The sequence below is a fragment of the Typopeltis vanoorti genome, chromosome 6 (genome assembly GCF_054136105.1).
Source record: "Typopeltis vanoorti isolate ZY-2024b chromosome 6, IOZ_Tvanoo_1.0, whole genome shotgun sequence".
NCBI classification, from domain to species: domain Eukaryota; kingdom Metazoa; phylum Arthropoda; class Arachnida; order Uropygi; family Thelyphonidae; genus Typopeltis; species Typopeltis vanoorti.
Genome location: NC_143554.1, coordinates 139,931,242 through 140,075,420, shown reverse-complemented (window position 1 = coordinate 140,075,420; position 144,179 = coordinate 139,931,242).

The window sequence follows — 144,179 nt, the reverse complement described above, 5'->3', positions numbered from 1 at the left end:
CTATAGCTGATAAGAGAATGAACCAGTTAATCGAGGCGCTGATGCATTCATAATTCCAGAAGCGCATTCGGGGCCTTATATTATTTTTATTATTATTATTATTAAAAGAGACCTCCATGGAGTCAGGAATTCATGGGGGAGGCCATACTATTCGCACCATTTTTCATCGCTGTTATTGAATTCATTCACGCTACTTTCACAAACAACATCCAAAGGCTTGCATTCCACTCAGGCATCACTATATGATAGAAAAATCTAGAACCCCCCACCCCTCCAACATAGCATTCATTCTGAACTTCAAGGATTGCACTGTTTTCTTTTTCCCACCCTTCATAAAATGAAAATTTCAATTTACTGAAATTCTGTATAATCCTTTCTGAAATTTGTAACTCTCAAGTATATCATCGCTGCTTTCCACAACCGAAACAAGGATATTACCTGTCAGCAACAGTGCAGTGAGGTCTTATCAAAGCTTAGTAAAGAGGCAAAACGACTTCCTTATCTTTACATGTCAAACTTCGTTTCAGCATTGCAATTATTCTCTGAGTTGCATTTTCAATTTTTCTATATGACCCTTGAACTTCAACCTCCTGCCTACTCAAGATCCCTAGCTTAATCAATTTCTTCTAGCATAATCCGACCAATATAAAACGACATCAGATATCTAATCACACCAAATTGCATGACCTTACATTTATTAACTGACAACCGTCTTCCTATACTCATAATTTCTGCCTAATCAAATCATTCTGCACGCATTACATATCAGCAGCATTCCTGATTACACTACCTATCTTGGCATCATCAGGAAATAGCTGTGGCTGTATATCGCATATCAAAACCTTCCAAATGTCATTCATTTACAGATTGAATAACAATCGAACAAAGAATGATTCGTGAGGCAGACCACTGTTTATCGTAAATCTTGCATATTCAACCCACCCGTACACGAGAGATATCATCTTGATATCTGTCAGTCACCCATCCTCTTATCCATGCCAATAATTCATAATTCAATCCCCATCTTCTCCAATTTATGCAGCATTCTACTATGCCGTATTCTGTCGAAAGCCTTAGCAAAATCCAAATGTATTAAGGTGTATCCACTCCCCTTGTCTAGTTCAATGATGATATTGTTATAGAATGTGATAGAGTTTCTAAAAACCTTGTGTCTCTTTCTTAATTAGATTACGAATTCATTTCGCTTCTACTCTATTTATACTTCGAACTCTTGGGACAGCTTCTGATATCGGATCATTTAGGTATTTCTAAGCTGTTCCCATGCACTGTTGATAATCTTCCCATCCAACAACTGATCCCATGCGCAAAACCCAGCATACTCATCAGGTCAAAAATTCCTGCTTTTCCAGGAAAATTCCATGCTTCGTTGTTTTCCGTTGTGATGCTGAATGTCTTTCGTTTTCCTACGTTCGTGTAAACGTATCTCGATTGACTGTCTAATTATCTTCTTTAAGCTATTTATTTCGTAGGATAAGTTATTTTGAATATCTTCTTTAATATCTTATTTTTAGAGAGAACCCTGTTCACCACTACGCCGTTCTTGTTAGTGTTTTGTTTCTTCTGCGATTTTGGAGTAATTGTACAGCTGTATTTAATAATGAAATATTATAAAAAAATATGTTATAAAGATATTAAGGTCTCTAAAACATTAAAATCTACTCTAGTATACTATGTATACTAAAAAAACACTATTTTTTTCTGAGATAAAAGCAAAATAAAAAAGATACAAATCACTAATTTTTCACGAGCGCTAAGTATCCTTATTGCATTATTCACTAATTCGATTTTTAGAATCAAAATCCTGTGTTAATGGTAATTTTTAACATACGACTATACGTTTGATACACAAGTTTATAATACATGCAGGAAATCATACTTTCAGCCAATAAGAAGGAATGATTTAATTTGAAAAACCCTGATCCAGTGAAAGCAGGCTGACAGTTGGCACACGCCGTTTGGAATGCAGAAACCTGTAAAAGATTTTATTCGTATTAATTTTAACAATAACTGTTTTACTGAAGAGCGTCATAAAATACCGTGAAGTCGTTCCACAAATTATCCGACCGTCTTACAGAATGCAAATGGAGTTCAAGTGCTATGGCACTGCGGGGCAATAGGGAGGAAAGTGCTTAAAATTTGTCACAGAAGGTTGTTTGTTTTTTCTATTTATTTTAAAATTATTTCTAATTTTGGTAATACAGCATTACAATACTTTAAATGTTTTATTTTACTAATGTGAAATTTTCGCTTAAAATATTGTTTTTAATGCCTTCCCTATTAAAGAACGAATAGACACCCGGGATTAAGTTCTTCAAAGTAATGCTGCCAGAACTAAACTAACTTAAACGTAAGACTGTTCTTGAAGCGATTTTGGTTCCATAAGCGGTTTCTTTGATTTACACGAAAAACATAAGATAATATGTAATGCTGTTTATTGAAATAAACTCATATATTTCGGCCTAATTGCGTTGTTTTTTCTTTTTCACCACAGTGCATAGTTTACGTTCTATGTTGTATGTTACTATCGTCGCCAATGATGATGGCCATTATTCTTCAATCTGAATTTATGGCTTTAATTAAATAAATATTGTTATTTAATACCTTGTGTTTTTCGTGTTGAACATAAAACATTCGTGAAATGTTTGCTGTGGATTGTAAAATTTCCATGATCTGAATTAAGAAGAGAAAGTGCTTTCTGAGAAATCAGTAACTGATCTACGTCATAAATGATTTCATTAAATGCACAGAAGAAATGCAGAATGTTGTGGTCAAGGTTGCCAATTTACGATGTTTCCGTATTAGTATTAGCAAACATATGGCAGAACTTAAATCATATAATTTTTGTGCTGTGATTGGGAAAGGTAATCATTTGTTGACAAATAAGTAGCTGTTATTAATGTGTAATTTAGAATTACAGCCGAAACAATCAAGGCTAAGAAGCAAGTGAACAATGTCTGGTAATTGCGTGTGATCTTCTGTGTCCTCTTAGCCTGTGTGAGCACCGAACCACCCGAGTTTCCGGAATAAAGACCTATGCTGCACACTTACACACAGCCATGTTTTATATTCAACAAGAGAAGTAAGCTAAGCATTTTTATTTCCAAACGATACTTAGGAATTAAGTTCAGTAAAAGTTTACTGGCACCTGTGTGTAAATGATTATTAAGATTCCGCCATAATAATCACTCAATGCTCTGATCGTAGCTATCAATATTCTGAAGTATTGGGGATAAGACATTCGGAAGGCAAATACAATCATTTTAAGATCATAAATCCTAATAGTCACAATTTTATCTGAACATTCCATAGTTGACTTTTTTTGAATGGAGATAGAAACCCCAATTTCAAAGGTGGAAAACACATAAATGAGTGTGTTGGTGTGTATATACGTGTGAGTGTGCGAATCAAGTAATTCAAGACCCAGCTGTAAAATGACCTAAAATGGTTTCTCTAATCAGCAGTAGAAAATAACCTATAATTGTCTTTCTTCTATCAATGTAACATTATGGTACAAAAAGTTTCCTACACGGATATACAGGTACAAAATATATTTTAAAGAATCAGTTAAGCTTCTCGTTCTTATGACATTTTCAATGGTAAATTAATCTAAATTACAAACGTGCTACGAATAAAAGAAGAAGATAAACCTTTTCACTATCATTTTGAAATAAAATGAATCACTTAAATTAAAAGCAATGAAAATCACAATTTCTACTTGATTAGTATTGATGAAGATGGATTAAATATGTATAACCATTTTCTAATTCTGCGTGGTATTCTTAAGCTAAAATTTATTTTGGATAGAAGATTAAACTGTTTCTGTTGCTCCACTGCAATTTTAAATTAATGATTAACATAATTGATTGCTCACCTGTTCGCACTCAGCAGCTGTTAGAGGTTGAAGATTCATTTCTGCAAGCCTTCTGAATTTTCTTAACCTGAAAACAGAATATTAAAATTGAAAGTTATAAAAAGAGAACCATATCAGTGAAATGATATAAAGTCACCCAGAATGCTAATGATATTTGAAATATATGCTACTTTAAAAGGAAGGTAAATACAAATACCGTTTACATAAAATACAGATAAAATTGAATTTCCGAATTTCCAGTGCATAGAAGTATTACCAGTTCGTCACGTTTACTCAACACAGCTATGCAAGAGGATAAATGTTATTCAATTTCCAGGGTTAAAAAGAAATAATCGAATTGTTAAAAAAAAAGAAACCTAGAAACTTTTGGAAAGTAGATAAATGACAAAATAAATCTATATTATTATCTTCATCTGAATCTCTCCTTGTTTCTTCGTATACAATGATCGAGAAAAGCTTTCTATGATATTTGCAATATAATATGTTATATACTCTCGCGTATATTGTTCGCAATTATTCGTAAAATCAGCCTAATCGGTATTCAGTGAAAGGCGAGTTCTTGGTGTGAGGTTTCTTCTTTAGAAGCCCTAGCATATCAAATATTGCAGTTGCTGTTTTTTTTATGCAAAATAGAACAGGGTAACAGTTAATCCAATCGTTCTGAGGAGTGCAGTATGATTTAAATTGACTGTATATATGTAAAAAAGGAAATGGGTTTAGGTATATTGTGGATGCAAATTTATGCATTTTTGGAATAAATAGATTTCAAGGTGTGTACGACATTTATGAACTCCACGACATTGATGTATTCCACGAAATAGATGAAGCTGCAAATTTAGCGGTGCTGATTTAGAGGGGATATTGCTAAGGTAAATTTTACGATTCATTGGCTATTTCAGAATATAGTAATACGCTGAGATAAGGGATTTATTATTCCTCTTTATGAGGCGTTCATATATCCGCATGTGGATTACAGGGCTCTGGTCTGATCTCTTGGGTTTCCTGGTGATAAGGTGGTGGAGAGAATAGAATTCAGAGGCGAATAACCAAGATTATAAGAGGTCTGTAGAATGCCCGGTATGAGAATAGGTACGGTTCCCTCTTTTTCGCTTATTACGTGTAATAATCGAAAAAGAGGGAACATGTAAGTAACAGTTAATTTACTGAAGGATTAAAGCAATGGAAAATGCTTCAGTACTTGCCGAGAAGGGACAGAACGAGAGATCATTCCTGCAAGTTGAATATAACGGTTGTTAATTGGGGTGTTGTGAATAAATGGATTGAGTTACCAGAAACAGTTTTGTCTCTTAATGGGTTCCAAGAAACACATGATACATGGTGTGGATAGTTTATGTCTCCCGCAATAAGAATTCCCACTCCAGGTGGTGCCGGTATAGGTATAATAATAATAATGATAATTCAACTGATTCTACAAATTTGGAATATTTTCTTTCACTGCATAAGATTCCATAGAAATTAACAGTTTCTCTACAACTGAATTAAAAGTTTTAAAATGATAACAAGAAGAACTAGAAGAAAAGCAAACTCCGCACACATTCTACTTGTCTGGACTATTTACGAAATGTTTCGTGTATAAATATATTTGCTGCATTAAACTACAAAAAAAGCAATCGTGTTTTGTGAATGGATCAGCCATATATAACAAGTAAGGGTAAGATAGATCTAATTAAATGAAATTTATTAGATTAAAGGAAAGATTATTAAACTGATATACCTGCATGAATTTTTCAAACCAAAGAAGAATTATTCCGTGATATAAGACATCATCAGAACATATAGTAAGTTACTATTGTTATTATTAGACGCAGTTAATGCGGCTGTTCCGTTTGCAAAAATTAATTTTCTGATTTGATTTAAAAATTATATATTTTGACCATCAGGAATTCAGATAACCTTCATACTGAAAGTATATAATGCATTTAGTAAATTGAATATTTGAAAACAAGTATGTTAAGTTTATCGAAATATCAGTACCAGGAAAAGAAAATGAAAAAAATTACAAAATATCGCGATTTGCAAATCGAAGTTGAACGAATCATGGCAAAAGAAAACAAAAGTTGTTCCCATAATAATAGATGCTTTAGGTGCCATCACCTAAAGGGCTTCTAGAAGCACTCGAGTTAGATGGATTAAAAATTGGGCAGCTGCAAAAGGCCGCTTTGTTCGGCACAGCTTTAATTTTCAGAAAGTATTTCCACAACTCATATAATGCATTTAAAAAAAAGCACGTAATGAAGTCCTAGACTGTTTTGGGGCAGAAGGGCCTTGACCTCACCAGACTCTCCAGTTCATCTCAGAGGGGTATTAAACAGGACTGAGGTTACTGCTCTCTGGAGGACTCAAATGTGGTACCGTTCATGTCCTCAAACGAAGTAATTAGAGCAGAAGTCTAATGACACGGTGCATTGTCATACTGAAAGAAACAAAGGTCGTATACTTAAAACGCGAAAGAGGAGACGAAGCATTGCATTGTCCAGAGTTTTCAGATACCTCTAAGAATTCAGTGTTCTTTGCACGATAAACAGAGTTCTGAGGCCAAACCAGGAAAAACAAGACCATATCATCACACTGCTCCGAATTTCATAGTTGGGTTAAATACTCTGATAAAACACGTTCACCGGGCATCCGTCGATGCCCGGTGAACGTGTTAAGACTACGCTGCTTGTTTGTTCGGTCTATGTGGGGTTGGAAATAATGGTCCTGCCAAGAAAAATCATGTTGTGAGCCAAGGTTCTGACTGCCTTTTGGCAGATTCGTGTTCCTATTGCGCCTGGAATTCCGCATTTAGCGTATTTTTTGACGAATAGCTGTTGTTACCAATTATCCATCAGAGCACTATACGTTAATGTTCGGTGAGTGTGGTGTGTGGCGGCCACTGCTTGTAGCAGTTGCAGCTGACTTCATTTCCATCTCAGTGTGATATCACCGATATTTGACCTGGGATGGCGCAATTTGTCAATAATTTGCCGAAAATTTGCCTAAGCCTGAAACATAGCATCCTATTACAATCGCTGTCTCAAACTCTGTCAGTTCTATTCTCGCAGCTATTTCATCCGCACACAGCTGAATTGACTTGGGGGAATTATATTCCTCCAATTGATACCAGCTACATATATTACATGGTAGAATGTAACTTGCCCATGGCGTTGTCCGTTGACGTCCTTCCAAGTAGTGTATATCATTTATAATTCTTTATATTCTAGAATATAAAGAATTATAAATTTTTCCTTATTTTATGGATCTTTGAGCTATGAACAGTTTTTTTTCTACGGGAAGAAGTCTAAAGGAGGTAATTTAAGTATCATTCAGATAAGTTATTATCTGGTATAATTAATTATGAGTATGCCATTTATAATTTATTTTTAGAAGAATAAAAGAAAACCATTAATTTCAATATTAAATAACGCAACACACACACACACACACACACACACACACACACACACACACACACACACACACACACACACACACACACACACACACACACACACACACACACACACACACACACACACACACACACACACACACACACAGAGAGAGAGAGAAGGAATTTCGAGTGGTGTTTTAATTTTAACTAGTATATACAACAACAAACAGAAATCGAATTCCTCACTTTTACCGCATTTTCTATTGCGATCGCAGGCAAAATCATTTCCAGTACTGTAACTTAACCATGAAACATATACATCACCAGCCTAAAAATATTTCTTTTTGCACTGATCACTTCTGTATCACTTCTGTTGGCAAAAATCATTAAGAGAAATTCTTCGACTCTGCAAGTGGATCAAAACAGAGACTAGTAAGCGAAAACAGAAACGAAAGAAGATCGAAAACAGTCTTTGATTAGCTGTACAAAAGCGGAAACGTGAAAATGGAAACTGAGTCTACAGACAACTGCAATTATCATCAGAGAAGTGTAGAACGTGAGTTTCCGAAGGACGTTAACACCAAGAATATTCGTTTTGATAGAAGGTTGTACTATAATGCGGTATAAAGGATATCCTATGGACAAGAATACCCAGCACATCATATATCCCACTAAGAAGCCACATTTCTTGAAATGTAATTTATGTGCTTTGTTTGATCTGAGACTACAAGCTAAATAAACCCCAAAGACAACTTTCGTGCGAGCAATTGCACGAAATGCATCGAAGAACGAAGAAGAAATATTCGAATTTATCTTTCCAGACGCAATACGAATATCTCGCCTAAAATTGCTCGTTGAAAACATCGTGTGCTGCTACCGAGTGTTCACAACCGTAGAATAGACGCTTGCAAGAATCAACTGCTGAACAGATCCAGAGAGCGCAGCTGTATACTTTGACACACCCTTCGGTTAAACTAATGATTCAAGAAGTCTCTCAAACAACGTTTCTAATAATATGAGATGAAAATCCATACAATAAAACGAATTCCCCCTTCCCCTCTGTTTTGTATGGATAGTTTTCATCATATGCAGTAAAGTGAGTTGTCTTTTGCGTAGAACATTTTTTACACCAAGTGAAGAGTTTATTAAATTTACAAAGGCAATGCCATCCCCCTGATCTATAAGCGTTACTCTCGTTACGCCAGTTAGCCTCAACTAATGACTGGTTACAGCGGTACCTCTATTGTAACCAGTGTACTTTCGAAATGCATGAGGTTTCGTATCTCTAAATATGTTTAGCAGGACCTTGAAAGGTATTACTCACACTGCTCGTAATAGACAGTGGGGGGGGGGGGATTCCTGCTCCTGAAACCAAATATAGCTTGTGTAACTTCAAGTCTGCCTATGAAAAATGCTTTTCCTGAAGGAAAAATTCTAGCATCATCAAATCGCATCAAACATCGCAATAAATTTATACCATGCAAGAAAGACATGCCTAGACAGGACTTTCCATGGTTCTAGAATGTAATACAGAAAATTTCAACGATTTTGCAGTATATTTATATACTCCAGTCTCATATTGAGGTGAAGGATACCATCCAATCAGGTCTTTCATTTTTTTTTTTATTGCGGGAATAATCAACAGTCTGAACTTTAATTCCAACAATGAGCAGAGTCTTATTCTTCTTCTTTTCATTAGTAAACACAAATGCTTGTTTTCCCTCCGTTTTCAAATATCATCGCACCATCTTTTTTTCGATCGATCTCTTTTTTCCCTTTGGTATCTAATTCTTTACTTTGTTATCCTGTTTTCTTTATATATGATTGTTTCATTCGTCTTCTTTGTTATTTTGATTGTAATCGTTAATTGGCTTTATTTTATAATTTTCTCTAATTTATGCGTTCCCGATTTTGTTTAATATTGTTACATTTGACATTTTTTCGTAATGTTTTTATTTTATCTTTATTATTTATTTTATTTCTCTATTTTATTATTTTTTTTTATCATCAGTATTTTCTTTTATTATTTCACCCATCGCTAAATTCAGTTAATTGCGACGTAATGAAGAATCTTTTATTATTACTTTGGTTATTTTAATATCTTCAGTCTGTTTTGGTTCTGTGTTAATTAAATAACTATTATCTATTAAGAGGGGGATGTTAAATCCCATTTTATTTTATAGCCGGGTACGAAACTCGGGTCAAAATCCATCGACATCCGTAGAGTTTCAATGCCGAAAAAACTATCGGCGGAAAGAAGTGTAAATGATCACTTGGATAGTACAACACCAGGGCAACTCCATGCAAAGGTGGAGCAAGCTCCCTTACTAACTTTAATATTCTTTCATATTGTAAAACCCAGCTCCTAAGAGATGTAAATATATTGTTTTACATTATGAGAATGGGTCACTACCCAGACCGGTTTCAACCTTTTTTGAGGTCTCATCAGTCAGTAGGTAGACCTGGAATATCAAGATTTTAAGTGAACAGAAACTTATGTACCTCTACTATCGAATTGCCAAGATGGTATACTCTATATCTTTGTAATTTACAATATTCAACAATATATAGTACACTACGGATGTCGATGGATTTTGACCCGAGTTTCGTACCCGGCTATAAAATAAAATGGGATTTAACATATCCCTCTTAATTAACAAATTCGCCGGTAAAATAGCCTTTTGGCTTATTATCTTTGTAACTATTACCTATATTTTATATATTCTTAAGTAGTTCTAAATTTTTGGTATGTTTCTCATATATAATGTGAATATTATCTCTTTTGATTATCAGATTCTATTGATAGAATATTCTTTATTATTATTATTATTATTATTATTATTATTATTATTATTATTATTATTATTATTATTATTATTATTGATACACAGCCAAAACAAGATATCATATAAATAAAAATTTGACTGCTGATTCAGAACAATTCAGATTCTGCCCAAGAATCTCAGAATAGTCCGTCAGGTAGCGTCGTAAAATATGAACTGTTCCAAGTAATGCTGTTTTCTGTAGGACATATAGGGTCACTTCATTGATTTTTAATTGCTATAAATAGTTGGACAGCTTCTTTGAAGCTGCACCAAGTGCACCGATGACTATTGGGATGACTTTGGTGTGTTTAAGCCACAGTCGGCCAACTTTGATTGCCAGGTCTCGATATTTAGTCATTTTTTCCAGTTCCTTATTGTTAATGTTGTTATCACTGGGTACTACAATATCGATAATCCAAACCTGTCGATGTTCGATAATTCTGATGTCAAAACTATTGTGTTCCAAATGCCGATCAGTTTGTATTCTAAAGTCCCAAAGAATTTTTGCTGTTTCGTTTTCCAATACAGTCTCTGTTTTATGATGCCACCAGTTATCAGAAGTAGGAAAGTCATATTTTTTCATACATACCAATGAACTATTTTGTCCACTTGATCATGGCAGTGTTTATAGTCAGTTTGAGCTATTTTGCTGCAGCCACTGATTAGATATCCTACAGTGTCATCTTTCTGATCGCATAATCTGCATTTGCTGTTATAATTGATGTTAAAAATTTTTGCTTTGATGGCATTAGTTTATAATGCCTGTTCTTGGGCTGCAAGAATAAATCCTTTTGTTTCTTTTTTAATGTATTCGTGTTAAAGCCATTGTCATGTCTTGATCACGTCAATTTTGTCCTCAGTATCTCGATAAAAATTGGCCATGCAAGGGTTTATTTTTCCAGCGCATATATTGGATATTTTGTTGTTTCTTTTTGTAATCGGAATTGTTTCCTGTTGTTTTTAGAAGGCCCTCTTGTGTAATTGATTGAAGCATTGTCTCAGAGCTATTGTCGGTGTAATTTCTTAAAATAATTTCTTCTTCTTCCACAATCGGTCTCACTTGCACCAGACCCCGTCCACTTATTCTCCTTGGTAGGTACAACCGGTCAACATCACTTTGTGTATGTAATGCATGATGCATAGGAATTAGTTTTCTAGTTTTTGCGGTGTAGTTTGTCCAGGTCTTCTTTTGTCCAATTTATTATGCCAGCTGCATATCGGATCACTGGCATCGCCCAGGAATTCATTGCTCTAATTGTGTTTATTCCACTTAGTTTTGTTTTCAGAATATTACTAACTCTTTTAATGTATTCTGGTGCTGCCTTTTGTTTAACTTTCGAGTGGAGAATATCATTGGCTTCTAATATTCCTAGGTATTTACAGTGTTCATCAGTTAATACTGCTTTTATATATTTTCTTGATCAAATTTTAAACTGATAGTGCCATTAATTTTTCCTTGTTTAATAGATAAAATTGCGCATTTATCTAAACCAAATTCCAATTTGATGTCCTGACTGAAAATACGAACTGTGTTCAATAAAGAATCTATTTGCTGGGTCGATTTTCCATATAGCTTCAAGTCATCCATATACAACAGACTTTGCACCTTTGTCTATGTTTTCTTCAGAAACATAGAGAAAGGTGCAAAGAAATGTTGAAGAGCAATGGCGACAACGAATTACCTTTGAAAATTCCACGTTTAATGCTGATATCTCGATATCGTTCATTATTCACTATTAAAGTTGTTTTCCATGATTTCATAAAAGCAGCCAGAAACAAAGATATGTTTTTGCTAATTACAAATAGTTTTAGTGATTTTAGGATCCAGGAGTGTGGAAGAGAATCGAATGTTTTCTTGTAGCCTATCCATGCCATTCTTAAGTTAGGTTTTTTTTTTTTTTTTGAATTTCTGAGAATCATTTTTTTAATAAGGATCTAGTCTTTTGTTCCTCTATATTTTTGAAAATTATCTTTTTGTTCAATCGGATAAATCTGATTATCTGATAAGTAGTAGTATATGGAATTTGCTATGATTGCATAGTTGGTAGGCATTTTATTGGACGATAGTTACTTGATCTGGACCCTTATTCTTATCTTTCATGAAGAGAAAAGTGCGCCTAGATATCATCCAGTCTTCCACTGAGCCTGCCTGCAGGCTCAGTGGAAGACTGGTTAGATATATTAACCAAAATCCATGTAGTTCGTCTTTGCTAGGTGCACTCCAGTTGTTTAATTTTCTGGCTTGAGCATTGACCATTTCTTTAGTGACAATGACAGTTTGCATTTGTTTTTGTTTCATTTCTGATTCTGTTTCTTTAATCCATGAAGCATTTTTATTGTGTTCAATGGGATTATCTCAGACTGACTTCCAAAATTTCAGTGTTTCTTCTTTTCTGGTGAATGATGGTTTGCATTTGTATTTCTCTGGAGAGATTGAAAGAACTGACGTTGGGTCTGTCGAAATTGCATATTTTGTATATATTGGTTTATTCTAGCTTCATATCTTTAATTGTCTGTGCAGTCGCTGTAATTCTTTGTTTTAGCTCTTCGGTATCTTCAGCAATTGTTTTGTTGGCCAAATTATATGTGTTAATCAGTTTATTTTTTATGTTATTTTTCAACCGTCCTTCTTTAAAACTTTTTATGTTGCTTGGATCAACTCGAAGCCTGTTGACCTTTCGTTCTAACCGTACTTCTCAAAGTGCAGATTGTTTCAACCTCGGCTTTTGCTCTTTCGGTTTGGAACCAAGCTTCACCGAAATGATATAGGCTGTACTGTGTAGCAGCTGATATATTTCCTTTATATTGTTGGTTGTGATGATTTCAAATACAGCATTTGCGTCTAAGAGGAGCTGTTTTAGCTTAGATTGTTGTAAAGCTTTTAATGGTGGAGGTCTAATACGATCATTTATGGATTTGATATGTTCCGATATCCCTGACTTCATTTTATATTGCCCTTCTGTCAAAACATTCTGAGGTATGTCGTCAGCTTGATGTTTACTGAGTTGAATTCCAAAGTTTGATATAGGTACCTCCTGATCATTTTCTGTTATGGAGTTTTTGGTTTACTCTTGTCAGGTTTTCATTGATGAATAATATAGTTATGTAATAATGATTTATATTTTACAGAAGTCTCGAATGACTTTTTTGTTTTTGGATAAAATATAACAACAATTGTGTTGTTGTTATTATTATTATTACATAACACCTCCAGCGAGTCCAAAGACTCATCGATGGAGGGCACTACATCAACTACACCAACGCCATCTGCCGTCAACCACCACCACTAGTATTTTCACAGCCAATCACAAATATCCATGCCTACGACTGGATTCTAACCCGCAGCCCTTTGGCTGGAGACTGGATACGCTATCCACTCGGCTAACCAGTCCAGCTTATTATAATTAGTGTTTCTCTTAACGTCACTAAAATAATTAATGCTCAGATAGGCGGCTAATCCTATGTGTTCATTGTAATGTGGCTGTCAGTTGTGTCAAATGTTCTTCTTGTCGGCTGCACTTGCGCCTATTAAATCTGCTCTCTCTCTCTCTCTCTCTCTCTCTCTCTCTCCATTTAAATTTTTGATTGATTCACCTCGTCCATTCCATTGGGAAGAGTAGAGTCCTCAATTGAGGGGCTTATGACTAATTTTTAATGTGACGGTTTCGTCTCTCCATGTTGCATTCAATTAGGGCAGTCTAAATTTTTGCCTTTCATTGTTTCAAAAAATCTCTCATTCTCTCACCCTCTGCCTGCACTTCTGTCTTCCATTGTTTACATTTCGTCCTCTTTCTAATTTTCTCTCCCGCTTCACTTCACTCTTCCCCTGTTTCAAAATCGGCATCTCTCTCTGTCTCTCTCTCTTACTTCCTCTTTACTCTTCTGCCCTCCAAAAATCAAAATCTATCTCATTCTCTCTTTCTCTCTCTGTTTGTAATATTCTTCTTCCATGTTCGAAAGTCAGTCCCATTCGTCTCGTCTGTCTGCTTTCCATTGTTTAAATACCTGCCCCCCCTCTCTCTCTCTCTCAATATCTACGCTTCTTTCTTCTATTCTTTCTACTTCTACCTCAATCTCTCCCTCGCTGTCTGTCTAGTCTGTCTCTTTAAACTTTTTTGTGCCAATGTTTCAAGGTCTGACATACACTCTCTCTGTCTATCTGTTTTCAAAATAGATGTTACTTGTTTGAACTATGTGATTCGTTCTCTCTCTCTCTCTCTCTCTCTCTCTCCCTCCCGCTGTGTGATCAGTTCTGCATTTCAGTTCCCCGTTTCAAGTTCTACCTCAATATCTGTCTTCAATTTTGCCGTCCACTATTTCAAGATCAGCCTCATTTTGTGTCTTGTTGTTTCTTTCCCTTTCTTTCTCTCTCTTTGCACTAAGTCATTATTGATTTAGTGCAACTGACTTTGAATAAGTCATTATTGTTCTCTCTTTCATAGAGTTCACTTATAAAAAAAATCTTTCTTACATGGAATTGCTTCCGGTTGAATCTAGGGTTTTTTCCGCTTACCATTTCTGCCTGGTTATGGTGAAAACGAATAGTTAGAAATAGCTGTTAGGCCAATAAAACCTAAAAGAACTAATAAACTGCAAATACGTGGACTCCAGAGCAGAGTGAAAACTAACGGAGACTACTCTGCCGAACGTTATTTTCCCATAAATTTTCAGGGGAATGATAACCATTTATAATAATGAAATTGATATATTATATCATTTAGAACAAATGGAAATGGATATTAAACAGGTGCTGTGGATACGAGAATGGTTCATGGACAGATACCAAAAAGTAATGTATGGAGGTGCAAAGTGCTGGATGAGACATGTGACCAGTGTTGTGTCGCAAGGCTCTCTGCCTAGATCATTACTGTTTAATATGAACATAAATGATACAGGAAATGACACGAAGGAAGATATTCAGTTATTTGCTGATGATGCAAAGTTGGATAGCACAATAATTAACCAAGCTGATGTAGAGAGCTTGCAGAATGATTTAAGAAGCTGGCAATATGGACAAAATGCAATGGATGTCAGTTAAATGTGGAAAGTGGAAGGTTATGCAATTTAGAATTAAAAGATTACAAACTGTCTACTACATTGATACTACAAGACATTGATAAGGCTGGATACTTGGGGGTGTTAGTTGATATAGAGTTGAAGTTCAGAGTGTATATTGCTAAGATCTCCAAGATAGCTCATAGAATTACTTGGTTATTGAAGAACACACTAACATCCAGAGATAAAGAGGTTATTGTTCCTCTTTATAAGGCGTTGATACTTCCAATCTGTATTACTTTGCCCAAGTCTGGTCGCCTGGATTCCTTGGCGAGAAAGTGGTAGAAAAGATTCAGAGGCGAGTGACCAAGTTGACTGATGTAAAGAATGCTCCCTACATTGAGAGCTTCTGGGTTATAGAAGTCGGTTGATAGGCGGACAAGACAGGATATGATAGAAACATTTAAGTTACTAAAACGTTTTTATAAGATTGATGGAGGAGAAATATTTCAGCAGTGAGATAGTGGTGCAAGAACAAGAGTGTGAGTAATGAAACAAGGGTGTGACGACTAGATTTTTCGCTTGGAGAGTGGTGAATGAATGGAAACCATTGCCTGACTCAGTTGTGAGTGCTTCGTCTGTCAATGAGTTTAAGAAGAGGTGTGGCAGATATTGTGTGTGCTTTGGAAATCCCGCGATGAGTCTTCAGACTCCATTGAGATTCTCGTATAATATACTTTTTAAACTATTTTATTTCGCTTTGATTTTGCTTATTTTCTTGGTAGTCTGATAAATTGTTTATCAAATACTCCCTCTATTTCTATGCAATCGATATTCAATGATTACTAGTGATATCAAGCATTATACATCTTTCATATACGATTAATTCAAAACGCAGGACACAGAACGTTACTAGCTTGATGGGTGAAGCATATATGCTTGTCATATTCCCCTATGTCTGAGAGGGAAGTTCTTTTAGTGGAGAGATATTGAGCTTTAAGCTCGCCCCGGAAGGGCAGAGAGATTAGTTGTGTTCAGCTGAGCATATAATTGACTTGGGTCTTTTGTATTTGCAGAATTCTGCTTCATTGTAGTCTGAAGCTTGCTTGATCAGTGGGTATTTTGGATGAAGTACTTTTCTGCTTGGTCATGTAAGAGGGATGTGGTGTAGGGAATGTTGACTTCTATGTGAATCTGCGAGTTTCTATTTCTGGAAATTCTAATTCTGAGAATCATTCTCAGGCATATATTCTATATCATCTGCAGTTTTTGAATGTTTGTATCCGAGATATGGCTCCATGTAGTAGATGCGTAAGTGATGACCGGGCGTGTTACCACCCTGTATATAAGTGATTGATTTAATTGACAATTGACTTTGATTAATTCAAGTTCTTAAAGTTCTTAAAAGAACTGGGCGATGGACTGAGTCCTTGGCTCTTTATCCCGTCATCTGAATGAAGAAAATCTGTGTGGATGTGTGGATGGATCTAAAACTCTAGTCATGGCTGGGTAACGGCAATAGCCGAGCCTCAGTTAAAACTTCATTGGCTACTGCATTGCCATTTGTTACCCTGGAAGGCCTAAAAAGGACTTTTTGTCTTTTCATCTCCCCCCTTGATTAATTCAAACATAACATAACATCTTTGGCCAGAAGGGTGAAGCAAGATGCTTTTATTCCTTGTTGTCTGATAAGGAGGACGAACAGAAAGAAAGATTTATGAGCTGTGAACTCGCCCTGGGGGTGGGAACGAAGATTAGTCATTGTTGCTAGTATTTAGGATGGCTCTTGACCTCTTGTATTTGAAGAGGTCAGTTTAACTAGATCGTTGGGGTGTATGGAGATCTTTGAGAAGAATTTTTCCGCTGTAGTTAGTAGGAAGGAGTAGATGTAAGGGATGATTGTATCTTTATGCAGTTGGACATTCCTTACAAACCACAGTGCATCCAAGATCATGCGCAAACACTTATTTTGCACTCTCTGCCTCCTGAGCATGTTGGTGTTGGATATGTGGCTCCAGGCTGGAGATGCATATGTCACTATGGAGCGGATCGTCAGCAGGTAAAGGAGTACTTTGATTCTGGTATTTAGCTTGCTCTTTCTATTTATTAGAGGGTAAAGTTGTTTTTTTAGATGCTTTCGCGCATAAGGCTTTGATGTGTGGGTTGAACGTTAATCTTTTGTCTAGAATTACCCCAAGATATTTTGTTTCTGTTTGCCAGGGGATTTAGGTGTTGAATAGATAAAAGTTCCCCCTTGGGAGATGCCAATCTTCTAGTGAAAAATATCGCTATACTCTTTTCCGCTATACTCTTTTGGGAATTCATTTGTAATCTCCATTTGGAGAACCATTGTTCTAGTTTTAGTAGGTTGTCTTGCAGTTTTGTAGTGACAAGATGTGATATTAATTCAAAAAACTCAGCCACATTTATTAATATAAATCATTTATCTTTTCTTCTTAAAGATATTGCAAATTTCTTGTCATTTGATAATAATAAGCTCAGGAATCTTTTATTTATATATAAATCTCATTTCTTATAATATTTTATTAATAATTTTAAATAAAAATATCCATGTAATTATATTCACATAGATAAACAGTTTTTTTTTCATCACTTGATATCATATGAAATGGAATAAATTTAGATTGTGCGTATCGTTTTCTTCGCATCATTAAATTAATTATGTCGTGTATTAACTATTTTTCCCTTTGTTGCAATAAATTATTTTATTTTGATTACTATTAATAATGATTAATCGTTATTAAAATAAATTATTCGAAACTTATTCTCGTAAGCTACTAAATGAAATGCATTGATGAGCATATTTGTGTTAATTTGAACTACAGGAGAATTGATTAAAATACCACGAGGATGAAAAATAACAAATTATAAACATAACAAGATTAAGAATCGACTTAGTTCGTTTTTTTGCATGTTATGCAGAGGTCAGATAAAAAAAAGCCTGCCAAATGGTATAACTGAAACTTAAAAAAAAAAAAAACTGAAGTACACAAAATTGAGGTTCGAAATGGGTCTTTTAAACGAAGGTGAATGATTTAGTCATATACACCGATGGCAGTCTTTTCCTTCCAGGAAACGTAGGTTTTTCATGCTGTAAAATAGGCAACGTGATTAGAAGAACAAGCACAATTTACAGACATGCGATATGACGGAAATAAAAAGTAACCACCTTCCGTCAGATCTTGTTTCCGAAGACTATATGGTGTTCAAAAGCATAAAACAGGAAGGAAGCACACAACACTCGATAAACAGACTGTATATACATACTTAGTTAAATATTTGTAAGTAAACTAGGAGAAAAAATAATTCTAAGACTAAAAAAAAATGAGGAATGAGATAACACAGTGATACTCTTTTGTTTGAATAAATTGAATTGAATTTGGATTGAACGAAATTGAGTAACTTCCGTGATAATTTTGAAGAAGAAAATTAGCAATAAAGTGATAACGACAGTGCAAATAGGCAGAAACGTTGAAGAGATCAGTTACATGTTGAATTGAGAACCTATGGTGGTAATGATGAAATGACAATAATACATCATTACTTTGGTCCATAAATACAATTCCGTGTATTTTTCCTAAAATTTTTCCTAAAATATTAAAAAAATGCAGTTTAACAATCAACAGAGGCACTCATTTATCCCTGGGATTATTGCTGGAGAGGGAACAATAGTACTAAGCGATTTTATTGTTCGTTGCTAGCATATTTCCAGATCTTATTGCGATATCAATGACCGAATTGATTATAAATTTAACAGGGCAAAATGAATGGAAATATTCACACATTAAATTGCGTTTCCTCCTCTTCCTCTCAAGTACGTTATTTCATTTAAAGCTTTTCGTTTGTCTGAATTGCCAATGTATGCTGATACAATTTGAAGTGAGAGTGTCACTGCTTACTTTTATGAACAGAATGTTTAAAGTGGGCAGCTGATTCTTGAATGATACGTTTAACCAAGAAAAGAGGACTTTGGATTCGTTTTGTCTAACGACCATTAAATTAAAATCGAAAGTATAAAAGTTCTGCTAACAAAGCGGTGTTGTTATTTCAGGTGCACGTGAATAAAATGAATTACCTGCGCATGAGCAATTAAAAAACGTTCACTAAAAGAGATTTAGCTTCATTTTTAAATAATAAAAAATAGATTTTGCACATTATACTTCATTAAAAGTTACAAAATATATTCTTAATTATATTTACGCATTGAGAGATGGCCATTTTTCATTCATTTTATACTTGGTGATGCAGTAGTTGGATTTATTTCGGACACAATGATACCGACACTATAACAGATTTTCGAAGCATTTCTATTTTATAAAAACTCGCTGTAGTTCATTTATTGGTAGCTAGATGTCAGTGAATCGCATAGTAACAATTTTGCACCATAGCAGTAGAAAAAATAAATAATAAATAGATAAAGAAATCAAGCGACTTTATCTGTTACATTCTTCCTTGTGACTTCCATTTTTTTTTTTTTTTTGATTAGAAACGTTTCTCTTATTTTAATTAAATGACTTTATTAAGAACGAAGATATTTTGCTTCAGTATTTGCTTTTTTTTGCATGTAGCTTATTAGAGTTGTTATTACTACAGATATGACTTAAACAAGAGCGAAAGCTATCATTTCTTCGAAAGCAGTTCGCTAGATTTTAAATTAATCACATAGATTCTTAGATTTTTCCTTAGGATTTTTCTAAATTTCTTTAATTTTTTTGATCGTTAATCTTTTAATATTTGATATTTAATTATTTTAATTTAAAATTATCTTAGCAAAAACAATAATCACTTCCCGCATAAAGAATTTCTTTCAGATTAAAAAAAAAATAAATCTAATTGGGTCAAATTATATATACAGTACATATATTGATTCTTTAGCAGGTAACTAATGTTGTTTAGGATTTCTTTGCGTTGTTATCACTTTAAAAAGAGATTTGCTTATCACAGACACCTCCCCGCCATTGCTGAAATGTTGCCATCTAGATCAGGGGTTCCCAAATTTATTTGCCCGTCGACCCCTTCAAGAGTTTCTTGACTTTTTATCGACCCCCTATATTTTACTATAAGGTAATTATAATAGGACAAGCAAAAAAGACGCTTATGTGAGTTTTTAGATTGTTTATTTTATAGTTACAGTGTTTATTGTATGTATAATATAGTATATATTATTATATTACTATTATTACTACTATTACTATCACTAGTAATATCACTGGTATTACTAGTGATATTAATAAACTACTGGTATTAATATCACTGGTATTACTACCAGCGCTGCTCAACTCTTCAACATAGAGAAGTTTAGTTCGTGAATGAATAACGATTGAATGTGAATGTTGATGAATTTTAGAACATTAACGCTCACTTGTATGTCGATGCGCAAAAATGAGACTGGGATCGAATACTAGTAAGTATCAGTAAATAAGAACCACGCACGTGTTGCAATCTCGCTCCCACTGTGCCGGCCGGCAGGAACCACCAACATCCGTTTACTGGTAAATACGTCATTTTGGCCTACTTGATTGGCCTTAGTAACTATTTTCATGACCATACTCCATCTTACAGGTCCATGAATAGGACCTGTAAGATGGAGGTACTGATCCCAAGATTCACTCTTAATTGCGTTGTCATTACCTCCATGTCTTTTGTCATGGAGGTAATCCAAGTTAACCGAATTAAATATTACTCATACAATGATGTATTATATTTTTATGTCGACCCTTGAGCCCGAATCAACCCCTAACAATGTTATATCGACCCCAGGGGATCGATATCGACCAGTTTGGCGACCACTGATCTAGATGAACATCGGATGACACAATCTGTGGAAATACCAAAGTAAACAAGTTCTCATTTGTTTCAAATATAATATTTTTAATATGTTATAAGAATACGATAAACATTTAGATTACAAATGTACGCATATATTTAAATACTTTTCCTAAGGATTCCTGAACATACGATCGTTCAGCAATCACACCATTATGGGAATAACAGTGACAGTAGCATTTAGACACACGTTCTATTAGCTCGGAATGTCTGTTCGTTAATATTAACCATATTCATCCGTGTTATACTTCATTAGGCAGTATACTATTTTTTCCTCCATGGGGGGGGTCAGATTTGGAATTTACTTTAAAGGAAATTGTGCCCAATTGCTAGTCTCTTCCTTAGTTCATAAATAGTTTTCTGAACAGAGAAAAGATAGAAGTTGCCCATGACTGTGATTTTCCTCCTTACTGCAGGATTCATCTCCATTTCTTCTGTATTCGCATTCGATGCGAATCAATTGCTATGTCTCGACCATGTCAGTTTGAGAATTTTAGAAAGGGATTAATCCACATCACATACACTCATAATAACAGTCTGTGTTATCTGTAAACAAAGGGCATATCGAGATACTTCGAGAACAAAAGTTTTTTAATATTCATTTTGTGTAAAGTGGATATTAAAAAATATTCACTTTACACAATCTTAATCATTTATTGGGAGTTATTTCAAAATCAAATATCACTCTTCCATGTTCGATCTGACATTTTATGAGCCATTCAATATACCGTAATGTTAATCGGATAACAGAAATCCATAAAACTCCTGATCGTTGAAACATGCAGGCAGACTTTGTAGGAATTATGAAAAATTTCTTTTATTAATTGGATTTGTACCAGTAGAATAGATCGCTGAACTTTTAATTATACGAGTAAAAGAGATTTCCATTTAGTTGGATCAAAGAGTCAGGTTTATTTTATATCTCAAATGATATTTCTTTCATGATCAACCCTCAATCTCTGATATGTATAGCTGGTATTTTATTCACAAATATTTGTATTCTACTTTCTTAACGGCTTTCTGGTTTCATAAATTCTTAGAAACACCGATCGGGAAGAAATCTGATAGAAATGTAGGTAACTTCTGGTGGCTTATTTCTGAAGCTTTCTGTTTTACTTACGTGCTTTCTCGTCATACATTTGATATCACACTTTACACGTCTGTGTTGAGTTATTCGTTGATGTGAAATAGAAACATTACCCGAGAATCAGTGCTTTAATGTGAACCACAAGAAAGGTATGCTGAAAGTATTGTATCCCAGATAAGATTGAACGATATTTGAATAGAAATATACCTGAATAGGCAGTGTCAGGAACAATAATGGAACTGAGGAATATTTTCCTTAGTCACAAAGCAAGTATTTGTCAGTATTGATCGAAATAGTCTGCGAAATGTGACGAGGGAATGGAAATACTTAATCCTTTATTCCTTTAAATAACAGAAATATATGACACCAAGAAGCATAAGTAAAGACAGTGTTTTGAGATAAGGATTGGTTCGAGTAGGGAGAAAAAGGGGAAGATGGGATATACATTGTTTTCTCATTATCGTATCATAATTAACATGAATAAAACACAGTGTTGTCTTCGCTTCTCAATATTTGAATGAAATTCGGATTTAGCATGCAAAATACAGGATTTGAAAGTTGTGCATTACCAGGGTCCAGTATAAGAAATGAAAATAAATATGAAGAAGGAATTAAAAGAAGCATAACGAAGTTTGAATTCACAAAGAACGGTCTTGCTAGCGATGCGAAAGCTGGATCTTTATAAAGAAGGAAGGCTGAAATTTAAATCGGTTCAGCTCAATTCTTATAGACTTGGGTGAGATTATTAAGTATCCCGTGGACTGCAAAAATAACTAATAACGAATAAAGTTCGATTACTAGCGGATTTTATTGTAATTTTGCTATAGTGTGAGAACGCTTGAATCATTGGAAAAAGCAAATCTGTTTAGGATGGTTGAAGGCATTATAGAACAGAAATAAAGAGAAAACATTGTAGAGACAAATTAGCGAAACTAACATAATGAAGGCAGCTTTTAAAAGAAGAGCCTTAATATGATAGAGAACATCTGTTCATACGTTTACGAAGAGTAGTAATGGACGTGGTGACAATTTCCTATGTATCTATGTATAACAACAAACAAGTTGCATATTCTCACAAGTGGTTATATTGCTCGTACTCAAGTGGACTGATTTTCTTCCAGAATATCTGAATTATGTCTCTGACAAAACAGAAGTCGTCTTTATTCAGCATTTATTTGCTTGAGTGTTGACAAGCAGAACTCATAAACATACGAAGAACAATCGCTCCTCCACTAACTACCACATATGGTACTATTTTACTTTTTATAAAATATATGCGGTACATATTTCTTATAAAAAAAACACATATTTCACGATATATTCAAGTTTATCCTATGTATAATATTCTAACAGAACACGAAAGCAAAACATGTAAATATTATTTCATAATTTTAACTAATTTATTTCTATAATACTATATAAAATTAGTTATAAAAATAAATTATATATTTGAAAGCAATCATTATCACATTTCAATCAATCGCCACATTTCACGATATATTCAAGTATGTCTTATGTATAATTTTTTTAACATAATACGGAAGCGAAGGTATTTATATTATTTTAAATTATTACGAGGTATATTAGGCTAATCATAATATTTTAAAAATGTTTGATTTTTTTTCATATTTTTTACTAATTTATTTATATAATATGCTATAAAATCACTTTACAGAAATCATTTATATATTTGAAATTAATTATTATTTTTCGGCATGCAAACTCACTTAATAATCTTAGGAGAATAAATAAAACGCTAGTAAATTAAACAAAATACGTCAGTAAAATCAATAATAATATTCGGTGTAATTAAAATAAAAACGATTTCAAAAATAAAGGAAATAAAGGCAAAAAGTAGCAAAGTTACTGAGCTGTTGTAAATAAACAGGAAATTTGCAATTGGAATTTAAAACATACCAAGGGCTAGGATACATTTTAATTTTATAAAGAATAGTATGATATTAAATAGTTGGAAGTTATTAATATGAAAATAAAAATGATAAAGGACCATATAATTGTGTTTATTTCATTTGATTTATTTCGATGTGTAATTAATAATGAAATTAAGGTATTGTTTGTTACATATAAGAATATGGTCTTAAGATACTAGTCTTAAAAATAGGTCTCACTAATACTAGTAAATTATTCCAAATATTTCTAAATTAATTTTGGAATGCTAACGGAATTTTATATTTGGATATTCTTGGGTTCGAGTTTCATAGAGAGATTATTCTTCAAAGTTATTCATCTTCCGCCACAAGTCGGTGGGTAAAAAGTGAATCACTGTCTTAAATGTATTACTTCAGTGGGGAGTGATTAGCCAATGTCATGGTGAAAACCTCTAAGTATACTGGCTTTTTTTTTTTCGAGTAAGAAATAAAAAATGTTGAAATTTTGAACCAGAAAAATTATCATTTTTCGACTACCATTGAAAATATCGCCGAAAAGCAAAAAGCTTGTAAGACGTGGTTAAATGCCTCTAAACCACAGAAAATTACAAAATTAAGTACTCATTCTGTAGATTAACAATTCTATGAAGGGTGCACTAGGAGAAGATATGAAAAGGCCATCATAGAAATGGTCGGTTATCTAGTATGAAAACAACAAATCAATATAGACAAATGACTCAAACTCAAAATCATACTTCATATGTTCCAAGAAAATTACAAATACAGATCGAGGGGAATTTTCACAATCTCCAGTTATACCTAACAGTTCAAATGTGATTCTCGTGCGATGCATAAATACGATATCAGATCGCCATGTATTCGAGCCTTTAGAACATACTTTGGAATTCTCTCAAAGAGAATGATCACGACAACGTCGATCCTTTCTTCGGAGCAAAAGAAATTAACTCTAAATTGTTTCGTCTGGATGGGAACGAGCTGAAGTAATTCCTCTAACTGTGACTTGGGAAGAACAAACCCAGGAATAAGTGTCGCTATGCATTCGCTCAATCCATTTTTGCTGAATATCTTTTTATCGAGCACATACGATGGGAGGTTAAAAGATATAGCAGGGTATGGTGATAATATCTCCTTCCATTTACAAATACAGACTTAATTGTAGCCGTTGCATCGAGTTTGAATTTTGACCTTCCTGATTATGCATAATTTGAGAAAGAAGAAAAAAATTTCGACGTACTTATATTGACAGAAAAAACCTCTACTAAACTGAGCGTAATGAGACAATAATGTGCCAGTGATTGAAATTTACAAACTCTCACAGTCATGTAAATCCCTGCTTTTCGAGGCAGAATCCATCAAACGAGCTCCGGCTCTATTACAGAGTAATTCAGCTGCAGAAAAACACATTCCTTGTTACTGGCAATAGGGTAAACGAGCCATTTCCCATGTACAAAATTCTTCTTAAAGCATTATGGTAAAAATGGCCATCAATTTTTATCTAAATAAACACTTTATTAAAAAATACTATTAACTTCTTCTGATGTTTACTTTAATGCGTGCTGTTTATCTCCTAAAAGCATTTGGCGTTTTTTTTTTTTCCATAGGAGTACGTGCTTTGAAAGTAGTAAGTTAATGTAGTAAGTTAATGTACTTGCTAGGCGGTTTCTTGTTAACTCGCCTTTCCTTGAACACGATTCCTCGTCAGAATTTTGTTCACTAGAAGGAGGATCTCAGCACGGTGCCATTACTCTCATAGATGACTACCGTAAGAAGACATAAAGTTAGAGGTGATAAAATTAACCCGAGTGTTTCTAATAACGTGTTTTTCGACACCTCTCGCACAATACCGAGAGTGCATCTTGTCTTTGGGAATTCATTCATTTGTGGTTTGACAGACAAATACGCAAACAGTTTGAATTTCAAGAAGAGTAGTTTGGTGGTGATCTATTCGGTCTTGTGGTTCATCATCTCTTTCATATTTCACCGATCTCCACTTCTCATTTTCTGATCTCCACCATCCAAGGCTCGTTTCTGAAAAGGAATTTTCTGGATATTAACAGTTTACCGATGATCATCTTCTGGTGGTTTCAAGTAGCACAAGCAATTGTGTGGAGATTTACTTTGTATTTACGTGGTTCACGCTTCGTGAAATTAATCAGAGACTGTTCTCTATTAGAACAACAGGTGGAGTTTGCTGAAGGATATCGTCGTTCTTTAAAGGTTGTTAAGGTCGTTTCAGTAATAACTGTGGTTGGTTCAGCGGTTATCTTCTTTATTGTTCAGTTGGTTTTCTTTACTATTCGCCATAGTTCGGAAATATTTCATCCCCTTGTTATTAATTTTGCCTCTGTAGTAATACTCTGTTCAATTGTTGTTCCCCAAATTGTAATTCCTACGTGGGTGGTGTTTTCGCGATTTACTTTTGTTTCGGTTTTCACTCAATTACTTTTGCCTTGCCTGTTCTAAAAAGTGAAGTTTCAAATATTATGGATTTGGGTCAATGTTTTCAAACACTTCGCCTTCATTATATGACATATTGTCTTCTGTTGAATAAATCTGACTCGGTTCTATCTTCAATTATACTGTTTTTCTCTGGATATGAAGGTGTAATATGTTGCAGCTGACTAATGTTCGCATCTCTGGAATTGAAGAAAGAACAAACTCTTCTTTTTACCATTTTATTTGATTTTTACGCCAGTCTTAAAAATAACTTTGCCAGCCATCAGGTTGCAAGTAATGCTAGACTCGGTATGAAAATCAGTTCCTTTTAAAACAAAAAATCACTTTATTTATAATATCATTAATCAGTATATTAATTGCTATAATGGATTAGAAAATCGAAAAAGGTGATTCAAATCGCTTAGTACTAAATAGATGTATTTAGAACCGTTATAAGTGGTTTAATTTTAGGACGGAGCATTTTTATATTCTGGAGAATTATATCACTTATTAATTCTAGAAAAGGGAAAATCAGAGGCTATTTGGTGATCTATAAAAACCGCTCTCTTCACCTTTCAGTTTCCCGATATGTAACAAAAAATAAAAAATTAACGTTCCTATAATTTTACCAATAATAACCACTCGAGGTCTACATACAAAATCGCGGCTTCATTGGCCGATTCATTAGTGTATCCGCTCTGATACGAATAACAATTGAAAAGTTGTAATGGTTCAGAAGAATTTCATCGCTCACTTTGGGACCCCCGTGTGGCTAACAACAGCTCAATTCGAATGGGCTTAAAAGTACTATATTTGATCACTATGAAATTAGGGATAAGATTATCTCATGTTACACTTGTATCCAAAACATTATTAATAGTCGAAGGAACGTTTGGATTTGGTGATATAAAGCACCAAATCCTACTAAATTCTTTGCTAAGAGAACTAGAGACTGGGTATCGGGCAACCGTTGAGTAAGGTGCAGCATCCAAACTGTGAAGAATGTTGTTAAAGTCTTTTAAGCAATGACTTCGATCTCCAGTTTGAATAACATTGGATTAAGCGGATCATGCAATACTGAAAGCGTTGAGTTTGAAAACTGGTAGTCATGGTAAACAAAGAACGATCCAAATAATATAACTTATACAATCTTTTGATATGCTAGTGGAGAGCTCATTACAAGTAGAAGGCACCTTCAGATGAGTGGAAAGTGGAATCAGGGTCAAATGAAGGCGCTTACTCCGTCTCCTTCTGCTAATTTTATATTTCTTAGAAACTATATATGGTAGGATATCTATGTGGTAGGATATATATATATATATATATATATATATATATATATATATGTGGTAGGATATCTATGTTATTCTTCTGCAAAATGTCCACTACACAACCAGCAATATGTGACCTTGCATTATCGTGGTGCAATAAGAAGTCATTCTTCAGCCATGGACGCTTCCTTTTGACGTGCTGTGCTATTGTTTGTAAAACATCCGCATAGTATGAGCCGTTTACAGTATTCCCGGGTTCTACAGCGTGTTGGTAAACAATACCTTCGTAGTCAAAAAAACATCATGGTCATAACTTTACCAGCTGATTTTACAGTTTTTGCTTTCTTGGGGGTAGGCGAAGACGGATGCTTCCATTCACTGCTTTGTTGTTTCATTGTAGGGTCATCGTGATACAACCAAGCTTCATCTGCTGTAATGATGCGTTTTAAGAAGTTGTCGCCTTCTTGTTCCAGTCTTTCTTTACATTCTGTACACACATCCACTCGATGCTGCATTTGCTCCTGTGTGAAGAGTTTGGGAATCAATCGGGCACAAACACGTTTGCGCCCGATTTTTTCCCAAACAATTAAGTTTGCGCCTGAAACAAAGTTCAGGTCTAAAGATGTTACAACACCATGGCAATTCATTGTAAAGGTGGGTAAAGATCTGATCACTATTCTTAGTATTTTCCCTTAATGTAAAGCACATCTCACTAGATGGGAAAATACTAAGAATAGTGATCAGAGCTTTACTCACCTTTACAATGAATTGCCCTGGTGTTGTAACATCTTTAGACTTGAACTTTGTTTCAGCCGCAAACTTAATTGTTTGCATACTTGGGATTAGGAGTTAAAATAACCAAGTTTATAAAATAACTTGGTTATTCTAATATACAATATCCCCAAGGTAAAATTTTATTATATATATATATATATATATATATATATATATATATATAACTATCCAACATCCACTCTCCAATATAAAAACACACAGAACAGTAAAACGATAGAAATAATTCAGATTGAAACAATGCGATACCTTGGAATCTACTTCGATTCAGATATGAACTGGAGTAGCCGCATAAACCATCTACAAAACAAACTCCGAACAATAACTGGCAAACTCAACAGGTTAAAAGACATAGTTCCCACATGCCTGAAAACATTAATATATAAAACACTATGCCAAAATGTATTGAGATACATAATAACAACGTATGCGTTCTGTGAACACTACAAACTAATAGATTAATATCATTACTGTACAAAATAATCTTTTGCGAACAAAGAGACAATACCGGCTTTTTATACACTGCAATATCACTAAAGAAAATACTAACAGTAAAACACTTATGTCACTATGCAGCAATGCTAAAATATTATTTCGATTCCAAATACAGGACAGTCAAATGCATACAGTATCACAAGACTACAGACCACAAGACCTTATCACAAAACATCGTAAATACTATAATCACGACGCAAAGACCACTCGAAGCTTGTATATCCCAGGTGTGCTACGTAGATGATCTGAGAACTTCTCAGACCATCCATGCAAGATTTTTTTTCTAAGCTGGTACATCTCTGCTAGCATCCATATGAAATTGCAAGTCATTCTCTCGAGTAATTTTTTTTATACAGCTATCAGAAATCGAAGTATTGTCTGCATTCCGTGAAATGAATAAAATTGAGTATCGTGTGGTTATAAAATTCTTTGTAAAAGAAGGTTTAACGCCAAATGAAATTCATTCAAAGTTCAGAAACGTTTATGGGCACTCTATTCCTTTGTTTTCGACAATTAAGAAATGGACTGCCGAGTTTAAACGTGGCCGTAATAGACTTGAAGATGATCCACGTGAAGGACGTCCAAAAAGTGTAACCAGAAAATATTGATCAGTGCACGATATGTTATTGAATGACCGGAATAGAAGTGTGTGAAATTCCTGAGACTGTAGGTATTTCAAAAGAACGTGTGTGATATATTTTACCTGAAGAATTGCAAATGAAAAAGCTTTGCGCAAGAAGGGTGCCAGGCTGGTCAAAAACGAACGCGCATGAAAATCTCTGAAAACAGTGTTTGGAGCGTTTTAACAAGATTAAAACTGATTTTATGCGTCGATATATAACCATGATTTCGATTCACCAGTATATATACCAGAATCCAAACGGCAGTCAAAACAGTGGGCAAAAGCAGGTTGTTCAGCGTCAACGAAAACAAGGTCATGGCATCGGTGTTTTGGGATGCTAAAGGCATGTTGTTTATTAATTATCTTGAAAAGGGTAAAACAATAAACCGATATTATTCCGAACTATTTAACCAGACTAGACGAAAAATACTTGAGAAAAAACTCGGTTTGCAGAAGATAAAGTAATTCTAAAAAAGAATAAAAAAGTAAAAAAAAAGTACTAAAGTAATCTTATAAACCACCTTAGCAATATCTCCTCTAAACATCAAATCTCTAGATTCATCTAATACGTGGAGTACAATGCCAACATGTGATAAACAGGTTGTAATATCTATTTATCCCAAAAGGTATATCTTTACATTTTCCCGCATTAAAGTGAAATCTATTATTTTGTCCCATGCAAACAGTTAATTTAAATCATGCTCTTCACAAAGACTTGATTAACTGTCTCCCTATACCATTTTATCATAAAAATGTATATGCAATCTACTTATGCTTGAGTTTCTAGAGACGAAACTTTACACCAACAACTAACCTTTCAATGAATACTGATTACGCTGATTTTCCAGATAATTCCAAGCATTATAAACACCAATATATTCCAAATTTCATCACAAACATCGTAGAAGGCTATTACTGGATGATTCTACCCGTACACGAAGAAATTTGGAGACAGCTACAGATAGTATATGAATATATACTTATTTTGTCATTTATCTACTTTCCAAGTTTCCAGGGTTTTTATTATTTCAATTATTTCATATTAATTCTGAAAATCTGATAATCCATACCCTCTTCTGTAGTTGAATGAGTGAAATTTAGAACTAGTGTTACTTTAAAACTGATCATAACTGACGTTAATTTAAAATTTCTCCCATGCAATAAGTGTAGTTTCACCCTATCTGTATTAAAAGCCATTGTTGTGATTGATTTCTCAATCAAATTTATATCTTGGTGATTCAAGTTTTATATATATACCTGATCAACACATGAAACACACAATAACTATAGCACATTAGTGTGTGTGTTGGCAAGAAAAATATAAAAAGGAGGAGTCTGTCGATAATTTCTTGAACAGTTGACAGTTGTAATCTTTATGAAAGTCAAACTCCACAAGTCTGTTCTGAATGGTAGAATTAGATAAGATGATGGAGAGGGTTGTTAATGAATTTCGCTCGATAATGTTAAAGATTGAATCTAAAAGGAAGTTGTTTAGCAATGGCTCTTGGTTTAATGATTTTGGAGGGGTGTGGATGACGAACTGTGCCAATTGATCAGAGCTCTGCCCATGAAAGTAATGTGACGTAATAAGAGAGGGATCATTAATTAACCAGATTTCCCTTTTATGGAGAGAATCGGTCAATCTTAGAGAGTATTTGGTGCACCACCTGACGTGTGGGAGAAATATTCCATGACTGGACGGATTTGGGCTTTGTAAAGAGATGATGGTGTGCAGAAGTGTTTTATGCGAAGAAGTACGCCAAATTCTTTGCTGGCTGATGAAAGTATAGTTGAAATGTGGCTGTGCAAGAAAAGGTGGGAGGAGCAGGTTTATCGAGTAGCGAAATCTGATCGTATTTGTGTCCATCGGTATTACTCAAGGGAAAATGAGAAGGATGTGAGATGTCTCTTGTGAAAGGTACGCAGGTTTGATTTCAGGTAGTATGGAAGCCATACACGTATGTCCTAACCCTACTGGTATACACATAGGAGATCGGAGTTCGGGTTTCCTGTCGTAGTAGATCTTGAGAATTCCAATAATCGAGCATTACAACGCTTGTATAATGAAAACGAGGAGCAGAGTGTACTGTCACAGGAGAAGCTGTGGATAAGATTGGACTTCTGTGACAGCAGGTCATTTATATACAAGAAAAAGAGAGAGTTTGAAAAAACAGAACCGTGGGGTACTCTGGCGTCGGTAGGGAAATCTGAACAGCGTAAACCTTCCACCATGACACGAAGTGAGCGACCAGTAAGAAAGTGTTCGATACAAAGAACACTTTTTGCAAAGTAGCAGGATAAACATATAATTTCTTTGCTCGACAATGTCCTCAACGAACCCTTGATGAGTAGCAAACCATAGGTATATTATTCTACAAATTATTGGCTATACTGTAGAATTAAATCAGCGTTCATCAGAATACGATTGCTACTTCGATCCCTTAAAAATAGACCCAATCCCATGAAATATGTTGGAATAAATATCCTGTGGTGAAATTGGATAATAACCTGTTATCCTAGTTCCGGGATCACGGGTTTTTATCCCATTCATCGGAAAACAGTCACTCACTAATTCTATCCATTAAACCTAGAACTAATGTTCTGCTAATTCCTAAAAATAGATTACTATCATTTATTATCATAACACGACCACTCATAGTATAATACGAAGAAACACAGAAAGTGAACTGGTTCATTGGAATTATTGGTGTAGAGGAGTGTATTAAGGATCACATTCTTAATAGTCTGAATGCTCTTTGGAGGCGATGATTGCTAAACAAAAGTTGATGTACTTTTGAAAAATTATGCGAGAAGATAAATCGTTGGAAAAATTAGTTTGATTAAGAAGGATTGAGGGCATGAGATGGAGAAGAAGAGGGCAAAGTTGGATAGACAACATAAAGGAACTTGGAAACTTGAAATTATAATTATTGAAAGAAAAGTCAAGAGGATGAGTGTGGTGATGAGGATTGGTTTTCACTATCACCATGAGTCGGAAACAACTGGATTTCACATAACAACAGCAGCAGTAATATTTTCGGGGAACTAAATTTCAATTCTTTTAGGCTTGTTTGTTCATCTGCAGTTTTCGTAAAGAACTGGATTTCTTTGTTTCTGAATATAACTGCCATCTGAGGAATGACAGAATAAGTTACTATATATTACAATATTACATAAACAGAAATTTATTAACGTAAACGTTATTACTCTCACTCTCTCTCTCACTATCTTTTTCACCCTACATAAATGTGTGTCTAATATTTCCGGTTAGCGCGAGGAAGAATATGAGATATTTCCAACGAAGAAATATTAATAGGATAATTCCAAAAAAACAAAATTTAATATTTATATACTGTTATTATCTTACCTCGTTTTTTCGAATTCTCAGGCTGAGCAATCACAGCATAATAGCCAACAATCACATAGAGATTGAGCAGAATTACAGTATCCCTGTTTAATGTAGTTCAACCCAATGATCAAATGCTGCACAACTTTGCAGGAATATATTGCGAGCCATGCCTAAACGAAATCCTAGAAAAAAAAAGAAGAAGTTCCAGAATTCCCCATCAGGGGCACTGTGTGATGTATATACCGAATGTAGATGTAGTACTGTTTCTGTGTGTGTGTTTCAGAAAACAAAAGCGATATAAGCATAAACGACAGTTTTATTCACTGTCATTACATATTTTTGGGCTGTATGTTCAACATGCTGTTCTTCCCAGTATGCCGCATTGCATCCTTTGAAACAGTGTGTGTGCAAAGGCAGAACGCAGTTGGTAGGTACTGATATTGGCTTCCGTGAAATATACTCGAAGAACCTCCTATACGGATCGACGGATGTGTGGAGGAGCCCCATTGTAAATTAAAATGACTCAATTCATGCAAATAATTGTTTATCATTTCGTGATACAGTAATCGAGAAGGTAACAGGTTTAATGATAAACGAAGCTGTAAACCCGCGCCAGACAGTTACTTCGGTGAATGCAAAAGAAATGGTTGCCTTGCATACGGGTTTTGCTAGCCCATACCCGGCAATTTTGGGTGCTCACAGCTCCGTTCACCTGAGCTTCCTCTCTTTACAAAATCATCCGCTGTCATGTAGTGTATAACTCCACCCGAGCAAGTAATGTAAATGTCAATGTCAGTCGACTATCGAAATCCTGCGTGCGCAACTGCTGTTTCGGTGTCTGATGTGTGAAGTCCCGAAACTAAATTGAATGGAACGGGTAGAAATGCAGAATCTCCCGTAGAATTTTCCATACAGTCGTGCAAGGCACATCCATGTGTCTTGATACACCACGCGCTCTGCAAGAACCAACACTGTAATTCATTCTCCCAACGATCCGGTTTCGTTTATTCAAAACGTTTAATCATTCGTCGAAGAGCATATCGAGTTAGTGGACCTCTTCCATATTTGTTCAGACGACAAAATTCGTGGAGTGCAGCAACAGCACTTCCATGCATTTGGATTTTACAAAAAAACTAGTGGCGAATAATGGAATTACTTACTTTTTATTCTCAGTTATCGCTTCCTTATAAAGCACAATGTATTCCGGAAAGTGTTGCAGCATTTGGATCACGGGATCAAGTACAACAATACAAGGATATTTTTGGCTTTAAAAGGATGACGGATTTTTAATATTCTTAATTTATTTTATTTAATTTGACGCATTGAACATTTCCAAGTAGTATGTCTCGGTATTATTATTATTATTAGTAGTATTATATTATATTATATTATATTATATTATATTATATTATATTATATTATATTATATTATATTATATTATATTATATTATATAAACTATAAAATGTAATTTATATTATATTTTCAGGTAATGGAAAAAGGCCATGTGCTAAGGCTTTAAAATTCTTAAAGATGGAGATATTTTTGTTATGTTATATTCGTATTACAGGTTTTATTGGTAAGGTCTAAGATGAATTTCATTGCCCTGCATGAGACTACCCCCCTCCCTCTTAACATTTAATAACTCGCTATGGAAATCCCATTTCTGGTCTCTAGAGAAGAATTTTTTTGGTCTATTAATATATAAGTATAAAAATTAACGCTTGTAATTTGAAATATAATGTAGGAAAATGTAAAATTCAATAAAAATGGAAACAAAATTTTCAATCGGGCTGAATAAAATATCAGACAAAAGTTCCAAAGTTAAGTACAATATCTGATATTGTGAAATTATTGAATATGAATATTTGTTAGCTAATTAAATTGACCAAACAAACCAGAGTTTAATGGATAATCACGTTTCTAATGTGCATACATTTGTACATAAGAAACATGATTATCCTCTGCTACAATGTTCCTTCTCATTTTACTTGTCTGTCCTTCGATTGGAAAAGTTTAACGAGTTGGATAAAAGTTTGATATTTATTGCAATTTTTCATATTCAATTTCTTACTTTTAATAATTCACTTTAGTTATACAATTTGAAAGATTTCTACTTTTCGAATTTTGCAAAAAAATTGCACTTTGCGAAATTTCAAAGAAGTTATCCAACTATTTACTTGAATTAAACATCAATGAAGTCATCACACATGACCAAAAAAAGGCATTACTTGGAACGGTCCATATTTTGCGATGCTACCTCAGACTACTCTTAGATTCTTGGTGAGAATCTGAATTATTCAAATTGTTGTTCGAATAATGTTAGAAGACCATTTTTGGAAACATGACTCCATCAACTATTCAATGCAGTTAAGTAGAATTTATTAATACATCCATTATTTTCATATGTTGATCATTATAACTAATTAAATAAACAAAAATCAGTTACGTTTATTTCAGGTTACTTAATAGGTAATTTTGCAGTTGGCATATATTAGCGTTTTGTGTGATTTACAGTGCATCACTAAATATCTTCTGTTATACAATGTTTTTATTTCATTATTATTCACTTTGGTTCTTCATATAAATGGTGATCAAAATTAGTAATCACACATTTCCGCTTTACAAAATGATAGTGATTTTGTAACTACTGTGTTAGACAAATCAGCACTGATAACGAACATAAATGAGTCACTTTGACTAATCAGCCAACGAACGGATGGACAACGAAAGAAATCTCTTAAGTGAGTAGGCATTTTGTTGAACCTTCTTGATGAGGCATTGAATTCAATTTTCGTGATACAAAGGATGACACACACAGAAAAACGGATATTTGATAATTATCACAGATCATTCTCTTTCCACGAGAATTTACTTTATGATGCAAAAAAAAACACACACATTTTTGTCATAGTAATTTTCAAAGTGCAACATTATGAAGAATTATTATTATTATTATTATTATTATTATTATTATTATTATTATTATTGATAAGTTTTGTTCATTCGTTTGAGTGGATCTCCTTTGCTTAAAACTGGATTAATACAACTACGTAGGTGAGAATGACTCCGAACATCTAATTAAATGAGAAAAAAAAAAGAAATTAAAGTACATCACAATATCACGCTGTATTTATAAGGTATTTATAATGTATTATACCATTATAAGTATATTATAAGTATATACGTAATAGTATCATAAGATTTATAATGTATATACAAGCTTTTTTGGAATACAGAAATAAAAAATCCATACCTTCCATCACGAGAATACACGACCAGCAATTTTTGAAAGATTTACATCATTCAGTATTTATTACGTACATTAAAATTGAATTAATTCCCAATTTTTCATTATTTGGAATACGAAACTATATAATAACACATTTCAGCTACATACCCACTTTTTTTGGTAATTATTGGAGGATTTTAATTTTTGCAATCGTACTAATAGGTATAAATAATAAAAAAATGTAGAATAACATAAACTATTTATCGAGGAAACGGAATAAGAAAAAAGGAAGATATCTCTACGATACTCTATTTCATTACAATGTTGTATGAAATACAAAAAAAAAATAAAAGAAAGAAAGAAAGAAAATAAAAACTTTTAAAGTTTGAAATGATCTGTTAGGAATTGAAACACTGATATTTATGCTTCCTTATTCATAGCAGCAAGTGCTCTATTCTTTTATTTGCGCATGCCATATTAACATTTTTAATTTGCTCCTATTAGCAGTTTCCATCTTCGTGAATTTTTTCTTTTTATCCTGGATTGGAGCTTTCTGGACGTCTATCCATTTTTTTGGAAAGATGTCGATTTGAATCTCGTCTATAAAGGGAAGGACCATTTATGAAGATCTCGTTACTGTAGGTTTTGCATGCAGTTTGTGTTGGTAGCTGAAGCAAATAAAACAATGAAGCCAGTTTTCTTGATTTAGATTCGTTAATTCATGGCATTGTTGTAAAATGGTAATGCCCTGGCCTCACAATTAATTAGAACTCTGCAAAATTTTATTTCTTTTATTAGGTAAATTGCGTATTAACCCGAGATATACTATTTAAATTGCTTATAAGTAGAACACCAGAATTTGTATGTCTCACTTACCTCTTTCACAACAGTTTCAATTGAGATCGCTGGTAAAATCATTTCCACTAATAAAATGCAAACAATAAATAAATACTTCAGAAGTTTACAAAAGTTCCGTGTTTCACGCCTGACCGCTCTATATGCAGTAGGAAATATAATGCAACATCCAACGATTTGCGCTCCGTAAAAAATCAATATCATGGGCGATAGAATCGAATCTACTCTAGTCATCAGATTATAACAGATCATATAACGCTGCCAAAGCGTTTCTACCTGTTCACCGAATTCCTTAATAGGCAATCCTCGATTATGCAACTGAAATAAAGCCGAAGCTACTGAACGAAAACAGAAACGAAAGAAGATCGCGAAAACCGTCATCCATATAGGAATGATAATTTATGGAATTAAATCGGAACAGAAATATACTATGTGATATAAAATATATATCAAAGGGTTCTCTATATTGTTGAAAGAGCATAGAATACCGAGAGATAAGTAAACTGAAAAGTATGTTATAGCAAATCCAAATACGAAGGTTATTGAAATGATTTTAAAAACCTTCATAGAACTACGATATTCTTTTGTGAAGTTGGTTATTTCTTGCTCTATTAGGCCACAGTCTTCGATTAACTGCACAAATTGGGAACCGTGAAAATAGAAAGTGCTCTACAAGTCACTGCAAGCATTATCACAGAACCATGAACGATCATCAGAGAAAAGCTATTAATACCAAGAAAATCCAGTTTAACATAAGACTTTTCTGTAATGTGGTATAAAGGATAAGCTACAGATACAAATACCCAGCATACCATATATTCCGCTAAGTAGCCACATTTCTTGAAATATAAGCCGTCTATGCTGTTAGATCTGAGACCGCGACATAAATAAACTCCAAAGACGACATGACTGCGGGCAATTGCACGAAATGCGTCGAAGAACGGAGAAGAAGAAATATTCGATGCCATTTTTTCAGCTGTGTTGCGATCCAAGACTTGATATCGTTCATTGAAGACACCGGTGTGAATCCGATCCTTCACGACCATAGATTTCAACGTTTGCACGACTCACGTGATGAACGCAGCTCGAGAACGAATGATATATTTTGACACACCCTTGGTTAAATGAGATTATTAAAAAATTCTTCGCAAAAGATGAGGTTCTTTGTAACACAAACCCTTTTTTTCGGTTAGTTTTTTTTTATCATTTGTTACGACACGTCTTTTCTTTTGGATATTGAACAGTTTGGATAACAAACTGTTCAATTAAACTAATTGAACAGTTTGTTAGGTTTTCCTCCATTATGTATATTAACTCCTATTAACTCAAAGTCAATGTTGCATGCGTGATGCAAGAGCGGGTGGGCGTTCTCATGTGTTGCAAACAGTGTAGACTTGATTATCCTCAGATGATTACTTTGTGGCTTTGCTGTGGTGGAAAATGCCATTGCCACAGAAACAACTGCGTTCACATTTCTAGCACGCATGAAAGTCGACTGTATTTTGACCTTGGAACCTTCTGTCGAGCGGCAAAGTGTTTTAATTATTTTTTTCTCTTTATGGAGTAAACACTCAAACTGACGTATGTGGCCTAAAGAAAATCTCCGTGTATTTCATGTTCACTATGCGAAATCTTTCGACAGGATGACGCGCTGTAGAAAATTCGGTAAGGTGGTAGATATTAGTATCTGATATCAGCTGTTGGTCCTGCACAATGAACAACACATTGAAAGTCATCTCCATGCGATATGTTTATTGGATCACATTGTATTATGAAATGAGCGAAATAAACATCACTGAATAGTTCGTTTGTCGCTAACATCGTATCATTTCACAGTCACATACCATCTTTCTTCACATTACCGTAACTATCTGCTGTTCGCAGTGCCATATTTCCAATCGGTCATTTTTGAACTAAGTTTTTATTTCAATAATATTTTCCGTTGATCATCTAGGTAGAGTACCCACCACGTTTGAGGGTATTCTGATTCTTTGTTCTCTCTCTCTCTCGCTCTGTACAGATTGCTCTGAATAAGAGAAGGTTAATTTGAAGCACTTGATACTTTGAGAGTATATAGCGGGCACTAGGTTTTTGTGGAAGTCATAAATAGAAGTCGCTTACGTCAAAATTAACCATACAGTTAATGAAATGCATTGAAATTGACATTAAATTTAAGTTTAAAATAACTCATTAAATTAAAAGAAGATTGATAATAATGATTGAGGATCATAACATTGATTTTCAGTTATGTATTAATATCTCGTTATTAAGTAGTATGTGCTAAGTGAGAAAAAAAACCAAAATAAAAACATCAATCTTGTTGAAATCGCAGTTTTGGGAACAACAGTTGAAGAGAAAATTTGCCACAGAAACCAAAGTAAACAGAAGTAAATAAATGATATCAGAACGATGGTCAGTTGCTGGCCGCGTAACCAAATACAGTAGACCCTCGGTTGCCGAAAATAATTCGTTCCTAAAGGAGGTTCGGAAACCGATTTGTTTGAAAACTGAAACCATTTTCCCATTAGAATTAATATAAAATTGATTAATCCGTCCTCCCCGAACCCCAGATGATTGCTTATTTAAACCTTTATAAAAGTATTCCATGCATACAATCTTACACAAAAAAGTATAAACACAATAAATAGAATATATAAAGACGAAAATTTAACTTCACTTTATCTGTACGGAGGAGAGCTGATGGCGTAAGTGGAAAGTGGTGAGGAAGGGAAGTACCCTTATACAAAAACATCAGGTAACTATCCTTCTGGTGTTTTTTCCGTTCCTCTTTTCTGTCTCTTGGCACCACTCGACTCTGCTTGACACAAACCTGCCAAATGAAATTTGTTTTCGGCTGCGTTTTAAAATTTTTCTGAAGGAAGACATGGCATTGTCATTGAAAACGTTTATGATGTAGTCTGCTACAGCTTTGTCAGAGTGATGTCTTTCCACAAAACTTTGCACCTCACTCCATTTCGCATAGTTTTGGTTGATCAAGTAACTAGGAACATCCTCCCTTCCTTCTTCTGTCTCTAAAGACATTTCTCCTACCACCGTCTTTTGCTGCTCCTTCTGAAGGTGTTCCAGTTCTTCCGTGGTGAACTCATTCCTGTAGTACTCAACTAACTCCTCCACATCAGCATTGTAAACTTTCAAGTCCATGGTTTTGTGTCTCTGGGCAAAAGCATGAGCTTGAAAGTCACTTTCACCAAGGCTTTGTCAAGGATACATAAGCAATGGAGGATGTTGAAGTGAATTTTCCAGAATTATCTGACTGTTAATTCTGTGTCAGTGGTAATTTCCTAATCCTCCAAGCCTAGAGGGTGAGCAGGAGCATTGTCCAACACAAGAAGGCATCTTTTTAGCAAATGTTTTTTCTTGAAGATATTTTCACACACTTATGGCAAAGACTTCAAGGATCCATTCAATAAAAATTGCATGTTCCCCTAAGACTTACTATTAGGCCTTCACATAAGAGACAATTTACTTTTCATCACGTTATTTTTCTTAAACATCCTCGGATTCATAGAGTGGTACACAAGCAATGGTTTGACTTGAAAGTCCCCACTTGCGTCTCCACATAGCAAAAGAGTCAGACTGTCCTTCATTGGTTGTGTCCTGGCAATGCTTTTTCCTCCTGAATGACATAGCCCCCCCCCCCCCCTTGGCAAGTTTTTTCAAAATAAGCCGCTTTCGTCACAGATGAACACATTTTTGGGAAGAAAACCCTTTTCCGTTACATAGTCATCAAATTCTTGCACATATTTCTCTGAAGCTTCTTCGTTTGAACTCGCAGCCTCCTTATTCCTAACCACACTATGTATGCCACTTTTCCTCTTAAATTTCTTGAACCATCCTCTACTAGCTTTGAACACATCAGTATCAGCACTCGTACCAGGGTTTTTCTTTAACAGGTCATCATGTAATCGTCTCGCTTTTTCACAAATTATACCCTCAGAAGCACTATCACCAACTAAATGTTTCTCGCTTATCCAAATCAGCAACACTTTTTTCACTTCTTCAATCATCTGTTATCTTTGTTTAGTAAGAACTTTCTCTCGTCTTGCAAAATCAGCTCCCCTTGATCAGCTCTTTATTTTTGAGTATTGTACACATCGTTGATTTCGCCACACCAAACTGCATAGCAAGATCCGAGATACGAATGCCAATTTCATGTTTGGCTTTGATTTCCTTTTTCACCTCTATCGTGGCTCTAACAACTTTTCCTTTCTCTTTGCTGCTATCACTATCCTTCTTCAGCCCAATGGTGACTAATTTAATAATAATTTATAACAAAAAAAACAACAAAACACAACGAAAATGGAGAATTTGCACTGCAAATTCGAGCAGGAGAATCAGTAATCGATGCACACCCGCCATACATCTCAGCCCGCAGAACACGTGGTTGACGGTTTGCCAGTTCGAGAGCCGAAATTCTGTTCGGAAAACGGTGCGTTTTTTGTTGGTTGTTCGTAAACCGATTTGTTCGAGATCAGAGTCGTTCGACAACGGAGGTTTCACTGTACAATAATCACCATACGCATTTTAAGGGAATCACGATACTTTTCAGTAAGATCCATTTTCTGTTTTCTAATGTTAAAATCTAACCCAAATAAAAAAGGTTACCGGCAAGAAACATTCCTGAAACATTTCTAACAAACAGCAAAACTTGGTTAATTTGACGAAGCAGAAAGCATGCAAATATAAAGAAAATCTGCACACAACTGCGAATACCATTGGAAAGCCTAAACGTTTATCAGGAGTATTTTGTTAATATACACAAAATTCTTACTAGCAAACCAGCTTTGGATTCTAACTATGGAAAATATAATGGAGACGGCCAGATAAAAGCACGAAACACCAAATTACACATTTTGAAGTCCAACCTGGGTGCTCCTTATCTCCCAGACAGAGCCGGCGGGAGCGGGCATGCAGCTCATGCGGTGCATGCGGGCGCGCTACGATGGGGGCGCCGCCGCCAGGGAACGGTTCATAAGTTAATTTTTAAGAAACACAATTTTTATCATAAAAACAAAAAAAATCTTAGAATGATCAATATCAAAATAAATGAGGCCGTATACGCTGAATAAAAATTTAAACAAAATGTATATTGCCGCCTCTTTGATAAGCCGGCTGTTTACAATTTTGCAGCTAGAGCAGGCTAAATGCTTGCCTGCAGAATGAACCTTGCCTACAGAATGCAGACGTTTTTATGCGCAGAAACGAATTTTCGTACAAAACATTTGTTGCTAGTTAACCAGTCATGTGGTACGCATGTCAAAAGGCTACTGACAGTAGCGCAGTGCGGACTATTATTTCGTCTCTGTGCGTGTTGTGTAATAATTTCTTGCGGGTATTAAATAGAAATGGAATCAAAAATTTAAAAAAAGTTATCTAGTGCACAAAATCATAAGCGTCACGCTGTGAAAGAAGCGGATATTAAGAAACAAACTGGGGCTCTTAATAAATTTATTAAAATATTAAAATATTCTGATGCAGGTTGTAACCAACTTGATACATCAGAAATAAGAACGAGTATGTCACAAAAAAGGCTTATTAGTTTGGCGTTAATAGCTATTGAAAATGATATATGTGCGGAATTAGACGTTAAGACTATTATTTCTAATTTTGTGAATATGAAATCAAAAACGTTAAAATTTTAATAAAAATTTTTTCAAGTATATGTAATTTAATTTATTTTCTGTTATTCTGTAAAGATACATTTTGAATACTAGTCAAATATTAAATGTTCTAATTATTTCTGAATTCTTTTATTATTTTCTCATCTATCTTGAGTTTCTTTTAATTTCCTAAAAGATAGTTCCACTTATAAAAATTATTACAAGTTACTAAGAATTAGTAACTTGCGAAATGCAAGAATTTTTTAAATTTTATTTCAAATAAATTTTAACTTTAATTAAAATTCATTTTAATTTTGTTAGCGATTCGGGTCGGTGAGAAGGCTATAATCCCTCATTATATTCAATGATTAAAGTGAAGTGGCTTTATCAAAATTTGCTTTAACTTTTGAGAATTTTTTGAATATACGGATTTTTAACGATTATCCTGCTAGTCAACACTACCGGTTCGTAACATTTAAGGAACCAACGTGTGGCTGTTCTGTCAAAATTTATTTAAGAAATTTCAAATAATTAATTTTTTTTTTATCGTAAAAGAACCACACACTCCCGGATCGTTAGAGGGGCGCTTAGATAGAAATTACATCCGGGCGTCAAAGAGTCTAGCGCCTGCTCTGCTCCCAGACACAAACTTTACTCTTGATATTGTTCGAAAGGTGTCTAAAACGACCCTTTGGAGACATTCTATCGCCACTAACTTTGCCTCCAGTCATTTCTGACGGGGGCACAACTGTTCAGGTCTAACTCAAATAAACAATATACTGGCAAGAAACATTCCTGAATGGGAAAAGAAAAATGGCGATAACGAATCGTGTTACTAGTGTTCATCACCTTGGAACAACAACTGCTTCCATGCGAGATAATTCTTTAAGAAAAAAACAATAATAATAACAATAATCACATGATGTTAGCAAACGCGCAAAGTATGCATCGCCATTACGCCTTAATATTTTTTTTTATGAAAATGTTTGTTTGATATAGATTGATCGCTGTATATTTTCATAATGTTACCGGAAAATTTGTAATTAATCGACATCTGTGTAAATCAATTAAAATATACACTGCAGTTCCAATGAAACAACAAATATTATCTTGGATGTTAAACCCATTATTATATAATACATAATGATGCAGCATTCTCTGTGTACTACGGTAGACAAACAGAAGCTCTTCTTGTCATTGAAGCATAAATATACAGAACACAGGCTTGCTCATATAACTTGTCATCAAAGAAGGCTGCTGGAAAGGATCTAAACTTGCTTTATTGCGACAAGCCCCGCTTATAAGGATATTGCTACAGCGAAGCATAACTGCATTAACGTTACTGAAAGCACAGCAGTCGTCATTATGTTCTTGCATAAGAACGTACAGTTTAAGTGGTTAAAATTTATCATGAACTTGCTCGATTTTGGTTGCTTAAAATTGGGTTCAAACAGCAGTCTTTACTATTCACAGTTTCGGTCAATTTATTTATACAATCATAGCATAGGTGTATTCACGGGAACAAGGAAAGGTTAGCTTAAATAGCGTCTTACATGCAAACATTCTTTCCAGAGGGCTAATCATACCTTTTATTTATTTATTTATATCTATATAATGCCAATAAAAACAAAGGAAATTACTTAATAGTAAAATACTAAAATTGATCAAAATAATTTCGTGCACTTTCAGTATGTAAATCATTAGTCACTGATACGCCATAAAAGAAGCAGACCGTAAACTTTTCTATGAAGGAACTTTTACCAGTACAAAATAATCTCTTGGATATTTAGGATCTAAATCATTGATTACTGGTCATATATAAATTGATCTTATTATTTAAAATAACTGATTTCTTAACTCGTTTAGCACTACTACTAGTAATGAGTTCAGTTATCCTGTTACCCTTGTAAGAAAACAGAGGGCAATGCAAGTTTAAATCTAGCAATTTTAAACTGCTGATTAGGGCTCTCTAGTCGTTTAAATGTAGTCGTTTAAATAGTCTTGCACTCATCCAGTACGAGGAGGAGTTTCCAAGCGGGATTTTATCGGTGACACTCTAAATATCGGAAATTATAAGCACTTGATATAATGCAGTTGTTTTAAATCGTTATCATCATCACCATAGGTGAACCTTCATATTGAAGGTTCATGAGGGATGAAAAGCCCAAACTTCCGGTGAAAAAACTCTCTACTTTCCTATCAGAGTGGTTAAATTATCTTTAGTCAAAAGAGATCAGATAAATGTTCCTCACGTCATGGACAGAAATCGAACCCAGGTCTTTTCACCGAAAAGGGTTCATATATACCGATTCTGTTAAGGATGCAATTCAAATATTATAGAATATAAAAATTAAAGACTTGGAGAGATGCAACGAAAATTTTCAAAAAAATTTGTAAAGAAATTTGAGCCAATTATGGTGGGAATCAGGTAAGACGGAAGTTATCACCGCGATGAATATTTTTATTTCAAAAATTTCGGATTTAAAAAAATCTAATTGTCTTTTCAAATATGTAAGCTTTTTCTTTTATAAAATAGCATGAAATATATAAGAAAAATCAATTTTAACAGCAGATTTATCTAGGGAAATTTGGTAAAGCATGAGGATGGGATGAAATGTCAACACTATCGGAACTTTTTTTTTCTAAGTTGGTACATCTGTCGTAAGACTCCATGTGAAATTTCAAGTTATTCTATCAGGTAGATTGTTCTATAAAGCTGTCTGAAGCAAATGTTTCTGTAGCCCTTGAAATAGATGAAATTGGGTATGGTTCGCTTATAAAATTCTTTATAAAATAAGGTTTAACGACAAACGCAATTAATTCGAAGTTCAGAGAAGTTTATGGGCATTCTTCTCCTTCGTATTTCACAATTAAGAAATGGGTGGACGAGTTTAAACGTGGCCGTACCAGCCTTGAACATTATCCACGTGAAGGAGGTCCAAACAGTGTAACAACACCAGTAATCCTTGATCAAGTGCACGATAGTACTGGATGACCGGCGAGTTAAAGTGCGTGAAATTGCTGAGAGTGTATGAATTTCAAAACAACGTGGAGGATATATTTTGCATGAAAAATTGCAAATGAAAAAGTTTTATGCAGATGGTTGCCGCTCTTGCTCACAGCAGATCAAAACTTCAATATCTCTGAAAGTGCTTGGAGCGTTTTAACAAGAATAAAACTGATTTTGTGCGTCGATTTATTACTACGGAGGAGACGTGGATTCACCATTGCACATCAGAATCAAAACAGCGAGCAGAAGCAAGTTGTTCAGCGCCAAAGGAGACACAGTCGGCTCCATCAGCAGGAAAATTCATGGTATCGGTGTTTTTGGATGCTAAAGGCGTTTTTTTATAAAATATCTTGAAAAGGGTAAAACAATAAACGGGGAATATTATTCTGATCTTTTTACCAGACGAGACGCTTGTGAGAAAAGACCCGGTTTGTAGGAGAAAAAAATCATCGTTCATCAGGACAATGCACCTGCCCACAAAGGTGTTTGGGCAATGGGAAAATTAAGGGAGCTGCACTATAAAACATCCACCTTATTCCCCATATTTGGCTCCCACTGACTTCTTTCTCTTCCCAAAACCAAATCTCTTCCTCGCTGGTCAGCTGTTTTTTTTTTTTTTTTTTTTTTTCGAATCAAGAGGTGATTGCAGTTATAGAGGGGTATTTTGCAGATCTTACTGAGAACCACAACAGGGACTTCATAGCCGAGATCTTTGCAGACTACCATTGCAATAGTTGGGAAATTTTAATATTAAATTTAGTAATTTCGTGTCCAAGTTTTGTTTTCTTCAAAATCCTAGACACAGGTATCAAACAGATGTTGAAGAGCAATGGTGACAAGGAATCACCTTGGAAAATTCCACGTTTAATTCTAATATCTCTGACTCGTTCCTCACTGACTATTAAAGTTGTTTTCCATGTTTCATAGCTGCAGCCAGGAAGGAACATATGTGTTTGCTAATTCTAAATATTTGTATTGATTTTAGGATCCAGGAGTGTTGCAGAGAATCGAATGCTTTATATTATTGTATCCAAGCCTGCTTAATTTATTTTTTCTTATTGCTGAATTTCTGAGGATCGTTTCATCCATAAGGAAGGGGTCTTTTGTTTCTCTACATTTTTGAAAATTGGCTTTTTGTTCAATCTGAAAAATCTGATAAACAGTGGAAATATGGAAATTGGTATGAGTGCCGTAAAAGGCCTAAGCATTGTTGATAAGCATGTTACTTTACCATAGTTACTTGGGTTCGCATCCTTATTCTTATCTTTCCTGAAGAGAAAAGTACGTTCTGTCATCTACTAAGTTTTGCTGTAACAAATAATTGAATTGTTCTGCCTTTCGATCATCCAGGCTGGATAGATGTTTTAACCAAAATCCATGTAGTTCGTCTTTGCCAGGTGCAATCCAGTTTCTTAATTTTCTAGCTTGTGCACTGACCATTTTGTTAGTGATAATTACATTTTACATTTGTTTTTGTTTCATTTTTGGTTCTATTTCCTTAATCCATGAAGCATCTTTATTGTGTTCAATAAAGGAATCCCAGAAAGACTTCGAAAATTTGAGATTCTTTATTTTCTGGTGCATAGAGTATTTTCTTTGCGTACATTATATTATTATTATTTCGATGCTCCCATATTTTAAATTGTAAAGTAGAATTTTACTTGTGTATTTATTAAACTTCAAAGTGCGGCAATGAATTCCGTAAGTCAAGCCGAACATATGGGCGCAAAAAAGTGTATCTGTTAAGAAATAACTTATAAGTTTTCAATACTTGAAATACATATATGATTGTCAACTAACTGCAGTAACTATTAATAAATATACAAAAAACGGAAATTTTGTAAGAATTTCATTGATAAAAATCAGGATATTATATTTTTTAAAAGCATAATCTATAATCATAATTTTAATATTACAAAGCTCTTCAATTTTTTACAGAAATTTAATGTGGAAAATGAATAATCTGCAGCACTTAGTTGCTGTACTTTTTAAAATAACATGTTGGAATATCACTTCAAAATGATTACTGTATATACGTAAATTTTGAAAGATAAAAAGTATTATTATTATTATTATTATTATTAAAATTTATTCTTAGCTATATTCTGTACAAGGGGCGAAATCTGAAAGATACTTGTTGAAAAAGAAAGTTTATTACAGCAGTCATAAAATTTCTTGTCAAGAATAATATGTTTTTGATATCTGAAGGAATACCTCTTAGTTCCTATTTCTTTCAGTGTGCTATTAAATTTACTAATACACCACTTTCATTTTTTCGTAAGAGAAATTTTACGACATAAAAGAGATGCGTTATGCAATAAATTGGTCATCTCGCTAGCAATTAGATTGGCCATCCGCTATCCTGTCAACAGCGATATTCTGGATTGGAATATAAATATAGACGACTATCGTTCTAAGTTCATTTAGTCGCTTTCTGGAAAATTTTTAAGAAATACGACAAGCAAATCCGTAGAACTAGAAAGAATAAACCTGTTCTACATTATATTAAAATTGTGCATAAAAATAATTGGAAATACAATAAGTAATTTAACTGAATTATCAGATAAGCAATAATGATTTAGGAAAGTATTTACATGAGGTGAATAAAATAAACCACTTTAGATGTTTACTGTATTGTAACTGCAAACATTTCGCAAGTAGATATAAGATACAACGGTGGTACATAAGAATGGTCGCCAGTTATTGCACAAATCCCAAATTGTTGTAAAGAGAGAAAAGCTTATACATCAACTGCTTGGCATTGCTTGCGAAAATTTAATAAACGTCACTCAGTGTAAAACATTCAACACATAAGATGACGCACGTTGCTGCAGATAATGAAACGTTATCCATACCACGAGAGAGAGGAAATACGCTTTTGTATGGATTTTCATTTCGTGTTATTAAAAACGTCGTCGTTATGGGATTTTTATTGATGTTTTAGTTTTTATAAAGGGAGTGTCTAAGTATATAGCTCCGCCCTGTAGATCTGGTCGGCAGTTGATTCTCACAAGCGTCGTAGTCTACGGTGGTGGAGGTAGCAACAGAAGATGTCTTTAATGAACAATTTTTCGCGACATATTCGCATTCCATCTGGAAAAATAAATTCGACTATTTCTTCTTCCCCTTTCTTCGACACATTTCGCGCAATTGCTCGCACGAATGTTGTCTTTGGAGTTTATGTAGCTCGCGGTCTCAGATCTAACGAAGCACATAATTTATATTTCAAGAAATGTGGCTTCTTAGTGGGATATATGATATGCTGGGTATTCTTGTCCATAGCATATCCGTTATACTACATTTCAGTACATCCTTATGTTAAAACGAATACCTTCGGTATGACCATCCTTAGGATCATTATGTTTTACTCTTCTATGATCATAATTGCAGTTACTTGCAGACTCAGTTTCTATTTTAACGGTTCCGGTTTTGTACAGTTGGTCAAAGATTGTTGTCACATAGAACATCAAATGGAGTTCACAAAAGAATATCGTCGTTCTATGAAGGAGTTCAAAATCATTTCAATCATCATCCTAATTTCTTTCGTTGTAACTTCCATTTCCCTTTTTGTATCTTTTGATATTCTTTACTCTTTCTCTAGTACCAGTGATGTTTTGATTCGTTTTATACACAATTTGATAATATTCTGTTCCAATCTTGTTCCAAAAATGTTTATTTCAATATGGATGACGATGTTTGCGATCTTCGTTCGTTTCTGTTTTCGCTCAGTAGTCTTTGCTTTGATTCAGTTACAGAGTCGACGAATTTCTCTTAATGATTTTTGCCAACAGATGCAATCCCTGCGCTTACGTTACATGGCTTGCTACTATCTCGTGAACAGAGTTGATTTGATTTTCTCACCAATGATATTCGTCTTTTATTTAGCACAAAGTGTAGGATGTTGTATTACGTTACCTGCTATATTTGCAGAAGTGATCAGTGCAAACAGAAAGAAACGTATGCTCGTGATGTATGTGTGTTTTGGTTTTGTTACAGTACTGGAAATGATTATTCCAGCGATCGCAATAGAAAATGCTGTAAAGCAGGTAAGTGAGATATTCGATTTCGGTGTTGTTCTTGTATATAATAGATCTATTGGTAACAACAGTGGAAATTCCTTCTCTCTCTGGTACATTATTAACTATTGAAACTAATGGTTTATCTTTGTATTTTATTTATTTTTATTTTTTTAAATAAATTATAAATTGGATACTTATCATAAATTACTCCAGATAACTTTTTACCTCCTTCAGACATCTCGGAGGAAATCTAGTTCTCAGTTTCAATATCCAATAAAACCGAAAAAAATATTCTGGAATAAACAGACTATACACTGCTTGGAAGGAAGTCAATGGACAAGGCCATTGGAATTGTGCATCGTGCCATGCAACGATTATGTATTTGTAGCTGATATAAATTCGAGGAATATGATGCTCCCAATTCAGTGCAAGTGCACCCGGGAGAAATTGCTGCGAGCAGGGATGTGACAGATTTTGAAACAGCGATTGTAATAGGATGCTATGTTGTAGGCCTTCCTTCGATGGGTCGACCACTTCTGTGGTCGACCCGTCACACTTACCCAAAATGATCGTGTAATGCTATGCCAATCCACCGACACGTTGAATGCAGAATTCAGCGCATCCATAAGAACACAAATCTGTAGGAAAGAATTCAGAACCTAGGATCAGAACATGATCCTAGGCAGGACCACAGTTTTCAACCCCATATAACCAGAACCAACAAGCATAGTCGACTTCAGTGGTGTTCAGAATGCGGTGTGGAAGCTTGGAATGTTGCGCTATGCAACCGAATCACTGTGTATTTTATTCCCATAGAATGTAGGTGTGGGTGTGACGAATGCCCAGTGAACGTTTTTTACCAGAGTGCGTAATCTCAACTACGAAATTCGAATATGGCGGTGTGTTGATATGGTCCTGGTGTGCATAGTTTGCCTTCGACCACTGTTTAGGTTATGTTAACGAACACTGCAGTCCTAAAAGTATCTTAACAATGTGGATAATGCAATGCTTCCTACTTTGTGACGTTTCTACGTAACTCATTCAACAAGACAGTAAAAAGTGTCACAAGGCTGCTGCTGTAACTATGTTGTTAGCCGACATGAACGTCCCCACACTTGACTGGCCTCCAGAGAGCTCAGAGCTAAATCGCGTTGAACATCTATGGGATGAATTGGAGTGGCTGGTGATGTCAAGCACCCTGTCCAAAAAAAGTCCTGGACCACTTTACGTCCGTACAGGAAGAATAGTTCATAATTCCGATTTATCCTACGCTTGTTTACGAAAGTATGCCCGGAAGGATACTTCAGTCATCACAGGCAGCAGAAGGAAGTTCTTCATCTTATTAAGGTGGTCGCGAAAGCTGTTTGTTCCTTACACTATAGTGTCCCTTAATCATTTTCAATCATTCAAAAAAGTACGTTCTTTTTTATGACCCTACCACAAACGAATGGTATAAATATATAGGCAGATGAGAAATTTTAGGTGCATTTAAGGTTAATATTCAATTTACTATTTACTAAATACCATAAATACATTCATTTTGAAGATTACCTAAAGGTCATAATGCTCGGAATGTTTATTTTTTAATTCCAAACAGAAAAGCAATTTTGGCAAATGCAGCAGTAGCATTATGACACCGCATCTAATCATCAAAAGAGTATTTAATTATATACCTTCTATGCTTTAATTAATCCTGTCCCGAGTAATAATCATCTTTGCTGTGAAAAATTCACGAAGGTGTGTCAAATTAATAATCATTCTTTAATCAAACAAACTTCATTTAATTAGATATCTTCTTAGCCTAGAGTTGTGACACACGACTGCTGTATTGTCAAAGCAGCTTTTTTTTTTCTTTTTTTTTTTGGGTTAATGCAGCATATGTATTTTTATACGAAACTGTTCACAAATAGCTCAGTGGACAAGGGTATCTTCTGACATTACTTTTCTTCTACGAATTATTAAGAATTATAAACATATTAACACAAGAATATTTTAAGGTTTCAGAAATATTCCAGTCTGAAACTTACAGGCTATCATTCACAGAATAACAGATTGATCATTCAAAAGTAGAACGAACCGCGTGATGTTTCATTGCTAACCACTAAAGAGAAGTAAATTTCATCCGTTTGATGAATAAATTATAGGTATTAATTCTAAATTTCAAATAACAATCTTAATTTATAAATTCAATTAAAGACGATATTAGACTAATCTAAAAACTAACGGTAGAAATGACATCACGCGGCTCGCTCTACTTTTGAATGATCAATTGTTTGTATTCCACCTTCTAAAAACTGTTCCTATCAAGCCACTGAGGATAGTCTGTTAGTTTCAGACTGAAATATTTGCCAAACATTAAAATATTCTTGTGTTAACGTATTTATAATTCTTAATTTAATGTCAATAGTGTCTCACAAGAATAGAATTCCACGTATTATTATTTGACACCTTTCTATTCAGTTGCAGAGAAACCTTCAGTTGCTGAAGGATCGTATGCAGCTTACGAAAGTATACGAAATTTTGTAGAATCAGATGAATTATTATCATTATCATTATTATTCTTATTATTATTGTTATATGGCCACTTCAATTGGGTCCAAAGCCTAATCGTGTAACACACAAATTATCCCCCCAATCTCTCATACTCTCCGTGGACCCATTGCCAGATAAACAAACTCTTAGAAATGTCTCTGGCAACCCAGTCCTTTCATTCACACTCTCCAAAGGAGAAATCTCGTTCTAGCATCCCAATGAACAACAGTTTTACTCAACTTACAGGAATGATCTCTTGTTCTGTCCCCTCAAGCCAAGTGCTGAATTGTTTTCCCTTCATCAATCCTATAAACCTTTAAGTAACTTAACTGTTTCACACGTTCCCTCTGTTTCGCCTACCACGTTATCACAAAGAAGCCCACGGAGCAGAACAGAACCCAGTAATCCATAAGCAGATTCATGAAGACCTTATAAAGAGGAATAATGAATCCCTTATCTCTGCCTATTAATGCGTTCTTGAGTAGAGTAGTAATCGTATAAGATACCATAGCAATATGTCCTCTAAACTTCAACTTTCTATTTGCCACAACTGATGAATCTCCAGCGTCAACTATTTCCTGGTGTAGGGCGCCATCAATACTGTAGACACTGTAATCTATTTATCATTAATTTGATTATTTCAGTTTAAGCCTGGAAATCGGGTAACCTAATCCCTCGTCTATAGGTGTGTTGAGTAAAAGTGACGAACTACTATTGCCTCTATGCACTTGAATTTCAGTAATTCGACGTTAATGTTTATTTTATCTGAACGATATTTGTATTTGTCTTCCTTTTATAGTTAAGTATATTCCAAATTGAAATAGCATTCTAGTGATTTGATATCATTTCTGTAATATGATTTTCTTTTTATAACGTTCGACTGTAAAATTCTGTTTTCAGGTTAAAGAAATTCAACACAGGCTTGCAGAAATGAATCTTCAAGCTCTAACAGCTGCGGACTGCGAACAGGTGAAGAAACATCTATGTTACTCCTGGATGGATAATTGCAGTGAATTAACAGAAAGAGTTTAAATTTCTATCTAAAACTAATTTTAGCCTAGGAAAACCAAGCAGCAGTAGAAGAAGATTTGCTTTTAATTTAAGTTAATAATTTTATTTCGAAATTATATTGCGAATAATCGAAAACATGATAAGGATGAGAAGATTAACTGATTCGTTAAAACTAAATCAAAAATTAAACGTATTCTATTGTTGTCGATATTCTAATGCTACATTTAATAAAATAGAAAGAATTTAAAAAGAAAGAGAAGAAACAAACAGCCTTTTACGCCAAATTTTAAGCACTTTCCTTCCTTCCTATTGTCACACATTGCCATAAAAATTGAACTCCATTTGCATTTCCTAGGATGGCCGGACTTTTGAATGACTTCACGGTATTTTATGACGCTCTTCAGTAAAAATAGATTATTGTTAAAATTAATACGAATAAAATCTCTTACAGGTTTCTGCATTCCAAACGGCGTGTGCCAACTGTCAGCCTGCTTTCACTGGATCAGGGTTTTTCAAAGTGGGTCGTTCTTTCTTATTGGCTGTAAGTATGATTACCTGCAGGTATTAATAACATCCCTGCCCCAAACGTACAATCTTATATTAAAAATTACCATTAATAATTTCAACACATAATCTATATTCTTAAAGTAAGTAATGAAATATACATTTTGATATTTTACCACGTGACAATAATTTTGAAGCAGTATGAAACTGACACGCGGTTAAACATAACAACGATTATTTCCTTATCCTCTCATCTGAAAGTAATTAGTTTATGAGTACAAGTAAAACCCCGAAGTTACGTGGTAGGTGGGTCCAACAAAAAGCGCATAAGTCAAATTCGCATAACTCGGGGTATACGTTTGAATCTAATTTATATATACAAACATTAATTGGCATAAAGGGTTTACAAAAACACCTATTTTTTTAACAAATGCTGAATAATCATAATTGTAGTTTTTTTCGTACATAAAAAAGAACGTTATTTCGATGTCGATGGTTTCATAAAATCTAATAGATTCTTCTGACGGCAGAATGTCTTTTTCTTGGCATGCAAAATTTCTTCATAGGAAGCCAATGATTTTTTTATTCCTTGTGATTACAATGAATGTGACTAAATTCGTTCCTCGTTAGAATCTAGTCCTATATCCTCCAAAATCTGTAAACCTTTCTTAAATAAGAAAGGTTTACAGATTAATTTTGCAATTGCCATGTTCTTTTCTGGTAGAACTGGATCTGAGGTTTCGGACTTGTTATGTGAGTGTAACAACTTGCTGACACCTTGTATGTCGACTTCTAAATCTAATTGCCTGGCAAGGTTGACAACTTCTATTGCCTCAGCAACTTGATTAGTTTCTGTCAACATTTCCGTTTCGCATTTAAAAAAGGATTGAGAAAGGTTTTTACAGGCACCATTCAAAGTATTTTGGGAAATTTCACCCCAAGAATCTCCAATAATCCTTACAGCATCTAAAACATTAAGCTTTTTCCAAAACTCTTTAACAGGCAGTTGCTCATTTTGCCTCATAGCTTCATTCAGACTTGCAAACGAACACAGTGTGTGGTACGCTTTGAATGTTTTGATAACTCCTTGATCCATCGGTTGAAGTAAGCTGGTTGTATTTGGACGCAAGAAAAAAACCTTTACACGTGGATCAAAGTCAATTAAAGTTGCAGGAGGGTGACCTGGTGCATTATCAATAATGAGCATAATTTTAAACAGGATTTTTTTAAATTGGCAATAGCGTTCAACTTCAGGTATGAATTGGTGACCAAATCAGTCTTCAAAAATAAAAGCTGTCACCCAAGCTTTAGAATTTGACTTCCAAATCAGTAGCAAGCTAGATTTATTTTTTTGTTTTTTAGAGCTCTTGGATTTTCGGAGTGATAAATTAAGAGAGGTTTTAACTTGCAATCACCAGCTGCATTTCCATCAAGCATCATTTCCAAATTTGGAAGCCTTAAAGGCAGGAAACGTTTTTTCTTCACATGCGATGAAAGTTCTCTTAGGCATATTTTCCCAGAACAAGCCGGTCTCCTCTACATTAAATATTGTTTGATTGCTATAACTACCTTCCTCGATGATAGCCATAAGTATCTAAGGAAAAGAAGACGTAGCCTCTTCATCAGCGCTTGCCGCCTCTCCACTCTCCGTGATGCTGTGCCAGTTACAGCGATTTTTAAATTATGCTGTGTCGCACATGCTGTGAACAAGCACTGACGTGTTACGCGCGGTCTCCATTACAAGCCATGACATTTTCTTCTTTGGCCGCTTCTCCAGCTTCTACTTTTAGCCTCAAAAAATTAGCTTAGCTTGGCTACATATTGTCGTTTGATCAACTGGACAATTTTTTACACTCACTTGATTATCACCCCTTAATTTCAACATCGTTTCCATCTTGCCAATAAGTCAATGTTTTTCTTTTCTTGCTAGCTATAGAAGAATTGGACTTGCTTCTTTTGGACGACATTATTATTATTGTTTATATGATAAAAATTTTATCGAGAACATTACATTAAACAAAATCAAGGTTTCTAGACTATAAAAATCGTGTATGAATCAAGACCTCGTGAAACACGTCAGTGCTTGTTCACAGCATGTGCGACAGTGGCGAATGCGGCAGGCGCCGAAAAGATACAACTAGTGGTGAGGAGTGAAGCGAGACGGAAATACAATACGTACAGATAAGAAACCGTCTAATCCGGTTTCACGTAAGTCGCGGTATTACTATATATACTTTTTTCAAATACGAATATTAATAATATGTATATTATAATCTCAAATGCGTATTCGAAATAGCATATTTAAGTGCAATAATAATGCAAACGGTTATCCTATGCATAAGTAGTACAGTCTTTTTTATTTTTGTCTTATTTAGATGTTCGGTGCTATTCTCACCTACATAGTGGTATTAATACAGTTTCAAGCAAGTGACTTAGCCTCCCCAGGCGACGGAGCAAAACCTGACGGCAACTTTACTCTTTAAAAGTCAATTTTGAGGCATCACTTTATAAATGTGATAAATGATGTGCTTTATTGCATTCTACGGTAAATAACAGTGCTAAGACATTGATACGTGAAAATCATTAAAACATAAATTTTGTATAGCACATTTTATTTATGGACGTCATTATTATAAAAATTCAATACTGTGTCATTTTAAGCAGGCCTGAAGAAAATACTTAAACATTTAACAGATTTTCTTGGTCCTTCAGTCTGTACACTGAAATTATTCTCAAATTATTGGGTTAATTTTAATTAATCAGAAAAAAAGGATGAATCTATAACATCCTCCATTTTATCATCTTAGTTAAACCAAACGGAATTCATTCGACTCTATATTTTAATATATGATTCGTTTCGTTTCCACCGTTTGTGGTGTTTTAGATATTTCTAGAATTGATTCTCAGATTGTCTTCTCCAACAACAAAACTAACGAAGACTTGATTAACTTCAGTTTAACGCTCAGATTCAACAATTCAATTCTTTAGGATTAAGAAAATTCCTAACAGTCGATGAAATCTCAATAGATGTATTTATTCCGTCGTTTAAATAATTTCCTTCTTTTATCGCCATACTACATTTGATATCTCACATAATTTTTATAAAGCAGAAATCACGAAATCAATATGATATATGAGTAGCTTTTCAAGACAATATATTGAGATTTTGTGATAAATTGTGAACACAAATGCTCATTTTTTATGACACACATGAAAGATAATTTAAAGGAAAACATTCTCTACGAGAAGATATTCAGAGATGCACACTGGAAAGCGTCCAAATTGTAAATTTATGCCAACTGTAAAATGATGTATTAATTGAACTGAATAAATACAGTAATCTGTTTTTCTTTGTTCAATAATTTACAAAACGTATTCAAATATTGGACATATTACTAAATTCTACTTAATTGCATTGAATATTAGAAAAAATCATTCGTCACGTACCTATTTACGAATTTCATGATCCTAGAAAAATAAAATTGAACCGACTGTCGCATTGTGGATAACTGGAATAGGTGGAATAGAGCTGTTTTAGTACTTATGCATAAAAAATAAATAAAACGGGATTTAAAAATTACAGATGAATTTTTACTTACTGTAGTATTTCAGGTAAGATGTTATTTTAAACTACATTATATTAAATGTTGTCGAACGTTGTGAAGTTAAAAAGAAATCAAATCAAGTAAATAAATAAATAAATAAATAAATAAATAAAATATATACAGAAGAATTTTCAGTGTATTAAATTCAATAATTTATTTTATTAAGTTCTATAAATTTAAATTTATTTAATTAACCGCGATGTACACATATTGATAAAATTATCATGATTATATATTAGAGCGGATGACGTACATTTCTAAAATTATCATGGTCTGATTCATTTGATATCGCCTTTTAACTATACCAATTTTTGTAGTAGTGATCATCCTGTGTTCTCTTCAAACCGTATCGACATTTTGTCGATACGTCACACTGAAAAACGCTGCTCCCCGTAGGATATTTTCACCTGGTTATGTTTACTAATTCACTGAAAATCCAGTATAGAATTTTTTCTTTTAGAATCAGACTTTCCAAATTCTATTACACATCTTAAATTGAATGATATGCTATCGTTGTCATAAATTATATAAAGCTAAATAAGCAGACAAACGACTCACAGATACAATTCTACTTACTACTGAATAAATATCTATTTTATTTCATTTATCTGGTTCTCGACTTAGTCCTTCTTGGCAGTAGTCTGTAGACAGGCAGCAGTTCTCTGCGCTATTCTGCACCATTTATTTATTTGATTTTGTGTTTATTTTTATTCATTGATTATATTATGATGAACATCGTAATAGGATTCCTATAATATTAGTGAGTAACATATCATCAGTGCTCACTGACTAGTGCAGCATGCAACATAGCATTTTATTTATGTATTTATTTCTAATATTCAAATGAGAAATAAGCTTTACATAATTTGCAGGTTAATGGATTTCTCATGCGATTTTGAGTGAGTTTGAATCAAGAATAATGAATGAATTATAATAATAATTCAAATTGGATAGATTACAAAAGTGCCATCATACTAACAAATGGATTATTTCTATATGAATTTCTCTTTCAGGACAAAAGAACTTGTGTTAAAATAAGGGAAAATGTATTAATTTTTGTGAAAAAAAATTTTAGGAACACAGCTGTTATCAAAAGTGTCGAACTAGTCATAATTGTGAGAAATAAATGTTCATTGGGATTTTTGTCTTAGCTTAAAATGAGATATAAAATTAAAGCGAAGTGAAATATTCCTTAATAAAGTTCACCGTTTTAACTGTAGTTTACTGTATGTCAAGGTCATTAATGCACATATTTTGTTTTAAAAAATCTGTAAAGATATTAAATATTTTCCATATTTCGTTATACAATTATAAAGATACGCAGGTGACGTTATAATTGTATAACGTCACGTGCCTTGAATTTATTCTTATTCAATCCATCTTTGATCTGCAATTGTATCTGCGTCTTGATACTTGCAAAAAAAAAAAAAGAAAGAAAGAAAAGAAAAAACAATCACTCTCGAAATAAGCTTTTCAATGAAATGTATTCGTGTCCGATTTTATCTCTGATCTTTTATAGTGCAGGTTCACGTTAGCAGTAAATCTAATAAGTACTGCTCCATATTCATGAATATTGAATCTTATTGTACGTAACTAAGTTTCTTATAGGGTTTCACATATACTTTCTTAAAATTAATTAATATAGATCAGTGTTTCCCAAACTGCATGTCACGACCCACCAGTGTGTCGTGAAATTAATTTAGTGGGTCGCAACCAGCCTTTTTAAAATGAAATCGAATAGAAAAATGTGGATTAGTGTGGATCTTACGAAATAAAGAAACATTCTGAATAATGCACAAGTCATTTGTGTAAAATTGTCCTCGTAAATTGTAGATTGGAATGAACTTATAAATAGGCAATTGCATTAAATAAAATATTATTATAACGTATAAAAACTTCTGCTTTTCTATATTTTCTGTGTTAGTAAGTTAATAAAATCATAAAATAATTACCTTTGTTATGTTTTGGTTTTTACTTCATTGCATTTGGTAAGGGCATATATATATATATATATATATATATATATATATTTTTTTTTTTTCATTTTTATAATGTATATAAATACGAATATATATGTTTCTGAATTTAACAAGAATTTATTTTTGATTACTTCCGTAACCCCTGAAATTCGAGCTTAAATGACAGCTGGAACAGCAACTATGCTGAAGGGGACACGTTTTTAGAAGAGCATTTAATAACGATCGCACTCCACCAGTTCTCTCTCTCTCTCTGTGTGTGTGTGTGTGTGTGTGTGTGTGTGTGTGTGTGTGTGTGTGTAGGGATTAGCAGGTCATATATTTACGTTTTCTTTTACTCCGGAGTGGAGTTTTCTTGATGTCTATACATGTTTGAAAAGTCATCGATCTGAATCCGTTCTAGAAAGGGAAGAACCTTAAAGAGGTTTTTGTTGGTTACTGAAGGTTTTATGTGCAGTTTATGTTCGTGGCTGAAGCATGTGTAAATATGAAGCCAATTTTCTTGATCTCGATTCGTCGATTCGAATTTGTTGAAAAAGAGTAACGCAGTGGCCTCACTATTAATTTGACCTATGCAAATATTTATTTATAGTATTAGTAAATTTAAGTTGACCCATGAAAATATTTATTTATAGTATTAGGTAAATTTAAGTTGACCCATGAAAATATTTATTTATAGTATTAGGTAAATTTAAGTTGACCCATGAAAATATTTATTTATAGTATTAGGTAAATTTAAATTGAGTATTAACCTTAGATATACTATTCAAAGTGCCTGTAAGTTCAAAACCAGAATTTGCATGTCTCACTTACCTCTTTCAAAGCAATTTCAATTGAGATCACCGTTAAAAAAATAATTTAGAATAATGTAATGGAAACAAAAATCCTATATTTTACAAGTTTAGAAATGTGCCGTGTTTTATATCTGACCTCTCTATATGCTACAGGCGAACATATTGCACGCGTGCTAGAGGTGGCACGTCCGAGAATTTTGCTGACACGTAAACAATTTACAGGTGATATCCTTTTATACGCTTACAAATTATTCAGCCTTTTTTTTGTTACAATATGTACAAGTTAAATTTTGTTTTACACGAGAGAGCAACTATGAAAACAAAAGATCGCGCGATCCTTTGTGTTTAGTATTTCAACCGACTATTGTCGTGTTGAAATGCTAATTCTCTTCAACCGAATTCTATAATATCTGAAAGTGTCATATCAACATTCACTATATATTTCTTAGTTTTAGCACATTCAAATCCCGTTTGTCATTCCGACGGAACTTCTCATTACCAGCGGGCTCAAATCACAGAAAGTTTCAACCTTTGGTTGAATTTTATTGCTGCTTATTTGAGCTGGCAGACGAACTCACACACGCATTATATGGCATGTTTCAATTCGTGGTAGAATTTTATTTAAAGTTAGCCTTTGTGATCTGTCATAATGACATCAAGAATTTCAAATGCAACGAAACAAACATTTATTTCGTGTAATTAAAAAATTGGACTATAGTTTTTAGTTAGATGCTGTGTTTCTGAAGCCACATATGGTTTTGCCTGAGTCTATACAGCGTAGTTTCTGTGAGAAGGGACGTGATTCATTAGTTAGCGCCATTTTTATTCCAACTGTCGGTGATTGCACTATTTGTTGAGAAATATATTACACAGACTGAAAAAGGCTCTGTACCTTATTCAGGGATACAATAAAACTACTTTTTATTTCTTGCCTCTACAGTATAATGACTGTTGGGGAGGGCGTGTTGTTAACCGCGGGAGCGAGTTACTTTCGCCTCGACTTGAACATGTTTAAACATTAAATTATATATTTAGTTCAATCCTTTATCCAAGTGTAAGCAAACAAAGTTTGCCCCTAAAGTATCTTCAGGACTGGGGCAACTCGTGGCAAAGGTAGACTGACTTCAACATCACTTGCCTTAGTATCTCATAATGCAAAGCACATCTCCATGCGGACATGTATAATGCTATGCATTATGGAAAGGGTCACTACCCAGACCGGTTTCGACCTTTATTGAGGTCTCTTCAGGGGGAGCCAGACCCAGAGGTGTTACCAAGGTTGAAGTAATGCAGAAGTCATATTTTCTATTAAACTAAATATATAATTTATAGTCTAACCAAGTGAGAAACGTTCCAATATTCAAACATTTCTCGTGTGCGAGATATATACAAAACATTTTAATGTATTTTTTTCATAAAATAAAATCAGGCGTGCGAGTTATACTCGAGGAGAAGTTATATTCGCGTTAATACGGTAAGCGTTTCGCCGACATGTTGACATCCTTCTCCTGCTCTCTCTGCTCAGCTGACTTCTACGGTGTGAGTTACAATGCATAAATATTTTCCTCAATACCGTTTTTTTTTTCAAACCAACATCATTAAAATCAATTTAATAATACAATAATCAATTTTACACTGAATCATATTATAAATTTATATATATAAATAAATATTATAAATAAAATAAAATATTATTTATAAAATTATAAATAATTATTTATAAATTATATATGGATTAACAATTTGTGCAATTACATCGGAACAGAATATTATTACGGAATATAAAATGTATAACAAATATATTGTTAGATATTGGTGAAAGAGCATAGAATACCGAAGGTTAAATCCAATTACGGAGATTATTGAAATGATTTTAAAAACCATCAACGAACGACGATATTCTTTTCTGAACTCGATTTCTTGTTCTATAAGACGGCAGTCTTTGATTAACGGAAAAAAATTCAACCCTACAAATTGAACGTGAGTCAAGTAGTCACTGCAAGTATCGTCACAGAACAATATTCGATTATCAGAAAAAAGTTTCAATACCGAGAAAATTCATTTTAACATAAGACTGTGCTGTAATGTGGTATAAAGGATATGCTACAGACACAAATACCCAGCATACCATATATCCCACTAAGAAGTCACATTTCTTGAAATATAAGTCACTTATGTTGTGAGATCTGAGACCGCGGCATAAATGAAGACGGTATGACTGCGGGCAATTGCACAAAATGTGTCGAACAACGGAGAAGAAGAAATATTCGATGCCATTTTTTCAGCTGTCTTTCAATCCACATACCTGCTACCGTTCGTTGAAGACATTTGTTTGTTTTAGATCCTTCATATCATTTAACTTCTGCACGACTCAGGTGATCCTTCAAACAGAAAGAATGAGTGAGCGATATATTTTGACACACCCTTCGTTTAAATGGAATCATTAAAAGGTTCTTCACAATGGATGACGTTCTTAGTATCACGATCCATTTTGCATAAATAGTTTTTTTTTTATTTGTTTCAACTTTCCGCGTATTTTCTCGTGAATATTTTTAAACCAGTTGGACAGTATATTAGGTTTTCCTCGATTATATATATTAACTCCTATTCACTCAAAGTCACGTCTCATGCATGAGCGGCTGGACGTTCTCTTGTATTGCTAACAGTCTAAATTTGAATATCCTCAGATGATTACATTGCGGTTCTATCGCGAATGTCTTGTTTGTTCTCAGAGATAATCATTAGCAGTGAATTCCGGTAACTACTCGCACGGTAATATCCATGTTTCTGCAACCTGTGAATTCGCCCACCGTTTTGTGAACTGGCGGATGATCTCTGATGGAAGTGATCTCTGCGAGACTGATAAAACAAAGTATAAAGAGATTCACCATTTCCTCAGTATCAGTGAACATCTTTAATGCTACGAAAACATCTTGAAATTCAACTCATCGTAAGTATTATTTTGATTGCGCGATCGTCTGTATTTTTCTTCTTACCGTCTTGAATAGTGTCTCAGTGATTTGTCCAATATTCATGAACTCCTTGTGAGATTCTTATGTTGTAGAAACGGTAACAGAATTTGTCAGACTGATTAATGCTTTAAAACAATATCGAATGACAGCAATAGAGAAACGCACGGAGTTCCGTTTCTATCAAATGAAACACAGGAACAGCGAGAAGGAATATGACACTGTGACTTCCCATATGCTCTACTGGCCAATTCATCGATTCAAATGAGTACATTGGTACGAAGAAGACTAATGGACTTCCATTCACCTGATGTTTTATTGTGTTAAACTAGATTTTTCTGAACTCTTTGTCAGAGATTGTTTTCGTTTTGTTCCATATTACCGATATTCCTCACGACGAGAGATTCTTTTAAATATCTATAAATAATGATGAAATAGTAAATTCATATACTGTATTTGATAATGTAATCAATAGTTCTTTTGTTTTCCAAAGTATGGAAACTACTGTAATAAAGGCTATTTCTTATTCACGATTTAGGGACTCAAAAACAAGTGTTGAAAACACATGTTTGTGTCCCTAAATTTGAAAATATGAATGCTGATCACCTTGTAACCTTAAAAGAAAAAGGCTATTTCTATTTCTGAGGAATCATTTATTATTTCAGATTTTTCCTTTTCCTTTGATTACTAGAAAGCTGGTAGGAGAAATATGGGGCTGTCAACGAGAAAAAATAGCGGGTTTTGCAAAGCACTACGTGTACCCTAAGGAGGTAAAAATGCAAATGGGAGTCTGAGTCTACAGGCATGCGTCATCAGCAATGGTCTCACTTTGCATGAATCTGGAAATGTTTCTATAGAAATAGAGAAAAGGCTGCAGCAGCAATTCGCTAGTAGCGTACCGACGCCTAAAGTCTGGGGAAAGGCCCAATGCTAATAGATGCAGTGTCACGCACCTTTCTGGGTTTGAAAAGACAGACAGTTTGACAGACTAACCAGGATGACGGCATAAATGTGAGATTCCACAAACGAAAGAAGATTTTGCAACTGCATTTGTTGACTAGTAAACTGAGAATACGGTAGATTCGTTCAGTGCCAGTACCATAGTAAGAAAATTAGATTTGCCATGTGCTGTACATTGGTAGATTGTAAAGCTTTGCTGTGATGGGAGATGCCAGTGTCCGAAAAACGTTTGACTTCACATTTCGAGCACGCATGGAGATGACTATATTTTGGTCTTGTAACATTCTTTCGAGTGGCGAAGTGTTTTATCGGGCATTTTATTTCGAAGAAATCCATTGAAGTGAAACTGTCACATGCAAACCCGACGTCATGTTGAAAAGTGTTGATAAAAGATGTAGCACACGACACGCGACGTGAAATTCAACAATTATTTTCAACCTTTCAGAGAGGATAAAGTAATCAGTTTTCATTTTCTATGAAAAGGCCATCGCGTTCACCAGTCCTTGATCATTGTGGTTTTGAATTTACCTCAACATATGGTGTATCGGATCAAAACACTTCGACTGGCTGATATGAAAGAAATCGTACATCATGGGAATCGTTTCGATAGCGCTCCGCTGTAGGCAATGTAGTATGGTAGTAGCAAATAGTCGCCAGTGTTAGTAGCTAGTTTCAGCTGTTGGTCCGGCAGAATGGCCAACACATTGTAAGTCATCTACATGTACATCATGAAATGAGTGAAATAAACATCACTGAATAGTTTGTCTTTAACATCGTATCATTGGGGGGGGTGGGGGGGGGGGGGGGTGGGGGGGGGGGGGGGTGGGGGGGGGGGGGGGTGGGGGGGGGGGGGGGTGGGGGGGGGGGGGGGTGGGGGGGGGGGGGGGTGGGGGGGGGGGGGGGTGGGGGGGGGGGGGGGTGGGGGGGGGGGGGGGTGGGGGGGGGGGGGGGTGGGGGGGGGGGGGGGTGGGGGGGGGGGGGGGTGGGGGGGGGGGGGGGTGGGGGGGGGGGGGGGTGGGGGGGGGGGGGGGTGGGGGGGGGGGGGGGTGGGGGGGGGGGGGGGTGGGGGGGGGGGGGGGTGGGGGGGGGGGGGGGTGGGGGGGGGGGGGGGTGGGGGGGGGGGGGGGTGGGGGGGGGGGGGGGTGGGGGGGGGGGGGGGTGGGGGGGGGGGGGGGTGGGGGGGGGGGGGGGTGGGGGGGGGGGGGGGTGGGGGGGGGGGGGGGTGGGGGGGGGGGGGGGTGGGGGGGGGGGGGGGTGGGGGGGGGGGGGGGTGGGGGGGGGGGGTGTTAAAATAAAGGAAGAGATAGCTTTGGTTTCGAAATCTTCTAAGTAAATATTTGCAAGAACAGGAAATAACGGATTACCCATAGCCAGTCCATGATTTTGTTTGTAAATATTATCTTGAAATTTGAAGTAACCATAACCATAATCTGTCATCCATAACCTTCATGACGAGGCTTCTATTATCAAAAATAAAAGAAACTTCAACAAAAAAATGATAAACTGAAAATATCGATATATAGAAAACCCACACATACCAACAGATATCTGCACAGTCAATCCCATCATTTCCCTCCTCATAAACTTGGAATAATTTCCACCTTGGGACATAGAGCCCGTTCTCTTCTTGATGATCCAAATGAATTGCTTACAGAAATAAACCATCTGAAAACTTCTTTCGAAGTTAATGGATATTCCAAGAAAATCATTAATAAATTCCTTCTTAATCCTCCCAGACATCACTCAGAAGAAACAAATAGATTCAAAGGCAATATATCTATTCCTTACATAAGTACTGTTTCACATAAATTAGCAAAAGTTCTAAAAAAATACAATATCAGAACCTTGTTCACTCCACTTCCAAAGATCCGTTCCTTAATTAGCCACCCAAAACCTTGTCATCATCAACTCAAATACCCTGGCGTATATAAAATATTATGTGACTGCGATATTCCTTATTTCGGGCAGACAGACAAATCTGTCGAAATGCGTATGGAAGAACACATGAGAGACATTACTTACAAGAGACAGCGAGCAAGTGCATTATCAAGTCATATCCTCTTCTCGGCTAATCCTAGTGATGATAACCAAAGTCACAAAGTCTGCTGGGAAAAATCTACAAACATCTTCCGTTGCAGTGACGAAATAGAGAGAAAAATTGTGGAATCGAGAGAAATCATCTTCAATCCTGTTCATCTAAATAACAACTTAAGCTACAACCTCCCTGATAGTCATTCAGCTGTAATCATGTACTGGCGTTCACGTGATGCAGCAAGCACGCACTCTCCCAACAATGCAACAAATGAAAGAACAGCTTCAAATACAACTACAACGTTTTAATGCTAATTATGTATAAAGACTGTCTATGATGTTCATAGTCTTTTAACCCTCAATGTTTAGTGTTTTTTCTTTTATAATGTCACCTGAAGAAGGCTGTTACAGGCCGAAACTAGTAGTGTGTTTATATTAAAACAACCTTTTTAATTAAATCTCGGTTCTAGTCATTCAATTTTTTTCATAAAAATATATATATATATATATATATATTAGGGGAAAAGTAATCGATTTCGGTTTAATGTGGGAAAATGTAAATTATAAAATATATATATATATATATATATATATAAGGGGATATATCTAGTGTTTCTAGAGAGAAAGACTCACCTCAGCAACTCACCTTTCATTGGATACCGATTACCATGATTGTTCAGATAATTTCGAACACTATAAGCGACGATATATTCCACGTTATATCAAAAATATCACAGGAAGCTTTTCTAGATCACTCTATGTACGAAGAAACAAGGAGACTGCTGTAGATGAAGACAATAATGTAGATTTAGTTTCTCATTTATCTACTTTTCAAAGGTTTTTAGGCATTTTTTTAATCATTTTCATTATTTCGGATTATCCCTAGAGATGGAATAACATTTATCCTCTTCCATACTGTGATGAGTAAAAGTAATGAACCGATATTACTTCTATGCAATTAATTTCAGTAATTCGAATTTTATATTTGTTTTATATGAATGGTATCTGTATTTTCATTCGTATTAAAGTAGAATATATTGCAAATATGAATAGCATTCTGGTGACATTATATCATCTCTGTTATATGATTCTCTTTTTGTAATGTTCTATTTTAATATTCTGTACTCAGGTTAAGGAAATTCAACGACGACTTTCAGAAATGAATCTTCAACATCTAACAGCTGCGGACTGCGAGCAGGTGAGTAACCTAATATGTAAATCTTGGATTTACAATTGCAGTGGAATAACAGAAACACGTCAATTTTATATCATAAACAAATTTTTATCATAAGAAATCCAATAGAAGACGAAGATCATCGAACGTGCTTAATCCATCTGTATGAATACTAATCAAGTAGAAATTGTGATTTTTTTATTAATTCAAGTTTAAGTGACTCATTTTATTTCGAAATATAATACCAGTGGTAATTTTAATATTCTGCTCTTTATTTATAACATCATTGTTATTTAGATTTTTTATTATCGAAATAAAGTCATAAGAACAAGAATCTTAATTGGTTCTTTAAAATATTTCTCTTACCTATGTATCCCTATAGGAAACTTCCTTGCATCATAATGTTATATTGATAGAAGAAAGACAATTGTAGGTTCGTTTCTGGTTGCTGATTAGAGAAACCTATTCTACGCCATTTTCAACTAGTTCTGGATCACTTGATTATACACACACACACACACACACACACACACACACAGTTATTGCTTTTTCATCTTGGAAACTTGGCTTTTCTTCTTTCTTCTCTAATCAAAGAAACGACAACTCGAGAACTTTGAGATGTAATTACAATTATTAGGATTTAAGATCACAGAACAGTCGCATTTTCCTTCCGATTTTCTTATGCCAAATAGTCTCAGCATATTGATATCTATGATCTCAGGATTGATTGGATGCTAATCGCGGAGTCCTAAGAGGAGAGAAAGACGTCAATAAAATATTACTGTAAATTAAATCCAAAGTAACTTTTGAAATAAAAATGACCGGCCCACTTCTTTTGTTCAATACATCACAGGATAGATTTATTCTAATTATATATTTACTAAACGAATAATGGGTTGATAAATTTCCATATGTTGCTTCTAGGGGTATGACACGAGTAATCTTGGTAGTTCGATCGATATCGACGATTGCATTTTGGTGCATTTTTAATTTGTATCTTATTTAAAAATGTATTGATACTTCCTGAAGTGTAGCCTCTAACTCGTTCTACCAGGTACTATGTTGATCATCTCTATGAAAATTAACCTCTTCAAGCAGTTTCAAAAAATTTCCTATTCATCCTGCTGTTATTCAACGGTCGACATTGGACTGGTATACAAGCTGAGAACCTAGAACAAAGAACAGGTTAACTTTAGCACTAAACTCTTTCTAACATAATGGCAGTCCGCTGCAAAGTTTGTGAAGAGTTTGTATTGACATTACATATGATATGAAGTGTACAGATAAATGCAAAAGTAGTTATAATTTTTATTGTGCTAGTCTTAGTGAAAGCCAATTAAAAAAGTTCTCCAAATCTGGAAATGCGCTTCGTGCAAATTCGGGGGGGACAACAAAAACCGGCTCGGTGTTTCAACTCTTTGTTACACGATGGATGGCAGGCATTCCACTTCTAGCCAACCCCCGCAGGCAGCGGTTAAATTCAGCCGGGGTTCATCGGAACGTTTTTATGCACTGGACCCGGAACTTTTTCTGTTTTCGACTTTTCTACTTTATGGTAATTAAGTATTTTCCGTAGTGACCCCTCGTTATCCTTATCCCAAGTTTTGCCACTGTTCGGCATTGACTGGGTTGCAGAGACTGTAAATCTTGCTCTAGCACACGCCTGTGATTTTCGTTTGTTTTAAGTTTGGTCTCTGAATGCCCTTTGCACTGCAGCGGAACACTCCCGGTATGTCGAAACAACCACTAAATTAAGACAACCATGACATTATTGCTTGGGTCTCTCTCTCTCTCTCTCTCTCTCTCTCTCTCTCTCTCTCTCTCTCTCTCTCTCTCTCTATCTATCTCTCTCTTTGTATTTGTTGTTCTATTAGCTTCTGAAAAATCCTCTTCCTCAACAATCAATACATTATTATCTGCATAATGACGATTATTTGTACTTGTCCCTCTTATTTTACTCCCTTCAGTAGACATTGCGAAAGCACCTATCCTTGCTTATAACCTTTTTGTATTTGGACAGTTTATCACGCTTAACTCTTGATTTTTATGTTTGCAATTCTGTTGCGATATACGTAGGATATCAGTCTTACGTCATTCCTGTCTATTCTGTATTAATGTTTCTATCGATTTCTTATGGTGAACACAATCGAATGCTTTATTATAATCTATAAAACAGAGATGAGTATCATTCCTATTCCTATGATTCTGAATACACCTACTCTGATTAACCTTTATTTCATTTGTTGTGTTTGATTTTATTATTTCCATTTATAATTCTTAATAGTAATTTTATTACATGGCTTTTAAGGCTAATCGCTCTGGGATATTTTATGTCAGATATTTCTTCTTTTAGTATTGGACAATCATCTTCAAGATAGTTAAACTCTGAGGTTTTTCTCTCCAGGCTCTGAAAAAAAGGTATAAAAAGTCGTGATCAATTTCCTATTTATTACTAAACCATGTTTCTTTGGCTTCTCTGCTTGCCTTTCGTATTATATTGTTTATAAATTTATATTTTAGTTTATTTTTTGATTGTCTTCTTTTGCCGAACAGAGTCGACACACTTTCATTCATCCGTAGTTTTTCAATTTTGAGTCTTCTTGGGAATACCAGTAACAGGCAGGATTTTTAACTGTCTCCTTGAACCTTTCCCTTCTTTTATTTCCACTTTGTTGCGCGTTTCTATTTCATGTTGTAAAGGATATTCTCTAATGTGTTCAAAACAATCTATTTTTGTCGCGTTTTCAACTGTCATTCTTTACGTAAACGAATTCTATACATGTTTCTTTATTTCTATTCTTAGTGTTTTTAATCTTACTTTTAACTTTGAAACCGCCAGAATGTGAACTGAGATTATATATCTGCGACTGAGTATGATTTTTTATGCAGAATACTATTTCAAAATCTTTGTCTAATCATTATATTAACATGGACTTTCCAAGGTTTAAAGACGATTTTTTGTTGGGGGAAAGAAGGTATTTGCTCTCATAAGATAATTTTGCTCACAAACCTCAATTAACTTTACACCTGTCATTCATATCACAAAATACAAGACTACCAATTATTTGGGACCACTCCCCTTTCTAGGAATTAGTTTTCGCATTTAGGACTCCCAAAACAATTAGGATATCATCTTTCTTTATTTGTTTCCTCCTGATTTCCCCATGATAGTTTAATATTATTCGACTTCTTTATACACGCAGGTTATGTTTCTTGTCAGAACAATCTTTATCGATAGATAAAATTAACTACGTGGTTTCTTCTGTTTCTCCAAATCTAGACATCCATTACATAAGACATTAAAAACAAAATATTCTTAATATCTTCTGTCCCAGGCCTCATACTTCGATAAGATACCGTGGCGATTTATTTTCTGCTTGGAACTCTTCCTTCTCATGAATTTCTAGAGCAAATTAATTTATATCCTAGAATTAAATTTACACTTGAAGTAGAAGAAAACAGGTGTTTCCCATTTCTGCACGTTCTCAAATCAGAACGGCGTGAAGAGAGTCTACATTTCTACGAAAATATCAAAAATACTTATAATAGAAAATAAAACAAGGCTACGTCAGAACATCGCCTATACCAGAAACATAATGTTATTAAAAACACATTCGTTTTGCTTTTAAACAATGTTTTCTATCTTGCCCGCGCACAAAAGTTCATCCGTGACCTTCCTTTGTGCGCGATTCTAAAACGTGAATATGTATCAGGTTTCTAATGGAAATCTTCAGTTACAAATTGTCAATCTCATTCGTCTGAATATGATATACATCTAAAGAAATAGTGGTCGCCATTAGATTTTGGATCAAAGAGTATTTAGAAATAATGTACTACTACAATCCTCAATTTTTATTATTTTTCTTCAACTCCTCTGGTCTTACTCAAGATATTGGTTATAATAAAGCCGATTTTATCCAATCACTTCCACTATAGAACCTCTACATCACAGGAATAGTGAAGAAATTCTTAATCTTACATCTTAACAAATATTTATCAATAATATACCTTTAGCATGCTTCTTTTTAGTCGTGTGTTCAACTCACTATTATTCGTGATGTTGTTTATAACGAGGATGGTTTAACTCAAAATTATGATATCATTATTCTTTCAAATTTGACTTCAAAATCAGTTTCAGAATATTTTAATATTTTAAATATAAATTATATGCTATAATAAAATAATATAATATTAAAAAGTTTAGTTTTTTACTTTAAAATAATAAGTTCATTTAAAAGTTTTAAATAAACCTATTTTATATTTACTATTTTTAATAATAATTGGTTTCAAGCCGCATAGTTTCAACGGCTGCCTTGATGATTCCTTTATAGTGAATTCTTCGCCAAAGCGATCAAACCGTAACAGTATGAAATCAACACTGGCCTACTCTGCCTTCAACGCGCGAGGCACTAATTTGCACCTTTCCTGAATTTTCTTAAATATTTCACCAAGCACATGATTTCTTATTCCGATCTTAACCTAAGTACTATCTTAAAAGTCTAACTTCATCTAGTTTACATCTAGAAGCTATATTCCCATCTACTACCAGTTGGGAACTTCACAAATATTTAGATTAATCTCACAGAATAATACATTTGCCATGGGTCGTACTATAGGCCACTGAGTCAACCGAACGAGTCGTCCATCGCCAGACATTCCGAAAGAAGATATAGGAAAAGTACTGTGCTGGGGCAGGCTGTTGCATTAATGAAGCACATCTCCTCCTCGTTGGATCTAACGATGGGTTAGATGCCAAATTCCGACAAGGTCGTACGTGTAGGTGCACGGGCGGGATGGCAAGACCCCATGTTAAAGAGCACACTATGGCCCAATCCTTCTCGGATTTCGCAACGTGGCCGGCATATCTCTTCTGGACCTGCTGCGAGGCCGACGGGACTTAGCATCGCTAGAGTTCACCAGGAATTTAAGAATGTGTTATCAGCAATCATCAGACTTCCCATGATGATTTATACTTTCACTTAAACATTCAGACTACTGCCAGAAATCACACTGGCAGCAACACCTCTCAAACAGCCAGTGTAAATTGCTTTGCTTTATTTAGACAGTCGGATTCCCCTGGTCCGTGCCGGTTCTGAGTCGGCTGTTAGTTGCCGGCCGAAACGGCCGCGCTAGACGGGCCATCCGGCACGCCGCAGCTGAGGCATGCCATGAGAAGGTCCCGACGCTGGTCCGGGCTGAACCCTTCCATCACTGGACAATTGCACGCAGTCCCAGTGCTGAGCCATATTCGCTTCCGAACCCAGCCAGACCGGCCCAGTCCTCAGAGCCAATCCTTCTCCCGAGGCTACGGATCCGTCTTGCCAACTTTCCTTATCTACATTACTCTATAGACTAGAGCGGTCTTTTTTACATTGTGAATTTTAAATTTACAATTTTTTTAATTGTAAATTTATTTATAATTGTAAAATTATAAATAAATGATGATAATGATGATGATGGTTTATGAACCCAACTTAGACTGTTCGAATCAAAATTTGTGTCTCCAGGCACTTCAGACGATCAGTTATAACTCTTATAATTAAATCTTTAGGAAGGTTATTTTCAATTATTCCATATGCTAACTTTTTTAGTAAAACGTTCAATTTTATCTTTTAAAATAAATATGTTATAAGTTTTTTCCTTGACGCGATATGTTTAAGTCTTTGAGTTTTAGAAAATTTCCGAGAAATTACACAGTTTTGAAAGCCATACTCATCATGAAAAAAATTAACTAAATCGGATTTCTGCCCAGGCAAATATTTCTACTCAGTCACAACTTCATCTTTCAATTCCAAGAATATGTTTAAACTTCGCCGACTTGAGTGCCACCTTACCTCAGCATGTAGTAATAAGCCTTTATAAACGTCCATGTCTTTGCAAAAGTTACAAAACAAACTACTATTAAGGTCACGGCTTTTAATGAAGTTAATGATTTTGATAGTATCGCGAAGAACAACATCTAACTCTGGGGATATTTCTTGACTACGAGTGCCTCCCGATGGATCATGCAGTGAGTAAAAGTGATATGTTCATTGCCACCAGCCTTATCATTTTCTACAAATCCGACATTCTCACCCATCATTGCTCCAGCACTTTCTATACAGACTCCAAAGCAATTCTTCCACTGTAAACCTTCATTTGTGAAAAATTCATCGACTTTAAGATACGTCCCTTCTCCTCTTGTGTGTCCTTCCAAAGGGCTACAAAAAATAATTCCTCATGTATTCTTCCTTCATAAAAATATCTTACATAAAGTAACAACTGTGCCATGTTAGAAATATCAGTTGTTTCATCTAACTGAATTGAAAACTTTGAGCTGCCTTAAGCCTGGTAAAAAGCTGTTGGATTTGGTCATTACTAATTTCAGAAATTCTTTTGGACACAGTACCATTCGATAAATAAATTTTACGAATTCATCCCCATACTTTTTCCCATGAACTCCGTGTCCTTTTTCGGGAATATTAACCCGATTCCCTTTCGGCTACCGGAGGGACCAGCTTTATTTTTCTTGCAACGTCCCTCTTCGGAACGGATTTCTCTTATCCCTTAGACTGACCCATGCTCAACTGCTGTTCATATGGCATCCTTCTCCACCTCAGTCCTCGAGGTTCTCACTTGAGTATTTGCAGTAAAGTATTAATCGATCCTTCGAAATTCCAAGAAACTAAATTAAATCCTGATAATTAAAGCTGTATAACTTTACAATATCGAATTCCACATCTTCTTTCTCCCAATGAGGGAATTTCGTTGAGTAACATTAATAAATTGAAGTATTAAAAGTATTCTATTGTATTTAGTTTTAATGAGTTGCATAACAAAAAAATAAAATAAAATAATTAAAAAAATATGAGAAGAAAAACAACTGTCTTCTCTCAAATTTTGAGCTTTTCTCCCTATGACAGCACAGTCCCATAAAATTTGAACCCGATTTGCATTTTATAGAACAGTCGGATAATTTGTCGAACGATTTCATGGTAGTTACGTCGAAGCTTTTCATTAAAATAGATTATTGTTAAAAAGTAATACCAAGAAAATATTTTACAGGTTTCTGCATTCCAAACGGCATGCGCCAACTGTCAGCCTGCCTTTACTGGATTAGGGTTTTTTAAAGTGAATCGTTCCTTCTTATTGGGTGTAAGTATGAGTTTTCTGCAGGTATTAATAACATCAGTGCCTTAAATTTACATTTTTAAGTTAAAAATTTCAATTAATAATTTGAGCAGAGATTTCGATTTTTAAGATCAAAATTAGTAAGTAATAAAAGAAGCATTTTTATGTTTAACCGGGTGATATAACTTTTAATAAGAATATTATTAAAATATAATGACCGAATGTGCATTCCAAAAACCTTGATTATAATAAGAAAATACCTTAAGAGTACATTTAAACAGTGCATTTATTATTCAGTATTAAAGCAAACGGTTATCCCATGCATCGTCCTTTTTTTTTTTTTCAGATGTTCGGTGCTATTCTCACTTACACAGTGGTACTAATCCAGTTTCAAGGAAGTGAACACAACTGCGCAGGTTCAGGAACATACCATGACAGCAATATTACAGCATAAAAGTCACTCTTAAAGCCTCACTTTATAAATATGATAAAATCTGTGTTTTATTGCATTCTAATGTAAATAAACGTGCTAAAACAATGATATGATATGTGGTAATCATGAATCATATGTTTCTGTATAGCATATTTTTTATTATTTATCGATGGCATCAGCATTGTTATTCGATATAGTGATAGTGACTTACGTAAAAATACTTAAACATCTAACAGACTTTCTTGTTCCTTTTTCCGTGTACTGAAATTTTTCTCAAATTATTCGGTGAATTTTATTTGGTTACAAAATAAGAATGAATCTATAATATCCTACATCTTACCATCTTACGTATGCTAAATAGAATCCTGTTGACTGTAGATTTTATAATTTTGTTTCCTTGTTTTCTAATATTTGGGATGTTTTAGATCTTCCGAGAACTAGTTCTTAGAGGATGTTCTCAAATATCAAAAGTAGCAAATTTTAGAAGACCAGATTCAGCCGTTATTGTAATAAATCAGGTAGATTTTAAATTAAAAATATTTATTTTTCACAGTAACTTTTGCATTAAACCGTTTTTAATTAAATTAATAGATTACCTTTATTGAATTGCTAAATTTTTATCATTTCAATTCTTTAGTATTAAGGAGAATTCTAACAGTAGATGAAATCACAATAGATCTCTTTAGTTATCATTTTGTTCTTCTAGCCATTATAATATTTGTTATCTTATATAACATTATTAAACAAAAATCACCAATCATTATATTTTGGAAGATGAAAACAATTGAGTTAACTAAATTTTGATAACATTTAATACGACACATCAAAGTCAATTTAAAGGAAACCTCTTGTAGGAGGAGATATTCAGAAACGCACACTGGAATACGCACAATTTGTGAATGCATGTCAACTGTAAAATGAAATATTTAATTACCTGAAATAAATATAAGTAATTCAATTTTGTTTGTTCAATTATTTGTGTATGTGAAAACATTGGATATATTCCTGAATTCAACATAAATGCATTGAATATTAGGAAAAACCACGCGGTACTTAACTATTTACCAATTTTGTTTTCCTAGAAATAAAAAGGAGCTGAATGTTGAATTGTGGATAACTGGAATAGAGCTTTTGTAGTACTTATGTGTGAATAAAAATAAACAAAACGGGGTTTAGGAATTATAGATGATGTTTTTTTTTTTTGCTTAGTATTTCAGGTAAGCTTCATGCATGCACACGTAAGCAGCAGAAGTTGAGAAACATTTTCACATATTAACTTGGAGATAAACCAACTTAGTTGAAGCCATTCTGGATAAACACACATTCGCGGACTGTAAGAATTATGTTTCCCCTTTACGAATAATAGTTGATAAACTCAGAATATAACAAGGATCTCTATTAAAGTTTTGTAGATGTGGAAAAAACATGCGTCACGATGTCAATAAAATTTTTCAAATTAAAGGAGGTAAACGGAACCTTGTGCAAATCAATATAATGTACGTATTTAAGTTGTGTATCAGCTTCTGAAATTGAAGGAAATTTACTGGAAGATATTTGAATGGTTTGGTATAAATCAGGCGTAACGCAAACAGTTGCACGCTGTCAACACGTTTATACCATCAGTTATATTAAGAACATTATAAATGAAACTGATTCTACACCTGCTGTCAACCTGGAGATATCACAATTAGTGTACGCAATATAAAAAGAAAAAATTGAATAACTCGAGAGAGAGAGAGAGAGAGAGAGAGAGAGAGAGAGAATGGAAAATTACAAATGTACCAACGCTCCACAACATAAAAAGGAATCCATCACTGCAGAAGATTCTAAATGCTTACCACAAAATGTGGTATACATTTAGCATCTTTATTTATTATGATACTGCTACAATCTATGGTACTATGGTACTGCTACAATCTATCTTTCTATGGTACTACTACAAAGTAAAACAGAGCGATGGAAGAAATGAGATACGAAGTGATAGAGAAGTGAAATATTCCTTAATAAAACAATTACTGCCATAACTAACAAAACTGTGACTTCGAAATATTTCATAGAGAAATCATGAATCATAAAATGCGAACTATGGGACTCAAAAATCCAATTAAGATATCTCTAGGACTCAAAAACCATTTACCAAACTAAAGTAAAACCTAAAGCTTTAAGTATTATTTTTATCTTCTTGGTGTGTAAATAAAAAGTGACTTTGAGAAAAAAAAATAACAAACGTTATGAGATTCCAACTAGAGTGCAAATATCCACATCATTGCAGTTCATATTTCTCTAGAATATCTTGAAGATATTTTCAAAATACTGTCTTCGTATAAACCATTTTTTGTTGTGTCAAATCCTACATACATACATCAATAATGCCCTGTGTAGAGAAGTGTTTATAGAGAAAGAAGAAACTTGCTGATCTAATAAATTACATCCATCATCATTTCATAATTTATGTTAAAACAATGCAGGTAGAGTTCTTTCTAAATAAAATAAGTAAAGAGAATGAAAGAATTCGGTTTTTGTAGTTATACTGACTCAACCATTCGCGCACCCAGAGGGGGGGGAGAGACCCCCAAAGAAAAAGGTAAACAACACTAGAAAATTTTCCAAAAATATTTTCCCAATTAAAGTTCATTATTTTATTTATGTTGTCTTCTATTTCCATACTACTTATGTATTAGCCATCATTGCAGATGCTCAGTCATAGGTCGCATGCGATGCGTAGTGGGTATTCTCAATCGTCTACTCAATCCCCCAAGATTAATTCCTGAGTGCGCTACTGTACTCAACTAATGCTAAGTCCGTTTATCTCAACAATCAACCAGACCGTATAGCAACGTATGCAATTATCCGATATAATATGCTTGCCTCACAGCTTTCGTCTGTGGTAATTCAAAATAGCCATTGAAGTTAATGACCTGGTTCATTCTTTCTATAACACCAATGATCTTGTAACCCGATATGTTCTCTCATTTTCATCTTTCATTCAGCTCAAAATCGCTTGCGCTTCAATCATGCGCAACAAACTTCTCAGTTTGTTGCGCATGATTGAAGCGGAACTATGGATGAAAGTTAAACAGCAGCTGTTTTTGTTTCTACATGCTTAGAAGAAAGTGGATGAAGGATAGTGAACTGACCTGTGCAGATAACGCGGTTTTAATGGGTGTAAAATTATTACAGCAAATAAATTAAGCAATCGTTTCGCCATTCAAAACCTTCTAGGTTCTTTTGGATAAATAGAGCAAAATATTTTAAAATGACAACTACACAACTAAGCAAAACTAGTAGGAAACCGGTACAATATAAATAATGAAAAATGTGTTTATCTATGAGTTATTTTCAATATTTCTCAAAGTCTGGTCTATATAAGAAAAGTCATATTAACAGGGATTTCTGTCTGCCCAAGGTAATTGGAGAAGTGGTTTATGATATTCAGGAGAACGGAGAGTCTATAGTAAGAAAAACTGTATAGTCACCCTAAACCATGCGGTTTATGGAAATTGAATATCCTGATTTAAAATCTACTGATATCTGAAGAATGGAAAGTGACTTTATGTTGTGAGAGGAGGATTGGATAAAAGTAATATCTCTAGGAAATGTTTTTAAAATATCTGTTGCCAACTAGTTGCTGGAGTAGTTTAGTTCGTTCATTTTTTTCTATTTCTTAACATAGAAACAGTTCTTTTTTTATGGATAGGAACCATGCCCTGTTTTTGAGAAAGGTGGTGCAGTGAAGGCAAACAAAGGTGACCTACGTATGTTGGCCTGCATTACATATCAAGTATGGAGCCATTACGGACAGTTTTGGTGATTAAAACATTAAGAGAGGGTAGTCTTCTTTCACTTTCAAGTTCCGACGCAAATTTAATTTCTTTTTTGGAATGAGACAATTCAGGTACGAGAAGTGTTTAAATCTGCGACACAGTGTTTTTAGGTTGAAGATATCCTTAATATCTCTCGCGCAGATTGAAAGTTTAAAGTTTGTTAATGCTAGAAGGTACATGTTCGTGTCAAGCAGTTGTTCAAAATATACATTTGTGTATAGATGGATGTTTTAGATTGCTGTGATTTCATGTGAACTGTTAAAACAGATTGTGCATTGTTTACTAAAATATTTGAATGTCTATATTGAGATAATAGTGTATTTTATATTTTACTTAAAATTTCAAATTATTATTTTCAATATCTTAACATTTCTTTCATAATTGTAAAGTAGGCTTAAACACTTTCTGCCCCATTACAAGTGAGTATTACAATTACTCTGTTACGGTTTGTTCAGTATTGTAATAAATTCATATTACATCGGGAATCGTTTCTTGTTTAGTTACCAGTATCAGACCGTCAACTGTGCTTTAAAATATGTCTGTTTTATCTACACAGCAGGAATGCATTTCAATTTACAATCCATGTCCATCTAATATTCTTATGCTAGATCTTAATAACCGTCATTTTCTAATCACATATTCAAGTATTTTAGAGTGAATATATTTCTTAATCTTTTTCGCAAGAAAACGATTAAGAAAGAGTGCTTTTTCGCAAGAAAAAGTATGAGATTAATTCAATTAAATTTATCGCAAAAGTCATGTAAAGTAAATATGTTATATTTATCAAATGTCTGTGTGTGTACGTTTGTGTGTGAGTAGTTATGTTCGGTTTGGCTATTTATAAGCGGGACAAAAACACAGCCTCATAACCTCTCATGACTCCAAACCTTGTAAATGGCCTAAACATCCTCCCTAAAGAACAGTACGGTTTTCGGCAACACCATAGTACTACCCAGCAAATCCACAGAATTGTGGAATACATCACCACCAGCTATAACTGGCGCCAGTGCACAGGAGGTGTTTTCCTAGACCTATCCAAAGCATTTGACAAAATCTGGCATTTTGGACTCCTACACAAACTTATCTTAGCCGGTACCTCACTACAAATAGTTCATATAATCCATTCATATCTTCAGAATAGATCAATGCAAGTCACAGTCAACGGTTCTACATCGTCCCAGCGCCATATCTTTGCTGGAGTGCCGCAGGGACCCTACTGGCTCCATTGCTGTTTTCTGTATACATGTCGGACATCCCGAACAATCCGATGTCTTCCATTTTGGCCATGTATGCGGATACAGCAATACTAACCAGATCTCTCCGACCTCATCTCATTACAAGAAAGCTTCAAGAAAACTTTCTAAAGCTGGAGGGTTGGTTTTCTAAATGGAGATTGGAAGTCAACCCCCCAAAAAGCTCAGCCATTCTTTTCTCGAAAAGTCCAATGTCTTGCAGGAGATGTGTTACTGTTCAATATTAAAATTCCCTGGTAGACAGAAACAAAATACCTGGGTGTAATTCTCGACAAAAAAGCTTTTTTTAACCAACACATCAAGTCTACTGGCGCAAAAGCATCTAAATCCATAGCACAGATCTATCTGCTAATTAACAGAAATAGCAATCTCAGCAACAGAATCCAATTACAGCTATACCAGATGAGGATTCGTCCTATAATCACCTATTCCTCTCTAGCCTGGAGTCACACCTCTACTACTAACATTATTAAAATACAACGAGTGCAGAACAAGTGCTTGAGAATGATTCTGAACTCCCCGCAGTATGTTAGAAACAATCAACTTCATAGAGATACAAATATTCCCTGTATTGTCTCTTTTCTACAATCCTTAGCATCCAAGTTTTTCCTAAAGACGTCCACACACCCCAACGATTTGGTTCATCAAGCTGCAGCATACGAGGCAACGGACATATTCAAACATAAAAGACCAAAAGCTATATATGAACCTCCTATAGCGATGCATAATATCCATGCTCATTCAGGCCGAGCAAACTGCTCATAAATTTTACCCTCACAGTAACCACAACAGACAGCGGGGAATATGAAAAGCATCTTGCTTCACCATAAAGACATATATGTCAATTGTCAATTTCCAGACTCATAATGATCTTTGTTGGCAACCATGTGATAAATAAAAACATCAAATATGTATGAATAATAAACAGCTACTGAAAAATAAATGAATTCTTCTTACAAACTTTTGCGATGCAATTTTTTTCCTTAGTTCAACCAAAAGGTTCCTTGGTCCTTATCAATTGAGCAATTTTAATAAAGTCTACAAAACCCCGCTGATATCTCACATCATTAAAGGGAGTGAGAGAGAGAGAGAAGGGACCCCCCCCCCACACACACACAGAAAGAGAGAGATCTTGGATTTAAAACTAAAGAGCGGAAGATTATACATTTTCGAATTCAAACTCAATGTTAGATACCGGCATGATGTGTGTTCAGACCAGTGCAAGCGTAAACATTATCTTCATATTCAGAACGAAACCTCGCACGATTATTAATTTATCACGAACAGTTAGCCAAGGTATACTTTCTACAAAACAACGTGATAATCATATAATTTCCTTGCATGTCCGTGTTGCCAACGAACCCTTGATGAGTAGGAAACTAAAAGTTTATTTCTCTATATTGGCTTAATCTAAGTAAACCTAGCCAATATCTTTATACAGTGTACTGTGGAATTAAATCAATGTTCATATAATACGGTTACTACTTCGATCCAATAAACCTATACTCCAGTCCTCTGAAATATCTTGGAGTATATATATCTTGCAGGGAAAGTGGAAGGTCCTATATTACGAAATCATACGGAGAAATCCACAGCATCAAGTAGCATGCTAAGAGGTAGAATATCAAAGAAGTGGGAACACAGTTTCGTAATAATGTGATAATATCCCATTTGTTCATCGGAACACAGTCGCTAATTCGATACACTAAATTCGCACCCAATCTTCTGATAATTCCGTCGAAATAGTTTACTAACATTTATTACCATAAGGTAACCATTCAAAGTACAGTACGCAGAAAATCAGAAAGCGAATTAATTCATTTGAAGTATGGATGTGGAGGAGACTATTAGGAATCCTACGGAATGCAAACAAATGTTTGAGAGTGTAACGAAAGAATGCTCCTTGGAGACGATGATTGGTAAGCAAAAGTTGATGCTCTTTGGACGAATAATGTGAGTAGATAAATCACGTGAAAAGGTTAAGACCGATTGAGGGCATGAGACGGGGAGGAAGACCACAAAGCGTCGAATGGAGAACGTGCCAAGTTGACATTACAATTATTGAAAGAAAATACAAGAGTCCGAGTGAGGTGAGGAGGATTTGTTCACAATATCACCATGAGTCGAACACGACTGGATAGCACATAACAACCACAACAACAACAGTAATAGTTTCCGGTAATTACTAAAATTTCAACTCTTTTAGGTTGGTTTATTCATCTATAGTTTTCGTGAACTACATGTCTTATCTGTTCCTGAATGTAACTCTATGTGATAAAGGACAGACAAAAACAGCAATTTATTAATATAAACGTTCATTCTCTCTCTCTCTCTCTCTCTCTCTCTCTCTCTCTGTGCTACATAAATGAGTATAAATTAAGTGGTTCGAAAAGTTGTCGACCTCGAGCATAGATGGCAACACTATCGGCATGATTTTTTTTCTAAGTTGGTACATCTGATCTTTCATACGCATCGATGTGGAATTACAAGTCATTCTATCAAGTAATTTGTTTTATACAGCTGTGTGAAGCAAAAGTGTTGTCTGTATCCCTTGAAATGGATAAAATTGAGTATCGTGCGGTTATAAAATTCTTTGAAAAAGAAGTTTTAACGAACATTTATTCGAATTTATTCGAAGTTTATAAAAGATTGGACAGAAGTCAAAACACTGGACAGAAGCCGGTTATTAATCTCCAAAGAGTACAAAGTTGGTTCCATCAGCAGAAAAGCCCATGGCATCGGTATTTATTATGATAAAGGCATTTTGTTTATTAGTTATCTTGAAAAGAGTACAACAACGATCGGAGAATATTATTTCGATCTTGTAACCAGACTAAACGAAAATATTCATGAGAAAAGACCCAGTTTGCAGAAGAAAAATTATCTTTCATCAGGACAATGCACCTGCGCAGAAAGGTGTTTTGCTAATGGGAAAATTAAGGGATCTGCACTATAAATTGTTGGAACATCCACCCTATTGTTTAGAGCTGGCTCTCTGTGACTTCTATCTCTTTCCAAAACTAAAACGCTTCCTCGCTGGTCAGCATTTTTTTTTCTGCAATCAAGAGGTGATTACAGCTGTAGCGGAGTATTTTGCAAATCTTACTGAGAACCACTACAGGTACGGGATAATGGCTGGAGCATCACTGGAATAAATGTATTAGTCTTATGTGAGATTATGTTGAAAAATGAAAATATTTTTTAAATTTTAAATTCGTTTTTTCATTGTTAGGCCCAGAACCTTTCAGACCATCCTCATATTTCCAGGTAGTACGCTAATAAATAATATATTTCCAAAGAAGAAAAATTAATGAGATCATTCTATTAGAAAAAAAAGAGACTAATATTTGCATAATACTATTATCATGACTCATTTTTCAAATTGTCAGGTGACCAATCCCAGCATAATAGCCAATAATTATATACAGGGTGATGAAATTAAAAGTATTCGTGTTAGAGGTCATGTGGAGGCCACACAGTGATCAAAATATTGAGAAACTTTGAAGGAATATATTAAGAGTCACACAGAAGCGACATTTAAGAGAAAAAAATCAGTTCCAGAATTCACCACCGGGGGCGCTGTATGATGTAATATTTCTCTGTGTATGTAAGAAGGAAAACAGCGATATACTAGCAGAACATAATTTTATTCACTTCTATTATGCATTTACTGACTGCAATATTCAATGAGCTGACTTTCCGGTAAGTCATAAATGCATCTGTGCACAGTGTGTTCAACTGCAGAATGTAGTTGTTTCGGATAATCGTGCGTTATGCTCTCTTTCAGAACTGGCAAGTTATCAGGATGACCCCAATAAATCATGTCTTTGAGGAATCCACAGAGCCCGAAGTATTTGCATGTCACCGCAGGTACAATATTTCCCCTTGCGAAACATGCGGCTGATCACTCTAGCTTCCGGTAAATGAGCTCGAAGAACCTCCAGTACTGATAGGCGGGTGTGTGGAGGTAGCCCATTCTGAATGAAAATGGCGAAGTCCATTTTCATACCAATGATAATCGGTATGAATTCAATAAACCAATGATAAACGAAGTTGTATAATCGCGCCAAGCAGAAACTTTGGGTGGATGTAAAGGGATGTATTGCATTGCATGCGGTGTTTGCGTAGCCCATACTCGGCAGTTGTCAATATTCACAGCTCCTTTCAGGTGAAAGTGAGTTTCATCTCCCCCAAAAAATCATCCACAGCCACCCAGCGTCCAACTCCACTCGAGCAAGGAATGTTAAAGCGAACATCAGTCGACTATCAAAGTTCTAATGCGCAACTCCTGTTTCTGGGTAATTTTGAATGGATAAAAATGCAAAATCTTCCGTAGAATTTTCCAGACAGTTGAGTAAAGCACATCCAGGTGTCTTGATACAGCATGTGCATGCAGAAACCTACGCATTTATTCATGGCATACTACATAACAGCAGTGGCAACTTCATTCACTTGGAAGTGATTGGTTCACTACCTCTGCTAGGTTTAACTCCCAACAATTACGTTTCTTTTAATCGATTAATCTTTGATCACAGAGTACATCGAGATAGTAAACTTCGTCGACGTTTGTTCAGGCGAGGAAATTCGTGGCGTGCAGCAACAGCATTGCAATTGGTTAGTACAGCTTCACGTTGGTGCAAGGTGGTTAGTGACATCACTGGGGACGGTATGAACAACCAGACTAAAGGAAAAAAATTCCATACCCATCTTTTAAATCCTACTGTCAGCTACTGAGTTGCATGATATGCATACATATGCATATATGATATTCCATGTGGTGTTTACAAACATTTACATCCTCTGCTAGCGAATTTTCGATCTACTTTTTGTTTCTTCAGATATCGCTTCCGCATGACGAACATTGTGCTGAGGCAAAGTTCACAGCACAGCGTTTGAATCACTGCACTCCAGAAGCCCTTACACTGGGATAATTTAATTTCACACACTAATTTATGTTTTCCTGGACATCGTAGTTGTATTCACTATCTTGTGACAAAGTTATCTATCAGCTTGCATCAATTATTATAGTAATCTAGAAGCATTACTTTACTTCGCAAATGGAATAAACAGCTGCCGTATTCGTTTTCAAAGTGTGGGAATCTCTACAAAGTATTATATAATCAAGGTCCCTGGTGTAAAAGAACGCGATCTATGACTACAGCTCAGGTCTATAATATATTTCCTTCTTGGATAAATAAATCATGAATAATAATATAATGTCAAATAACATTGGTGATTAGGGGAATTTTTGGTACCACAGGGGAAGCAATTCTCATTATCATGTGTCCTTGAATCCATTGAGACCAGCTATATGAAACTTACGCATCTCCACTCTACTTTAAGAACTATTCCTCAGTTATCAATAATAATAATAATAAGAAGAAGAAGAAGAAGAAGAAGGATTCGAAAGTCTTAGAGAATTTTTGATATTTTTTTCCAATACTGTCATCTATTTTATGCTGCCACCAGTTATCAGAAGGAGGAAAGCCATATTTTTAATAATAATAAACCGAGGAGAATAGGTGGACGGGGTCTGCTACAAGTGTAGACAGATTGTGGATGAAGACTAAATTTGTTTAGGAAGTTACATCGACAATAGCTCCGAGACAATGCTTCAATCAATTACAAAAGAGGGCCTTCTAAAAGCAACAGGAAAAAATGCGATTACAAAAAGGAACAACAAAATAACCGATATGCGCGCTGGAAAAATAAACCTTTGCATGACCAGTTTATTCAAGATACTGAGGAGAAAATTGACATGAACAAGACGTGGCAATGGCTAAAAAAGAAACAGAAGCATTTATTCTAGCAGATCATTGCAAACTAATGCAATCAAAGAAAAAAATTTGAACACCAATAATAACAGCAAATGCAGATTATACGATCAGAAAGATGAGAATGTAGAACATCTAATCAGTGCCTGCAGCAAAATAGCTCAAACTGACTATAAATGCTGCCATGATCAAGTGGCCAAAATAATTCATTGGCATGTATGCAAAAAATATGCCTTTCCTACATCTGATAACTGGTGGCAGCAGAAAATAGAGACTGTATTGGAAAACTAAACAGCAAAAATTCTTTGATAATACAAATACTTTATAATACAAACTGATCGGCATTTGGATCTGACATCACAATTATCGAACATTGACAGATTGGGATTATTGATATCGCAGTACCCAGTGATAACAACATTATCAACAAAGAGCTGGGAAAAATTACTAAATATCGACATCTGGCAAACGAAGTTGCCATAGTCATCCCGATAGTTATCGATGCACTTGGTGCAATTTCAAAGAAGCTATCCAATAAGGTTAACAACTGTTCAGAGATGAAGTAACACCTTGAGCGAAAGAGATATCCTAGTTTTTTAGAAGCTGAGGATGCAGTGCAGTCGTGATGCGTTTATGCCAGGAGAGGCTTGATGTCAGGGTAATTTCAAGAAGAGAGATCTCAAAGCATTACTTGGAACAGTCCATATTTTACGACGCTACCTGACGGACTATTCTTAGATTCTTGGATTGATTCTGAATTGATCTCTATTACCAATCAAATGTTTGTTTATATGATATCTTGTTTTGACTGTGTATCCATTATGTGAATAAAATAATAATAATAATAATAATAATTTCGTTTTAATTATATACAAGAGGAAACTTAAACGATGTATCCCAGTGAAGTGAGGATTAACTTGACATAAATAAAATTAAAACAGGGAAAATGTAATTTCGTTTTCAAGAAATAGTTCTAAAAGTAAATATGATTACAGTTTATATTTTTATTTTGATTAAAGAAAAACAATTATTTACTTCGTTTGTAATTCAAGGAATTTATTTACCTTGGTTGCACATATTTTATTATTTCGGTTGAAATAATTTGCATACATTCGCTGTCTTTGTTATAATTCTGTAATGTGAAAGATGGTGCATTGTCAAGATGCAAAGAGAATGAATTAAATTGATTACATATACGTATGTGGAATTTTATTGTTTGTTAAGCAGTAAGGATTTATATAATGAAGGATAGCTTTCGGATTAGGATATCCCTTTCTGAGCAGTTGAAGAGACCGATGATTGTAGATATTCAGAAGTGTGAAACGAGAATTGCCATGAACGAAGCAGGAGCAGGTCCTCAACAGTCTAGGAGGTTATCCTAAAATATACAAGGAAAATCTTTCTGAAGTAACATGGATTATATTCCCTAAATTAAGTTTGATTGCAAAAGAGATTGTATGATTTGCCATTTGAAAGTGGCTAAGGAAAAGTTTCAAAGAAATCGAGATAACAGCAGGGATTTATTAGACAGGAGGCAAAGGAGAGCATTGGAATAATTAAACATTTAATTATTTTTATTGTTGTTATTGTTTGCTTATCTTGTTTATTTATTTCCCAGATTTGTTAATAATGTACAAACTGGTAAAGTATATTATATTTTAAGTGTTTCTTTTTGTGCAAGATTCGGCTTGTGTCTTCTATTTATCAGGCCTTGAAACATTGATCAACCTGGGTTTCACTCAGGATTTCTCCATGAGTGCAGGTTAAAACGATGCCTTCAACGATTTCTATCTTGAGCCTCTCTCTCTTCCATGTTATCACCATAGATTTCACTAATGGATCTACCCATCTTGTAGGTGGTCTTCCTGGTTTTCTCTTTATTCTTGTTTACCAGCTGAGTATTCTATATGTCCATCTGTTATCCCTGAGTATGGCTGTTTGACCTTCCCATCTCATCTTGCTTTCGTATACGGCAGTTACTACATCTTTTATGCCTGATCTCTTTCTTAGTTCCGTGTTTCTGACATGTTCCATTTTGCTGATGTTACAAATCGTATCTTCTATTGTACGCTGAGTAATTCTCTGAGTCTCTTCTTCATCATCAGGCCTACAATCTGTAATAATTATATTTTTCGCTTTCCTATGATATTTCACATCTACGATAATTAAGCTCATTCATCTGTTCTATTATTTATTATTAAAAACTATTTTACTTCTAACTTGTAGTTGTCCGCAAAATATTATTCTTTTAGCTTTATCTATAGAAATTTTTCTAACTTTCCAAACTATTCTACTGTAATGTTTAAATTATATAGTTGCTCTTTGTAAATCGGTTTCCTTATCTGAATTATTATCTGATCATCTGCAAATAATAACATAATTATTTCATTATTCCAGAAAATGTCTATAATACCTAGGTTATTTAAAATGTTCCACTACACTAGTATTTCATTACTACATTAACATTTTTATTAAATAATAAAACGATTGTATTTATTTATTTTTGAAAACTTCCTGTAATCAGGCCTGAAATACACTATCTACCAATTATCGTCAGAACAGCCCTGTTATTGAAGTTATGGAACTAGAATGGCAACATGACGTAAACTCAGTGACTTAGAGATTTTTTTTTATCATGTGCTGCCACAATGAGGCATATTCATACGTGTCATTGCCGCACAACTGGAGTATCGAAAATAACGGCTGGCAATATGATCAAAAAATGGATGTTATGGTATGACTACTGCACGAAAAAACATAGGGCGGCCACTGAAAATGACTGAGAGGGACATGAGGGTGACACGCAAAGAAATGAGCTGCAATCGGCACAGACTATCCGTGATGCGTTCCAGTGCGCCGGTAGCACAATGGTGAGCACTAATGCCGTACAAAAAGAACTCGATTTTTTGGGTTTTCACGGAAGAGCAGCAGCGTACAAGCCGTAAATCAAAACAACTAGCAAGATGTCTCTTTTGGACTGGTGCAAACAGCGTGTGAACTGGACAATTGACCAGTTGAAAACGGTACTCTGTAGCGATGAATCTGTATTCAGTTGTTTCCAGTTTGATGGCAGGCTGTAGATGTGGAGGCACCCTGGTGAACGCTTGTTACCACAGTGTGTTGTAAAGTTTGGTGGTGAAGGGGTAATTGTGTGGAATGCATTCAGCTGGCTTTGAATGCGATCACTGATACTTGTCCATGGGTCCATGAAGGCAGCTCGGTATCTTGATATTCTGGATAATAGCTGCTGTCTACGCTGTGGGTTTTATGGAACTAAGCCGTGTTACTATCAAGAAGGCGATGCCCCATGGAACAAAGCTGCTACTGTTATGGAATTGTATGAAGAGATGTGTTTTAGACAACTGCCCTGGACTGCATAGTGTCCTGACCTCAACCCCATTGAATACCTGTGGCACGAATTGGAGCTGCAATACAAAGCAGCACTGAAATCAGTGCTGCTTTGATGGAGACAAATTCCTGCTGATGTCTGCCGCACATTTGTGGAAAGCCTTTCTCAAAGGCTTAGGTGATGCAGTAAATGATCAAAGATTTACCAGATTAGAGTTCCCCTGTTCATATCAGTTGAAAATTGCTAAAGTGTCCGGACAATTATTGACAGACAGCGTATATTGAAAATGTTCAATCCTAGTTCGATATTTTTTTACTTTTTATATCTTTCTCTCTAGTTGATAATATAACATGTGAAGTACATAACTTAATTTGAATGGAAATATATCAGAAAATATAAAAAGCAACTAAAGCAAAAAAGAAAGTTTCATGAAATCTATTGCAATAAAATATTGATAAATAACAGAAGTGTTACCAAAATTTAACACAAAAGCATAAAATTTTAATAATAATAAAGTAAAATATATCATAAGAACCGCAAATGTAAATCTCTGTCTCCCAGTTAGTTTAATTAGGCCTCTTTTGTTTTATAATATGTGGGCGATATAATGAAAATATTAGACGATTAACCGCTAGATGGCTATACGTATAAAGATTAATGCTCTCCGATGGTTCTTAGCACAGAACAAGCCAATGCGTAATTAGACTCTTTAGTTTGCGGTTTTTTTTTTTTTCAGTTAATTGTATTGGACGCCTTGGGAATTCGTACATATACACTTATTATTATTATTTTTTCACTGTAACAGTTTTTATATATACTGTCAATAGCGCCATTCGAACATTAGTGCCCTTTACAAGTACCCTAATGGCATAACGTTTCTACAGCTCTGATTCTCGAGAACAATTGTAAATAGCGTAGCTATTCGGCAAATCTTTGCGATTTATACTTCATGGAAAATCCAAATCTACAATACCATGTTGACATTCTTCAGGGTTTAAAAGTGAAATGGAGGAAGTGCGTATTAGTATATTTATGCTCTCAATTTGCAACGCATTTAGATTTTTTTGTTAAGCAGAATATTATAGATAAGTATTTAAACAGGAGGATTAGGAACATAGCAGTTGAGTTTGTCATTGGTCAATAGTTTGTAACTTCAGATTATTGGCATTAATAAGATCATGTTTTCAGTGGAAGCTATATTATCTGGTATTGAGTATGAAGGGTACAATATTTTAGAAGAGATAGACAAGACACAAGAAGAATGGTTGTCGTGCTAATTTTACTCCACTACGAGTATACACATTTGACTGCAATTTAATAACAATCTCCCTTAAAGCAGTAGGTTTGAAGCTATGCAGTGGGAGAAGGAATCTAACATTATCATAAAGATGGTGGGTATTGCAACAGAATTAGCGGATTAATGCTGGAGACGATAAATGGCATTGGTAAATAAACCTAACCAGTTTTAATGGAGTGATCATCATGGATAACTTTAATTATTCAATTATTGAATGGGTAAATTTCATGAAATGAATGAGTCCGAAATTACTGAACGTTTGCGAGAAACCTTCAGCAAGAAGTATTAGACACAAAGAAATCGAAGTTGAAGAGTACCGTACCTGAATAAAGTGTCCGGGTGGCGGGGGGGATTTTGTTGGAGAAGAGACTGTTCTCCCCACAGTTTCTAGCAGTAATCATGTTGTATTAAGCAGGGAAGTGGCTACGTACATGGATATTCCATTCAGAAAAGTTACAGGCTGAATTACAGAGCACGAATTAATGATCAGTGAGGACACTAAGTTCAGTTCTATGGTATCAGTTGCTAATTGGAAGGATATCGGCAGTACTTGGAAGTATTAAAAATATATCGCTGATGCGATATCAAAGTTTGACCCTAGATGTCGAAGAATAAATATGATAGGAGTGAAAGGATTTTGAATCTTAAAGAAAAGACGATGTGGCAGGTATACCATGGACATAAGGATGGCATCCGATATGAATATTATAAGATGGAAGCCAGAACAACACTCGGAATGCGAAGTTTGAGGAATAGAAACTGAATCCTTCCAAGGCAACCCCAAAACGTCTCTATTGTTTCCTTTATTTATTATCCCATAGCCGTTTTTATGTTTTTTAAGAATTTTTCGGAAGACTTCGTATGGAATGCTGTTTCAGAGGACAGATGTGGATGAAATAAAAGAGGAAACATAGATGTTGATTAAAAGTAAAAGAATGAATGTGAAATAATAAATCTACTGAATGCAGATTATATAAGATGCAAAAGACTTTTCTCGATTAGAGAATGCCCATTTTGCTAAAATTAATCAAACCTCGTGTATTAAATATAGAACTCTATGCTACCTATGCTGGAGATGATGAAACTCGGGTGTATAAGGAGAATGGATCGGAGCTGTTGCATAAACTGAAAAAGAATTCAGGAATAGGAGTCGATGGGATATCACTGCGGATGCTGATAGGTGGTTCAGCTGATGTGGCTGTGATTTTGATCAAGCGTATAATTTTAGTCAAATTACAGGGAAGTTTCCATAGCAGTGGAAGGAATGTAAGATAATGGCGATGCACAAAGGTGGTGGAAAGGGGTAAGTGTTAAATAGTGGAGCTATTAGTAGATTTGTACCAGTGGTGAAGATTTTGGAAAAGTTGCGATTGAATGCAGAAATTGGTTAAAAGAAAATTATATTTTTAAATGTATGGGTTTACTGTGGTTTGACTAATGTAAAATCATGTTTCATTAATTTACATTTTATCATAAAGTCACACTGCAATTAGACGAGAAAAAGCTTACAACGTGATATTTGAACTTTGGTTTTCAGTAATTGTCTAATAATAATAATAATGAATACTAAAATAGTTGAAATTACTGTCGGGTATGAATCTGTTATGAATAATCATCCAGCTCATTGCAATGACAAAAATTATTTCTTATAATTCATAACCTTCCAAATACACATTGCATTTTTAAGATGTTTATCTTGTTCATATTTGAAAAAGAATTTCGGTAAATGTTCTTATTTCAGATATACTGAATAATGTTAGAAGTCCAGTTTCTGGAAACATGAAATCATCAACCAGTGAATTTATTACAAATGAGTGAACAAACAAAAATAATTATGTTTATTTCTGGTTACTTATTACAACTCTTTTCAGTCGGCATACATTAACAGTTTGTGAGCCTTGCACTGTATCACTAAATACCTTCTCTAATACCTTCTTTAATACAATGATTTTTTTAATTTACTATGCTTCGTCGTTTAATTGGTGATGACAAATTACTAACTATGATTATTGTAACATTATACAATGATAAGCGGTTAGAGAATTGCTATTTTATACATGTTGTGTAAGATTTCAACCATTTAAGAGGATGACTTTAATTAGAGCCTAAGAGAGGGATTAAGATTTCGTCTATTGGTAGGAATCTTTTTCTTCCAAATGAGTAAATAAACAGTTAAGTGAATTTAATCAATTAATATATCCAACTTTGTACATAAGAATTGAATATTTTAGAAAGTGCAACACTTATCATGAATGTCCTTAATGAGAACTGCTTGCGTTGAGAGGATGTGCTTAACACTGTTGTTCTTTCCAGTGAAAGAAATAAGCAATGACAAAGAACAGGAATGCGTCACTTTGATTAGTCAGCTAACGAACGGATGGACAACCAAGAAAATCTCTTCAGGTGCGTAGGCATTTTGTTAGATATGTCATTGATACGTCATTGAATTTAATTTTGGTGATAAAACGACAGTGATAAACGGATGTTTGAAGATTATTGCAGATCACTGTCTATTCACGATTATTTATTATACAATGCAATAAAAGACATTTTTATCATACTTATTCTCAATGTGCAACTTTCATAAAGAAGTATTATTATGAATATTAAAGGTAAGTTTCGTTCCTTCGATTGAGTTGGTCTCGTTTGCTTGAAACTGGATTAATACAACTAAGTAGGTGAGAATGGCTCCGAACATCTAATTAAATGAGAAAAAAATAGAATATATTATTGAAATGCAGGATAATTGTGTGCTTTGTTTTTATACATCAAAATGAGCTCATTATTAACTATTTCGTAGTACTCTTAAGGTTTATGTATCGGTAATCTTCTTCGGGATGCAGACATACTTACTATCAAGGGAATTTTATCTCTGTCAGTTTATGAATGATTTACATCCTTCAGTATTTATTACGTACACATTCAAATTGATCCAGTTCCCAAATATGGATTGTACGGAATAAAAGAAAGTAAATAATAATGCATCTAATCTAATTACTCATTATGTTTTTATCAATTATTCTATATTTTGTTTAGCAAGTGAAAATTATAGCTAACAAAATATGTAGAATGACATAAACTATTTAACATGAAAACTGAAGAAGAAAAAATAATAATAAAATATCTTTACAATAATTTATATCATTATAGAGCCGAATGCATGTATGAAATACAACAAAAAAATAATATAATAAAAATAAAAATATATGAGGGAAACGTTTTAAAGTTTGAAATAAAATATCCACGAAGTGATATTTTATTTCAAACTTTCCGGTACGCTATTCATATAAGCAAAAAGTGTTGTATTGTTATATTGCGAATAGCTATTATGTTAAACTTAAGTAAATTTTAATAATATTCAGGTTTGCAAGCTTTCAACTTAGGGGCTTATTAAGTTTTTATGACGAATTTAGCTATTAATAATTTACACAGAAGGATTATACTTACACCTAATAAGAAGGAACGATTCACATTGAAAAACCCTGATCCAGTGAATGCAGGCTGGCAAGTGGCACACGCAGTGTGAAATGCAGAAACCTGTAAAAGATTTTATTGATATTTAATTCCCTCGTACGAACATCGGCAAGGAAAGTGAAGAAATAATATTAGCGAGTAATTTATCTCACATGGAAAATGAAGATGTGCAATAGGCACGTAGTTAATTTACAGTTTGGATGATCGTGAGTTAGTCTTTTTTCGAGGAAACCAATAAATAGGGATGATGGTTCTTCAAGAAACGTGTCCAGAATGGGCACTGTCCCTCATTTTGTCTGATGTGAAAATTAAATGTCATTCTTTCCTCAGGGTGTTGTGTTTGTCCCTGAAAAGGTAACTCTTACAACAACGCCTCTCCCAGTCTACATTCACTCGGGTTTCCTGGTAGACGGCTGAAATAATAATTTTAGTCCTATGACAGGGAAAAGTATTTTTTTGTTGTTGTTGTTGTGGTGGTGATGGTGGAAATCGGTTACTACGCTTTAGAAACCAAATGGTGCTTCCGTAGTTCAGTCAGTGTAGACGAAGCCCTTTGGTCGGAAAGACCTGGGTTCGATTCCTTTCAGTGAAGTCAGGAACCTTTATCTCGTCTCTTTCGACTAAAGGTGAGTTAGCCTGGTCTCATAAGGTGGTGGAGAGTTTTCCCCCGGTAACTCGGGTTTTTCATCCCTCAAAACAGGCAAATTGGTTCCGTGAACACACACGGCTACAGTCATAAAAAATATACTACGTCAAGGATGGCAGGGAGAAAACCATCTTGCTCATAATCAACTCTCTAATATGAGAGCCTATAGCTATCATACTAGGGAGAAACCTATCATACGGTAGGAAACAGCCGACTCTTTAACTTTCTTGAATCCCAGGTTATAAATTCCTCATTACGTAACCCTTTATGATTTTTTTCCCATTAATTAATTGAAGATGTATGTATGTAATACACATACATACATCTTCAAGGCCCACCTTTCCTAATTGGGTTGTGGGGGCAACAGCTGCAAGAGGAACTTCCAATGGTCACGATCCGCTGCCACCAAGTTCAGGTGTTCTGGTGGGATTCCCAAACGTGTCCACACAAGGTTTTGGATATAATCTATCCAGCGAGTCCTTGGCCTTCCACGTGGCTTCCCACCCTCTGGCTTGGCAAAGAGGGCCTGCTGAGGGAGCCTCTCTTGTGGCATTCTGACCACGTGCCCGTACCAGAGTAACTGTGATCTCTCAACACGGAGAAGCAGCGGTTGAGTATTGAGGGTTTCCCGAATTGCAGAGCTTCTGAATCTATCGAGGCTTGTTAGTCCCGCACTCCCTCTAAGGAACCTCATTTCAGCCGCTTGGATTCGACAGACTGTATTGAAGACAGCCAGCTTTGCCTTCTGGCTTAACTCCCGCTTCAATACTACCGAACGGCCAAGCTCCCGCAATATTGAGGTTGCTAAGCCAATTCGAGTATCTAGCTCTACGTCCCATTTTCCTTCATTCGTGAGTATGGACCCAAGGTATTTAAGCTTCTCCACCTGCCTCATTGGGACTCCACTTACATGTAGAGTGCACTGGGATGATTGTTTTGAGACCACAAATGTTTAAATTTTGGCCACACTGATCTTCATTCCGGAGTCTGCACAAACAGCTAGAAACCTATCCAGGGTCCGCTGGGGGTCATCTGCAAAAAGAAGACGTCCAATGCTACATATTCCAGTTCTGACACACTCATTGGCTTGGCTGTGCCTATCAATCCAGTTCATAAATATTATGAAAAGGAGGAGTGACAGAACACACCCTTGGCAGAGGCCGACGGAGACTGTGAAAGGTTCAGACTTTGTGCTGTTTACCCTAACACAAAACTCAGGGCATTCATACAGGCACTTGATGGAAGCTGATAGTTGGCCATCCACTCCATACTCCTGTACTACTTTCCAAACATAATCCCGAATAACCCGGTCATATACCCTCTCCAAGGCCACAAAACATGTGCAGACATTCTTGGCATATTCCCAAGATTTCTCAAAGACTTGCCTTAAAGTGAAGATTTGGTCAGTTGTGCTTCTACCAGGACGAATGCCACATTATTCTTCCTGGAACTTTGACTCAACTATGCTCCTGCACCGTCTTTCCAAGCACTTAGCATACACTTTCCCAGGCAGGCTGAGCAGAGAGAGATGCCACCATAGTTACTGCAATTCTTCTGGTCTCCCTTCTTAAAGACTGGTATTATTATGCCTGTCTGCCATTTCTTTGATACTCGCCCAGATATCCAAGCAGCCTGACACACTCGAGTCAGCCAAAGAACACCATCTCGTTTTAAGGCTTTTAGCATTTCGGGCCGAATTTCATCATCGCCTACAGCCATGCCCGATTTTAGCGATTTTATTGCTAAATGGACCTCTTCTGCTGTGAGATTAGTCATTGCCCGATCTGCACCTATTGCATGTCGACAAATGCTGGGCCACCCGGGGTAAGAAGGCTCTCAAAGTATTCCCTCCATCTGTGGAAGATATCCTTCTCGATTGTTAAAAGTGCACCATCAGAGGCCTTAACTGCCCTTGCTGTGCACGATTTCCTCCCTCGAAGGCGGCGGATGGTCTGCCAGAATACTTTGTTTGGATTTGCATAGGATGAGTATGCTCTTTCTCCAAAAGATTCCCAAGCCATCTGCTTTGCTGTCTTTACTGCCTCAGCAGCAGCGTTTCGTGCCTCAGCATACCGCAAACGTATCTCAGGTGACCTAACCCTAAGCCATGTTAGGCAGGACTCCTTTTTTGCCCGGACAGTTTTTGGACTTCTTGGTTCCACCAAGGTGTCATTTTCTCACTGCCCGTTGCCACGCCGAGCCCCGTTCTGTCACAGCATGAGAGTGCAGAGGCAGTGCAGCTGTTCTGAACAGCTTCCACTCCTCCTCAACATCTGCAGTATGCTTGAGAATCTCTTTGAACCTGGAGGAAATGTCATCTCCAAAATTCTTCCTCATAGCCTCATTTTCCAATGTCTCCCATATCACGCAGAATAGCTGCTTAGGCCTACCAGCGTTGATGGTAGCATCTAGTTTCTGAAGCCGTAGATTGCACGCAACAAGGTGGCGGTCAGTTGACAGTTCTGCCCCTCTTCTCACACGAACGTTCAACACTGAGGAAAATAGATCTGCTGAGACTATAAAGAAGTCAATCAGAGACCTTTGTTCTAGTGTATCCCTGTACCAGGTATACGTATAGACTTCTCGGTGCTGGAAGAAGGTATTCATTATGGACAAACTGTTAGCACAGCAGAAGCCCAATAATTTCAACCCATTCGCGTTAAGGTAAGGGGCACCGTTCCTCCAAATAACACCTCTCCATGTCAAGTCATCTGTTCCAACATGTGCATTGAAGTCACCCATTAGCAGAACTGATTCCATGTCTGCCACCCTGTGAAAAGCAGCATCGACTTCCTCTAGGAAGGCAGAGTAGTCTGACTCCAGATTAGGTGCATAGGCTTGCACCACAGCCAAATCATGGTTTTTCATCTGAAGCCTTAACACACATACCAGACCCCCCAATGGGATCCACTCAGCAACACAGTCTGAGAGCTGGGGGATTGTGAGTATCCCCACACCTACCTGAGCAGACATTGTCGGGCTCACACCAGAGTAGTAGAGCTTCCACCCCTTATCCTGGTCGACAGTTCCAGAGCCTCTCCTGTTGGTTGAAGAAAGCCCGACTAAGTCTAGCCGGTAGCGCTTGGCTTCCTCGACCAGTTCCAACTCTTTCCCTATCAGAGAGAAGATGTTCCAGTTGTCTAAAGCCATAGTCTGTTGCCGTTATCATTGCCATTTCCGTCCTTTTACAGAACCATTTCTTTGCGCTGCCCCTAAACACCTCCCCAAACGGGTAGCAGGCCCATTGACGGAGTTTCCTCTAGCAGAGTGCTGAGGAGTGGTGTCTAAGGGAGAGTGTAACATATTTTTCGAACTGGTCCCTCTGCCTAAAACCCGAACGCGGCCCTTGGTAACCCGCGCAACGGACGATGCGGTATGAACATTTTTTGATGGCCTGATCATGTTACAGTGTTTTTTAATGTCCTGTTAGCACCAAACAAAATGACACAGCAAAATAGGAAAGATTCCCCTCGAATACTCTAATAGCATTCGGGGGAAGGAGCAAGAAGGGAAGAAAGAAAGAAAGAAGCAACGGAGGAAGAGGAGGGACCAGTCTACGGATAATATAACAGATGTATATTACATGAAGTAAGGCATGGTCCTGCATCAGGTACCTCGGGTTTGCCACGCGCGTACTCACTAAAGTGAGACCCTGAGCACACTTTAGTGAGAATAAGACTTTAAATAATAATAAGCCCTCAAAATTGTACTTGCAAATATCATGTGAGCAAAGAACTCTAGGTAAACATATTTCTTTCTTTCTTAATCCTTCCCTCCTTTACCTTTTTTTTACGGTGTCTGTTATGTATTCTTGCAACCGCTATCGTATCGAGGATAAGGTGGTTAGCTCTATGTCTCCTGGTGTGTCCTATGTCCGTAGAGGCATGTGTTCAAGGGGTCGGATTGCCTGTTCTGTGACACGAAGAACCCGAATTACGTATGAGACTGGCTAACTCACCGTTCGTCGAAAGACACCTGATAAAGGTACCTCACGTCACTGAAGGGAATCGAACCCACGTTTTTCCGACCAAGTGGCTTCGCCTATACCGACTGAGGTATGGAAGCTCGGTAAAATTATAATACGTATATTATATTAAAACAGTGGTTCTTAACCGGTGTTTCCCAGAACAGTAGTGTTTCGCGAACTGGTTACAAGTGTTCCACCGGTGAAAGATGACACCTGACACAGTTCTGAGTGTAATTGGCTACTCTGATCCTAACAACTGCTATGCGCGTCCAGGTCAAGACCTTTAAAAGCACGAGTTAAAAATATATATATATATATATATATATAAAAAACTTTGCGTATCTGTTGAAACCGAGTACGAATCTTTCAGTGTTTTTGCAGACTGAAATAAGATGATTATCCACGTTAAAGTGCTATTCCGAATTTTAGAACTTAAGAATGAATTATTGGCCTTTTTACAAAATGAAGACACAGATATGCCATTTTATGTACAGAGGGTTCATAAAATGGCATATTTACCGGATATTTTTAATTACTTAAATAGCGTTAATACAAGTATCCAAAGGAAAAATGAAAATATTTTGCCATATTTGTCGGTGGCAAAATCTCTTTAAAAAAAAACTCATATCAGAACAAAATACAGTATATGTTTCCTTCGTTCCTTAATAAAATGTAGAGGTAATTATTTCCGTTATAACAGAACATTTAACAATATTGAAAGAAAAGATTTCAAGTTACTTTTCTCCCTTAAATACACACAATCATGACTGGATACGAAATTCCTTTGGCACAATTCTTGCATTGAGTTGTGAATTTTCGTTACAAGAAGAACAATTAGTTACCTTGTCAAGGGATCGTACTCTAAAAATGAAATTCTCTGAAATAAATCTTGAGGAATTTTGGATTTTGTCCAAGCCGAATACCCAGCTCTCTTCACAAGGGCACTGCATTTTTTTTACAGTTTTCAAGATCATATTTGTGTGAGCACGGTTTCTCACTATTAAGCAATATAAAAACTAAAAAGTCTGAAATACTTACTAGATATGGACAAAGAGATGAGGGTAGCACTATCGCATATTAGACCTAAAATTCCTGAAATCTGCAAAAGCCAACAAATTCAAGTATCGCATTAAAATAAGTCCCTTTTTTATAAATGGCAAATCCATGCATAATTTTATTGTTATTTTTGTGATCTTAATGTTTTTGGTGTTTCCCAAATTTTTATTATAATCAAAAGTGATCCTTGACTTCGAAAACGTTAAGAACCACTGTATTAAAATAATAAAAGAGCATGCCATATACAGTCCGACCGCAAATGGATTTTACGGTCGGATCAGAAGAAGACGAATCCATTCCGATAATTGGGTAATCATTGGGTTTCGTGTGGTGAGTGTTTATTAATAAACGTAGGAATATTAGCTTTTCTTTTATGAAAATTCTAGCTTTAACGTGGAAACTATTTTTCTTGTATAACAGTTGGAAAATATTACGTATAAAGTACGTGCTTTCGCGTGTTGGCGACGAATTCATAGATTATTCCTTTCTCTCTTTCAACATGAATTGACTTTTCTTGGCAATCTGCCAGCTATCTGTCTCAACTGTGGGCACAGTGTAATTCGGTCTCATTGTATTCAAGCCGACTAGTTTCAGGGCTGCAAAACAATTATCATCCACTGTCTTTTCATGTTAAAATTTGTTTAGAAAGAAAAATTTACTCCGGTAATTACTACGACCTGTTCTTGACTACTAGTATTAATAAATTAAAGACTTAATTCTGTATATTAGTAAAGTAAATATTAGTTTAATATCCAACGTATCACTGACTTATATCTGTCAGCATTTTCAAAGGAATACACTGGTAAGCAATAGAAAGTAACAAGAACTAGGAAACTAACCGACAGTTCTAAAAATTATATAAAACTATCACTGTGCGTGATACAATGATATAATACGCGTGTCGCTAGCGCAACGTTTTATTTGTTTAGATATTTAATGTAATTTTCATGAAAGTTCATTTCTTTTTGGTTAAATGATCTGATTAGAGTTTTCCATATATCTGGTAGGATTAGGCCTTGATTATTATTTAAGTTACCTGTTGAACGAGCGACTGTAGCAGCTTCTTTGAATGATCTGGAATGGTAGATGTCTTCTATGTAGGGCATATGACTCGTATCCCATTCAATATTATGGTTGGTAGAGGCAAACTGTGAAGAAAGGCCTGATATATCCTGTCTGTTTTTCCTTACATAACCTGTGTGTTCTTTCTTTCTCGTATCAAAACTTCTAGATGTCTGTCCGATGTACTCAATACCGCAAGAACAAGGTATGCTATAAACTCACGAGTATTTGTTGAAAGGATGGCTATCATTCGGAGATCTTAGAAACTTTTGAATGGTCTCAATAGGTTTGAAGGTTACTCTGATATTATATGGTTTTAGAAGAAGAGCTAATTTCCTGGATATGGTACTAACAAATGGAATTGTTACAGAGCTGATGTATTATTGGGTTTCATCTCGTTGTCTTTGCGGTATGTCACTAAAGAGAAACTTGTTGATGATTCTTGTAGGGTAGCCATTTTGGGATAGATCTTTGGATATGTTCATTAATTCTTCTTGTAGGGTCTGTAGTTCACTGTATAGCTCTTTTTTTGAGCATATGGATAATGCTGAGTTTCTGGGATATGTGGTGAGACGAGTCGAAATGGAGGAAGCGTCCAATGTTAGTAGGTTTTCTATATACTGACAGGTTGATGCTATTGTCAGTTTGCTTCTTAATAAGGAAGTCTAGGAATGGAAGTTTATTATCTTTTTCTAGTTCCAGTCTGAACATGATGGTGTTGTGGAAGCAATGAATTTTGTTGAGATAATCCATTAATTCTTCTTTTTTCTTAATTTCATTAAGGAATGAAATTAAGGAATAACAAAGAAATCATTATACAGAAAGCAGATAAAGGCAACAACACTGTCATCTTAAATACTACGGAATATGAAGAAAAGAACAATAATCTATTATCGGACACGACAGTTTATGTTGTTCTTAACACAGATCCTACTCACAAAAACCATCTTGATACCAATAAATTCTTACGTGATATGACCAACTGGCCTGTGGACTTAATCAAAAAACTAAAATCTATGCATCCGTTAACTCCAAGACTATATGGTGTTCCAAAAATCTATAAAGAACGCACGCATTACGTCCAATAGTAGATGGTATCCATTCCCCTACTTACAGACTATCAAAATATCTAGCCAAAATGTTACAAGAACACATTTACAACACGGATTCTTATATCAAGAACTCCCAACATTTCTTGGAGAAATTAATAAACATCAGATTCTCTGAAGATAATATTATGGCTAGCCTGAATGTCACATCTTTGTTCACAAATATCCTAGTTTCAGAAGTCATCGACATCTTAGAAAACTTGTTCCCACCAAACGTAACCAAGTTGTTCAGGCATTGCTTAACTTGAACTTATTTTACATGGCAAAAACCTACTACAAACAATTCACTGAATTAGCTATGGGTAGCCCTCTCTCTCCTTTTTGTGCCAACCTATTCTTAGAAAATCTATAAACTCAAATTTTATCCCAATTTACCCCAAAACCAACCACATGGTTTAGGTATGTTGACGACATCTTCATCATTTAGAATCACAAAAAGAAGAATAGATTATCTAAACAAAATTAATTGCTTCCACAACACCATCAATTTCAAATTGGAACTAGAAAAAGATAATGAACTTCCATTACTAGATGTCCTTATTAAGAAACAAACTGAGAATAGCATCAACCTGTCAGTATATAGAAAACCTACTAACACTGTACGTTACGTCCATTTCGACTCGTCTCACCACATATCCCAGAAACTCAGCATTATCCATATGCTCCAAAAAAAGCTATACAGAGTACCACAGACCCTGGCTACCTACAAGAAGAATTAATGAAAATATCCAAAGATTGTTCCCAAAATGGCTACCCTACAAGAATCATCAACAAGCTTCTCTTTAGTGACATACCGCAAAGAAACGAGATTAAACCCAATAACACATCAACTCTATAACAATTCCATTTGTTAGTGCCATATCCAGAAAATTAGCTCTTCTTCTAAAACCATATAATATCAGAGTAACCTTCAAACCTATTGAGACCATTCAAAAGTTTATAAGATCTCGAAAGATAGCCATCCTTTCAACAAATACTCTGGAGTTTACAGCATACCTTGTTCTTGCGGTATTAGTTACATCGGACAGACATCTAGAAGTTTTGATACGAGAAAGAAAGAACACACAGGTTATGTAAGGAAAAACAGACAGGATATATCAGGCCTTTCTTCACACTTTGCCTCTACCAACCATAATATTGAATGAGATATGAGTTATATGCCCTACATAGAAGACATCTCCCATTCCAGAACATTTAAAGAAGCGGCTACTGTCGCCCGTTCAACAGGTAACTTAAATAAGAATTAAAGAGTAATCTTACCAGATAATTTAACCAAAAAGAAATGCACTTTCATGAAAATTACATTAAATATATAAACTAATAAAACGTTGCTCTTGCGACATGCGTATTATATCACTGTATCACGCACAGTGATAACTTTATATAATTTTTAGAAATGTCGGTTAGTTTCCTAGTTCTTGTTACTTTCTATTGCTTACCAATGTATTCCTTTGAAAATGCTGACAGATATAAGTCAGTGAAACGTTGGATATTAAACTAATATTTACTTGACTAACATACAGAATTAAGTCTTTAATTTATTAACTTCAGTAATATTTCACCAATGAGATTTACATCCAAAATAGCGAAGTTGTTTACTCACTTGTTCGCAATCAGCTGCTGTTAGTTCTTGAAGATTTATTTCAGCAAGCCGTTGTTGAATTTGCCTAACCTGAAATGATAATTTTATAATCGAATAAAAAAGCAAACACACATAAACACACAAATCACTTAAAATAGTTAATGAAAAGTATTTTGCCAAAACAACAAAAAATTATCAAAACAAAATCTGATTATTATTATATTCTAATTAACTTCCATTACTACAACATTTATCCCACCAAGTGTGTGATTTAATGTCAAAAATAACATTTTTAGAGTGATAGTACTTACAGCACTACGAAAAGGATGATGAAAGACAGGTTCAGGTACTTCCAGTAATTAGTCTAATGATTGGTCAACTTATTCTGAAAAAATATATATAAATATCGTCTGCGTTCTTGTAACTAAGTGTGAGACCAACGCCATGCTTATTAGAGCTATGAAATGGACTGAAAGGTGTCCACTTAGTATGAAGTGTAGTGTAGTGTCTCATGACAATTTAAGCCATCGCTCACTCCAATATTTATACTAACGTATAATAATCTTTTTGTTGGGAGCCCCCAAGCAAATTCATAAGTAATAATAATTGTTTCTCTTGTTAAGAATGTACCGTTCCTACCCTGAAATTGGAGCTATAACATAGCAGCAACAGCAACTGAAATGAGTGGCCACGTTATTAGAAGAGCATTGAATAGCGATCGCTACTCACTCTTTTTATGTGAATTAGAAGGTGGTATTTATTCAACAAAGCGTCTGAAACGTTCCTCTGGGATATTTCTTAATGATGTCACAATAGAATCTCCCCATATTGCAGACTAGATGGTGACACGTTGTTGCTGATGGTGACATTTATGCTCTAGCTAAAGGACCTCCAGCTTTCTCAGAGCAAGCCCCAAGAATTGAAGTTTTTCGGGATGGGGAGAGTTTATGCAGACAACTGTCGTAATCTTAGATCCCTAATCTCTAACACATATTATTGTCCGTAATAGTATAGTAGAAATTCTATGATTGATTAGTCTTCTTAAGAAGCAATGTGAAAAATACAAATTTCTTTTAGAATGAACGCTTCTTTCTCTACGCAGAGATATACAAACTCAATAACTGAAAAACGCTTAGAAAAGGTTTCACTAAAAATCAAACTCAGAACGATTTTTTTGTTGTTTGAGAATTATGGCTGAAGCAAGTAAAACAATGAAACCAGTTTTCTTGATTTAGATTCGTTGATTGATTCAGTTACTGTAAACGAGTAATGCAGTGGCCTCACGATTAATTTGAGCTGTGCAAATATTTATTTATATTGTTTGGTAAATTGTGTATTAATTGTAGCTATACTATTAAAAGTGCTTAAGTACGGAATAGAATTTGTATGTGTAACTTACCTCGTTCACAGCAGTTTCAATTGCGATCGCTGGTAAAATCATTTCCAGTAATTTAATTGAAGCAATAAACATATATTTTACAAATTTACCAACGTTCCGTGTTTCACGTGAGACGGCTCTATATGCAACAGGAAATGTAACGCAACATCCAGCACTTTGCGCTCCGTAAAAAACCAATATCATGGGCGACAGAATCGAATCAGCTCTGGTCATAAGGTTATAACAGGTCATATAACGCTGCCGAAGCGTTTCCATCTGTTGATAGAATTCACTACAAGGCAATCCTCGGCTATGCAACTGCAACAAAGCAGAAGCTATTGAACGAAAACAGAAACGAAAGAACATCGCAAAAGCCGTCATCCATATTGGAATGACAATTTGTGGAATTAAACTAGAACAAAGGAATACTAGGAGATGTACAATATATAGAAGAGCGTCTTCAATATTACTGAAAGAATAAACAATATCGAAAGATAAATAAACCGAAAAGTATGTTACAACTAATCCTATTAGGATGATTATTGAAGTGGTTTTAAAATCCTTCATAGAACGACGATATTCTTTTGTCAACTCCATTTCTTGTTCTATAAGACAGCAGTCTTTGATTAACTGTACGAAGTGGGAACCGTGAAAATAGAAAGTGAATCTACAAGTCACTGCAAGTATCATCACAGAGGAATACGCAATCATCTGAGAAACGTATTTAATACCAAGAAAATTCATTGCAACAGAAAACTGTGGTGTAATGAGGTATAAAGGAAAAGCTACAGACACAAATACCCAGCATACCATATATTCCACTAAGAAGCCACATTTCTTGAAATATAAGCAATCTATGTTGTTAGATCTGAGACCGCGACATAGATAAACTCCAAAGACGCCATGACTACGGGCAATTGCACGAAATGCGTCGAAGAATGGAGAAGGAATATTCGACGTCATTTTGCCAGCTGTGTTGCAATCCACGTGCGTGATAATGTTCATTGAAGACGCCAGTGTGATTCAGAACCTTTCCATCCGTAATTCCACGTCTGCACAGCTCACGTGATGAACGCAGCTAGACAGCCAGCGATATATTTTGACACACCCTTCGTTTAAATGAGACTGTTGAAAAGTTCTTTACAAAAGATGAGGTTCTTTGTAACACGAGATGAAAATCCATACAATGTGAATTTGAAGTTTTCCCTTTTGTTTGGATAGAAATAAAATAAAACCTTTATTTTATTTTATTTCTTTATCGTTTGGTACAACGTGCCGCGTCTTTCCTTGTAGAAAGTTTCACAGAAATTGGAGTATTTTGTAGGTTTTCCTCCCTTTATAAATATTAACTCAAAGACAATGCCGTACGTGTTATGAATGAGCGAGTAGGTGTTTTCTCGAGTTGCTAACAGTGTAGACTTCAAGATCCTCGGATACGCCACAAGGTATTTGCGGTTCTATCGCAATTTTTTTTTCCCGCAGATAATTATGTGCGGTAAATTCCGGTAACGAATTGAATAGTAATATTCATGTTTCTGCAACCATTTCAAATCACTGTTTTGTGGACTGGCGCACCATCTTGATGAAAGTAAGAGAAAAATTGAGAAAATTGTTTCAAATTTCAAAAAGAAGTTGTTCCCATTACCAGCCATTTTTGGAATTTCTTACAATATTTCATATTATAACTTAGGATATAAAATCAGCCTATTAAAAAGCCCTTTGGTCGGAAAGATCTGGGTTCGAGGAGTGAGACAGTTTTTCTCTAGAGCTCTTGAAACACTTGGTGCTAAGCATCGTACGATGTTTTGACAGCTGCATCGCAGTTAAGGGTGGATATATTCCACTGAAATGTCTCTCAGATAGATTGCTGTAAGCACTGTACATTAATTCCTTAACTTCGTCCTTAGGAAATGTGTAACATTTGCTAAGTGGATGTGAATGTGAGGTTTTTGTGAAGGTTCTGGCATGAATTGAATGTTGTGATCAGTTTGTCTATTTTTTCCGTTTTCTTTGTGAACGGAATGATTTTGAGTAACAAAAGTTTTATGTGCAGTGTTACTGATGATACTTATATGGTTCATTAGTAGTTAAGTAACTGTTAAGAGAAGGATGAAGTGGGAAAGTGCAGTGAAAAGAAGGAGATATTTGGAGTGATAACCGTACAGAGAGCGACAATGTCAATGTCATCACGTGGTCCAGACAGGGCCTAGCTCGTTCAACTACCCGGATCCTCTCTGCGGGTAAAATCTGGGAGAGTATGCAGCAGTAGGTTTGCGAACTGTCAAGCCTATTGACTAAGTATTGAAATGTTCGGCCCCGTGTACTATCTGGGGATCGAACTGCGGAACGACCGTTCTTACCGATATATTTTCGATGTAAAGGTCGTCCACTAACTAGTAGGTGTTGTTGTATTAATTAAAAGTGTAATAATGAAGTTTCTTTATTTTTATTTTCATGTTGTATTATCTCTAAGGAAAGAAAGAAGTTTTAAATGATAAACGTAGAGCACGGAATGCTGGGATTTTAGTTGTCCACGCGGTTAGCCTAGTAGCTATGCGCTTCGCAACCATATGCCTGGGGAAGGAGTGTCCTGGGTTCGATTCCCGTCGTCGACGTGAGGAGTTTAAGGATATTCCTCAGCTATAGCGAAGTTAGCCGGTCTTGGACGTGGACAGCAGGGTTTCCCCCTCAGTTTATCTGGGCTTTCATCCCGCAAGCAGGTAAACCGGCCCTGTGAACACACAGATCTACAGCTATAAATACATAACTCCCATGAGGGGGCTCAAATCGCCCCAATAGGGACGGATGAGAAAAGGGAGGAAACTCCATATAAATAAATAAAGTGGAAAATTTTAATTTACGAAACAAATTCATAAAAAATTCATAAACTATATAAAATACTTGGATGTTAAATCCAACATCATTTCAATGCCAAATACAGAAACTATAAAGGTTTCTTGCAGAAAATATAAACGTTTCGTATGAAAACTGTCCCGAGAGCTTGTGGGAATTCACCAACGCCATATTACGGGTCGCCCTAGCCGAACCTAGCTCTCTGGTCAATTTTCGCACAAAACGTTTATAGTTTCTGTATTCGGCTTTGAATTGACGTTGGATTTAATAAGAGCCTCCATAGTTCAGTCAGTATAGAAGAAGCCCATTTGTCGGAAAGAACTGGGTTCGATTCCTGTCAGTGACATGAGGAACCTTTATCTGGTTTCTTTCGAGTAAATGTGACTTAGCCGGTCTCATACGGAGGTAGGGAGGTTCACTCGAAAACTCGGGTTTTTCGTCCCCCAGAACAGGCAAACCGTCCTCGTGAGCACACATGCCGGTCCCGAGGTCGGATAAAATTGGGTGGTTGGGGAAAGAAGTGGTGAACTACCCTGTAAAAATATCACCTGGAATACTTTGTGGACAATACCTACAAAGTCACCTACGGTCGGAAACGACTGAAAGGGAAAATCAGATCAGATTTAATATCCACTTAATGTGTATAATTTTGCATCACCGAAATGAAGCCTTTGGCTCTTTATTTTAGTAAATTCATAAATTCTTTTAACTGAGTTAGTTTCAAAGAACTGGATAAACTGAGACAGTTACTTTAAATTTAAATTAAATTCGCATATATGAGTTTATAATAGAAGCGGCCTCATCTACAGAAACATTACTGAAAAATTTACACAACAAATAGCATTTTGTTCATTTCACACTTGGCAGGGCTGCATTTATACTTTTGGAGTCTTCAGTTGGAATTAAAATTGGTGGAAGAAATATGAATAGTTTGAGGTATGCAGGTGATACAACTTTGCTAGCAGAATGCAAAGAAGATTTGGAAGAACTTATTATGAAATTTGAAGAAGAAAGTGCTAAATGAGGCCTGAAACTTAACCTCAAAAAGACAAATGTTTTGCAACATGTGAACTTAATGATTTTGAAGTCGATGGGAGAAAATGGAAGTAGCTAAAATTTTTTGCTCCTTGGATCCCGAATTGATAAAGATGGGTATTGTACTGAAGAAGTTAGAAGAAGTTAGAAGAATATTATTATTAGGAAAGAAAGCGATGACAAATTTAAGCAATATCTTTAAAGATAAAGATATTAGCCTAGCAACAAAAATCAGAATCGTGAAAGCAATGGTATTCTCTTTGGTACTGAATGGATGTGAAAGTTAGACCCTGAGAAAGAGTGAAAGAAGTAAGATAGATGCATTTGAATTATGGGTTTGGAGACGCTTACTACGAATACCATGGACTGCAAAGCAAACCAAAAAATCAGTGATAGACAGAATAAAGCCAGATTGCTCCATCGAAGCTATGATCATTGAAGCAAAAATTTGCATAGTTTTTACATATTATACGAGGAAATGACAGTCTGGAGAAGATGATCATGCTTGCTAAAGTTAATAGAAGTAGCAGAAGAGGAAGACAAAGAATTAGATGGGTGGATGGAGTTAAAGAAGCAACTGGAATGCGCCTGAAAATTCTGAAAGATATGGCCAGGGAAAGACCTGAATGGAGAATGTATGTTCATAAAATCACCAGGAGTCGAAAACGACTCGATGGAACATAACAACAACAACCTAAATATAATAGCTACTTGGTCATTATGGGCAGCTCTGACGTTAAATCGAGTGTTATTTCAAAATAAGCTGATATTAATATTTCTTTGTTTTCTTAGATATTAACGTTTTGAATTCATCGCAAGTGTGGTAACAAAGATAATTGATCTGCCAGAACCACAGATGGCGTACATTTTCACACGATGTTTAAAAAAAAATCATCAAATTCGCTTTAATGAATTTTTTAAACATCGTTTAAAAAAATGTGGAAATAATTGCTCTAGCTTAAATAATGTTCACATGATAAATCATTTCTGCAAGAATCAGAAAAAAATATCATTTGTATTGCCTCTAAATGCAAGTCCTTTGCTCAGTAACTTAATGGTAGCTATTATTCTTTTTAAAGAAGAGAAAAAGTGTGGACAAAGAAAAAAAATCGAATCTAAGAATCAAAGGAGAAAGAAGGCGATAAAAGACACAGTTGAAGAAACAGTACCAGAAGAAGAAAAGATCAAGAAGAAGTGGATTAGACAAGAAACACTGAAGTAAGTAAGTACAGGAGAATAGAATGTTGAAGATAGGAAGGGACACATCGGAACAAATAGAGGAGGAATATAGAAGGAAGTGTAATGAGGTAAACAAAAGCAGTCAGAATAGATAATATGAAATGGTAAGAAGCACATTCCATTAATATAGAACAGCACTATGGAGAGTACAAAACTAAGGAGATGTACAAAATGATTAGAACCATGAATAGAAGGGGGCAATCAAAACAGACCACAATTAAAGATGAGACGAAAAAGGCAAAGTATTGGTGAATAAAGATAAAATTTTACAGCTGTGAAGAAAACGAATGAGAACGACAAAGAACGTTAAAACTGTTAAATGAGGAAGGAAAGAGATTTGGACTTGTTATGAACTTAGAAAAAACAAAGACAATGGTATTTGGTGACAAGAACATGAAACAAAAAATACAAGTGGATGGAATTGATATATAAAATGTAGAACAATTCACATATTTTGGAAGTAAAATGACATATGATTTGGACTAAAAGAGAATCTAATGCAGACGATCATACAACAGAAGCTTCGACCCATATTATTTCGACACATCTGCAAAATGAGTGAGGATCAGGAGACAAAGTCATTCATGTACGTTACTATGGATAGTGTAAACAGAGGAGGTAGGCAATACAGAGAATGGGTAGACGACGTAAAGGACTGATATGGAATGGGGTTACAGAAACTGCTACAATGTACGCTGGACAAAAAGAGGTGGAAGAAGATAATGAAGGAAATATCAGACACCAACGGGTAGTAAGTCCATGGTTCCTGATGGCGATGATGATTCTTTTTAAAACCTTTCTCCAGTAATTTTCTTCAGATTGTATTTGTTTCATCAATTCGACTATTTACAGAACTTGATTTTCGTTTGCGATATGTGCACAACGCTCTTATATGCTCAGTGGAAAGGCTTGTGGTCACATAAGGTTTGTGTTATATTTTCCCAGTCTTTAAAATCCTTCATTAAACTATACTTTGACATATAATAGAAAACAATTTACAAACAAAGCAGTAAATTGTTTTGCTAGTTTCTGAAAAAAATTAGCCTCTCGTTTCTCCTTTGTCCCATTCGACTTTTTACAGTAAAAATGTGATTCATTTACATTTCTGAAATATATTCTATTGCGTCCTTTGCATTTTTTAAATTATCGATTCTACCAACATTCGGAGGCATATTTATTAAAATATGTTCGATAAGTTGTTCGTTAATACTAATTCGCCACACCGCTATATCCGTAGGATAAGAGATAGCTTGCTTGCTGGTAAGTACAGACTCCGACTGAACAGTTTTCTTCAAACCTTCGATTTGTTTCATACACTTCTTTCTCTCCTATGTTTTCCAATAAACAATAAACATTAACAATAAATTTTAACAATAAATTTTAACAATAAACATTATTTTGATGTTCTTCATTTTCACTTTCGTTTCCTCCTGATACTGATAACAATGTCTCACTTTCATTCCGAAAGGTTTTAAGAACAACTTGTATGAAATTATTCTTCACTTCCTTCATTTTCAGAATGTAGGAAAGACAAAAATTGCCCATTTTGGCTATTTAGCTGATTTTCCTTTTTTTTCTGAGTCATTTTCTTTTACTAGTTCTTGATTCAAACTTTCTTGGCCTCATTATGCATATTTTACTATCAAAAGCGAAATAAACATTTATTAAATATAGAATAAACATATAAATAAATAAAAAAATACGTTAAAAACAAAAAAAAAATTTTTAATTTTTTTTAAAAAGCTAAAAAAATACAAAAATATCTTGGTTTTCTTAAAATAAACTAGTAACAGTAAAATAAGAATAATTAATTCACTGAAAAATATATTCTTACCGACTGCGACAACTACTTTAACCATATAATTAGGTAATACACTTGTACACTGCTTTACAAATACTAGCCAAATAACGGTAACTGAACTATCAGTTGCTAAAATAGCCAGAGACCGTCCCAGCATTTTTCATGGGTTAAAACGTCATCGACATTACAAGGGGTAACCTCCACCACCGTTAATCCCTGAATGCTGATTTCAGAGCCGTTAACAGATTAACTGTGGTGAAGGAACTTTGTTTCCCTTGTATTTACATGTACTGTGTCATTGAATTTCCTTTATTGTCCTACGATATTTAACCCTTGTTTGCTGCGCAATTTATTTCTTGTGCCTCTTTCCAAAAATAAAAAGGAATTTCACATGTGCGAAATTAATCAACCCTGAAATGACCAGAGGTCAGTCTTCGCGATGAATCTATTTAGTAATAGTAAATTTGCTGTCTTTTATTCTTCCAATCATTGCAACGGAACAAGACAACTTCATGTTCTTTCACTTTACTGACAATATAGAAGATTTTTTTCTGCGAATTTTCAAATGTCTGTTTAAATGTAAGGTTTTAAAATGTGGCCCTTGTAGAGAATGAGCTCCCAGCTTGCGCCTAATGGTGCTTGGTGCATTTAAGCTAATTTCAACTTTTATGTTCAGTAATATTACAGCTACCATTTTTGTATAATGGAAGTATTTCAAAGATTCCCTAGAATGTTTTCAATAACAATCAATATAGCTCCCAAATTACACACACACAATTTGCATGACACATTGATACAGTGTGTTGTTTGTGCTCAGATATATGTTTTTCTTTTGATTGCATGTCGTTTTGTATTGAGCATTTTTATCAACAGAAGAATATTTTCAACATTTACAGCCACTTCCATTATACTTCCATTTGTATAATGGAAGTCTTTCAACGATTCTCAAGGATATTTCCAATAGCAATCAATATACCTCACAGATTACACAAACACACTGCATGAGACATTCATATAACTGCTTATATATATATATATTTTTTTTTTTTTTTTATTTTTTTTTTTTTTGATTGCGTGTCGTTTTATGTTGAGCAGCTTTTTTACAAGAAGTATAGTTTCGTATATTTGCTTATATTTAATATGTAAGTTGGGATTTCGGTGCGGAAATTCCGAACTATTTTTCATTAAGCAGTTCTGTGATGGGTTTTGTATTCTGTGATGGGTACATGTTTTCGTGTTGTTATTGATGATGTAAGATGTAACAGGAACTGAAAGTCATCACTCCATATGACCTGTCTTTATTGATATTCAACAAAGAATTGTTTTTGATTATTAATGTGTGGTCTTCACCTTAAGTATCCAAACGAATAAAAAAGCAAGTTTAATAGAAAAAAAATTCTACCATTTCTCATCTTACAACGAACCCTTTATAACATTTGTACGTTTTTGAAGGGATTTAAACCCAGTTTTTCCATGAAATGGCAAATATCGTGATTGTGTAACAGTGGAACGAGACGCTAAGAGCTACAGGTGGACTAAGCCGAAAAATCAATACACGAAACAAATTCAGAAGATGGGGTTTTGTGTTCAAATATTCTTTATCAAAACAGGAAATATCTACTTTGACAGGTCGCATGCCCCATTAATAGACAACAGTTCTCTAATAGTTGCAGATCTATGACAGATGCATCATAAACCTTTTATTGTGAACTTCTTTACACGTAGAAACTATCTTTCATTATTTATGTTTTTTCTGCCGTTGCCAACTTTAAACTTTACTATTTTATGATACCTTCTTTTAATTCAGTAAAGTACTTTCAGAGGATAGTCGAATTACCCTGCCCTCAAGGTCCTGATGCGAAAATGAGTCCGTACCGTTCTGTGTTTTACTACACTCTTCGCTCAACAGCACCACCACATCGCTAGTGGCAGCTTGTTTCTTTTTAGATTTGAAGTCGAAAGATTTTAGCAGAATGAATTTTAAGAAATATAATTGCTTCAAGTTGTATGTAGCCTGCTGGACCTTTCTCTCCATTCTGATTCCCATTTTTTACTTTAAAAATTATTTGATTCAAAGGAATTTTCTGGGTATTGACCACTTCCATTATATTGTTTTAATATTTTTAAGTTCGTTCTTGCAGTGACTTGTAGGCCGACTCCATACTTTCGCAGTCCTCGCTTGGTGAAGTCCAAGACTACTCCAAGACTAATCCAAGACTTTAGAGCAGGAATTGCAGGACTGTCATTTAGAGCAGGAATTGCAGTTCCCTGAGGGATATCACCGTTCTCTCAAGATTATTAACATCATTTCAGTAACTGTAGTAGCTGCTTCAGCGGCGCATTCTTTTTCTCACCATTAGTTTATCTTATCATTCGCTCTGATTTTTCTATTTCACATTATTTTTCATATTTTTTTATTCTTTGATGGATGAGGCAGGTTACTGTCCAATGCAATTATTCAAATTATTGTTCCTACATGACGATGTTTTTTGCCATTTTTTTTCTTTCCGCTCCATAGCGTCGCAATTACAAAAAGTAAAGGTCAGTTTTCATTCTTTAGGTCAACGTTTTCAAATACTTCGGTTTCGGTATTTATATATGAGATGTTGCTGTCTAGTGAACGAAACTGATGCTACTTTTTCGCCAATGATATTGCAGTTCTATACATATGGAAGAACTGCTTGCTGCATCGCATTACTACAGATTTTTATTCATCTGAACACGAAAGAAGTGAACATTTTACTTTTAATATTTTATTTATTATATGCTTTAATGATAATAACTGCATTGATTTTGCCCATCCATTTAGTAGAAAAAATTTTGGAAGAGGTAAGTTTGAGAACGGCCATTATTATTATTATTATCATCATCATCATCATCATCATCATCATCAAATTCCTGCCATGTACCCTCAAGGGGTGTACAGGATATGACAGTACTACATGAAAAAATTACATCATTACTAACTTCCTATCTACAATTTTCCTCCAAATCAGTCTGTTACTTTTCAAGACTCCAACATTATCAGATCTTATATTTCTATCGTCTAAGGCACTTTGTACCGTATCAATCCACCTATATCTTGGTCTTCCTCTGGGTCGTTTTCCTGCCAACCTGGCAGAGAACACTTGTTTTGCTAATCTTTCCTCTCCCATTTTATTTAAGTGACCATACCATCTGAGATTAGCTCTGCTAACGCATTCCTGGATGCTGACAATGTCAAGTTCTTTCCTAATATCCTCATTTTTAATATGATATTGCCATTGATGCCATCTGTTCACGCCTATAATCTTTCTCAGGACTCTCATATCTGCTGTCTCTAGTCTTTGGTCAAGTGTTTTACTTCTGACCCAGCTCTCAGATCCATAAGTTAAAATTGGCCTTGAGAACTCAACACTACAGGCCATAGGATACACCGGGGCATAAGGCTGACCTTCATACCATATCTATTACGACAGCTATTCAATTTAGTCAGAGAATCTTGCAGACTTGTAGCGGATTTATTTAGAAGTATACATTATTATTATTATTATTATTATTATTATTATTATTATTATTATTATTATTTTGTAGAAATTATAGTCTAAACTTCTGATTTATAAGTTACGTTCCGCATTTAGTTGAATAAATTTATTTAAATCTTGAAAACAAATAAGGCGATTATTTTCTACAGTTGAAGTTTACTATTAAATATTTAAAAATCCTAATACTTCAAGTACTTTTCAAATGTTCCCATTACCATCATGATTCTACCTCTTGAATTCAGTAATTGACATAAAATATGGTTCTTTGTGAGATTTCAATCCTTCTTTATTAGTGGCCTTGAGAATAGGGATGATGTTGTAATGTTTTGTAATTTATTGTTTATTATATTTTTTATGACGTTACTTTTTTAGTTGTTTCGATCTCCCCTCTCACTTCGTTATTTTCGAGATTTCTTGAGCTTGTACGAAAAGCCTATATGCTCTTATCTCTAACTCACGTATAATACCATTACTCAACTTTAATCCTTTAGTAATCTACTTAGCTTACTCTCCCCCCCCCCTAACAATGCTGTTAAGTATACTCTCACACGTGCTAGTATCGAAGACTGAGGAAAAGCCTCTGGCTGGGGCCAAATCCTTGATCTACCTTGCTATAATTCAAATGTATTAATCATTAAAAAAATATTTTTGTTAACGACTGCATCATTAAGGATTGTGTAAAAGACTTTTCTATCTTTCCTTTACATACAAGAGAATGATTTAGCTAAGCATGTATAACAACTCTTAAATCAATTTTATCTCAAGCTACTCTGAATTACTGAGTGGTTGCTGTTACTTTACTTAGGTCACACAGGTTCGATTTGTTTTTATGAGACAGTACATTGGCCAACAAACACCAGGGAAGCTATTAACAACCAAACGTTTATTTTAACTTTGACAATTTATATACACATTTATGAAACATATCACGTGCCTGATTCTCCACACATTCATTAAAAACAACTCACTTAAAGCATTAGACAAAGAGATTATTTACACTCAACTTCTTGGACACGTCGATGGATTTTAGCACACATAACCTTACTCTCATTGTAAATAATAAAAGGCAAAATTATACTATACACGTTCTAAGCATTACATAACATAAGCACTATTCAAGATTACAATATTCTATTATACACATTCAAACTGACTTTTGACTTTCTGACCTCTTCAACACATTATCCATTAGTTAAACAGGATCAACATCTATCGTCTGTACACATAGGTTAGTAACATAAAGCAATCTGCTTACAAGCTCACTATTTCATTGTACAGTCCTGAATTCCAAAGCGTTAAGGGTGAATTCCGCTGGTTCCTTTCTTAACCTCGAGATCGGGCATTATCCGAAGGTCTGGCGATTTCCTCCCTTGTAACAGTACTGATTTTCTTCGTCAATGTCAGGAACGGGTTCGGCTGCGACAAATTAGCATGCACGTGGATCGGTACATTAATCCTAAAATTTTACGGAAAGATACCTTGAAATACGTCCTTTTCTACCAGTGAATTCCCCATGATCTCCAGAACTACTGTTCGCGGGACCCCGACTCTTCTCCTTCTCGTAAAGCTTGCCATGAAACAAAAAAGAGAGAGAGATCTTCGCCTTTCAATCTCTGCTTTTTATATCATTGGCCGTCCCTTGGTTTTCCTTCCAAAACTTCTCGGATTTACTGGAGGCGCCCTTATGTCACCCACGCTTACGTTAGGTTTTGGCGGCAAACTCATATAATCCGGTGACCTTTGAGACTGCTGTTGACCTTCAGTTTACTTGTCTAATCCCGCCTGATATTTTTAGTTACAATTGCTTGTGGTTTTACATTCAGTTATTCTAACATTATATCACAAATTATATTGCATTGCAGTAGATTACGTACAGTTCTAATTATATGTATTTTATGGCCCCTGTAAAATCGATACAGGTGAAATATATTTCTATTTCTCACCACAAGAGATTTTACAATATAAATCTAAAGAATTTTTCAAACATTTTTACTCACCTTCATAGTTGCATTATTATCTTCAGTTAAAACAATGTTATAGCCACTGGCAGTAAATGTGAGGTTAAAACGTAATGGCAATGTCGACAGATGATAAAATCCGTTATCCAGCTAAAAGGTTCTGCGTTTTACAATTCCGACTCGATATCATAAGCACACCGCTTTGCAGTTTTGTCTATTTAGATTTGAAATCTAGAGATTTTGCAGCTTTAGTTTTAAGAAATATATTTGCACGCCGTATATTCTTGACGGATCTTTCTCTCAATTCTGATTCCCTTTCTTCACTGTAAAAATTATTTGAAAAAATATAAAAAATACTTTTTTGTTGTTGTTGCAGTTCTCCTTACATCATATTAATATGTGTGACTCTCTACTTTCACAGTGATCACATGGTAAAACTACTCAAATCCTGCTGTCTCTCAGAGTCCCCTGAAGGATATCATCGTTCTTTGAATACTTACTTCGAGCGCTTACATTTCTACATTAATTCCGTCGACCGGAATCGAACCTACTTCGTCCGCGCGGTTAGCCTACTGGCTTTGCGATTCGCAACCATATGCCTGGAGAAGGAGTGTCCTAGGTTCGATTCCCGTCGACGACGTGAGGAGCTTAATGATCTCGGTTCAGCCATAGCCATGTTAGTCGGACGTGGACAGCAGGGTTTTTTCCTCCAGTTTATCTGGGATTTTTTATCCCGCAAGCCGGCAAACTGGACCCGTGAACACACAGGCTACAGTTATAAATACGACAAGGAAGGAAACGGGAAACCACCTTGCGTCATCATCTCCCTAGTAATAAGCTGCAACCCTCTCAAGAGAGGAAGCCACAGGATCAGATCAGATAACCTACTTCAATATAGTTTTATTTCATCAGAGTGACAGTCGGAAAATGAGCTTTTGTAATACGTGGTATCTGCTCTGGGATGTTAAACGTGGAAGGACACAGCACAGAGTTACTTAAAAATGCGACTTTTCATTCTAAGTTCTGTGTTTGATTCTATGAATTGATTCAGTCAGAATTCCTGAATAGTAATAGTTTAATTGTTAACATGAGATTAGTAATAATGAAAACTTAATCATGTAGTAGAGTAGAGGCATGGTATTATACTCACTAAGGGTAAAATCAGAAAACTGGTGATGAGAGATATCACTATCAGAAGATTGTTATCTAGGCTATCAAAGATCGTTCTGCTGCCTACTTCCAGTAGATCTGCTGAGATCATCATTAGGGAATCTTTAGGTATTTACTTTAGAGTTTAGAATATCTTTCTTCAGATTATCTTCAGAATCAACACTTATCTGATTCCACGCAAAAAAAAAATTCCGATGGTATATCTAACCTTATCTATTTTGGGAAGTCTTTCTTGTGGAATGTTAATTGTTTTTAACCTTACTTAATTTTTTCCCTCCCTCCCTCAAAATACATAATCATCTTTATCATTAAACGCTTGAGATTTCAGAATAACGTTTTGGAAATATTGACCAAAAGGAATTTAAAATGTTCATTATTTTAAGCTTATCTTTGTTATCTTTCATAAATATAAATTGTGATTGTACGTTTCTTATACTTTTGCAGGTTTCATTTCTATTTGAATATATTTTATTTTAATTGCAGAAAGTGAATATTTGCATACTTAAGTTTAAATAGAAGAATTAGAAATTCAAACTAATTTCTAATTCTTCTGGCTTGACAGGATGGAAAGGATGGGTGGTGGTTTCCACTCTCCAGCCCAATAGGTCATGGGGTTGAATCCTACAGACACCATGGATATCTGTGAAGGGCTTTAGGTGGCAGATGAATTTCATCACGTGGTGTGAGACCGTCACTACTTGTCAGAGATCTATGGTGGCTTGAAAATTTGTGTTTGGTATCTTGGACGGGGTTCCCATATTATTTAACTCTTAGATCACTCACAGTAGTTACCATGACGTAGGTTTATAACTTTCCATAACAAGAATTAAAAGTAGAGAGAGAGAGAGAGAGAGTTGGTTAGAATTGATTAAAAAGTTTCTGAAAGACGAACAGTTCAGAGGCTTCTGCTATTATGGTAGTTTAGTGAATAATTTGAATCAGATCGTTACTGACAACATATAATTTCACTTCTTTTCCTGCCTGGTATATGAAATTACAGAGGAGAATCCAGTTTGAGTTATGAACACAGAAATCACCTAATCACCTAGGTAATAATCTCATTATTTGGATAAAGGTTATCTCCATTTTTGTGCAGAAAACCAACTTTTAGGGATAAATAATCAACGAAGGTAGTGAAGTCAATAGAATATTTTAATCGGAGCTTTGATAAACCGGTAAAGCTAACACAAGAAACTAACCAAAATTAGACAATCAAAACATCAGAGAAAGCCGAAGATCGTATAGAGGACACCCTGGAGTTAAATTAAGGCATTCGATATGAAAACCTACTAAAAGTATGCGTTCCCAATTACGTAAGTAATCATATATAATCTGCGTCGGATAGTGATGATAAACTAGAAATAGGAGAGATAGTTTCAATAAGTGGTAAGAGATAAGGTACAGATGTATGCAAATCGCGGAGTGCATCACTAATGGCTTATTGAGATCCCTGGATGTTCTTTTGCGGCATATTATTATTTTTTTTACATAACTATGCTCACTTCACACGTATTTTTTTTTTTTTTTTTACATAACTAAACTCACTTCACACCTCCTCTAAGCAGGACATTATGTTTATTTGGGGATGAAAGTCACTTACATCCCAGATGTATTGTTCACGTATAGTTGTTGTTCTTTTTTTCAAGTAAAGGGCATATATGTATATAAGACGGCAATTGTAAGCAATTACTTCTGAAGTGATTAAGGTGATGAGACCAAAGTACAATATCTGTTAATTTTGTGTATGTTGTTTTGGCTTTTTAATTATTTTTCAGAGTGAAAAAAAAATCAGAGTTAGCAGTATGAAAAATGTTGGCAGCTACATAATGAAACCTTCTAAAGTGCCATTAATTTAAATGCCTCTCATTCAGGTTCCTAAAGTCGTAGACGGAATTCGAACCAAAATCTTTCCAACCAGAACGATTCTCGTCTAAATTAGCTTCTGATGATATTTTTTCAAACATGCAATCAGCGTGTTCAGGTTTAATACTATACTCATTAAAATATGTAATGATTTTCTAACGAATGGAATTTTACGTGAATTTGCTTGCATTTCTGTATTTTAGCTCTTCGACTGTTAAGCGCAATCAGAGCAATACCATCCAGATCACGGCATGTAGAGGAACAAAAGATACGTTATGTGAGATGTGGACGGTAAGGTTTGACACGTATTTGATATGTCTTCTTTCCTTTACGTGCTTCCTTTAGGATCACTAAATGTGAATATGGATTACGGAGTATGAAAGAAGGGGATCTATTTTTCTGGGTTTAAATTTACACTTCGTATAGATGTTTCACATCAGCTGAGTCCTTCTATTCGTACAAGGACAGAAGAAATTACAATGAACCACACGAAGTAACATGACTAGCTTAATGACTGTTCTAAGGTGTCGTCTTCATTTCATTTCGAGTTATTTTTTATATGAAATTATACAATTTAGTGGACATTTGAAATGCTATATTTTATTAAAATCCGTCTACCCATACAAGAATTGTTATACGACGCTTTAAAGATACGGAAAACGAATGCAATAAAAACTGCAGTTTTCTTTGTATTTCAAGGATATTACAGGAACAGGACAATACGAAGTTACTTGTAACATGTTCCACTCCACGTATATATTTAACGGAATTGAAACATTTTTTGTAAATGGCCATGTTTCAAAGTAATACATATCATTAGGAATACATCAGCCTCCTTTCATTATAGTTCAACAACAACGGGGGAAAAAATGGCTGTGTTCAATAAAATTTAAGAAAACCCAATCCAATAATGCACGAACTGTCAGCCAATATGAAATTCGAGGGCTATTGTGCTACCAAGCGCTTCCGAAGATGCTTCTTGTAACAGAGAATAATAATAACACACTTATCTCTTCAAAACAGACCAAAATAATGGTAAAATGTATCGATTTTAATAAAAGCGATGCCATAACACCGAAAAATTGAAAAACTATTTCAGAAGATAACAGACTGCATAGCAACCAGAAACCCTAGGAACCGATACAGATAAAATGTAGAAAAGTTAATGAATGGAAAGGATAAACTTTAAACCCGTTAAACTGATGCTTACTCTGATCATGCTTGTTTTTATTGTAAGCATCAGTTTAATTCTTTAGAAAATATTTTCCATTAAACCCTCATTCAGCTCTAATGCAGGCAGTTTCATTCTTATTGTTGAAGACTAATCAGACACACAAAAATCTGGATTGATTACTTTAAGGCGACAAAAAGCTATCTTAGTTTACTATATCATCCACAATAACAGCATTACTGCCGCTGGAGTCTTCGTGTCCGTAATTTATTCTTCGGCAATCTGTTGTTCTGATTATGCGCTGAAAATTGTTGTCACAATGTGGTTGCGTTTTCAACATTTTTTCCCGTTCCTCGTTTTAGTCAGTAGCCACTGATTTGTCTCACTTACAAAATAAAGGCATACATTATAAAGATATCATTAAGCCTCTTTAAGTTCTTCATTATTAGTATATCACCTACTTTCGCTTGTTGAATGAGGCCGATTCAGCTTTATCCCTCCGTGGTATTTCACTTTTATGCAGATGGAGGTGTGAAATGCAGGTGTGTTGATTTGGCCTGAAAGTACTGCTTACCATCGCCAGAATGTTCTTGAAAGGGATAGATACGGCGAAGCTGCGGGTCATGGTGTGAAGAAAACATTATAAGTACGTAATTGATGCGTTGTCGGAAAGTCTCACTAGAGTTTTAAGAATAAATCGATTAGGAGTTCTGGATGTACAATCTTATGAAGACGCAGGCTAAAAACGTTACAAGCATTCTGCAAAAGTTCAGATTAAGTATAAGAAGAAACTGGCTTCGCAAGTGAAAGACAACCCAAAAGAATTCTATTGTTATGTTGCAAGAGAAAGAAAAAGAAAGAAAGAATAGTGAAGGGTAACTCTACTGAATGTGGATGACATGTTGTAAGTTAGATGCGAAAGTGATTATTCGTCTAAAGAGTTTCCATTTTACTAAAAATTATTGCGGTTTTGGGTCGTATATTTTATAATATGTGAATTTTTAAACCAACTTTTTATTCATGAACAGTTTCTCTCACTTCGAGCAGTTTCCCTCGACCTGTTCTAGATATATACACTCGTCAACATCACGATGAATATAATTAATTATCACGTTTTACCGCCCAATTTCCCCAAATCTTCGTTTGTTCGATATATTATACCAGTTGCATATATCAAATGCATTATATAATCCTGACGTTCATTATATGAATTATATTCAATCCATTCGTTTAAATTGTTAAAATATTCTTGATTATTTCAATATTTTCGGCTAATGCATGCTATTTAAGCCTCAAGTGGAGAATATCATCGGTTTCTATATCACTGGGGATTTTCGTAGTCGATTGTTGAATATCATAATTATTAGTCCACAAATCGCCTGTGCATTTCTAGTTCATTACAAACAGTTTCCTTCCATATTTCATTTATAATTTTACAAAGACAGAAGATTAAGCATAGATTATTTCTTTTGTCAGAATTGTTTTCCAGTTAAATTTGAATGAATCGGAGAATTTTCTTTTTATCATCGAATATATTTTTGTTTGTATGTTCAGAGAAAGTCATTAGGTGTTTTATGAGTAAATCATCTAACACTGATTTCCCCTCTATCATATTCACAAATTTCCCGTTGATTTAATCACTTCTTTATACTGAAAACACGAAGGGATCCTTCAAAGGATTAATATATATATATATATATAGTCATTAAGCAGTTTTAGATGTTTGTTTGCTTTTGTCAATTCTTTGTCACGTTTGTAAAAGCAACGTTTCCTGCATAATGTGTAACAGCTTGTGTATCTGCAGGTTGATTTGATTGATGTGAATGGAGGATGTATCTCGATTGGCTCGCTCTTTTCAGTAGCTTTTCCTCATCTGCAATATTCTCGGATAATGTAAATAGCTTTGTCTGGAATGAATGGGTAGTTTAAAGCTAGAAAATGTTTCCATATATATTTATGTTTATTTGAAAGTGTTTTTCGATACGTTTTCAATAATTTCCATTATAGTGTGGATCTAACATTGTTTACTATGATATGTCATTCGTCTTAAATTAGAAAATAATAAAATCAGCTCCTGGGTGCATATAAATACAATCCTTTGTGACATATTAACTTACTATGTTTCCTGGGATATAAAGACACTTGAAAATAAATGCAGTTATCTGTTTTACCCAAACTCGAAGGTAAGTGGCGTTTGCACTAGATGACGCTGTTATTGGAATTTATAAACACCTTGATTTGTAGGTTAGATCTCTCTTTGCCTTATTACGCACCATATTATTGAATAAATAGCTGTCTGCCTTCTTCAATGTTCTTTTCATAATTAAATGTTTTTTGGTCGGATTTTGTTCTGCTCTTTCACAGAAGAGAGCAATGTAGACAAGGTTTTACAAGTAGCGTTGAGTGCTAAATGCCAAATGCATATTTTGTTTAGTTTTTTACAGCTTGGGTAAATTTTTTGCTCTGTTGTCTAAATTTTCATGACCAGTGATCCTCTCCCATCCTTCTGAAGTTTCCATAGTAATAAGCAATTGCTTTTCAATCGTTTCAATGGGATGTTTATCATCTTAATTCAGTCTCTGCAACTGAAAGCGAATTTATATTAAAACGAAGAATTCGGTACCCAATAGATAACGCGTTGTGTATTAGGCCATGGTGGATTATTGATTTGTTTTTGTACAAACCTTGATGAACAACAAGGGGTTTACTTAAAATAAAAAACGTGAATCGAAAAAGCAATCAATACTATTTCTTATTTATATTACAATAATATAAGCAATGAGCATGCGTATGAAACTACGCATGCTCATTACTTATGTTATTGTAAACCGAGGGCGTTTCTCTTCGTCGCTTATTGTCTTCAACACCATTCCACCCCTGCACTTTATTCGATCGTTAAAGAGAACACTGGACTACCACTATGTACAAGATGAGGAGCACAAGACGACACCATCTCTCAGTTGGAGAAATGTCTCCGTATGTATTTTTCGACACTTTTCGTACAATTGCTTGCGCTCATGTTGTCTTTGGAGCTTGTTTACTTCGGGGTCTGAGAGATAAAGGCATAAGAAACTTGAAGTCAGAGAAATGTGGTTTCCTGGTATTATATGTAATATTTTGGTTTCTTGTGTCCATAGCATTTCCAATTGCTAATATCACAGCGGAGTTTTCACTTACACGGAATTTTCTGGGTATTAATACCCTACCTCAGGTCGTTTTGTACTGTTCCTACATGGTATTTGCAGTTACCTTCAGACTCAACTTTTACTTTCAGGGTCCGCGTTTTGTGAAATTTATCAAAGGCTGTTATCGACTAGAACAAAGGATGGGATCTTCTCTCAAATATCATCGTTCTATGATCATTGTCAAAATCGCTTCACTAGCTATCATATTTGTATATCTTGCAACTTTCTTTGCTTTAATGTTCGCTAGTTTCAGTTATTCAGACCATACTTTCGATGTGAGTTTTATTCTAAACATTTGTGGATTTGCAGCGGTTTTCGTTTCCATTTGTATACCGTATATTGTAATTCCTACTTGGATGGTATTTTTTTCAGTTTTCTTTCGTTTCTGTTTTCGTTCAATAGCTCATATTCTATCCACTGTACAAGGGCATAAGGGATTAAATTTATCGGAATTCAGACAACGTTTGCAAAAACTACGTCTTTTTTACATGACTTGCTACCGTATGATGAACACACTCGATTCTATTTTATCGTTCATGATACTTCAGTTCTATGCAAGTCAAGGTATTATGTGCTGTATTTCACTATTGCTTGCATTTCGAGTGGGGACCTCTGACAAATTTGAACAATTTCAGGTTATGCAGATAGCAACTTGGCTGTTGTCTGTTTTAGCTTCCGTGGCAGGAATGATTATGCCAGCAATCTCGGCAGAAAATATTACGGACGAGGTAAGTCCAAGTAATTCATTTGGTAGTTATAATATTTATTAGTTGGCTCTCGATGTTAATACTTGAATTTATAAATCTGAAAATCCTACAAGTATGTACAAAACTTATCATAATGTAACTGTACTGTTCGATTTTATTTTATTTGCCCTTTGTAGTTTTATCTGCATTCCTTAAAACACGGGATTGTTTTCAGGAATGTTTTGTTTTGAGAAATTATTTTATTGATCTATTCCAAATATAAAAACTTTGTACTGCTTATTTCCATTTATTTTTTATTTGATAAATTTAGCAGCACAAATTATTGCTACAATTATTCTCAATAAATCAGAACGCACGTGGTTTTCTTCAGTGAATCTTATGAGAGAAATTAAGAAACCATTCCGAAATGCTGTATGAATTCTTCTCTAGAAACTGTCACTAAATATCTTAAGCGGTTTATACAGGGTGTCCCAAAATTCACGCAAGATTTAAATTTAGCGCCATTTGTGCGGTAAAGTGTTGCCAACGAGAAAAAAAGACAGCGTGACAGCTGACAGTTCAGGGTTATTAAAAATGGAGCGCTACACGAAATAACAACGCATTTTCATTGCTGAGCAATATTTTAAAAATAATCAAGGTTTGGTAGCTGCAGTTCGCAATTTTCGTACAAAATATTGTCGGAATGGTGATTTAACTTCATCAATTAAAAAATTCAAGGAAACTGGATCAATTAGTGATCTTATACACTCTGGCCGTCCTTCAACAAGTCGTTCAACAGAAAACATCGAAGCAGTTCGTGAGAGTGTTGCAGAGTCCAGGAACATTAATTCGGTACCGTGGTCTTGAATTGGGCATTTCGAGAAGTTCTGTATAGTGTATTCTCACGAAAGATTTGCATCTTTATGTTTACAAAGTTCAATTGACTTAAGAACTGAAGCCTACTGACCACACACAGCGAAGAGAGTTCGTTTAATGGATTATGGGAAAACAACAAGTGGATGCTTATTTTTCGAACAAAATCATCTTCAGCGATGAGGCTCATTTTCATCTTGATGGCTTCGGTAATCGACAAAATTGTCGCATTTGGGTTTCAGAAAATCCACGATTTATTGTTGAGAAACAAATGCATCCACAACGTGTCACTGTTTGGTGCGGATTTTGGGCTGGAGGCATCATCGGTCCATTCTTCTTCGAAAATGCGGCTGGTAAGGCAATAACAGTTAATGGTGCTCGCTATGGCGACATGGTAATCCAGTGTTTTGTGCCCAAATTGCAAGATATGGGTGTGGAAGACATGTGGTTTCAACAGGACGGCACCACATGCCATAAACCCCGAGAAACAATTCAATTACTGCATGAGGTATTTCCTGGTCGTGTAATTTCCCGTTTTGCTGATCAGAATTGGCCACCCAGATCATGTGACTTAACGCCGTTAGACCTTTTTCTTTGGGGTGTTTTGAAGTCTAGGGTTTATGCCAACAAGCCCACGACCACCCACGCCTTGAAGGAGGAAATTGACCGCTGTATGAACGAAATTCAGCCACGTTTCGTGGCTGAATTTCGTTGATATTGTTTATGCAAAACGGTCATAGAAAATTTCGACAAAACAGTGCGTATGTGCCAGCAAAGCCGTGGAGGCCATTTACCCGATATGCTATTCCATGCATAACACTATACTGTATACTTTATGAATCAATAAGAAATTACAATTTTTAATTAAAAAACCGTGTTTTCCATCAAAATTACTTCTTGCGTGAATTTTGGGACACCCTTTAAAAGGTCGAATATCTGGTCTTATTATTATTATTTGTCACCTCCAGGGAGTTCCAAAGACTCATTGAGGGGGGTAACACCTACTCTATAACTCTGTCCTCATCACTCAATCCACCAGCTGACCGCAACGACACCAACGCTATCTAACGCTGATCATCACCACTGGTTTTTTCACAGACAATCACAAACATCCATGCCTACGACGGGATTCGAACACGCAGCCTTTTGGCTGGATAGCGTATACGCTAACCACTCGGCCAGCCAGGCCGAGTATTTAGAGTATCCAGGGAGAGTATTAGTGTGTATCATAAGTGCCGTGTGTTAGCCTGTAAGAAAGAAGCACAAAAGAATAAGTTGATATGTTTTTGCAATACCTGGATGTTGTATTCCTTATGGAAAACATCTTGGAGATCTTGGCGTATCAAATGAGTTGAAAGTTTTCTCTTCTTTGTGTGAATTAAAGCAACCTTGTGGTCTCATGGTAAAGAGTTAATTGTTTAAGGCAGTGATCATGGAAAATCCTGTAGGTTAGATATATGGGCATTGCAAGATATATCAATTGAAAGGGACACATGGCTTGTGCTGTTGTCGGAAAAATTGTGATGGCCTCTGCTCTTCTTTTTAATAGAAAAGCATATGAGAACAAGAGAAAGAACTTTGGTGAAAGGAGAGAGGTCGGAATTACTCCTGCATTGATGCCGAAATGTACAGAAAGGAAGAAGTCCATCATGAGCTACAGCATGTGTCCATAATGAGAGCTACAAACGGTGAATGTGGACCATAAGACAGTAAATTGGGGACTAGGCCTTTGTGCAACACCCGAACAAAAATCGTTCATCATACAGCTTGGAAATGTCTACAATGATCACAAGTGTTGCCTTAAATTTTTCGAAAGTATAAAAACCGTATTTTATTTAGGAGAGTTTCTGTGAAACGAGAGTATCGGAATCGGTACAGTGGTCAATGATAACCATTTGGGCTTCTCAGTGATTGACGTAATACTCATACTTTATTTCTACACCCAACAACGCATATTTCGTTCGATGTTATTGTGGAAGATCAGAATTTAATATTTTGGTTTTTCTAACAATACCAGAGCTTAAAATGTTCTTCAACTTCAGACTATTTTTAATTAGTCAAGCGAATTTGGGAGAAATGGGTTTATGGCGATTGGAAGAACGCCATTGAGAAGGATTACCACCTAACAGTGCACGCTGAACGGTCAAAATGTGAGAAAGAAAGCATGATGTATACATATGGTTTCCGTTTTTTTTATATTTTTTACTTGACTTTCAATTTTTAAAACAGTCCAATATGTAAGGACATTGTCTATCCTGAAAACATCTAAAATAATGTTATCTCATTCACAAAGTAGAGCTTCGTGAAATCCCGTGTAGTTCATATTGTGGGCATTTTTTTCAGGTTAAGGAAATACAACAACGGCTTGCAGAAATGAATCTGGAGCCCCTGTCAGTTGCAGATTTTGAACAGGTGAGTAACGTGATGGACTAACCATCTGTCACTTATATTTACAATTTCGAGATTGCATGATAATTTGGTTTTCGTTTTTAGTTTGCATTTTTCCTGAAGTATGTGTTACATTCAAATATATACCATAAGAAAGAACTATAAATTCTATTAATCTGCATATAAATTAAGTAAAAAAATTGACAAACTTTTTTATTTTTTAATTTGTCTATTTAAATCAGAATAATTCATATTATCAAAATGAATAATTCATTCATCATAAAAACCAATAATTGTGGTAAATCCGCTGGTAAACTTTTATGTTCCCAAATGGAGTATCAGCAGCAGGTCTTTTAGCCTCAGCTGGCGAACTTTGAAATAATTGCATGGCCAATATCCAACTCTAGTTGTTACCGAAACAAGCACCTTCATAAAAAAAGCGTTCCCCACTTATTACATTTTGAATCACAAATTCCTCCTTCCTTGCAATGTATTTCTCATATTTGTAAAAGTACATAAAAAAAACTTCCTGAAATACTCCGTGGTGTCGAGGAGCGAATGATCAGGTTAACGAAACTCCTCTTAAGGAGATTCTCTCCATTCAATTTCATGTAGAGTCTTCATGAAATTGAACAGTGTTTCTCAACGTGAGGCGTACGCCCCACAGGGGGACAATCTGAATATTTTGGGGGGCAATTAGAAAATGTACATGTACATATTTATACATATTTTTATGATACTTTTTCAGAACTTGGCTGACTATTATGCTACAGGGGGGGGGGGGCATCAAAATCTTTGAGACTTTGAGGTGGGGCATGATCCGAAAAAGATTGAAAACACTGATGTAGACGATTTGTCCCTGCCTCATAGTTGTCTCTTTATTTTCGTGAGCTTATTCGGGTGAATTGGCACTATAAAACACTCGATTTTCTCTAAACCTATAACCTCATGATTCTCATTCTATTTACTACCCTTCCGGAACAGACTTCGTAGACTTCTCTTCAATAGAACATCGAGAAGGTATTCATGGCATTTAAACGTGTCATGTCATTGGTCAAATTTCTTATACCACACACGGATCATAAATAAGAACTTTTTCAAGTAAACACTACTTTATGGTGGTTTGAAAACTGAGTTTGTGAGTTTTCTCTCACAAACTCAGTTTCTTCCTCCTACAAATAAAAAATGGTGCAACTAAAAAACGTAATATAAAGGATGGATAGGCAGTACCAATTTCATGGCTGTCGATATGCATTGATTCCGTTGAATAATACTAATATCCATCACATTTAATCGATTAACTGCTATACCTTGTGATCGTGTTAATTCCTTGAAACCTATTTGAAGCACTTCTCCGTACATTTTAATATACACTATGTTGACAAAAGTATTTTCGTGTCATACAAATTTTGGATCCCATCATATGCAAATATTTAGGGAGTGCCTGCGTAAGTTGGGTAATAATAGATCGGATGTGCTGTGCTGCATGTTTTGCATTGTACTCGATGTTACGATGCCACGTTAACTGAACAGATTGAGACGGTAATTGGGTCATCAGTGGTCTTTCTCTCCTTGGTATTGTTATCAGTCTCAGTATACCAAAATCCACGTTGTGTATCTCAATCGTAGATGGAAAGTTGATGGTGCTGCTACAGCAGGAAAATGGGAAAATCTGGGAGACTACAGATACCAACTGACCGAGGTCGATAAGCTCTGTCTCGGAATGGAAAAGGGATCCTTTGAGCGCCATATCACGCTTCCAAAACGTTTCACTCTGATGGTCGTGATTGGATTGAGATATTTGACTCGGTAATGGTATGGGGTGTTTCAATTGGATAAGTCGTGGTTATTGTTAGACGTGCCCGAAACCATGAAGTCTGATGGCTACGACGGACATCGTCGACAACTTCATGCTTCCGACGCTTTGGAAGTACTTCGTGAGGTGACCCTTGCATGTTTCAGCACGACAATGCTCCATGCTTTTCAGAGAATGGTTTCCATGAAACAACGTTGAAGTGTTGGACTGGCCAGCTCAGAGTCCAGACCAGAATGCCGATTGAACATCTTTCGAACAAATTAAAATGCAACATTCGCTCCAGATCAAAGCGGCCATACGCAATGGGGATAGTTTTGCGCTACAAATGGAAGAATATTCCTGTTGCGACGTATCTGAAAATGGTTGAAAGCATTCCCTGAAGGGTATTTATTGTCATTTTGGCCAAGGGTCCTTCCACTCGTTATGGAAATGTAACTGAAACGCTTTCTTATCACATCTACTTTTCCAAACACTTTTGGCAGCATAGCTCGTGCGCGCGTGTATGTAATATAATATAATTATAATAAAAATAGTAATAATAATTTTTTTTCTTGGTGATAATATTTTTTTTTTGATTTCTAAAATATTTACACATACAATAAAAATCTTGAGTGATATTGCAACTTTTAATTTTACAGAATTCGGCACTAAGTGCTGCATTCCGTAATATTTTTTTGCCTCTATATTACGGTGATTTTTGATTATAGAATATACAGAATAATAATAGTAATAATAATTTTTAATAGTAATAGTAATTTATTGGTTGCAAAAATAATTACACATTCAATAAATATCTTGAGTGACATTGCAACTTATAATTTTACATAATTCAGTTCTAAGTGCTGCATTTTCTACATTGATTTCAACGGAAATTTTGAATAGTATTTTTTCCCTCTATATTATGTATTTACAACACATGCTCTTTTAATGTTAAAAATGAATATTATTCAGAATTTTTTGTATAATTATTTTTTTTTTGTTTATATACTTTTTGGGTTATAAGAATAATTTGTTACATTATTTTTCATGTTTCATAAGAGTATTATATTAATGATATTATCACATAATAATCAGTATCTTCAGTATCTTCTTTATTGCTGTATACTTGACTAACTGTTTTTTACATAATCTGCTTCTTTGGTTATAAGGATTACGTGTGGTTGAGTGAGGCGAGTTAATCGCACTTACTTCGAAGCTTGGGTTAGCTTTTGTGAAGAGAGTGCGATTTAGGCTTCACTATTTATGTTGGTGCTACTCTTTATGCATGGGATGTTGGCGTTGGATGCTGGTGATTTGTGATATGTATATTAATGTTAATGGTATATCAACTTTGCGGTATATTTTCTAGAGTTTCTGTTTTAATATTCTGTAAGTTATCTATGTGTTTTAAATTTCTTGGTATGTTGTTGAGTTGCGTTGGTATCTGATGTGATCTCACAAAAGAACCGTATGAACTGTTGAAGGGTGTAGAGATGTAGAGAGTTGTTGTGGGTCGTGTTATACGATATGTCTCTGAGTTGTTTCGATAGGTGATGTTGAAATAATTCTTTGTTAATGTTATGTAGTGTTTCAGGTTTTTTAATGCTCAGAATTCTGTGTATCGCCATGTGCTTGTGGGATATTGGTTGTTGCGTGTAAGGTGTTGAGATCATTGTTGACACGATTTTCCTGTGTAATGTTTCTAATTTTGTTAGGTTGCTGTTTGATGTGTTTTCATAGACTGTTATTCCGTATCTGAGTAGAGATTTTCGCAGATACCGCGATATAGGAGTTTTTTTGTGTTGAATGGAATAATGTCTTTAACTTGGAAGAAGTTTTGCTGCGATGATCCGGAGTTTAGTATGTAGGTATTTATATGTTTTTTCCGTTTAAGGTGGCAATCTATATAAGGACAGAGGTATTTTGCATGTGTTACAGGTTTGATTTCGGGATAATGGCAGGTATTTTTGTTGGTAATGGACCTGTATATATGACAGTGTATCGATAGTGGTGCGGGGCGCATGATTCTTGCGTTGTGTATTATCAACACCTGTGTGTTTGGTGCAGTTGATTAGAATTGCGTTTTGGTGGAAGTATGTTGTGATTTCGTTTAGGTATATGTTGTGCTTTGCAGAGAGCTGTGTTAATGTCTATGTGGTTTGTTAGTAGTGCAGTGTCATCTGCGTAATGAAATATTTGACTTCTTATGGATATATTATGAACATCGTTAATGTATATGTTGAATAGAGTGGGTGATAATATTGCACCTTGAGGTACACCGTGATTTACTTGTATACTCCGACTGTGACATGTACCTATTTTTGTTACTTGTGTTCTGTTTGAGAGGTAGTTCTTGAACCATGTATGCAGTGTTCCTCTTGTACCTATTGAGTATAGTTTGGTGAGTAGTATATCATGTTCAAGTGTGTCAAATGCTTTGGTTAGGTTCAGCAGTATAGTAAATAACAATAATAATAATAATAATTATAATAACATTAGTGGATTCAAGAATTATCAGCGCATTTTTATTTTTGAACTTCAAGTAATCAGATTAAAAAAATTCGCCTGGCTTCTTGGCCTAGTGGTTAGAATACTGGCTCTCCAACTAACAGGCTGCGGATTCGAAACCTGCCATGGTGATTCTCCTTATGCGGAAGATGGATGTTTCAAGCTGCTTGAAAAAGTTGCATGTAATGTTGCATATTAAGCAAGGTTTCCGGGTTATATCATAAATTTAAAAAATACAAAAAATAATAAAGAAAGATCCTTAGCCCGTCAACAAAGGTACTATGTACCGCTGTTTACTGGATAAGCATCTTTAAGGATTTTAAGGATTTATTTAATTTTAAGAATTTTTGATTATACGAGTTGAAATTTCCTCCATATTTGAATATAAACTTGCAGTATCTAAACCATTCTAAACCATCTAATCTGATCGTTATGTTGCATTCCTCCCAAAATATAAATTGAAGTCTGCTGTGATGACTTCAATTTTTAAATGATTTGATTTCACGCATTCTGCAGCATTTAATTAGAACATTTTACAATATGGCTGACATTAATTATATATCTTATTAAAATATTTTACAGGTTTTAGCATTCCAGACAGTTTGTGCGAACTGTCAGCCTGCCTTCACAGGATTAGGATATTTTAGAGTGAATCGTTCCTTTATATTGGGCGTAAGTAGATAGCTTAGCATATGACAATTGTTTGATTTTGTATATACGTTTATACCTTATATCTTACATAAGTTGCATTCTTACTTACATAGAAATATATTTCGAAAATTTACATCACATTAGAAACATTGAAGACATTTATTTAAGTTTCAAAATAAAAGATTTTTTATTTATTCGTATAAAATAATAACGGGTCTTTATTTGTTTTTTTGAAAATTATCATTGATCTGTTCAAATATTTTCTATTAAAATTATTTATTAAACTTACAAATAATATTCTTTATCATTAAAAAAACATTTTTCTATATAATACTTAATAAATTCCTTTCCAAGTCCTCTCTTTCAAATTTGATATATTTATATTTTTATTACTTATATATATATATGTTTTTTTTTCATTTATACATGTTCATTTAATTATATATATTATTTAGATTTAAGTTTCGTTCTCATCTAATATGATACTTGACGCTTTCATTTCACAATTAATAAAAATATATAAATTCAAATTTGAACAACTAGCTATGAATGCTAGGATATTCTAAGAAGAACGGTTTATGAGGGCTGGAGATATACAAGATTAGAGCACTAGAAAGATTAAGTTATTACTAACTTCATATCTTCAAATGTTATATTTCTGTCTTCTAAGGCACTGCTTACTTGATCACTCTGCTTAGATGTTCTTGTCCTTTATGTCTTTTTCTACCTTTTGTTTCTTAATTTAATTGGTTGAAGTAACAAATATGAAGGAATAAGTAAATAAAGTATTTTATTCTTGAATAAATTTTCTTTTTAATTCGTTTATTTTAGATGTTTGGTGCCATTCTAACCTACATCGTTGTGCTAATCCAGTTTCAAACAAGCATTCCACAGGAGGTAACGAAAACGACATGCAATGAAACTGCGTAGAAGTCAGGGTGAAGATTGATAGTCGTAATGCGATAATTATAACTATTTGTGAGATAAAATTTTCTTTTTAATGCAGGAATTTATATTATGTCACAAAACCTTTAGTTTTGTAAACATTAATTTTGTTTGTATCAATTAAAAAAAAATTAAATTTTTAAATTTCTTCTAATTGCATGTAATAATTTGTAATAAACTGAGGCCACCATTTTTTATAAGTTAGGAAAATCTCTATTTAATAAACATTAAAGTTAAGTTAGAGTATTTTGACTTTGTCGCATTTGGCAGAATTAAGGTTTCGATTTTGAACAGTGATTTCTTTAGCAATAGATGTGAATGAGGTTATTTTTTGTTCGTAAGAGTGATTTTATCTTTACTTTAGTGTTTGTGAAAGTGAGTAGCAGCTTATGAGGATTTAAATTATGGTACATTTCGATACAAACGACCTACTCCAAAATTTGGATAAAGCACTCGACCTACTTTAAAAGCAGAAGGTGTATAAAATAATGTTAGTGATCGCCCCAACTAAAGAATTCCAAGAAGGTCATGCTCGTAAAAAGCGATGAACTGAAGAGGTACTCAAAGATGATCAAATGGATGATGACACTCCTACAGTATAACAGTAACTTCAAGCACCGTCAGGGAGAAGGTTCCTCCAGTAATTCTACGCGATAAAAGAAAATGTAGCTCCCGTCGGTGATATCAATCATCAAAGACCATAATATAGCATACTCGTGAGCCAAACGTACAGACGAGGGCATAAAACTTCTGCCCGCTACAGTTGGCGATTACTGTCAACTAATTAAATTGATGGATGATCTTACCTTACAGTATCATACGTTCTCCATAAATAGTGAAAAATCCCCTAAATGTTGTAGTTATAAGAGCCACTGACTATATCAATTCAGAGGAGATGACAACAGATTTTATGAATCACGGTTTGCCACCGATAAAAGTGAGTTGGATATATTTAGCTGACAATAGACCGATGGTACTTGTGTTAGTGGAAACTATAAACTCCCACATAACATCTAGGAGTCAACTTCGACCTAGAGTCTCAAGATGACTGCTAAAAAGAACATCATCAGGGCAATGCCACAGATGTTAGACATTTTGTAATATTCAGAAGCTGTGCAGAGCTGACTAGATGTGTTAAAAATGTGGTTAAAGCCAACCAACTAACACACGTGCCAAGCCGAGAACCATTCCTGCCAGATGTGACCATTGCATGGGACATCATCCAGCAAATCACAGAGGCTATAACTACTACCAAAAAAAATAGAATGACAGTGAGAAATAACCAGACACTCTCTCAACCTTCCACGGAATTAAAGGAACTGAACAACCTTTGACTCAAACAATCTCTAAAAACCTAGAAGGTACACTTCGATCGAACAAAATCCGGAACGTTCCAAGAAAACAACATGTCATGAACAAACAAATCCCACTGATGTTTAGATCCAAATTTACTCCTCTCTCTGGCTACTATGCTTCAAGACTTTAGTAAATAAAGTCCATCACTGACCTCTACAGAAAGATTCATACAAGAAACACATTCCATCCTAACAGCACTTAGCAATGAATAGAAATGAAATTCTTCTAAACTCTCTCCAAATCGCCGTTTGGGGTACCAACTACTTCTCTAACAAAATTATTAAACTCCAATAATTCGCAGTTAGATACAATCCAGATGTTATTCTAATCAGTGGGACACATTTACGGGCAGCAAACAATCCGAAATTAAGAGGATTCTGATGTACATCAATGATAGACTTCATTTCAGTGGTGGCACTGCCATTTATGTTAAAAACCACATAACCGTAATGCCATAAACCCGCAAACCACAAACCTAGATATTATAGGCTCTGAAGTTACACCAATACAGCTGTAAACTTAAAACCTTCTCTGCTTATAACTCACCTAGCAAAACTTTACTAATGACTGATTTAGCCCATTCTAGGCATTGAAGTTTCCATTATTATCACTGGGGATCTGAATTCCAAACACCCAGCTTGGAACAGTAAAACAACTAATAAAACGGTCGTACACTAAAGTGGCCAGTCCCACAGAGCCTTCTGGTTATGGTCCTCTTGAGAGTTCAGATGTTTTTGATATTGCTAACTTAAGGATAGCAATATCAATTACAAACAATGAATGAGAATGAACTGTCTTCAGATCACAACTCTATCTTCCTCAAATTAGGAAATCAGGAACAATTATCTCTCCCTAATTACTTCATATTTGGGAAAAAATTATCAATAGTATTCCCCGAACATAATGGTTGAGTACCCATTATAAAATCAAAGGATTATTTAGACAAAGCAATAGCCAACCTCATATATTAAATTAATAAAGCATTAGCAGCAGTCACCAAAACTATAACTAATTACAAAGTTTTTCCATAAGATAGAAAACTCCTCAACAAATTGAACAATCTAGTCAGAGACGCTCTCAGAAATCAAGAATGGGAAAATAAGTTAGCATATCTTATTTCTGAAGACCATTCAATCTGAAAATTTTAAAAACCAGAAAAAAATATAAATCCCTCCTTCTATTCAAACAGACCACGGTTTAATACACACAGATGCTGAAAAAAACCGGGACAATAGTTAGCAATTTGGAAAAACAGTACAGCCCAACATATGGTAATATAAATATCAATCTATTTTACAAGGTTCATTATCATATAAGACGCACTTTAAAGCAACCTAATAATAATAATAATAATAATAATAATAATAATTTATAACTGATTGACCCTACTTCTCCTGAAGAAATTATTAACATAATCAAACATCTCAACACAAAATAAGTTTATTCTATTCTATTTCATCTTCTAATCTTTTACTGCTTAACCATTTGTGATCGGCTTCTTTTTTCTTTTTGATTATTTCTTTGATTGTATCATCCCAGATCTACAGTTTTTTCTTTTATTGAATTTTTTGGTCTTTCCTAAGCTTTCATTTGCTGTGCATTTAGTATTGTTTTTATATTAAGCCATTCTATTTCTATTTCTTCATTTTGTTTTATTTTATCTAGATATTGGTTAATTCTTTGTTCATATAGCCATTGTACATTTGTGTCATTCAATAGTCTAGTTTTATAAACAAATGTTTCAATTTTTCTTTCTGTTCTTGTTACTTGTAGCCATTTAGGTGGTAATCTTAATTTTATTTTAACAAGGAAGTGGTCACTGCTTATTTCATATCCTCTGTGAACTCTAACATTTAGTGAAAATTTTGATGTCTTTTCATTTAATATGAAGTAATCTAATATTGATTTCCATCCTCTTGCTGCCCAAGTATATTTATGTATAATAAATTTAGTTTAATCCTTTATCCAAGTTTGAGTAAACAAAGTTTGCGCCTGAAAGTATATTTCTTCAGGACTGGGGTAAGGTAGTGCAACATCAGGTCACTCCTTGCAAAGGTGGAGCAAGTACTAACACTTCTATCTCAGTATCTCCCACAATGCAAAACACATCTCCTTGGGGATATGCCTAATGTTATGCATTAAGGGAAGGGCCACTTCCCAGACTAGTTTCGACCTTTATTGAGGTCTCTTCAGTGGGAGTCCGGCCCAAGTGGAGATACCAGCCATAAATATTAGCAGGTCATCTCTACCTATAGGAGTTGCCAAATGGTGTGCCACCTTTTTAATAAATTACTCTGGATTTAGAGAAAGATGTTGAAAGTTTATTTTTCACTTGGTTAGAGTATAATAAATTTAGTTTAATCCTTTATCCAAGTGTGAGCAAACAAAGTTTGCGCCTGAAAGTATACTAACACTTCAATTAGTGAGCAAGATACCAACACTTCTATCTCAGTATCTCCCATAATGCAAAACACATCTCCTTGCGGATATCTAATGTTATGCATTAAGGGAAGGGCCACTATATAGATATAGAGATACTATATAGATATATAGGCACCATAGAGATACTGAGATAGAAGTGTTAGTATCTTGCTCCGCCTTTGCAAGGAGTGACCCGGTGTTGCAGTACCTTACCCCGATCCTGAAGATACTTTCAGGCGCCAACATTGTTTGCTCACACTTGGATAAAAGATTAAACTAAATTTATTATACTCTAACCAAGTGAAAAATAAACTTTCAAGAAAAAAAATATATATATATATATATTTATGTATGTCTTTATGTTTATAGAAGGAATTCATTATTTTTAGATTATAAACTACAAACTCAATCAATTTTTACCATTTCTGTTTAGAGTGTGTTCTCCATGTATTCCTATATTATTAATTTTTGTGTTTCCAATTCTTGCATTTAAGTCTCCTGCTAAAATTATGTAATCATTTTTATTTATTTTATTAGATATGTTTTGTAGCGGACTATAAAAATCAATATTATCCTATTCTCTTCCTTCTTCTTCTGGGGCATATAAACCAATTATTTTAAATAGCCTCTATCTATTTTTATTCTAGCTTCTATTATTCTTTCATTCCATAATTTATAATGTTTTAACTGTTTTGAAAGGGAGTTATGAATCCAAATCATGACTCCTGTTTGTGCTTTTTGGTCTCTGTCAATTCCACTGTATAACCCATTAAAATTTTCAGTTCTCATGGTTCCTTTTAATTTCTTTTTTTGTTTCAGTGATTACTGCTATTTTAAAATTTCTTTCATTTAATAACTGGTCTAATTCTATTTCTTTATATGCTATTCCTCTTACATTCCAGTTTGCTATGTGTATTATATTTTGTCGTTTCCATTTTCGCTTTCCTTTTTCCATTCCAGGGTCGTTTCCCATAGATTCGATCCGATTATCTTTTTCTGTCAGCTTACAAGTAGGATTATGTTCTCCATGTCAGAGGACTAGCCTGACGATGGAATAGTTCAGTGGTAGGGCTGCTACTTTAAGGCTTCTAAACTAGCCTCCTTCCAAATTTAAACCCATAGGAGGAATAGGGTATATTGGAGGGGAAAGGGTAGATTATAGAAGAAATATACTAAGGTTTATAGAGAGGGCATAGTTGTAGGGCCAGAAATGAAAAGACCCCATGGCCATCGAGTACTCTAATAGCATAAGGGTCATAAAGTAAGAAGAGTTGGTCGATAAGGCCTTATAGGAAAGATTAAAGTAAGTGGATCTTCCTCAAAGTAGAAGAAGGAGAGGATAGATCCAGCTAGGGGTCCATGGAAGTGCCGCTTCCCTTACAATCAAGCCCCTTATGGCCCTGTTGGTCCACGAGTCCTTATTCAGTATATTCGGACCACCCACCATATATATATATATATATATATATATACACACACAACACACACACGCACGGGCATGTGCACACACACACACATGGTGGGCTCCCCTATCGCCACCCAGGGGACGCGCTCTCTAGGGGTTACAGGGTCCCCTGAGAGATGAACGTATGGTGCTATGTTGAATAGGAGCAAACCTTTATTCTTCAACTATACGTTTAATACATAGTTCCCAGAATCGACAGGAACACCAGTCTACTAAAACGCATTCAGAATCAAGGCTCAAAACGTGGGTTTCCTTGGCAATAACACAATTTTCAACTGAACCAACAACAAGACACATCGTCTTCAGTTGTGTAAAGTGCGTGTGCAGTGCGACCTGCTAGCTAGAAAAGTTAGGTTTTGAAGCAGCGAATCATTCTAAACTGTACTCCGAGCAGATGGACGTTGTGGGTGCGTACGATGTCCAGCGAAAGGGTTTCAGCAGAGTACTTAAACCAATTATGCAATACGGAGGTGGTGGTGTTTTGTTATGGTCCTTATTTACCTGGTTTATGCTAGGACCTCCGCTTATGGAGAAAATCACTAAACTACTAGGTGTAGCTGAACATTATAAACAATGCAAAGCTTCCCACACTGTGGCGGTTCTACATTAGTTACCATTTCCTCTTTCAGCACGATAATGTAATGTGTCATAAGGCTTTTCATGTTTGTGGAGACGAACGTAACCCAATCGCGTGACCTGCAGAGTGCCATGATCTCAATCCTGTTTGACAATATGTGAATCGTGGATTTACAATTGCAGTGGAATAACAGAAGCAGATCAATTTTCTATCATAAACAAATTTTACCATCAGAAAATCAATAGAAGGCGAAGACAATCGAACTTGCTTAATTCATCTGTATGAATACTAATCAAGTAGAAATGTGTGATTTTTTATTGCCTCCAGTTTACGCAACTCATTTTATTTCTAAATACCAGTGGTAATTTTAATCTTCTGCTCTTTATTCATAACATCTTTGTAATTTATACTTTTAGTATCGAAATAAAGTCATAAGAACAATAAACTTAATTGATTCTTTAAAATATTTCTCTTACCTATGTATCCCTGTAGGAAATTTCCTTGCATCATAATGTTATATTGATAGAAGAAAGACAATTGTAGGTTCGTTTCTGGTTGCTGATTAGACAAACCTATTGAAGGCCATTTTCATCTGGTTCTGGATGACTTGATTCCACACACACACACACACACACACACACACACACACACACACACACACACACACACACACACACACACACACACACACACACACACACACACAGTTATCGCTTTTCCATCTTGAAAACTTAGGTTTTCAACTCCAATCACAGAAACGACAACTCCAGAACTTTGAGATGTAATTACGATTATTAGGAATTAAGATCTCAGAACATTCACATTGTCCTTCCGTATGTTTTATCCGGAATACGCACAGCATACTGATATCTATGACCTCAGGATAGAGTGGATGCTAATCGCAGAGTCCTACGAGGACATACAGACACCAATATATTGTTACTGTAACTTAAATCCAAAGTAGCATTTGGAAATAAAAATGACCCGCCCACTTCTTTTTTTCAATACATGACAGGATCGATTTATTCTAATTATTTATTTACTACACGACTGAATGCTTGATAAATTTCCATGCGTGGACTTTTGGGGGTATGACACGAGGAATTTTCTTAGTTCGGTCGATATCGACGATTGCATTTTGATGGAAAGATTTTTGTTAAAATCTCCTCTACGACGCAAAACACCTTTATAAAGCGTTCTGGCACTGATGATGAGTTTGGAGGTCAGAAATGGAGACTCCGGTGATTCTAGGCGCAGAGAGGCAAACAGGCCAGAAGAACACACACACAGTTACCAGACGATAAACACTTGTTTCATGGCTTGATTGTTTCGGCTCTAATGGCAAACGGGGCACAAATAAAGCACGCGTTGTGCGCCGCGCCTCATGTGGTGTCCGGGGTGCTCCTGTCCCATGAAAAGTTAAGGAAGAGAGCGTGATTTTCGTGCCTGACTGCAGCCATATCGGCAGCAGTCATCCCATATCATCACAGTACTGATATCTATTGAGAATCATCCTCTCAATAATATGGTGGCTGCTCTTCAAAGCACGACACCTAGACCAGTACCTGTACCTCGGTCCTATGCGGACGATCACAAAATCCGTTAGGTAGCACAGTGCCTAATAGTCGTGTGAAATAGTGCTCTGTAGTAAACAACGTTTTAATTAGTATCTTATTTAAAAATGTATTATAATACTTCCTGAAGTGTAGCCTGTATCTCTCTCTACCAGGTGCTGTATTGCTCATCTCTATGAAAATTTACCTCTTCAAACAGTTTTAAAAAATTGCCTCTTCAACCTGCTGTTATTCAAGTATCGCCATTGGACTGGTATATAAGCTGAGTACCTAGAACAAATAACAGGTTAAATTTAGCACTAAACTCTATCTAACACAATGACAGTCCGCTGCAAAGTTTGTGAATAGACATGTATTGACATTGCATATGTTATGAAGTGTACAGATAAATGTAAAAGTAGTTATCATTTTTATTGTGCTAGTCTCAGTGAAAGCCAGTTTAAAAAGCGCTCCAAAAACAGGAAACAAAACTGGAAATGCGCTTCGTGCAAATTCGGAGAACAACAAAGAATGGCTCAGTGTTTCAACTCTTTGTTACACGATGGACGCCATTCCAGTGCTAGCCAACGCAATGGGTAAATTCAGCCGGGGTTTTCCGGGGCCCCGCCATGGAACTTTTTTATGCACTTGACCAGTAACATTTTTCTGTTTTGTGACTTTTCTACGTTATGGTAATTAAGTATTCACCTCGTTATCCCAAGTTTTGCCGCTGTTTGGCATTGACATGGTTGCGGAGACTGTAAAACTTGCTCTAACACACTCCTGTGATTCTCGTTTGTGTTAAGTTTGGTTCCCGAATGCCTTTTGCACCGCAGCGGAACACTCTCGGTATGTCGAAACAACCACTAAATTAAGACAACCATGATATTATTGCTTGGGTTTCTATTAGCTTCTGCAAAATCCTCTTCCTCAATAATCGATACATTATTATCTGCATAACGACGATTACTTATATTTCCCCCTCCTATTTTACTCCGTCCAGTAGACATTGCGAAAGCACCCACCCCTGCTTACAATCTTTTTGTATTTGGACAGTTTCTCACTCTTCACTCTTGATTTTTATGTGTGCAATTCTGTTGCGATATACGCAGGATATCAGTCTTACGTCATTCCTGTCTATTCCGTATTAATGTTTCTATCGATTTCTTATGGTGCACACTATCGAATGCTTTATTCAGATCTATAAAACAGAGATAGGTATCATTCCTATGATTCTGAATAAACCCACTGTGAATAATCTTTATTTCATTTGTTGTTTTTGATTTTATTATTTCCATTTATAATTCTTAATAGTAATTTTATTACATAGCTTTTAAGGCTTATCGATCTGTGATATTTTATGTCAGATATTTCTTCATTTATTATTGGACAATCATCTTCAAGAAAGTTAAACTCGGATGCTTTTCTCTCCAGGCTCTGAAAAAGATATAAAAAATCGTGAATCAATTTCCCATGTATTACTAAACCATGTTTCCTTGGCTTCTCTGCTTGCGTTTCGCATTATATCGTTTATAGATTTATATTCTAGTTTATGCTTTTGATTGTCTTCTTTTGCCGAACAGAACAAACATACTTTCATTTATCCGTAGGTTTTCAGTATTCAGTCCTCTTGGGAATACTAGTAACAGGCAGGATTTAACAGTCTCCTTGAACCTTTCCATTCTTTTTCTCTTTGCACTTTGTTATCCGTTTCCATTTCATGTTGTAAAGGAAATTCCCTAATGTTTTCTAATGTGTTCAAAACAATCTATTTTTGTCGAGTTTTCAAACGAGTCATTCTTTACGTAAATGATTTTTAGACATGGATCTTTATTTCTATTCTTAGTGTTTATATTCTTACTTTTAATTTTGAAACCGTTGAAATGTGATCTGAGGTTATGTATCTGCGACTGAGTATGATTTTCTATGCAGAATACTATTTGGAAATCTTTTTTCTAATCATTATATAAACATTATATAAATATATAAACAAATAATCAACGAAGGTAGTGAAGGGAATAGAATACTTTAATTGGAGCTTTGCGAAACCGGTAAAGCTAACACACGAAACTAACCAAAATTAGACAATTAAAACATCATAGAAAGCCGACGATCGTATAGAGGACATTCTGGAGTTAGACTAAGGCATTCGATATAAAATCCTGCTAACAGTATTGAACCTATCTCTCCTAGAAATAGGAGAGATAGGTTCAATAAGTGGTAAGAGATGAGGTTCAGATGTATGCAAATCGCGGGTTACATCACTAATGGCTTATTGAGATCTCTGGATGTTCTTTTGTGGCATGATTTTTTTTGTTTGTTTTTACATAACTATGCTCACTTCACACCTCCTCTAAGCAGGATGTTGTGTTTTATTGGGTGATGAAAGTCACTCGCAACACAGATGTATTGTTCATGTATAGTAACGCAATTGTTACGCAATTACTTCTGAAGGGATTAAGGTGATGAGAACAAAGTATAATATCTGTTAATTTTGTGTATGTTGTTTTGGCGTTTTGATTATTTTTCAGAGTGAAAAAAAAATCAAAGTTAGCAGTATGAAAAATGCTGGCAGCTACATAATGAGACCTCAGAGGACGAGTCTCAATAGATCGAAGTATGGTGGTTGCTCTTCTAAGCA